Genomic DNA, 144,179 nt, shown 5'->3' with positions numbered 1-144,179 from the left:
TCAGTTAAGCATCTGACTTTGTTTCAGGTCTTGATCTTGGGGTCTGGGATTGAGCCCATGTCAGGCACTGTGCTAAACAGGGAGTCTGCTTCTCTCTCTTCCTCTGCCCCTCCCCCTGCTCAAGTTTGCTCTCAAATAAATAAAGTCTTAAAAAAATTACATAAGAATCCAGTCTTAATGTGTGTGTGTGTGTGTGTGCATATGCATATATAGAGCAAGGAGATCTCTTCCCACCATCCTAAAGTCCTCGTGTAACAAAACCAAACTGAAAAAGCAGGCATTATCATTTTCAAATGTATATATATGGAACCTATACTCTGAGAAATAAGAGATTTATCCAAGGGCATGGAACTATGATACCTCAAATAAACCACCACAGAAAAGATGTAAGAAACAGATGAAAACCTGCATCAGGATTGCTGAGTAATTTAAAGAATACTCACAGAAAAAAAAATAATTTGCATTAGTCTTAAGATAATTTTGGGACAGAGCTTGTTATATATGGGAAAGCCTAGTGCAAAGGTGGAGAGAAGTCAGGGGTCATAGTAATATGTGAACATAATTCTCTCCAAAAACACATTTAAAAAGTTTTTCTTTTCTTTCTTTCTTTTTTTTTTTTTTAAAGATTTTATTTATTTACTTGAGAGAGAGAGACAGTGAGAGAGAGCATGAATGAGGAGAAGGTCAGAGAGAGAAGCAGACTCCCCATGGAGCCGGGAGTCCGATGCGGGACTCGATCCCGGGACTCCAGGATCATGACCTGAGCCGAAGGCAGTCGTCCAACCAACTGAGCCACCCAGGGGTCCCCAAAAACACATTTAAATGAAATTAGAAAATGCAATTAAAGTGTATACATATTTTATTTTAATGATGTTAATTTACTTTCTACAAAGTTAACACATTAAACATTCTGTGATTTGGATCCTATTAAAAACTATATTACACTAAAATAAAATATTCTAAAAATTATTTTGGTGACAGAAGAATATTTAGACACAGTTAATTGAGAGAACAAATTATCCCATTTAGAACTGTGTTAAGTATAACAAAGTTGTAAATTAAATTGAGAACAAATCTGGGCTTTTCTGATCATCATGCTCCAAGGGAGGAAGTTAAAGTTGGATGAAGATTCAATGTTTAAGAGGATCTTTTGAAGGAAATGAGAAAATAACCACACTGCTATCAACACTCCATAGACTGGACTGGAATCCTATAAAGGCTCACTCATTCATGTTTCTAGCATTTGAGCTGGGAAGTCTCCAACCCCGAGAGCTGGAAAAACGAAAGCATTTCTATCTCCATGCAAAATGCATATACCCCGTCCCAACGTCCCCCAAAGTCATAATCTATCAGCATCAACTTTGTCTAAAACCTCTTATCAATATCACTTAAATCATGTATGGGCAGGGTACCTGGGTGGGCTGAGATAGTTGAGTGTCCTACTCTTGATTTCAGCTCAGGTCATGATCTCAGGGTCATGAGTTCAGGTCCTACATTGGGCTCCACCCTGGGAGTGAAGCCTACTTAAACAAACAAACAAACAAATAAGAACTCTCAAAAACATGCATGAGTGACTCAGTGTCATTCACCCTGGTTCTTCCTGGTTCACTACTGCTTTCCTTCTGTGGACCTATGAAACTGGATAACAAGTTATCTGCTTCCAAAATATAATGGTGGGACAGGCATAAGCTATTCTTCTACTTCAAAAGGGACAAATTAGAAGGAAGGAAGAGGTGATGGGTCCCAAGTAAGTCCCAATCCTAGCAGGGCCAATTCCATTTGACTTTAAGGTTTGATAAGAAACCTCTTTGGGTCTATAATCTGTCCTCCAGGATCACCAGAGTGGTGGCTCTGCTCCCTCGGCCCATGCCCTCTGGGCCCATGGTGGCAGTGGCACCCTTGCTGGCCTTTGAACTGCTTCCAGATTATTCTCCCTTTTCCTTGAAAGAGAATGCATATTTGCAACTAGTTACCTCTATTAGCCCATTCCCTGCCTATAGAATATCAGAAGTCTGACAGCCTTCCTTTAGGATAACTCATCTCTGTCCCCTTACATCCCAGATGACCAGGTTTCTGATATAAAATTTTCAGAAACATTGTAGGTCCCCAATGTGACTCATGGAGGTCCAGCCATTAAACAAGAAGATCTTCCACAGGTTTTGCCCTGATAACCTCATCTCCATTCCTGGCTTCAGCTGGAGATGCTTGATTAGATCAGTGGATCATTTGCCTAATCTCTTTAGAAAACCCTTGTCCAGCCACATTCTCGGCCCTGTTTCTAGAATATACTACCTGGATAGGCTGAAAATTTTCCAAACCTTCAAGTTCTGCTTCCCTTTTGGCTTACACATTTCTTCCTCTCTCCTCTCTCATTTTACTATATGCAGCAAGGACAAACTAGGACATGCTTTCAACATTTTGCTTAAAAATATCAGGTAAATATCCAAGATCATTGCTTAAAAATTTTACATTCTACAAAACACTAGAGCACAACTGAGCCAAGTTCCCTGACACAGCATAACAAGGATTGCCTTTAGTATGAATACTTTCAACATTACTCTCTATAACTCACTCCAGGCCTTTACTATCAAGCACTTCAAATTATTTTCCACCAATTACTCAAACCCGGAGTTATCCCTTATTTTTAGTTATTTCTTAAAGAAGCACCCTACTTCCTAGTACCAAAATCTGTACATGGCTCAATCCTCCTTCTATTAATTTGCTAGGGCTTGCATAACAAAGTACCACTACTTGGGGGGCCTGAATTTGTGTTATCTCACAGTTTTAGAGACTAGAATTCTGAGATCAAGGTGTTAGCAGCATTGGTTTCTTTGGAGAGCTGGGAGGGAAGGATCTACTCCAAACCTCTCTGCTTGGCTTATGGATGGCAATGTTCATGCTCACATGGGGATTCTGCCTTTGTATGCGTCTCTGTGCCCAGCTTCCCCTTTTTAAAAGGGCAATAGTCATACAGGATGAGGGTCTACCCTAAAAACCTCATTTAAACTTGATTTTTATCTATAAAGACTCTATCTTCAAATAAAATTATATTGTTAAGCACTGGGGGTTAAGATGTCAACATACAAATTTTGGGGGGCAGCACAATTCAGTGATAACATCCCACAATATGTAGGATAGAAAAAATGTGCAAGTCTAATTCAGCACCTAAACCTTGATGCATCTGGTCTCAATGGTTGTTTGATGCTTTGAAATCTAATATATATTACAAAAATAGAAATACTATCTGGAGATAAATAATAACCTCATTCACATGTAACTCAAATTGTGGACACACACTTATTTAAGATATTATGTATAATGAGATAATAATTTTTCAATTAGAAATATTGGTTGTGTCCACCATTTCTGTTAGACTATACACACATGCCTGCAGTTGAGCAGAAGCATTAAAATTCATCTTAGAATTCTTCATACTTCTTTTTAAAAAGTTTTTATTTGAGAGAGAGAAAGAGCGTGCACACAAGTGGGGGAGGGACAGAGGAAGAGGGGAAAGCAAATTCCCCACTGAGCAGGAAGGCTGATGTGACATGTTCCAACCCAGGATCCCTAGATCATGACCGAACTGAAGGCAGACCCTTAACCCATGGAGCTACCTAGGCACCCTTCTTATTCCATTATTAATGCTTTTGGGTAAATACATACATATTTTAGCCTGTGGAAATCCAACCTTTGCCCCATGTTCTTTAGAGCACACATCTTTGGAAATATGAAATGGGCAGTTAGCCTTATAAATTATTCCCCACCTCTGTCAATGATGAATGTTATTCATTCATAATTCAATGTTATTCAGCTTATGACCATTCATCCAACAGATGGATGCAACAGGAGCATGCCTATAGACTGGGCTCTTAGGCAAGTTCTCCACACTCATTTTTAGGAGAAACCTTTTCCTTTTCTTGATTTCCTTTTAAATTCTGTTTTAGGATTCAGGTTAGGTATGGGCCATACATAACTGCTGGGGTTTGCTCAATCAAAAACTGAAACACACGGACTCACTAATACAAGAACAAAAGGGAACAATATTTGAAATGAGAACTATACCAAGAAATTCTCAATATATGATTGCCCTGGCTATGCACCATCAAAGTGTAGATTGGAGACATCTTTAAATGCATTGAAGTAATACAGAATGCAGTGGTATTAACTAATTTTGTCATCATCAGAAGGCACTTGAGATGTGACTTTCTGCCACTCTTGTCAGTGACTAGATGAGATGTCGATCATAATATCTAAATCAGACCACTCAAGGCAATACTGAATAAAATGTTATCTCTGGAGGTGAATAAAATTTTCTTGAACTGAAAAGCTGCCACAGTTAAAATATTAGCATGAGGAATTCTGATTTGCATTCACTCTGATGCCTCTTTTTCCTTGACCCTTAAGAATTGATAATAAATGTGTTTTCATTAAATTTTCTCACCATTTTTATAAATCCAGCCTAAAGCCAGTATGTTCATAGTAGTCTACTAAGGCTGGGAATATGAAGATTAAAATAAGTGGTTGCACTAAAACCAGAAGGAATGATATACAAAAATTCTATGTCATTTTTTAAAAGTAAAATAAAGTTTCCTTTATGTGAGACTATTATAATTGAAAACTGGGGTTGTCAAGGGTTTCAGGATAGTAATCTCCCAAGTATTCAAATAAACATCCTAACTTTGGAAAGCTGATTAGAAATCATAATTGAATTTGAACTATAGTATTAGCTAATGACAAAGTTTATGATGCAGATATATTGTCATCCATTAAAAATATTTTCATTGTAAAAGATGAAAAACATAAAGGCTTACTTCATAAATGTTCGTTTAGAAGCATATGTTTTCAATATTGTGAACTTTTTGCAGAGAAGTATATGCTAATCATGTTGCTTTATAGAATTTAAAATAGTCCAACAGCATTTTGAAACAAATGTTTTACAAAAGAAATCTGTTGCTACCAAGTCTAAGTTATCTCTATTTTTAAGAAAGTTAAAATATCCTGAATAGTCTTTTTCTTCTGGTGAACTATGGCAGTTAAGGACATCTCTCTAAATACCCTTTGTGTATAAATTGGGTAATGGTGCATACTTCTTGGGATAGGTATGAGGATTAAAATTAATTAGTACCTGCGAATAAGTTACTACAACACAAAGAATACAGTAAGTGCTTAATGAAAGATAGCTGCTTGTTTTGTCACTGTTTTATTTACCAATAACTAAATTTTTATCTGCTAAAATTAATTTTATTCAAAGTTTTGGGCAATAAGATTTATTCAGTGAATCTTGTTTGAATCCCTACCTCATGGAACACTCTGTGTGTGTGTGTGTGTGTGTGTGCGCGCGCGCACATATGTGTGTTAAAATGCAGATGCCAGAAAATTTTTCATTAAGGTAAAAGGGCATTCACAATTCTAATAGGTTGGTGGCAGAATAGGGGCTTTTCAACTCAAACAACATTTACTAGGTTGGGTTAATAAGAATTTGAGAGAGTCAAAAGGCAGATTTTAAGCTAGCATCAAGAAACAATAAATGAAGAATAGACCAGCATTAGGGACTCCTAGAAATGGAAATGTAATTAACACTTTCAGGCAAGAGGGATAACATAAAGTAAAAATAAGTACAAGACCTATCTTTGCTTGGTTTCCCCAAGAAATGAGTGCTGAGTTGGAGTTTTCTAGCAGGACATTCATTCAGAAGTGTCAGTACATCTGGATGTTCATCTGTGGGGCACTGACTGGAGCAGGGTTGGAAAGAGGCTGCATTTAGCTGTAGGACAGTTATAACAAAGGTCTCCATCACCTACAGCTGACATGGCTCATCCAAGCTGGCTCACCTCAGGGCAAGCAGGAAGGGCCTTTATACCCTTGACCACTGACTAGTACTTGGATTCAATCTACCCATCAAAAGGCAATTTCCTTCAGTTGAGGGCAATTTTAAGGTAGGCACCAATAAAACAAGAATAAATGCCTCCACTGGTTCCATACAAATTTTAGGATTGTTTGTTCTAGCACTTTGAAAAATGCCAGTGGAATTTTGATTGGGATGGCGTTGAAAGTACAGATTGCTCTGGGCAGTGTAGACATTTTAACAATGTTTATTCTTCTGATCCATGAGCATGGAATGCTTTTCCATCTTTTTGTCTTCTTCAATTTCTTTCATGAGTGTTCTGTAGTTTCTCAAGTACAGATCCCTTACCTCTTTGGTTAGGTTTATTCCAAGGTATCTTATGGTTCTTGGTGCTATAGTAAATGGAATCAAGTTTCTAATTTCTCTTTTTATATTTTCATTGTTATTGTATAAGAAAGCATCTGATTTCTTTTTTTTTAAGATTTTATTCATTTTTTTTTTTGACAGACAGAGATCATTACAAGTAGACAGAGAAGCAGACAGAGATAGGGGGAAGCAGGCTCCCTGCCGAGCAGAGAGCCTGATATGGGGACTCGATCCCAGGATGCTGGGATCATGACCTAAGCTGAGACAGAGGCTTTAACCCACTGAGCCACCCAGGTGCCCCAAGCAACTGATTTCTGTGCATTATTTTGTATCCTGCCACATTACTGAATTGCTGTATGAGTTCTAGTAGTTTGGGGGTGGAGTCTTTTGGGTTTTCCATATAAAATATCATGTCATCTGCAAAGAGACAGAGTTTGACTTCTTCTTTGCCAATTTGAATACCTTTTATTTCCTTTTGTTGTCTGATGGCTGTTGCTAAGACTTCTAGTACTATGTTTAACAACTGTGGCAAGAGTGGGTATCCTTGTCATGTTCCTGATCTCAAAGGGAAGGCTGTCAGCTTTTCCCAATGAGAATGATATTCATTGTGGGGTTTTCCTATGTAGATTTTATGAAGCTGATCTCTATAAAGAACTCAACACTCAAAAAACAGATAATCACATCAAAAAATGGGCAGAAGACATGAACAGACACTTCTACAAAGAGACATACAAATGGCTAACAGACACATGAAATATAGCCATCATAGAGATCTAAATCAAAACCACATTGAGATACCACCTTATACCAATTAGAATGGCCAAAATTAATAAGACAAGAAACAACAAATTTTGGAGAGGATGTGGAGAAAGGGGAACCCTCTTATACTCTTGGTCAGAATGCAAGTTGGTGCAGCCACTTTGGAGAACAGTGTGGAGATTCCTTGAGAAATCAAAAATAGAGCTACCCTATAACCCTGCAATTGCACTACTGGATATTTACCCCAAAGATACTGATGTAGTGAAAAGAAAGGACATATGTACCCCAATGTTCATAGAAGCAACGTCCACAGCAGCCAAACTGTGGAAGGAGCCAAGATGCTCTTCAACAGGTGAATGGATAAAGAAGGTATGGTCCATATATGCCTTGGAATATTACTCAGTCATCAAAAAGGATGAATACCCAACTTTTTAATCAACATGGATGGGACTGGAGATTATGCTGAGTGAAACAAGTCAAGCAGAGAGAATCAATTATCATATGGTATCACTTACTTGTGGAGCATAAGAAATAACATGGAGGACATTGGAAAAAAGAAAGGAAAAGTGAATTGGGAGAAATCAGAGAGAGAGACAAAGCATGAGAAACTGTGGACTCTGAGAAAGAAGCTTAGGGTTTTGGAAAGGGGCCTGGGGGATAGGTGAGCCTGGTGGTGGGTATTAAGGAGGGCACATATTGCATGGAGTATTGGGTGTGGTGCATAAACAATGAATCTTGGAACACTGGAAAAAATTAAAAAAAAAAAAAAGAATGAATGCCTCCAACTTGAGGGGGAGAGCTGGTACATACAACAGTATCCACAATACAATTAAACCAAAGTTTGAAGCTGGACTGTATTGGCTGTAGCTCTGAGGAAAAAGATTGAAACAAACGTGGGTTGGGAAGATAGCTGAGAGCTCAGATGAAGTCATCCTCAACATATCTTTTTTCAAAGAAAGTAGAAGTTGAACAGATAATCTGGAAAAAAAGTCAGGGGTTCAGAAATTACCTTTTTGATTATAGAATCACACAATAATATCAGTATTATGAGTGGAATTTGTCAATGAAGATGTATTAATTAAACTGCTTTGAATGATATTTCTTGTGTGCACAGCTGTTTCCAATTACATGATTATAGCTTACAAAGCCAACAATTGAAATCGTGTTTTTTACCAGCCATGGGAGAAAGCAGCATACTGTATAACTATAAAAATAAGCTCTCGTTCTGCAAGAGCATGAAAAGCGGAATGAGGACTACAGACTCTAGCCATTGAGAGAATTCATGCAGAAATATGCCCTCTGGCATGATGCTTATTCTAAATGATATGACTTGTCTCAGAGCTCCTTTTGCCAAGCAGATCTTTAAATTAACAACTGGTCAGCTTCAGAAGCATTCATCTAGGGGAGAGTGAACCTAAAAATGTGTTTCTTAATTTTATTGGCCCACAGCTTTCTAGTCAGATATTCCCAAATCACTAATGGTGTTGCATAAAGCAATCAACAGGAATATATCATCTTCACTTGCAATAATTCTTCTTGCATCTTGTAGACTTAGAGCCAAAGACAATGACTATTGTGGCCCATGCAGCCAGAAGCATTCAAGAGTTTAGATCTCCAGCTCTGTGGTCAGATAGATTTGGGTTTGAATCCCAGTTTTTCTACTTAGTCACTCTGATTTTTTTTTTTTAAGATTTGTTTTTATTTATTTATTTGACAGACAGAGATTATAAGTAGGAGGAGAGAAGGCAGAGAGAGAGAGAGAGTCTCCCCGCCTAGCAGAGAGCTCGACTTGAGGCTCAATCCCAGCACCCTGTGATCATGACCTGAGGCAAAAGCAGAGGCTTTAACCTACTGAGCCACCCAGATGCCCTAGTCACTCTGATTTTTAACAATTCAGTCAAATGACAACAACAACAATGGAATATACACTCAAAGTCACTGTGACAATATAAGACATTTTAGACAAACTTCTTAGCAGAGATCCTGTTTCTTTCTCCTAATTACCATTTATTGAAGACCTCATATGTGCTGAAACAGTTTTAACTATTACATGTATTAACTAATTAAACCATCAAGTCAGCCCCATGCAGTGGGTATTACTTTTTTTTTTTTTAAGATTTTATTTCTTTATTTATTTGAGAGAGAGAAAGATAGCATGAACAGAGGGAGGAGGAGGGGCAGAGGGAGAAGCAGAGTCCCCCTGAGCAGGGAGCCCAGCATGGGGCTCCACCCCAGGACCCTGCGATCATGACCTGAGATGAAGTCAGATTAACTAAAAGCCACCCTGGCACACAAAGTGGGTACTAATATTATTCCCATTTTATAGATGATGAACTAAGGCTCTGAGAGATTGTATAAACTGCTTAGTAATAAATAGTGTAATGACAAACAATAAATGTTAGAGATTACGGTCACTAGTTCTATAGCACTAACACGACTTTGACCTCTGCTGTTACTAGCTGCACACAATGCTAGGGAACTAGGAGAGAGGACAACCTAGCTATGGAGTCATTTTACCATGTCCACTTCCGGTTGAAATGTTAGTTCCTTATAATGATATCTCACTGAAGGTAATGCTTAGTTTTACATTATTCTTACATTTGTTCTGTAATTTGCAGTGTTCAAAATCCCCAATATATACTTATGTCAAGTATTTACCTACTGTAGATGCAAAAAAGACAGAAGCATAAATACAGGAAAGGAAAGAGGATCTCAGATTTGGGGAACGGCAGGATTAGAGTTGGGACTCCAATCCCATATTCCTTGTCCTCCACCCCCCCACCTCCCAAATCACACGAGCAGATCTTCATTCCATTTGGGATCATATTTGGGATGAGATGGTGTAAAATATAGACTATACAAAGTGAGCATTTCACTTTGACCGACCTGTGTGCTACTTCAGTGTTAAATCGTCATCTACCAGAGCAGCTGTAGGGGGATCTGTAAGAATGACAGTATCATCAAAGAAAATACAGAGCAGTTTAAAATATATAACTCAGGGTGCCTGGGTGGCTCAGTGGGTTAAGCCACTGCCTTCGGCTTGGGTCATGATCTCAGGGTCCTGGGATCAAGTCCGGCATTGGGCTCTCTGCTCAGCAGGGGGCCTGCTTCCCTCTCTTTCTCTCTGCCTGCCTCTCTGCCTATTTGTGATCCCTCTCTGTCAAATAAATAAATAAATAAAATCGCTAAAAAAAATAATAAAATATATAACCCAGTCTGAGCTAGGATACCAGCCTCTTTGAAGGCATGTACTAACTTGCCATTGAGCTGATTCTCACATAAGTAACTCTGAATAATGAGTTCCAGGGTGAATGGCAGTAGGAAATGAATTTTCAGAAATGGCCAAAGATTCTCCCAATCAAATGTGGAAAAATAAATTATCAGTGGCCATTTCACCAAACAAACTCACTCTAGTTCACTTGAAAAGTTGTTGAGGCTACAAATCAACTTAATTTTGCTATGGATATATGAGTCTAATTTTAAGACCGAGGGAAGTAAAGGGAAAAGTGAAAGCACTTTCATAAGGTAAACTTAATGTCTTAAGAATAACACTGGACCTGGAAACAGGAGTTTCTATTTTGAATTCTGGCACTAGCGCTCAATCCCTTACATCATTTTGATGTAATAGGCTGATAGTTTGTGTCCTCTCAAAATGTATATGTTGAAATGTGATGGTATTAGGGAGGATTTAGGAGAAAATTAGGCCAGAGGGTGGAGCACTCATCAATGGGATTAGTGCCCTTATAGGAAGAGACAGAAAGCTTATTGTCACTGTCTTCTCTTTACCATGTGAGAATACAAGAAGACAGACTTCTGCAAACCAGGAAGGGTAACCTCACTAGACATCAAATGTGCCAACACATTGACTTGAACTTCCCAGCCTCCAGAAATGTGAGAAAGCTGCGCGTGCGCGCGCGCACACACACACACTCACACACACACACACACATACACACACAATTTCCCCCCGCCAGGGGAATTGATGATTAAAGATTCACCTACATACCACCTACTGTGTCCCAGTTCCTAGTAAAATGTTTACAACATGGAAGTAGGCCCAACTGTTGTTTGTTGACTGAATAAAATGAATGTATAAGTGAATAGTTTCTTCTGGGGCTGTAATAAGATGATACACCCAAAACCTGCATACATGGGGTTTTTTATAAGGAGAGGGAAACAGCTTGATTTATCTATATAACCTATATCCTCTATCTATCTATCTATCTATCTATCCATAATGAAAGAGTATTAATCAATTTTACCAATTTTTCTAAGGGAGTATTAAAACCAATATTTCATAATTATTCTTCATTTTACTGGCCAGTAATTATGGAAGGTCTATTAAATTCATCTGCCTGTTAGAGACCAATTTGGCACATTCACCAGCCCTAGTGAATTGGAGTGTGTGTGTGTGTATGTGTGTGTGTGTGCAGGGAGGTATCTAATCTACTTCTTCTCTATAAACAGCATATGATCATTTGATGTTCAAATGGGTCTCAAGGTAAATCACTTAAACTCTAAATTTCAGATTTCTTATCTATACATTTGGAAAATATTACATACCTTACTGCTGTTTTTTAAGAATTAAAGAAATGGATGTTTGGACAGTACCTGTAGAATAATGCATGAGTTAGGGTTTTCTGGATAAACAGAATCCATAGGTATACATGCATATGCATATATTTATATATAAAGACATTTATTTATATATAAAGACCTTTATAACACATAAATATATTTAAGAAGGTATTTACGATATCCCAGGACCTACGTTTGACAAGCTAGAGACTCAAGAGAGTTGATACTGTATAAAGGGCTAAGAAGCAGGAGAACCAATGGTGTATATTTTAGTCTGAAGGGCAGCAGACTCCAAACCCAGGAAAATCCAATGTTTGGGTTTAAGTACAAGTGTAGGAAAAAGAAACATTGTTCAATCTCAAAAGCAGGAGGATTTTCCTTCTACTCATTTGGGAGAATCAGCCCTTTTATTCTTTCAACTGATTTGATGAGACTCACCCATATGCAGGTCAAGCAATCTGCTTTACTCAGCCTATTGATTCAACTGTTAATTTCATCTAAAAACACACCACCAATCCTCCCAGAGTAATGTTTGATGAAATTATCGGAGCACCCAGGGGCCCAGTCCAGTGGACACAGAAAGTAAGTCATCACAATTAAGTCCCCAGTATAAGCTGGGGAATAAGCTCAAGGGCCTTATTCAAATAAGCAGAGTAGCACATCTGTTAGAGAAAACCATGTACTCACTTTAGCCAATGCTATTGGCATTAATTTTTCTTGGCTCTACCCTCTACAAAGTCCATGAGTTAAGATTTATTCTTCAAACAGATAGAGGTCATTATATAAAAATGACCTCTTAGTGCAAAAATAGCAACATAGTTAAAAGTTCATAGTTTGGACAGTCAGCATTAACACAGACTGGAGAAGTAATTTGGCAATTTCTCCCCCTTCCCTAGGTAGCTTGATGAATGACTGTTTCCTTTATTCTGTGTTCAGAAGTTTTATGGGCCATGGAGAGTGCAAGATCAGAGTTATTTGTGCCTAAAATCAAAAGAAGTATTATCCAGCCACATTTAAATAAACGTAATAAAAGACCTGAACGAAGCATTTCCAAATACCCAAAATTCTACTTTTCAGAAAAATTTTGATAGTGTTTGCAAATAAATAAGAAAGAAGCTATATTTGTAGTTTCAAAGTTAAGGTCAAAGCTCCTAGCATTGCAAATTATTTTAGGAACTGGTTTTCACTCAGAACTCCATTGAATTAAATTAAGAGTGTGCAAGATTGATTATCTAGAGCTCTAATTTGGGGAAATTTCTAGATATTTTCAAGGTCTATTGGAAACATTGAGACCATTGCCAATCTGATTAAGAAATGACAACTTTGGTTAAAACTTTCATATAAGTTTTATATATTCTAGGAAAAAAAGTTTGGTATATACCAGACTTCTGGCAGAAACATGGAATAATAAATGAGAACAGGGAAGAATATCAAGCTTTATGTCTAAGTCTCAAAATTTCTATTCATGATAGTCTAGATATTCTGGGACAATTATTATTATTTTATAAAGGTCTCCTCCATCATTAGACCACATATGCTGAAAATGGATTCATTCTGTTATACTCTAATTTTAACAATTGTTCTTACTCATAGCTTCCCAGTGAAAGGTGATCCCTTGGTTCTTTTCTCCCTAAATCTGTCTTGGAAACACATGCATCTATTTTATGTCATCTGTAGTTCTTCTTTCGTTTCAAAATCTGTAGTCAATACATTTTTTAAAAAGATTTTATTTATTTATTTGACAGAGAGAGAGCATAAGCAGGGGAGCATCAAAGGTAGAGGGAGAAGAGGGTCCCTGCTGAGCAGAGAGTCCAATGCAGGACTTGATCTCAGAACCCTGGGATCATGACCTGGGCTAAAGGCAAACAGTGAACTGACTGAGTACTTCTCAACACATTTTGAATATAAGTGACTGTCCACTGAATTTCTCTTGAATCCACACACTTCTCTTTACTACCACCTCCTTCTAGGGGTGGGGCATTCTAAATAACTGAATCACCATCATCACCATCATCATCATCATCATCACCATCTCCCAAACATTTCCTGCCTAGCTCTCCCTTCTTCCCAGAGTACCAAAGATCTAGCTAATGTATGAAGTAATCTGACTCTATTATTTCTCTAATTACAACCTTCTCAGTCTATTCTATAGCTGTCAGTATAAACCGCAAGCTTACTGAGCTGTTCTAGAAGGCCCTCCTGTGACATCCATTGCCTTGTTTTCCAATCATTCACAATTCCTCATGTTCCATTTGACTTTTTTTTTTTTTTTTGAGAGAGTGAGTGTGTGAGTGAGACTTAGAGAGCAGGAGCAGTAGGAAAAAGGAGAGGGAGAAGCAGACTCCCTACTAAGCATCCCACATTCCTGATGTGGGCCTCAATCCCAGGACTTTGAGATCATGACCTGCGATGAAAGCAGACATTTAACCAACTGAGCTGCCCAGGTGCGCCTTCACTTAACTCATGAATCATATGAACTTCTTCCTTCCTGTGAAAGAAGCTAGTGTTCTCTGGTCTGTTGAACTCTGCAACATTAGTCATCCCAAATCCAATCCATTCCTTGCCACCTGCTCATTTATTTGGCATAAAGCCACCAGTTCTCTAATGCCATATGGATTGCCACCTTCTTCCTAGAAAGCCCAGTAATTACTCACACGCTTTCCTTCATCATACATACCACACTGTAACTCATACATTCCTCCTAATGTACTGAACAGTCTAACTCCTTAGCTGTCTTCCCAATTACTCCATAAGAACAAATGCAACAAATTCATCATCATAAGTTAAGGCTTTATCACAGATTCTGAACATAGAAGTATCTCAATAAGTATTTGTGGAATGAAGAACAAGTAAGTTTTGCTATATGGAATAATTATAGAGAACAAGATTTAGAGTAAACTCTCTTTCCTCTTTTTCTTCTCTTCCCCCTACCCTGGCCCGCTAATATTTGGACTCTTCCTGAACTCTCTGTGCATTATTCATTTCTCCTTTTCCATAATAGCAACTTGCATGATGGATTATTTCCAGTGAGTTTTGGAGATGGAGGTGGAGGAGAAAAAGAGGAGGTAAAGAAAGTGGGAAAGAAAAATCTAGAATAACAGCAGGAGAAGAATTAACATTTGTGAGACACTTATGTACCAGGCATGCTACCACGGACTTCACCAGCATGACATTTCATCCTCATATCAGCAGTATGTGAGAGTCACAGTCATCATTCTCATTTTTTCTTAAAGATTGATTTATTTATTTTAGAGAGAGACAGAAAGCACAAGTGGTTGGGTGGAGGTCAGAGGGAGAGGGAGAGAAAATCTCAAGCAGACTCCATACTCAGGGTGGAGCCCAACATGGGGCTCAATCCTACAACCCTGAGATCATGACCTGAGCCAAAATCAAGAGACAGACATTTAACCAATGGTACCACCCAGGCACCACCCCCCCCTACACCGCCGTCAATTATTTTTTAGAGAAGAAAATAGAGACAATAAGGGACAAACCCAGGAATCAAATCTGGGCTTGTCCCTCTGTCTCCTAAGTATATACTTTTAATGAAACCATACAGCCTCCCCAACTATACATTAAACCACTGCTCAGATCATTAGATGTACACTGAGTTCTTGAGTGAAATCCTCTGATCCCTTTAGACCATGAAGCCAGAACTCAAGTTTTGAGGATGTTTTCTTAGATGTGTCTCTGGAAATGCTAGAATGAATGAAAGCATATGTCTTTCTTTGTCTTATCCATATATTGCCTTCACCTTCTCCTAGTACTTTCCCCAGTGACTATCCTTATTACCAGCAATGCATTAACAATGGAATGGAAGAAACTTTTGTCCCAAGAGCACATCCCAATACTTCCTCAGGCCAGAAACACTTAAGAGTACAAATCTGGGTCCACAAAGCCCCTTCCATGTCATGGGTTTCTCCCTTTGCTACAAATCTCCTGACTCGGCTTCATTCAACATTTTGTTTTCCAAGGATCCCCAGATGTTTCTTCCTGACATGGTCCATTTTACATCTAGCTGTTGAGAAATGAAAGCTGCTGTTAATGCATCTGGTGCCCTCTCCAAGAGCTGCATTGATTTTAGGTGCCACATTGCAATTCCTTTGTCTGATATGTGGGAACAAGTCCTACCCATTCATTTATCACAGGTGCTATTTCTAGTGTGAATTTTGCCTCCTGCTTTTCTGAGACCTACACAGACTAGTGCTGTACACAATCACATGTATGTGGTAAATATCAAATGTTTACAGAATGAGTGTAAGAAACTATATAGGATTCTTTGGAAGGCAACAATTAGTTATCCCTTTTCAGGTTGCTCAAACGCACCTACCTCTCTCTCACTTGAAATCACTTCTTTGTTACACAGTTAAGCAATCCTTCTCCTTTTCAGTTAACATGGCCTGACCTAATTTTTGAGATTCAGCTCAAGATAACCCCTATTCTTTATGAAGCAAGACTATGTCCACACATCTCTCTGTACCAGTTCTGTTCTCTGTGGACTGTGAAAGCTATTTTACTCACATGTGTGCTGTGCCTTCAATTAGCCTTCTGCTTTTCACAGTCCGGTGATACTTATAGTATTTTAAAGTATTTTAAAGTTCCTCCCTCTTTATTACATTGTACTTGGAACCACAACTTGTCACAATATAATTTGTTGAGTAAACAAATAACTATTTAAAAGTTTTGCTAAGTTCAAGATAAGCATATCAAGGCGTGCCTGGGTGGCTCTGTGGGTTAAAGCCTCTGCCTTCAGCCCAGGTCATGATCTCAGGGTCCTGGAATCGAGCCCCTCATCGGGCTCTCTGCTCAGCAGGGAGCCTGTTTCCTCCTCTCTCTCTACTTGTGATCTCTCTCTGTCAAATAAATAAATAAAATATTTAAAATAAAAAAAGATAAGTGTATCAATTCAGTCACCTGCAAACCAATAGTTTGAACAAGACATTCTGGACATTTAGTTGTAAATCATACATTCAGCTTTCAGTTGTGCAAAGAACCTAAGTTTGTTCATCTTTTGAATTTTAGCACATTCACTAATGTCTCTTAGACAATTAGTGCTTTTTTCCACATTGGAGGAAAAAAAAGAGATTAAAGTATTCTTCTCTTTCTTCTTCCTGCTCCCCCTCCCTCTCCTCTTCTTCATCTTCTTGAACTTCTCTTTCAACTTCTCTTTCTCCTTCTGCAAAGGAGGTACTATGTTGAAGGGGTGGAGAGTGTAGGGATTTCACATTTGAATTTCTGAGAGCTGTACTTAGAGACTGTCATATAAATGCTGAGAGCTTTTATTTTCGCATCTCGAAAATGAAACTAACAATGCCTTCTTTTTACATCTTAAAAGGTTCTTGCAAAGATCAAAATATATTATTATTTATATTTATGCTTTCTGGAAATATGCAAAAGAAATATAACCTCTGCTAATACTATGTGGAAGACCTCCAATATCTCTATTTATCTATTTACCTATCAACCTATATTATAGTTCCCAAATAACTCCAAGTTATATCCAGATATTAGTGTCCTAAATATGAGCTATTGAATTTCTTATATCATTTACCCTGTGTATATGTTTTTATTTCGCCAAACCTTATGAGCCTCCTGGTAAAATGCCAAGAGTTACTTCAACTTGAAACAAATTTAATTGGCTTGCTCATCTAAATACAAATAGAGGGCATGCTCATAGTACTGAATTATAGTATTTTAAAGTTATGGCTTTCAAATAACAGCTGGTTCTCAGAATTATCAGTGGAGTTAATAAACAATAAAAAAACAGATTTCTCATCCTTACCATAGAGATCCATTGGGAATCTGTACAAAACATCTCCTCTGATGATTCTGATGTTGAGTGCCTGGGTTCATTAGAAAGCCTTATGCACCCGCAACTGTGTTTTGTAATAAAGAATTCTTCACCTAGGCAGTCACAAGGACCAAGGAAGTTTCTTCACTCAATGACGCCAACTTACAGGCCTCTCAATGTTTTACCTTTTGAGTATATTGCTTTAAAGATAACAACAATTCTGATTATAGAAATTCTGATATAGAAATCCCAAAATTCTGATGCATAGATAGTGCCTAGATTTGGGGTACTTTCCATCATACCTCTTTCACGGGGTTGTGGAGAGGAGTGAATTAGCTGGTGTATATAGAGGACTTAGAATAGTTCCTGACACCTATAACTGTTCAATAGGAATTAATTTATAGGCTGTTATTGTTATTGGATCACACCAAACTCTTGGTTGTATGCTTTCTTCCACTTCCTGTAACATCAGTTTACAATTCACTGGACCTATCTGTCCTCACCCACTCATTCTATAAGAGTGCCCTGAATAGCCCCTGTGTGTCAGTGCATGCCGAGCCTCTGTGCCTAAAACGCCCTTTCCTGTGACCTGGGATTGCCTAGTTTCCCCCCATCCTCTGTAACAATTTTCAGATGTCAGCTCTGCCTCTGCCCCTTTACTGATTTCTTGGCCCCTATGGAGAGCTCTTCATCTGAGCTTCCCCCTTTCCCTCTGAGACACACTTTACTAACTGTTGTCATCACAGAATATCAGCGTCACTTGTTGTCACAAACATACAGGGCTGCCACATACAGCTGTAGAGGTTGTGCCCTCTATGGGAGGGATCCTATGACAAGTAAGTGGATGTTCAAACGCAGCCCTAGCTGATGCTCCTTGGCATGGGACTGGATCTAATTAGTTCAATAAGAAGAGAAGCATGTTTTACAATTTTCCTCCCTGGAGAAGTTACATTTTCTAACTTATCTAACCAAAAATGTACACTTTTTTCTAATTGGCCCAACTGGCCCTGGTGGCGATAATTGTGTCCTCATTAGCATGGAAGTTCCTGGAGATCTGGAATCACTGCCATCTTTAAATTCATTCATTTATGCACTCATTCAATCATTCTACAAATATTTACTAATAACCTACTTCGTGCTTGTCACTCTTCTAGACTCTGGATCCATAATCTTCGTCCCTCACATGGTAGATAATATACAAATGCTACAGTTTCTACATATAGTTGTCTGTAATTTGTTTCCATGAATAACTGTCTAGAAGAATATGAATTACGAGCATGCTAGATAAAGTTGTCTTTTACTTTAATATTTGTTTTCTAATCATTAACTAAAACTTTGATTTCTGCATCTTATACAGATAATATTCAATAATAATAAAGAAAATAGCTCACAGAAGCTAGAGCTACCAACAAGTATATTCATAACGTAGGTTCACCCAGCCATATCCAAACTTTAAGGTGCAATGACCATGTGCCTGGCTGGAGGTTACTCCTGAGGAATACAGAGATAATTAAGTTAGGCCCAAGCTTTGGAAGGCTCAAACTTTAGTGTTTTAAAGTAAGGAAATAATATACTTCTTTAAGAAATGAACTTGAATACTAGTAAGCAATGGTAATAGTAAGTTAAGGAAAAGAAACAATTCACACTACTCTAAATTGATGATCTCTGAGCTGGGGCTAGTGAACAGATACAGTGTATTCCATCATTAACCTGGACAAGCCATGTTGGAATAATACTTTAAGAGCAGCTTTCAATCTGTTGTTTGCTATAAATTTTTTTTTTTAAGATTTTTATTTATTTGATGGACAGAGATCACAAGTAGGCAGAGAGGCAGGCAGAGAGAGGGGGAAGCAGGCTCCCCGCGGAGCAGAGAGCCCGATGCGCAGCTCGATCCCAGGACCCTGGGATTATGACCTGAGCCAAAGGCAGCAGCTTAACCCACTGAGCCACCCAGGTGCCCCTGAAATTTCTTTTCTTAAAGACTGACAGAAATATACACATATATACTTCTGTCTAAGTATATCTTGACCTTCAGACTTCCAATGTATAGCTTCTAAGACAAGGGTTTGTTGTTAATTTTTATCCTGAAGCATTGCATTTAAAAAATATTTCTGGGGGCGTGTGGGTGGTACAGTTGCTTGAGTGTCCGACTTTTGGTTTTAACTCAGGTAGTGATCTCGGAGTCCTGGGAACAAGCCCCCTGTTCGGCTTCACACTTGGCAAGGAGTCCTCTTGTGGTTCTCTCTTCCCCTCACTTTGCCCCTCCCATTGTGCTCTCTCTAAAATAAATAAATAAATTCTTAAAACATAATTCCAGCACAGCTGGAAGTGTTGTTCAGAGTATGAAACCTTGGAAACTTGCACCCAAACCCTGTGAAGTTCTGGTTAAAATGCACATTCTGGGCCTCAGTCCAGATATTTGGACTCAAAACAGCTAGAGGCTTTACGGAAAAGACTGAGTACGACTATGTAGGGAGAAGCCCAAAAGGACAACGACCGTAGAGTATGCTATTTCCTCATCAGAGGACAATATGATTTTATGCTGTATTTATCAGCCATACAAAATAATTTTTCCCTCTGCCTGCCGTATAAAGTGAAGGATGTCCTTCCTTTTGGGAATAATGATCGCCTTTGAAATATCAAAGATGATGACAGTTGACCTGCTGCTTAGTGTCAACACCACCTAGTTGTAAATTGGAGATTTACTTAGTGATTTAATAACTTCTTGGTAACCACTGTACACAGAGACCTCCTTATTAGTGTGCATTGTTGATCTGGAAGATAATGGTTTTATTGTTCAGCTCAGGCCAGTGCAAGTTTTTAAGGTGCTTACTTCGACGATCTCCACATTAGCACACACACACATACACACACACACACATTACTCTCATTAAAATTAATGACTTTCATGCTTACCCACAAAAAGGAGACTCCATCATTCACTCTGCAGCAGCTAGGGATATCATTAGATAATTTTGAGTGAATGTATTAAGACATAAGCACTTACTTTCCCATTTACAAAATTAATAAAATTATCAAATCCTAATTTAAAATCCTTTTACTGTCACTCATGGAACTTTCCTTTTTTGACCTATTTCATCCTTTCACTCTGTCTACCTATTAATAAAAATTTACCACATAGAACATAATGATAAATTCCAAAGTATGTGAAATATTTTTACAGGATTCTAGAACCCCAGAATCTTGATATTAGGCCATCGTGGGCTGAAGATTCTATTTTTGTCAGGTGACATATAAAGATGCTCATCCTTATTATTGAATTAGAACTGACCTTAGTAGTGAAAGAGATTGTCTTACCGGAGAATATGCTAACTGCTAAGTCATACACTGGAAGAATAAAGGCATAGAATCTGGCACATTCTTGTCCAAACCTTATACTTTTGATATCAGCTGAATTACAGGCAAATCAAAATGTTACAAAAATTATCAAACACCCCCAAAATATTTACAAAATCAAAAAACACTGTAACAGGTATAGTAGAACAAACTGTGTTCTCTAATGCCAAGAAAATGTTTTGACCCCAGTGGTACCAACTTATTGCTAAAAAATGTCTAGAAAAATGCATAAACTTATCTTAAGATGAGATACCATTATTGTTTAATTTAGGGATAGTGCTAGGCTGTGGACCATCTCTTATCGATCAAAATCCTATGAAAGGGCTCTCACAGCTGAATATATGAAGGGAACATGAAGGAGAAAGCATGCAGTTAGGAAAGAGCTTGAGACTGTAATTATATTTTGACGATGATTGGCCTACATCTCCTTTCATGTGGTGAGCCCACTCCTAATGCCAAGAACTGAGATCATGAATGCCTGTAGATTCCATGTAAGGAATCTTACATGCAGATTCTATATAAGGAATCAAGGTAAAGGGTAATACTGAGGACAGCAAAGCCAAGTGCATTTATTAATTCAACATTAATTGAAAGTTCAGCAAACACCTCTTTAATTCTCTTGAAAAAATAATGCAGAAAATATGAGGAATATTTCACCTTGTCATGGGACTTAACTATAAGCTGGTGATTTAAATAAAATCATGAACACAAGTCTTTTTTTATATGGGAATTTTTGGAACTATGTTAAATAATTAAAAATGCACATAATGAGTAAAGTATTTTAATACATGTTTTCTTTATAAAAAATTTATCTTTGTCTCAGATACATGGTTCAGGCTGGTTTGTATTTTGACAATGTGATCCATAAAAATTAAAAGAACATGAAACAAAAGAAAAGAAAAACCTGGTTTGTTTATTCATTCAATACTCATTCATTACCACCTTCTGTGTATGAGGTTTGTGTTAAGAACTAGGATTACAGATGTGATTACATATGGCTCAGGTTTTCAAGAACATATGGCCTATTGAAAATGGTCAGCCAGGCAATTCATACTCTTAGGGGTTTGGGTTACTTCTACTAAGAACTGGGTAAAATTTTCTTATGTTCTCTTTTCAAACAGGAAGTTCAACAAATACTCAGAGGGCTGCATAGAATCTCTAGCTTACAATCAAAATGTATAGATGCTCTAGGAGTATGATGACCAAGTCTGCTGCTAAAATCCATTTTATAGCCCTTTTACCAACGACCAGATCTTACCTTTCCAGTTCTTCAGAGTAGGGCTGTAACTTGTACTCAATTCATTTGATAGTCATTACTATTTTCACTCCTATTTAGAGAATACTGTTTATGTACAGGGTAGTTAGTGTACTCGGGATGTTAAATGCATTATCTTGAAGTGGATCCTCAGTGTAACTAACCCCAGCACTATTATTATCCATATATTGCAAATGAGAAAATGGAGCTCAGATAAGTTGAGGTATACCCCTAAGGTCATGCAGGCTGTTGACTTGACTAGGCCACAATTCAGACTCAGAGTGCTGATCCCTAAGGTAGGCACTCTTATCCCTTCATTAGCATTGTAGCATGGCCCTGCTAAAAAGCTGCTCAATCTCATTTCATCATTCTAGGAGCCACGCTCCGACTCCATGAGAGGAATGAGCCTCCTTACCTTCCAACACAGCGCAGTCACAACTACTCTTAAAGCATCTCCTGACCTGGGGTGAAGGTGGGGCTCCTTCTGTGAGCTCCCTGTTATCACTGCACAACCATATCTCATAGTTTTATATTTCCTTGTCATCCCCACTCGATTCTGATTCTCTAAAAGAATGGTTCAGGCCTTTCTCATCTTTTTTATCCCCGATCCCTAGCACAGGATCTAACTATGGCGCCACATTACATGTTAAATAAACAAGTGGTTGTGCGAACAAATGAAGGCACTACTGTTCATACTCCCTCACTAACTATAATTAAACCATGTAATTTTCCTGAGAAATTACATCTAGGAGTGGGTGAGCTAACTAGGAACATGTTATACTCAAGTTTTATTGCCCTAATGGCATTTCAATTAATGACAAAGAAAAAAAAAGACAGAAAAAAAGAGTCTATGAGCAAGTTAACATTGGTTATTACTGTTCATATATTGTAAACAAAATGTTTTGTGGGGAATGGTCTAGAACAGTATTTCTCAAACTGGGGTTCTGTATCACTTATGAGGCTTTGGGCCTTGACAAGCCAAAATTTGAGAAACATTGGTTTAATCATTCCCAGTTCCTTGGTACTAGTTAGAGAAACCAATCATAGAAATCTTGAGTTGGACTTTTTGTCACTTGTTTTATTTTATACTGCATATTGGGGGTAAGAGGGGGCGTTGCTGGCTCTAGATCAGTTCTCTTTGAAGCATAGTCTCAGAGAACTTGCTTGGACCCGTGTTTGTGGACAACTACTAGAGTGACAATGTTCATAAAGTGTTCCTGGGCATTCCCACCCGTGCACACAGTAGGCACTCAATAAATATCACTGACTGATCTAACAGACAAACTGGACTGACAATACAGTCCACTCAAGGGGTTTATTTTCTGCCAAAGGGTTAACATGATACCTTGTCATAAGAGGAAATGAAACATTCCAGCCCTCAGATTCTAATAACGGACTCTGTCAGAGTGCATCTTCTCTTACCTCATGCAACTGCATAATCTCTCTCCAGTTGCTTTCAGAAAAATTCATTTACAATTATCTATTGATCATTTTTAGGTGAGGAAAAAAAACATGTACTTCTTGTTTTTATTACTGTTCTTTTTTTCAAATAAATAAACAAGAAAACAGCCCAAAAGCACAGAAGGCAGCGTCTAGATGATGTTCCTTATGGACGGAACGCATCGCTCTCATGCTTGTAGCAAGCTATATTGTACGTTGCTGGAATGACTTCAGGGAGCACATGCTCTTTTATCTGCACAAGTGAGTGCTTTTATTTTCCTGTCTTCCTCAATGAGAAGCTCGAACAAGTATGGTTCAGCAATGTGAACTGAGGAAGAAGGGGAAGAGGGTAAGGAGAATAATATGAACAAAACCTTGATCTGACAAGAGCTCTCTTCTCCTTTGCCTCTTTGTTGGCCTTAACAAAATTAACACACCTGGCCACTGATGCAATCTACTCTGCCCTCTGTGTAGACCATGTGTAGACAGGAGGTGAGTTGGTGCCTGCAAGAGCTTTGCCTGAAACAAAGCCAATTTTCAGGGAATTTCTAACTGCAGCTCATGGCTAAAGGCAGCATTAACTCTTCGCTGGTAAGCCACTCTGGTGGTGGGTAATGCTTAATTTCATTTTGGAGCATAAATGTTGCAAATAAGTCCTGTAGGTGTAAAACTGGTTCATGTGTATTTCATTTATTTGAAAGACACTGCAAACTATTGTGGTTTTTTTTTCTCCTTTAAAAAGAGGCATACCAGTGTGTCCTTGGGCAATTAATGTAACTTACATATACTTCTCTCTGCTCATCTGTATCAGGTATAGTACCAATATGTCAAACCACAAGTGAAGAATCAGGGTAGGAAGGGGCAAGAAGGAAGGAGAAGGAAAAGTTTTGGAGAAGAGGCAAAGGTGAGATGCTCGGTGTTGAACAGGTAAAGCATCCAATGAGCACATACTTAAAAGGTATCTAAAGGTTGTAAGAGATATTTGTGTCAGGTCGCAGATCAGCACAGAGAAGTGATAAATAAGTCAACTTGATGGTCTCAGAGAAAGAGTCACAAAGGGAACAAAAACTGAATTATTGCCTGGGAAAGCAAAGAAGACTCTTCTTCAAGAGAAGAAAGGGTGACTGCCTTGTATGAAGAGGAGAGCATTTTCAAACAGATGGAAACCAATGAAGGTTATTGGTAGACCTCGTGCTGCATAAAAGAAAGTGACAGAAAACAAGCCTGGAAAGTAAATAGCATGTAACTACAATCTTAGCACTTTTTGTTTCAATGTGAACAGAATGATTAGAAAGAAATGCTCCAGAATATTAACTCTTACCATGTTATACTTTTTATCATACAGAGGAATTACCCCTGCGTGGTAAAAGTATAAATTGATTTTATTTTATACTTCACACTATTTAATAATTTCCATATTTTCTGTAGTGAGCGTGTATTGTGTTATAATTAGACTAAATGTCCTAATATATTACCTCTCTCCTACAGGGTCATGGTGCAGATTAAATGTGTCTATGGATTCATTCATCTGACAAACATTTGCATGCCTACTATATGCAACATACTCTGGTAATTTCAAAGCCAAACGAGATAAAAGGGGGCACTTCCTATTCTCTTGAAGCTCACTGTTTTTATAGTGGAGATGAAACACAACCACCCTGCTGAGGGAAATCAGCTCCCCTGGAAGCACAGAACACTGTCTTATTTCAGAACAGAGTTTACTGGGACAGTTTCCTGGAGGTGAGGGCACCTGATCCCGACCAGCATTTGAAGGACAGATAAGAAAGGGCAGGTGGACAGAGAAGGTAGAATGTGCAGAGGCAGAACCGTGGCATGGGATCTGGGAAATCACATGTAATTCTGTATAGTAACATAGGACAGTATAGAATAAGTAGATCCCACTGGAAGGAATCACATATAAACTCCAGGATCCAGCTCAAGGAAGAGCTGGATTTCATTTAAAGCTGGAATCACTGGAGAAGTATTTTTTGAAAGAGTTAAGAAGAATTAGTTTACCATGGTATGCGCCAGGACTGAGCTCAGTGTACCTGAATCTAGGATAGTGTTCTTAATGTTGAACATTTATCAGAGCCATCAGGAAGTCTTGTTGAATCACAGACTAATTCACCATGCTGTATGCCTTAAACATAGACAGTGATTTATGTCAATGATTTCTCAATAAAACTGGAAAAAGCCTGTAAGACTTCATATTAAAACACACACACACACACACACACACACACACTGCTGGACCCCACCCCTCAAGTTCCTGATTCAACAGATTTAGGGTGGGGCCTGAGACTCTGCATTTCTAAAGAGTTCTCATGTTAGGCTGCTGCTGCTGGTCCAGGGACCACCCTTTGAGAATATCTGATCTAGGACATGCAAGCTATTACATGATGCCCTACCTGTTGAACAAATGTGAAATGTGTGCCATTCTCTGTGTCCTATTAAGATTGTGAACAGATGTCATTTGTGAGTGACCAACATACACCTGTCTCATATCTAGGTTCTTGTGCAGCTAATTTTTTCTGTGAGTGAATGTTCCAGGCTGCCATATAAAATCCCATTACTGCAGAGCTAGTGGTACATCTTGCTCTGGTTTAAAGGTGTGCAAACTCAGTAAACTCTTATTAGAGATGTGCTGTGCTGTTTCTCCGTTTCCCCTAAACAAGCAAGTGGCCAATAAAAATCATGTGAATAAAAGCTACCTATGATCAATCTTAACTTGCTTATACAGAGGAATTCAATTCAAATTTGGTCTAGTTTGCAGAAAAATTAATTTTTTAAGTCTCTCTAGAAAGCGAGCAGATGTACTTTGTTACGTTTGGCTCTTATTCCACATACTGCTGTGAGAATCCAAGTTTTTCTCCTTTAACATACAACTGTTGCTCCAGACTGCTCTCTGTTATATATGAATACATCATACACATAAAATACATGCATAAATGGAGTATCCAAATACCTAATTTTTCACTAGCACATGCTCATCTTACTTAGACATAACCACTGTTAGGCAGTGGTTTCCTAAGGCCCTGATTGCTAGAGGGATTAAATTCCTATTTAACATTTAAAGATAAAGTCATTAAAAACACATCATTCCCAGCCTACAAAAGAGATGGGCATTTGTTTGTGTTGTTTTTGTGAAATTACATTAGAACTCATGGATCTTGAAAATCAATTACAAAGTCAGGAGTTTCTTAAAAAAAAAAAATAGATACCTGCATTTTTGATCAGTTGTAAAAGATCACTTTTTATGGATTAATTTTCTGTACTTTCAAATACAACAAACACAAAGGTTGCCATCAAACACTGATATGCAAATAGAGGGTAAGGATGTATACCATTTGATTTTTACTCGATAAATATATATTCTTTCAGAGAAAAAGAAGGAATGAGAGAAATTAAAGGTTTTTAATTTATGTTTGCTTTATTTACCTTTGTAAACCCAGGTCCTAGCAAACACTGGGAAAATAGTGCAAGATTGAGAAATACTTGTTAGGATAAAACAAACAAACAAACAAACAAAAAACCAAATGAATGATTATAGAATTTAATATGAATCATTCTCACAACTTTTATAAGGTAGTATATACTTTTGAATGTATTTTTTCATTATATTTTTGGTTGCAATAACTATTGCTTTTCTACTGAGTGCTGAATGTTGTTTTTACTACTGAGGATGTAACTGAATAGCACAAGGGGCCTGACCTCCCAAGGGCATCCAGCTTAGTGAGGGAGACACACATGAATGCAGGATTCACCACATTTATTTATTGCACTGAAATGAAGGTTCATATGGAGCACTGCGGGTAGAGATTGTCAGGAAAGTCTGAGAAGGTTTTCCTGAAGCAGAGTTTCTACACAACCATTTGAAAGAAGAGCGGGAGTTAACCAGGCAAAGTGGAGGGAAATGCAACCGAGGCAGATGAAATGGTACCTGCCAAGATCTAGTGGCCGAGCAAGCACGATCCTTCAAGGACCGACTGGCCCTCAGATTTGATATAAAGTCAACTGTATTACGATAGCCACTATAAACTTAGAATGGGACTTGGGAGTCCTATGCTTAATAACTGCATAGCTCATAGAACATAAGGATGTTTTTCCATTGCAGCACAGGGCACCACTGTCCTCATAAAGATAGAAGTCATGCCTGGAATCAGATGAGAAGGTGACTCATGGTTGCACCAGTCTTTCATGGTCCGGAGTTGCTGGCTAAGCTAGTGGAGTGTATAAATACAGAGAGTACTTGGGAGTTAAATCTTTAATCTTACACTTCCACATAAGAAATACTCTCATGCCATCTGATGTAAAACCCCTTCCTTAGGCAGCCTGATTTATCCTTCCAGCTAAGGAGCTAATGTGGAAGCAATTGTTAGTGACAGCACATTGGTGAGTCCACATGGTGCTTATAACGGTCAGCGTGCAGACCTCCAGACCACTGTTATTGACCTGTTCAAAGCCATGGGTACCACTGGGAGGCTGTGCTCGCACTTCTACTCCATAAATTTAGCAGACCAAGAACTTTATTACTACCCTGAGACAAGCTGATGATGGAATGGCTGGTTGAGTTAGTGCCTCGGCTCTTTCGATCTATTTCCAATCACTGTTGGAGGAACCTAGACTGTGTAATGTGTCCATTTTTATTCAGTTCATGTTACTAAGGCTACATAATAATGCTCCTAGAGGATAGTGTGCTGGGCTTTTAGCAAAATCTCAAAGGACTGGTAAGATTGTTCTGGGGAAGCAAGAAGATGGGGCAGGGGGTTAACTCAAGATTCTTTTGGAAAGACGCAAACCAAGCAAGAGGCTTTGAGAACCTGACCTCTGGGTAGGTCATGGCTGAATTTTAGTTTCTGCCATCACAAGAATTTTTTTTTTTTTTTTAGATTTTATTTATTGATTTGGGACAGAGATAGAGGGAGCAAGCAGGGAAGGAGAAGTAGCAGAGGGAGAGGGAGAAGCAGGCTCCCTGCTGAGCCAGGAGCCCAACAAGGAGCTTGATCCCAGGACCCAGAGATCATGACTTGAGCTGAAGGCAGGCACTTAACTACATGAGCCACCCAGGCACCACAATGCAGTCATTTTTTAAGTGGAATTTCATTATAACACAATGTTGTCAAGGATTTAGTGGTATCTACCTTAATTCAAGCCAAATGATACTGACCAGAAGTATACAACAGTGGTTAAGATTGCCCATTCTGGCAATAACTTGTCTACGTCTGAATTCAAACTGTTTTACTTACTGACTGGAAAGTTTAAAAATGCCCAAACCTTAGTTTTTCAACATATAAAATAAAGATTAAAACACCACATACTTCAAAGCATGATTATGAAAAACAAATAGACTATTGCATGGAAAGTGCTAAGCATGATTGCTAGCACAGTTCTGTGTCATTCACCCTCATTACAATGAAATATGATTTGTTTAGTGGATCCTGTGGACTGGAACAGCAATTGTCCACCACCATGCCACAATCCACTAGCATTTGACATGAAGAAGGGGAAAAGGTCAGAGTCACCAGTGTACTGCAAATGCTTGGTTCATCTACACCACACACAGAATGTAAACCATCTGAGCATCCCTTTAGGCAGACCTAGCAGCATAAACATACCTACTAAATGCCACTTGTTTTTTTTAAGGGAGTTATTGATGAGCATTAGCTAGGAGAGTAGGATCCAGTTTTGTACTGAAGAAAGGTTGGTCTGATAGCATTTGGAATATTGGTTAACATAATAGACAGAGGAGCCAAGGTTCTATTGCAGAAATCACTAGGTAAAGGATTAGTCTGGGGGCACTTGGGTGGCTCAGTGGGTTAAGCCTCTGCCTTCAGCTCGGGTCATGATCCCAGGGTCCTGGGACTGAGCGCCGCATTGGCCTCCTTGCTTGGCGGGGATCCTGCTTCTCCCTCTTCCTCTGCCTGCCTCTCTGCCTACTTGTGATCTCTATCTCTCTTAAATAAATATTTTTTAAAAGAAAATCTTAAAAAAAAAAGAATTAGTCTGATCCAAGGTAATGACAGTGGGGATGGAAACAAGGAAGCATTTAAAAATACATATATTTTATGATAGAATCCTTTAGGTTTTGTGGCCAACTGAATTTGGGAGCTTTGGAAAAATAATTAATCTGAGCCCTGGTTTCAAATTTTTATTGTTTTTTACCCCTACCCCCATAATTCCTTTTTAGTCTTCCATTCTTTCTAGGTATCTCAGTTGTTTCCAATACCCATGATACTTCTTTACCCAAGACGGAAAAATATAGAGAAGGGATTAAACTGCACAGGTAGAGACTCTAAGCTCAGGGAATCTGTATAATAGGATGGTCCTCTTGTGCTCAGTGTATGCCAACCAGAGAGAAGAACATCTGGTACAGAATGGTGGGCATCCTTGCCAATCCTAGGATTCTAAAATAACTGGAGCCCACTACCTTGGGTGGTTACACCAACAGTGTCCTAGGAACCAGGGCTGAGAATGGAGAAGCTAGGCTGTAGGTCACCCAGTTTAGCTAAACAATCACAGTGGACATGATTCAAGAAATACATTTCTATTTCAGTTTAACTGTAGGAAACATAATGCCAATACATTTGAAAGGGAGTTAGCATTTGTTACAAGGTCTTGATATAAAATATTTAACATGGTGTGCAGGGATTATAAGATTGTCCCCTGCCTACCTCTTCAGTGTCATCTCTCACCAGCATACCCATTCATCAAAGCTCCCCTGCCCCACTGCCCATTCAGTTCTTCTCCCCGCCCTCACAGCCCTCTGGGCCCCACTGATCTAACTGACTCACTTCCCTTACTGCTCCTTCATTTGGAAAGCTTCTCCTCATGATTCACATCTCATCTTGGCTTAAGGCAAGGGGTGCGCTACGGCATGTCATCCAGGTCAGCCTCCTTGGAGACTGTTCAAAGGGAATGCTAATGTTCCTACAGAATTCAGTTCTTTTCTCCAGAAGATGTCTTGGGTTGTCACTGTACAGTACTTGAATGAATTTCCAACTAGACCATAAACTATATAGGAGCAGGTTCTTGGCTCTCAAAAAAGCCTGGAAAATTCTAAATGAAGGAATGAATGGATAAATTATTGTAACATTTAATTTTTAAGTATTCTTACCAAAGAAGATATTACTTCCATTTTTATAGATGAAGGAAGAGGAGCCTGGAAAGATGGTGTTAATCTTGTCAAGTCAGATGCTGGATTTGACTCTTACCAAGGGCGTCTTCGCCGCCGCCGTCGTCTTCTTCTTCTTCTTCTTCTCCTTCTTTTTTTCAAAGATTTTATTTATGAGAGAGAGAGGGAGAGAGAGCACACAAGTAGGAGGAGTGACAGAGGGAGAAGCAGTTTCCCCCGCTGAGTAGGGAGGCCAATGCCTACTCAATCCCAGGACCCTGGGATCATGACCCTAGTGGAAGGCAGATGCTTAACTGATTAATCCAACTGGGTGCCCCCTACCAAGGGCATCTTACAAACCAATTTCTTTTCTAAGCCTTTCTTTTGCCTTTCAAATACACAAAGTGGACTCCACACCGAGTACACACAAAAGTTACATGGACAGTGCTCATCTGGGGAATATTTCCATTCTCAAACCTTTGACAATTGATTTTTTTGAAAGCCAGGTGGCCCGGGAAAGGTTCAAACAGATCAAATGCCACAAAGAAGCAAACACACATGGAACTGAACTGTGAATTTCTATATATGCTCCTGTTACTATTCCCTGAGAAAAATAAAACAAAAATAACCTATCCCCAATCCCTATCTTTCATTTCTTAAACGCTTTTAAGTGGCTCAGAAATGCTGGAGTCAGTGAGACCTATCACAACCTCCGTAAAGTAGTGCTCCATAAGCTGATAACCACAAGCAATAAATAATCGTCAGGGTATAAGATGATAAGGGTTTTATACAGAAAAGTATAAGGCTGTAACATATGAAGGAAACCATGTGAGTGAAAACTCCAGATTTCTACTTAATTTATTTGCTTTTATTTTGAAAACTCAAAATATGTAACTCACATAGAGTTATGTGTTTATTCAATTCAACCTTTTGAGGGCTTCCCAAATACCAGCCTTCTGCTTGGACCCAGGGAAGTCAAGGTCATGACTAAGTCAAAGTCTCAAGGCACAGATTCTCACTGAATTGATGGGAATAAAGCTTAATCAAGGGATTTCTAATACAAAGTGATCACAACCATGATATGGGTACATTTTCAATATTTTGGAACTGAAGAGAAAGGAATGATAAGGCTTGCCCTTTGTAGTTTCTTTTTAGATTTTTTTTTTCCTCACAAAAAATGTTAGTATCAAAATTAATAATTTTTGATAATTAATGTAACCTTTACTACACTGTGTTGCTTAAGTGAAATCAGATTCAGTTGCCATGTTTTGAAACATCAGGTACCTTTTCAGAGCATAAACTAATTTAAATGAGAGTATCCCAGAGGTAAAAAGGCAGCACTTGGTCACTTCTTTGGACTGTGATGTTGAAAACCTCAAAACTGCCTGCTTAGGATAGCCCCCAGTTTCTGCAAGGATGGCCGTTATTTTACAAAGCACGCGAAGGAAACACGTATCAGAGATGGGATTTTCGAACATACGGGGCTTCCATAATAGAACCAGCTTATACGGACGGAGGCGCTGCAGGTGAAAACTGCTGTAACATTCCGGGTTAAATGCAGTGTCCCTACCAACAGAGAAATGAAGATCCATTCTTGAGGGCATTGGGGAGCAGGCCTGGTCATTCACAGAATGAGAAAATGAACGTTCCATTGGGTTGGTGCATCAGTTTTCCGGCACGTAGGTCAGTGGAGATGGAAAAGAATAAAACAAGGCAGAGGCACTGGCAAATTTCTCCTGCTCTTTCATGAGTGACCTCATTTGACTCTCCTCCCTGCTGCGGACGCGTCCTTTCCTTTAAAATTACACGTAGTGCTAAACAAATGGGCCTCTTCAGAGTCACTTAGCTGAACTAATCAGCACACCAGCCTGGTTTCAAAATGAAGGGTCCATTCCATGGTGGAGGCGGGTGATTGCTTTCTTATCCTCCGTCCGAGATAGGGGTCACATGCGACTCGTAAGGAATCAGGGCTCTGTTCTTTCATTCAAGGCAAGAAATTGTACCCTTGTCACATGGAAATCTCAGTCTTCTGTCTGAAAACTCATTTCCTTTCAGCATTTTCCTTCCCCACGCTCTTTTCCCATGTTTGCTAGAAACTGTGTTCAGCCCCGATGTACATAAGAAGTTAACAATGATCTCTCGTGCTTCCAGGGGCAGTGTTTCTGTCAAGGGCAAATTGCTGGGTGGCAAGAAGCAGCTAGGCAGAAACACAGACTTTAATAAACCGTCATTTGATAATTGGATCTCATTCTAATCAATGGTGGAATGGAGCCACTCTGTTCCCCACCCACAGTAATTAGGGCTCATAAGCTAGTGATGATGGTTCGGGTGGGAGATTGAAAAGGAAAGGCAGTGAAGCAAACAATTTCCACTTTGGTTTGCAAACACTGAATTTTGCCCTATTAAAAGTTGATCTCTAAACCAAACCATCACTGTTTAATATCTATGCAAGAGAGTCTCCATTATGGACAATGGGTAGGGTATGTGCTTTGCTGAGTGCTGTGAAGTGTGTAAACCTGGTGATTCACAGACCTGTACCCCTGGGGATAAAAATATATGTTTATAAAAAATAAAAAAATTATAAAAAAAAACTACTCTAACTTCCTGTAACTATAGTGTATCAGGAAGCAGATAAACTAAAAGCAAACTCAATTAGATCTCATCACAAAGATCTAGTGGATCCCAGTGCACAAGGTGGTTTTAAACTCTGATCTCATTTACAATCACAACCATCCTCAGTTTTGGAGGTAGTGATATCCCCTTTTTATAGATAATGAAACTAAGGCATAAAAGGTTAAAACTTTGTGGTCAAGAAGTCAAAATGCAGTAACTCAAAAACAGGGACTGGAACCAGATTTTCTGGCTTCTGGTGCTTTGGGCTGAAAAAGAGTAACCTGTAATTGTGGAGTCAATGCCCTGGCCCTTTTGTATCATAGGGATATTGTGTTTTCCTCTATCCCAGAAATACTGAGGAAGCAAGTCTCTGGAGGGGACTCTGGTGTGCACATGAGCAGTAGGAAGACTGCATGAAAATAGCCTTGGGCCACATCCTTCATATCTTTATTCATAAAGAGATGAAAATGTCTTTATTCATAAAGAGATGCTAGCATTAGTGATTTCCTACTTGTAACAAGCACCTAAGTACATTTTTTTTTTTCTCCAAGTGACTGACAACAATGAAGTTTCAACTACATTTTGGACCTGAATGCAGATTAATGTCTTAATACTCTTCATCTGTGAGAATCACCTGCCAGTCTCTGATTAGATTTTTATGAGACTCTTTCCAAATCAGACACTCTCCATGCTCCTGACTGAGTACCTAGTTGTGCAAGAATAAGTATGATTTCACACAGACATAGAGCACTAAGCTAATTGCTCAAACTCCTTAAAATAGTGACAGAAGAAAAGTAAGTTAAACCCTATAAATGACAGGGCAACCATAAGACCATCAAAAGCTGTAACTAATTACAAAAGAGATACCGTTAAAAAACCAAGCTCAGTATCTTTAGTGCAACATATACAAAGAAGAGACATGTCCACTAAAGATTATCTGCCTCATATTATCAAGAATTTGGAAACTTAATGCAAAAATAAAGAAAAACAACTAAGCTCAGAATTATGTTGCTAAAATCTGGCAGCAAACTTATGTCTACTGAAATTTAGTTCGTGTAGGCACTGTCAAAATCCTTTAACAGACAAACACGTTCTCTACAAATATTTGCCTATGTTGCCTGAAAGGTACATTGAAAGAAGTGAGGATTCTTTGCATGGAAGAACCATGGAAACAGATCAATGACATCAAGCGCATCCATTCCCTAGAATTCTGTAGGCATCTGTCAAGTGAAGGGAATATATTCAGGCTCCGATTTTGCCTAATGCATGGGCTGCCCAGGAATTTATTGGATAAATGACTTCTTACAAATGCTACTACACCTTGAGAATGAATAACGGGGTATGTAAGAATATGCTCAATGGAGTCTTATTTTTTCATTCCATGATATGATTGACAGTAATACGGGGTTATTTGTCTGGAAGTAAAAATGTAGATTAATTAGAGCTGGACTATAATGCTCTGAGGATTCTCCCAAGACACATCTTGATTCAAAGGAGGAAAGTTCTTTATTATTTTTGTTTCTATTTTGTATTTTTTCTTTTTTAACAGTTTCAATGAAGCTATCAGAAAGGACCTCAAATGAGATAAGGTTTATAGAGAAAAAAATAGAATTTCACCAGGGATTTTGTTTCATCCTGTCTATATGATAAGCTATTTTATGATTTCATAAGTTGGTATTTACTACTTAACTGAAAGGGGAGAGATTTTGGTTTTTGTTTGTGTTTTTATAAAATAAAATATGTGTATGTTCATGGTAGAAATTTGAGAAATACAGAAAAGGATAAGGATGAAACAGATTACAAATAATTTCATAAATCCTTGAAAACTGCTGGGATTATTTTGAGGATTCCTTTCAAAAACTTGTTATATAAATACTTTGCATACTTATGTGCATTATTATGCACACCGTTTTAACACTTTTTTTTAATCTTTACGTCTTCTCTCTCAGTAAATACAATGGTAAATGAAATAACAATATTCATTAGAATAGATTAACTATAATTTATTTGTGTTGAGTATACTAGTGATTTCTGATGTTTTGTTAATAGAGTAACTATTATAAATATCCATTTATACAGAGATTTTCCTGCATTTCTTTTGGATAAATTCCAAGAAGACTAATAACTCAGTCAAGTGGCCATCATATTTAAAGCTATAAATATACATACCAGATGAATTTTTAAATCAAATGCAACTTTCACTGGCAGGATCTTTCCCTTCTTCCCTACCTCTCTTTTTTCTTTTCTTTCTTTCTTCCTTCCCTCCTTCTTTCCTTTCTTTCATCAGAATGATGGTCATGGTTCCCCCATTAAATGACAATGCTGTCCCTTTCAGAGAGGCATATAACTATTCTGGAATACAGTGCTATCACTAACTGCTAAGTGCATAATTCAAACATTGCTATGGTACCATGAAGTATATTTTTCAGAGTTTTTCAATCTGGAATTGACTTGAAATTCCATAGCAAGTCAATTTCTGGCTTCAGCATAAATTTCATTTAGAATTCTCCTGGTGTTATGATACTATTTCTTCTCATAGCTCTTCAATTATTTCAGAGGCACAACTTATCGAAGTATAATAGTTAAGCTTGTTGCATGTTCCATATCTGGTATTGTGTTTAGGACTTAACCTGCATTAGTTCATTTACTGTCTACAGTAGTGTTTCGAGAAAGATACTAATACTTTGTTCTCATTTTACAGATAAGAAAATAAATAATCAGAACTTTCAAATAATTGTCCTGGGTCATGACACTATTTATTATGCTAATCATTTTGTGGGTTAGGAATTATAGCAGGGTAGAGAGTAGAGAAAAAATTTATCCCTTTTCCATAATGACTGAGGCCTCAGCTGGGATATCTTCAACTGCTGTGATGTCTGGGATAGTTCTACCAGGGCCATATATTTAGGACCTCTGTTCTGGCTGTCAGCTAAATTCTTCATTTCTTCCCTATTTCATCTGTATAGGGTCTGACATGTCCACTGCTACTTCTTTACATGTCTGACATCTGTGCTAGGGTGATTATCACAGGTAGGATGTCCAGGCATATCTCTAGCTTCATGTGGCCTTTCCACGTGGTTAGCTCAGACTTCCTCAAAGCTTAGCAACTGCAGGATACTCAGACTTCTTGTATGGTGGCTGGCTTCTCTTACAGTGAAAATCCTAAGAGATTTATGGTGGAGCCTCAGAAGTCACACAACCTCATTAGTGCTATATTTCATTGGTCAAAAAGGAGTCAGAGACCTAGTCTAGGAAAAAAAAAAAAGAAAGAAGAAGGAGAAGGAGAAGAAGAAGAAGAAGAAGAAGAAGAAGGAGAAGGAGGAGGAGGAGGAGGGTTGTAGACCCTGACCTCGTAGTGAGAGACACACCAAATAAATCGTGGCCATTTTAATCCACTGCACAAGGTTTGCTGGACTCAGGAACCCATACTTTTCAACCGCATTCTTGAGTAAAGACATGGTTGACTATTTCTCATTAAAGAGAATTTTCCAACACTACCAACATATGGTACCTACGTTCAAAGTGGAGCTCAGAGCTCAGATCCTTATTGCCGCAACTCAATTGTCCATTTTACATTTCCCAAGAGGGAGAAATACTGGAATAACCCTTTCAGGTTCTCTACCCTCAATTCTCATCCTCTCTCTCTTTCTTTCGTCCTCATCGTGCTCCTCCTTTTTCCTTCTTCTTCTCCTTCGTTCTCTTTCTTCTTTCTTCTTCCTCTTCCTCTTCTTCTCCTCCTCCATCTCCTCCACCTTCCCCTTTTCCTCCTCCTTTTTTTACCTTCCTCTCCCTTCTCCCTCTCCTTTGTCTTTTCCACTTCCTTTTTCTTCCCACTAGATAATGAAAATTTATTTGATGAAAGCCTGTAAGTAGCTTCAGTATTTTGGCTCCCTCAGGACCTGCCTGTTTGTCAGCCAAAGGTAGATTTCTCTCCTGGTCCATGCTCTGAGTCTACAAGGATGGTGAGAGCAGCAGGTAAAAGCCGGTACCTGTCCTTCCACTTTGAACTGTGAGTGGCCAGCAACGTTTAATTCAAGGAGAAACTTCCAAATGTCTTCAGTATAAGACATTACCTACAGTTTGATATATATCTGAATTTTTTAGTATCCATTTTAACTGACTGGAAATCTGAACACAAAGTGGTTTGAGCAATAGGTCCCTGCAGATTCCAGTACATAATGAACTGGCCTAGTGTTGACCTCAATCTTTTGTGAAGATAAGAATACCAAAATTGAATGTAATCGGTTTATATTGATTTGTTTTCTGTTCTAGAAATGCGCAAAATAAAATATATAATCTTTACAAGTTCTGATAGTATGCCTTTTTAAAATTACTCTTTGTTTTACTTGCTGTTTTCCATATTATTTAGAATTTACAGAAGAGTGTTAAAATGATATTGGTACAAACTTATTTAAAATTCAAATGTCACTACTGTTTTACTATAAAGTAGAAGTTAGGATATTTATGATTTTACTTAAATAAAGAATCTTTATGAGAAATGCATTTCTCACCTGAGATGGCCATGGGCTTGTTTTGTTTTGTTTACCATCTTATGACACTTATAATTAGATGGATTTTTAGGAACATATTTAGAAGTTCTGGAGTATTCTTTGGGAGAAAACTCCACTTCATGAGGGTGGAATTACAGAGATGTATTCATACTTACAAATGAGAAGTGTTTCTTAAATTGTTTTCTTTGTATTAATATATTTATTTTCGTGAATGAAATTGTGTTATAGTTTCTCTGTATGCTTCCTACCTTTGTCAGATTTTAGAGTCAGCCTTTTTGCTAGCTTCCTCAAATGAATTTGATAGCCTTCCACTGAAAATAACTGTTTTGATTAGATTCTTTAAATATATTAAATTGACACGTTAATTTTGGTGACTATTTAACTGATCACAAATTACCTTAGTCAGAAGGTCAATTAGTAGAAAAATAGATCCTGTAAAATATTTAAAGACACAGCTAATGGGCTGGGGGATATGTGTTTAGAAACAGACACAGGCAGTATCTCTTGCATATAAACATTTCACCAAGGAAGGCAAGGTTATATATTTGTTGTTGCTTTTTTAAGGGGGAAAAAAAAGAAATCAATGCTGTTCAGTTTTGAAGGGACTTTGGCCACACAGCCTCATTTGAAGAGATAGCAAGTTAGACTAAACACCAGCTGAATACAAATACCCTATTTACCATGTATATCAGAAATTAACAGCATTTAGAGTTTTCATGATAATAGTATAACAGGCTGGTGCTTAATGAACTTAAGAAGAGAAGAAGAATTAAATCCAAGACCAAATTTACCCATTCAGCAAACATTTAGAGAATGATGGTTATGAGGTCAGGCAGGAAGCTAGGCACTGGGTCACAGGCATGAGAAACGAGAAGATAATTATTATGTCTTTAATATAGTGATACAAATGGTTATTGAGCTCCCACAAATGCAACCATTCATAGTGCTTACTCACCAGCATAATTAGAATGATGATTTCCCTTGTAATATGTATACAAAGGCTAAGAGAGCACTGTGATCAGAAGTGTCTTTAACTTCTTTCTTTTCTTCCCCTCTTATCTGTTAAGAGACAGGGAGAGAGAGAACAAGGAAAAGTCAAATTAAGGTATTACGCTGTAGTCTTCTTGAATACCTACCTGCAGAATTATCTGTTCTTCCATATTATAATGTATCATTTTAATAAATGAAGGTGGTAATGAAAAGCTTAGTATCAAGTATGCCTATGTTGTAAACTTTCTAACACCATTGTCTATACTCTGAAGCCCTATGTATACTTCATATCCAGTTCACATGTCTACCTCCTTTACAGGAAATCTTCTGAGGCCAACAAATAAAACAAAGATAGTCTAGGCTAACATTTATTGGTCACCTACTATAGGCCAAGTGCTCTGGTAGTTTCTCAACAAATGCCATTTCGGTTAGTCCTCATAATTCTTGACACCAAACATCATTTCTCACTACATAGTTCAGGAAACAAAGGCAAAGAAAGGCAGTTTTATTACCCCAAATCCTCAACTAGTCAACAGCACAGGCTGGATTTAAACCTATATTTTCTTAAAAAAAAATCCCTATTTATTCCATGATACAAGGCAGTATGTCCTTCAAATTCCTATATAATTGTTTTGACCTGCCTGAAAGTTCTTAACATGTTACCTTGTCCTATATGTCAGCATGGGACCCAGCATGCTGAAAGCACTCTTAAATTTGGTTTAGATTTATTTGTGTACGTTAGCTAGAAACCAGGTAGATGTCACATTCAGTGAATGCCCAATGTATACATAATTGGGCACATTCACAAATGGTAAGAGACAAGGACACCTTTGAATTTATGCCTGTTAGAATCAGGAATAAGATTAGAGGAATAAATAAAATGTGCTCACTTCAAAAATATTTTATACCTAACAGAACACAATTTTTTCTTGCAATGTTTTCTGATTGCTTGACTATCTCTGGAGAACTTATTTTCCTTTAAGGGTTTAATTTAAAAAATTCCCTCTAAGAGTAGGTTACTATAGGAAAGACAGATGGGGTACTTGTCTATGAACATGCCACTCACCTTACAGTTACTGATGGCTGTTCTATTAATCACTGGCACAGATATTTACTAGAGCATGTGGTTCATATTGGGCAATAGGACCAAATTAGATCTCTCTTACAGGAAAAAATTCCCCATTAGGCACTGACAGTAACCCCAGGAGATGACAATTACAAGCTAATAGGGTCATTTATTTTTGTGTTTGTATTTTCAGCTGAAAGAAACACATTAACTACTAAAGGAGACCTCAAGAGAGTGTGAAGGAGCTAAAAGGAGAACTTACTCTCTAACTGCAAGCCAAGCCATGAGCCAAACCACTAAGGTTTGACCCAGGCTTCACTACATGAAGTTAAATGCAGATAAGGAGAGTTGATGAGTACAAAGCTATTTAGAAGGAATGACCGTGAGCCTGAGATTCATTGGAAAACCATAAAATAGCTTCCAAGGCTAGGTGTTTCTGTATTAGTTGAGAAAATAACAAATGTTCATGAAGAGCAAGTGTAAGACACTCTGCTGGGCACCATGGGTGAAAAAGACAGGAAGCTAAGTCAATCTTCAACTCCAGAGCTGGAAACTAAGGAGATACTATGATTCAGTAAGCGGCAACTTTACACCACAGTAGGCACAGGTTTTATTTATATGCACACAAATAAATAAACACACCCTAGAATATTAACAGGAAATCCATGTATGAATTATGTAGAATCAACAGGAAGATGAAGAGAAGAGAAAGTGTCTAAATGTAAACGTGACTGCTTTAAAAAAGAGAAGTCCTGGGATGCCTGGGTGGTTCAGTTGGTTAGGCGACTGTGTTAGGCTCAGGTCATGATCCTGGAGTCCCGGGATCCAGTCCCACCTAGGGCTCCCTGCTCAGCAGGGAGACTGCTTCTCCCTCTGACATCTCTCTTCTCATGCTCTCAAAATCTCTCTCTCTCTCTCTCAAATAAAAAAATAAAATAATTTTTTTTTAAAAGACAAGTACTGTAAGAATGTAAAATGTTCTATGAGAGAGAGAGAAATTGTAGGGGAGTGGGCAGCAGAAGTCATGAGACGGTGATAGAATGAGCCACACATTTCCTTTTTAGGCATCTGAAACCTCCTTCCATCTTACATAAACATTTGCATTTTGTTTGTCTGCATTCATGAAATCATTGAGAAAGGGTCTCTGATTGGCAAGAGTGTGATTGGAAAATAGGGTCCTGTGTGTAAGCTAAGGGTGTCAACAGCTTATCAATGCTGCTTGTCTCAGGGTGCCGTGACTTGCAGGCTCCTTCAGAGGCAGTCCTTTATGAAAATTCTCTCAATTATTCCAGTTGAATGTGTCATCAGTTTCTTGTGCAGAAACCACAAACACCATCTTCTGATTTGGGAAGCAGTGAAAGAAAACTTTATTATCGATTTGGTTGGTTGGTTGTTTTTTGTTTGCTTGTGTGTTCCTTGTCCTTAAGATGATGTATACTGTTAAGTGCATATGATGTACCCATTGCATTCAATATAGGGGGCATCTGCATGAGTGCAGGGAGGTGACTTATGTAACATGAGTAACCTGTCCCTGGAATTACTTTCATTTCTATATTTGCAACTTAATAGCTGGAACTGCACTTCACTGGTGGTGACTGATCAGGACTGTCTCTCTAGGGACCTGAAAGTATTCAGAACTATTCAAGGACTCCAAGAAAAGGATTTTTCTTGTGTAGATCTCCCACTAAAATTCAATCGAGTTAGTGAAAATACTAACATCTTCTCGTTGCCCGAAATACTTTAGTTATCTAAGGTACCAAAACCTAATCCTGAGATCAGTTCTTATTATTTGGAAAGATATCATGACTGGAGACATTCACTGCAACATTATATGAGCTAGAATACTCAAGGACCTGAGCTAGGGGAGTGGTTGTTAGAAATGTGAGGGTGGGGGACCACATGGAGGACTTCTTTGAGGAATTCTTATAGACTGACAAAGACCCAGAGCTGACTATAATGTTCTAGTGTTCTTGTGAATGGAATCATTACACTGCCTATACCAAGTTCAAGTTGTAAGTCTCCATTCAGCTTCCACCTGCAAATCTTGCACACTGTGGACAACCATAGCACAGAAAAAGATTTATGAAAACCTAAGGGATTGGTGGATGAAGATCCAACACCTATGCTTGGGGGCTGAACTGAATATGGAGAAGCATATATGTATGAAGAGGCATCTCCCGGCTCAAAGAGTAGAACCTAGATATACTAGATATAAAGGTGATGAATCACACTTAGCAAAATAAGTCAATTGAAGAAGGACAACTATCATATGATCTCCCTGATATGAGGAACTGGAGATGCAACATGGGGGGTTAAAGGGGTAGGAGAAGAATAAATGAAACAAGATGGGATTGGGAGGGAGACAAACCATAAGTGACTCTTAATCTCACAAAACAAACTGAGGGTTGCTGGGGAGAGGGGGTTTGGGAGAGAAGGTGGGGTTATGGACATTGGGGAGGGTATGTGCTATGGTGAGTGCTGTGAAGTGTGTAAACCTGGCGATTCACAGACCTGTACCCCTATTTTTTTATATGTTTAAAAAAAATAAAGGTGATGAATCAAATACTTATAGGTGATAGGTGCTTGCATCACACTGACCTGGTTTACAGCACACATATAGCATACACATACAGAAACTATATACGTGTGCTTAGAATTGTGTTAAGAAATTATCAACGATCAGGAGCCGTTATGATTTCAGCAACACTTCTGGTAGAGCAAAACATATGCATTTAGTCATCTGGCAACACTACCCTTTCACCTTGCAATGTTACATAAGCCTATACTTCTGTTCCACAAATCTTAAATTTTATTTTTCTCAAAAAGTACTGCCAGGAGGGTGAATTTTTAAAGTGTGTCTCTTAAGAGACATCTATTGTTTTTCGTTACCTACACTATATTCCTTTGATTTTCTAAGAAGTCCGGTTAATAGGAAAGCACCAGTAAGTTCAGCACTTACACAGATTTAGAGATCTGTTTATCTAAGGAAACATTGTGTCATTGTCTTGTTTTGTTCTTGCCTGGTTCCTGAAGAGAAAAGGACCAGACACTGAAAATTAAAAATATAGCTTACAGTCCATTTGAAACACATTGGTATAGATCAAAAACAATGGTGCTAGACAATGATGTTGTCACTCAGAATATCTGAAGAAGAAGTAGAAATTTCAATCCCTGTTTTGAGATACTTAGCATAGTTCATGTACTTCATTGAGGGCTCAGGATACTCCACTAGGCCAAGGAAAGGTAATATGATAAATGGAGAAATACTTAAAATAATCTACAAAATGTTATCAGCAACTCCATAGGAGAGGCTAACAGAGGGACAATATAGAATTTTACAACAGTTAAGTGAAGACAAGTACATTCGATAAATACATAGTACTTATACTTTCATCATTGAAACATGTTTAAATTTAATAGAAAACACATGAAATGATTTCTGGATTGACATGTACTCTACTAAAAGTTACCTTTAGAACCTATAATCATCTTGACTTTTTCTTCTGAAAGACTATAATAAATGTATCAAAGATTATATCTTAATAACACAGATTTGGTTAAACTGGAACTTCCCTTTGTATTCTCCATGTTATAATGATTATACTGGTGTCAATCACACCTAGGAATCAAGGTGGTCTTCCAAGAAGAAAATTACAGGAACTTTCCAGTTAGCATGGCAGAGTAAGAGACCCTATTTGGCTTCCACCCTCACTTCATTTTAAAGTTCTTCTTGACAAATCATTTGAAATATATACAATGTTTTAGTCCACTGGAGTCTTTCCATCCCCTTAAAACCAAAAGAGGGCCTCATCTAGGAGTCCACAAATGTGGGAAGTGTTGGTTGGCAATGTTCACATTCACAAATGCTAAAGCCACAGATGAGGTCTGTCCCTACTGATAAAGTAAAATGAGTCCTGGTTATAACAATCCCTTTATTTCCCAAGATATAAAAAGGAGGGGGGGTTATTTGAATAAAGTTTTTCTATAGGAAATAAAATAGCTCTTTTTATAATAAAGCAGTTATTTCCCTAATTTTATGTCTCAGAGATAAATATAAATGATCAAGTACAATATTAACTGTTAATAATGGAGAAGACATCTTGTTTCAATATCTCAAGTTTACCTATTTTTTTTTTAGATTTACCTATATTGTTGAAGATTGTGTTAAATGTCAGAATTTATGTCACATACTCTTTTTTTAAAGATTTTATTTATTTGCTTATTTATTTATTTATTTATTTATCTATCTATCTATTTGGGAGAGAGAGAATGGGTGTGTGCACTTGTTGGGGGAGAGGTGCAGGAAAGGAGAGAGAATCTGAAGCAGACTCGACAGTAAGCACAGAGTCGACCCAGGCTAGCTCTCAGTACGAGACCATGAGATCATGACCTGAGCCGAAAAACAGAGTTGGATGCTTAACCAACTGAGCCATCCGGGTGCCCCTCAAATATTCTTTACAATTACCCCAAGGGATAGGAATTATCACCTTTATTATATAATTAGATATTCAGGATTTAAGTAACTTCCCAAAATTTTTCAGTTTCCCCTAAAGTCTTTCCTACAGTACAAAGTGTGCCTCAATAAACAAATCAGAGACCAGATTCATTTTCCATTTGCGACCCTTTCCCAGAATGAGGGATAGGGAGGAAATAGAAAATCATCCTTCTGGTTTCATGTGAGATCAGTTTAATTTTGAATTGCAGGGGACCATAGTGAAATATATAATAGAGGTTCAATACATGTTAGTAGTACTGTTATAGAGGGTCCTCTACAGATAAAACAAGGATTTTATTCACTTTTTTGGTCACAAAATAGACTGGCTCTGTATCCTTGAAAAAATAGACATCCCTAAATAAATAAAGAATATTATAGAAGGGGGAACAAAAGAATATTTACACTTGCTAAAGCAAAAGTATGATGCTGTAGATACCCACTCCAATTTCTTGTTTTTATCCATAATAGGTACTTCATAGATGGTTTGGTTATCATTCCATTAAAACTACATGAGGCACACAAAAATGAGAAATACAGTGTTTTATCTATAAATGCATTGCTGTCCAAACAAAACAAATCTTGTTTTTCATTATAATAGGTGTTTCATAGATGGTTTGGTTATTATGCAATTAAAACTATACGAAGCACACAAGAATGAGAAATAGAGTGTTTGATCTGTAAACATACTGCTACCCAAACAAAACAAACCCAGCCTCCTTCAAGACTAAAGAACAAGCCTTTCCCCACTTTCTACCTGTGGCAGACACTATAATCCATATTGATAACTGGTCCTTGTACATAATAATACTTACTAGTATTTAAGGTTTGAAAACTGCTTCTCTATCTATTAACAACTAGAATTTACTACAGGAGATCAAGTCAGACAAAATAGTCCCAAGAAAACAACTGCTTGGAGAGTAGAAAATGTTGGTAATAGTCCCTTGCGTCCCCGAAGGAAGCATCCCCTACAAGCAACCCCTGACACATTAGAGGTTCAAGACAAAGAAGTCTGATAGAAATGCTGGCTTTACCACACTCCTTTTGTTCAGAAAACAAGTAGCAAGGGATACAGATATAACAATGTCATATAGGAAGATGGAAATTGCTCAGAGGCTACAAACTGACCTGCTCTCCTTATAAGGGAGAGCATATTCCCTTTCCTGGACAAAAGCCACTATCTAGATATGTCCCACCCCTTAACAGAAGGCAAAAATCAGAAAATAAAACAAATTTAAAAAGTGAACTAACAAAAGCACAGCGACCTTATGAACCCATGAACACAAAACCCATGAAAACTTTATGATCCTAAAGATTAAGTGGCTAAGAGGTTGCTTCTGATGTTTTTTGTTTGTTTGTTTTCTAACTGCAGGAGCAAGAAGGAAAAGTTTTGTTGTGTTTTAAATGCTTGGGGTTTTTAATAGATAATTCTGTAATTTTTAAAATTTGCGTTACTTGCCTTATCTTCACCTTTTTAGAGACCTGGGTTAACCTTGGATTGATCTTAATTGTTTTAGAATACGGTGCCATACACAGCATTTCAAAATGCCACGTCTAGCCTAGTGTTGTGCACGTGTGTGTGCAAGCATGTCCATGTATTCTATTAATGTATACTTTATGTACAAAAACAATTCACACACATGAAGCATAAAGATGGGTGGCTTTTGACAAACGTATGCGCTAAAGTAATTATCACCTCAATCAAGATAATGAACAGTTCTATCACTCTAGAAAATTACTCATTTCTTTCCACCCCTATTCCTCAACCCAGAATTTCTTTACTATAGTTTGCCTGTCCTGAAATTTCACATAAATGGAATCCTACAGGACAAATTCTTTTGTGGGAAATTTCTTTCTTTCTTTTTTTGTTCTGCATTGGAACTATGAGATTAAACCAATGAGTAGTTGTCCCTTATTATTGTTGAATAGAATCCATTCATTGGATGTATCACAACTTGTTTATCCATTCACCTCAGACAGATATTTAGGATTTTAATTGTTTTGGACCATTATAAATACATCTGTTATGAACATTTGTGTACAAATCTTTTTATGCTTTCATTTCTCTTGGGAAAATTTCTAGGAGGGAAACTACCATGATAAGTGTATGGTTCTTTATAAGAATGTGCCAAAAGTGTTTTTGAAAGTGGTTGCACCATTTTACCGTCTCTTGACAGTATATGAGATTCCAATTGAGATTACTGTTGTCTGGCATTGGTATTCCATGTCCCCTTCTATTTTGACCGCTTTATTAGATGTGAAATTGCATCCCATTGTGATTTTAATTTTCATTACCTGGATGACTAATGGTATTAACATCTTTTGATGTACTTTTCTGCCATTGGCATACTTTCCCAAGTGAAGTGTCTAAGAGTTATGCTCATTTTAAAATTAGTTTTTGTTTCTTTCTGTTATTCAGTTATGTGATTTATATTTTAGGGGTTTAAGTCCTTTTTCAGATGATGTATGTGCTAAGAATGTTGTCATCTTATACTCACATATTAATTTTTTAATGACTTTTTTAAAAAGTAGTTTTTACTTTTTTTTTTTAAAGATTTTATTTATTTATTTGACGTAGATTACAAGTAGGCAGAGAGGCAAGCAGAGAGAAAGAGAGGAGGAAGCAAGCTCCCTGCTGGGCAGAGAGCCCAATGTGGGACTCCATCTCAGGCCCTGAGATCATGACCTGAGCCGAAGGCAGAAGCTTAACCCACTGAGCCACCCAGGCGCCCTGTTAAAAAGTAGTTTTTACTTTTAATCAAGTTGAACTTTATTTTTTTATGTTAAATGATTTCTAAGTTCCATGTTAGAAATCTTTGTCTAATTCAAGGTTGAAAGATATTTCTCCTATGTTTTCCTTTAGAGATTTTATACTGTTATTTCCAGTATTTTGATCTATGAGTTAATTTTTATTCTGAAATCTTAATGTTTTTTTTATGAAGTCAATTTTTTTTTTTACATATGGAAATTCAGTGTTTTTTTCCAGCACCATTTGTTGAAAATACTATTATTTAATTTCCATTAAATTACTTTGGCCATTAATTGAAAAAAAATCAATTAATGACGTATGTTGATGCCTACTTCTGGCCTATTTGGTTTCAGTGATCTCTGTATCAGTCCTTATATCAATATCATTCTATGTTGACCATTAAAGCTTGAGAATAAGTCTTCAAGTCAGATACTGTCCATCCTTACTTTATTTTTTTAAAATATAATTATAGTTATTTTGACTATTTGATGTCCTTGGTATTTCCACATAAATTTTGGAGTCTCCTTGTCAATTGCTACAAAAAATCCTGTTAAGAGTACAATGTGAACTGAGTTGAATCTATAGACTAATATGGAGAAAATTAACATCTCAATGGTATTAGGTCTATTTTTAACACATGAACTTGATATTTTACATTTATTTATATTTTCCTTATTTATCTAAAAAATGATTTACACTTTTCCATTGTTTTCACCTTGCACATATTTTATCAAATGTATCCCTCAGTATTCCATATTTTGATAATTTGTGAAAGATATTTTACATTTTTATTTTCCAACTGTTCATTGCTAGTACACAAAAGTAAATTTTATTTTTGTATTTTAACTTTATATCCTGTGACCACGCTAAATCCTTTATGGACTTTGCAAAATAAATCCTTCAGGATTTACAATGTAGAGAATATGTCAGTGTCATCTAAAATGTAAACAGAGTTTTACTTCTTTCTTTCCAGTCTTTAAGCCTTTTCTAGGAATAACAATCTTTATTTTTCTTAGATGAGGATGATGATGATGATGATATTGCCTGGTTGTACAGATACCATTTCCAGAGTAGTATTGAGTAGAAGGGTAAAAGGGATTATCTTTATATTATTTATGGTCACAAGGGAAAATAATTTCATCTTTTTAAATTTTTACATTAAGAATGTTGCTGTTAGATGTCTGATTCATTTTTAATAACTTTTTTCAGATTAAGAAAGTTTCTTTATATTTCTAATTTTTTTCATCATTTTAATGGTGTATATGTACTGAATTTTATCAAGAGCTTTTTAAATATTTTAGAGGGGGGTGGGGCAGTGGGAGAGTGCAGGAGAGAGAGAATCCCTAAACAGGCTCTGTGCCCCCAACAAGGAGTTCCACAAACTGCTCAATCCCATAACCCTGAGATTATGACCTGAGCTGTGACTGAGCCTCCCAGGTGTCCCAACTTTTTAACAATTTCTATTGATCATATTTTTCTCTTTTATTCTGAGAATACATTATATTTTATTGATTGATTTTCAGATGTTGGGTCAATCTCACATTTTTGGTGTAAACCCCACTTACAGTTTATACAGATATAGATGTAGATCTATAATGATATATATACATATATATATAAACATATATACATACACATGCATATGTACATATATACATAGTATATGTGTGTGTGTCTGTGTGTATAGTGTTTCCAAAATATATTGCTAACATCTTATACAGGGATTTTGTATGTAGATTCTTGCTGTTACTTTGTAATTTTCTTTTCTTGATTTGTCACTGTCAGACTGTGTGTAAGGGTAACACTGGCTTCATAAAATGAATTGTGAAGTGTCCATTCCTATTCTGCTTTCTGAAAAAGTTTTACATTGATATTACTTCTTCCTTCTTTGATAACATTCAGATTCATGCAGATTTGTAGGCAATTTTGTTAATAGAAATCTAATTTTTTAAATAAATTTAGGACATCCTATGTTTTCTGCCATTAGTTTTGGTAACTTGTTTATAAGAAATTTCTTCTTCCATCTACCTTGCAGAATTTTTTTTAGCATAAAGTGGTTCATAGCTTTGATTTACTATCATTGCATGTCTTTAGATCAGTACTGATTATCTTTATTTTCATTCCTGATATGGGTATAATTTGTTCTTTCTGTTTTTCTTGCTAGGTGCTACTTAATTTTATTGATCTGTTCAAAGATCTACCTTGGGGATTCCTAATTTTCATTATTAGTTTGGCTTTCTAGTTCATTGGTTTTTGAACTTCTTTCATTTTACTATTTAGGGGGTTATATTATTTAATTTTTTTTTAATATGAAAGAATTGGTCATTGTTCTTAAACATTTTTGTTTTCTAATATAGTCACTTAAAGCTGTAATTTTCCCTCCCAGCACTTCTGTGGCTGGGATTAAGTCACAGATTTTTATATGCTTGTCTTTTGATTTACATTTTGTTCAAAATATTTAAAAACGTAAAAAAAAAAAATTTAAAAACATTCATTGTATTTTCTTGTTTAACTTATAAGTCATTTAGAAACTTGTACTTAGGGGCACCTGGGTGGCTCAGTGGGTTAAGCCTCTGCCTTCAGCTCAGGTCATATCTCAGGGTACTGAAATGGAGCCCCACATGGGGCTCTCTGCTCAGCGGGGAGCCTGCTTCCTCCTCTCTCTCTGCCTGACTCTCTGCCTACTTGTGATCTCTGTCAAATAAATAAATAAAATCTTAAAAAAAAAAAAGAAACTTGTACTTAATATGCAAATATCTACATTTGGAAGTATCTTAATGTTACTGATTTCTGTCTTACATTTTGAAAGCAAGTTCTCCATAAGATTTCAAACTTTTGAAATGTATTGAGGTTTATTTTGGGGGGGAAGTATATAGTCTGTCTTGAAGATAATTAAATTGGTCCTTGAAAAGCATATGCATTCTCCAAAGTTTGATTCAAATGCTCTATACATGTTGTATTCTATAGATAATGGTGTTCAGGGGCACCTGGGTGGTTCAGTTGGTTGGGCGTCTGAGTCTTGATTTCAGTTCAGATCATGATCTCAGAATCCTGGGATAGAGCCTAGTGTCACACTCCATAGGGAGTCTGTTTAAGGATTCTCTACTTCTTCCTCTGTTCCTCCCTCCACTCGCTCTCTTTCTCTCAAATAAATAAATAAATCTTTAAAAAAAAAAAAAAACATAATGTTGCCTAGCTCCTTCATATACTTAACTGGTTTTTTTTTTTTTTTTCTTCTTCTTCTTTTCTTCTTGGCAACTAGTTCCATTATTACTGAAATCAGCGTTTAAAATATCCACCTATCTTTGAAAATGTATCTGTTTTCCCCTTTAGCTTATTGAATCTTGATGACCTCTTATCAGGTAAAAAGTTATGTAGAACTGTCATGTGTTTCTGGTGAATTGACTCTTTTATCATTATGTAATTTTCCTTTCTGACACTCAGTACTCTTTGTTATGAAGTCGACTTTGTCTTCTATTAGTAGAGCCGAATCATTTTTTTTAGGCTTTCTGTTTGCAGGTCTCTTTTTTCTTCCTTTTACTTGTAATTTATCTGGATCTTTATATGAAAAATGCATCTCTCATAGATTGGAAACAGTTGAGTTCTTGTTTTTGTTTATTTGATTTTGTCTTTTCCCAAATCTGACCATCTCTGTCTTCTTTTAAAGCATTTAGTCCACTTGATTTTAAAGAAATCCTTGATACATCAGAATACAGGTTAACCAAATGTTTTCAATTTAATTCTTCTGACTGGTTGTTCCTTTAATGGCTTGTTTGGGTTGATTAAAACAAAACAAAACAAAACAAAACTGTTTCATTGTTGTTTTATTTCCTCTATGGACTTCTTAGGTAATTCTAAACAATAATGCATCTTCAACCCATTAGAGACCATTTTATCTTCTCATGCTTTACACTTCACCTGTCATTTCTCTCTTCCTGCTTCACACCTCACAAATGTAATCCTTTAACAAAGGTACAATTGCATTTACCCATTCAACATTCCCTTTTCCTCTATGCAATAGTTGCATATTATTATAAACCCTAATGTACATTGTCGTGTTTTTTGCTTTATGTGATCAATCTTCTTTTAAGTAAATTATGGGAAGAAAACAATATAATATTTTATATTTTCTCACTTTCTTACAATGCCTAGATTTAATAACAAAGATACACAAAGTAAAAAACAAACAACGTTATATATCTTTGGAGAATGTTGAATATTTAACTGACACAGCATATAATAGGATACAACTATAAGTGCCTGATATGTAGGAGCAGAGGAAAAATAAGCTCAATTTAAGAGAAATTTAGTTATACTCCTGTCCTCAAATAACTATTGCAAGGTTTTTGTTTGTGTGGCCATAGGAAAAAAGAGGCTCCCCAAAAGTGTGCAAGAAAGAACACATTAAAAAAGAAATTTTCAAGGTTACATATAAAACAAAATCATGAAACTGGTTTTAAAACCCTCATAATATTTCTAAAAGGTAAACCAGATTTAAAGGGATGAGAAAAAGCAGGAAAAAAGGGGGCAATGTTAAGTATGTTGATGATTTCAAAATTTTAATAATACCGAATTATTATTAAGAGCTTTAGATATGCTATTTTGTGTATTAAATAATTAACATGTATCACACCATTTCATTCATTCTTTTTTTCTTTAAAAGATTTTATTTATTTATTTGACAGACAGAGGTCACAAGTAGGCAGAGAGGCAGGCAGAGAGAGAGAGAGGAGGAAGCAGGCTCTCTGCTGAGCAGAGAACCCAATGCAGGGCTCTTTCCCAGGACCCTGAGATCATGACCTGAGCTGAAGGGAGAGGCTTTAACTCATTGAGCCACCCACTGTCTCCCATTTCATTCTTTCAACAACCATGTGAGATGTGTGGGTTTCTCAATATCACTCATGTAAGAAGAGGTGGGAAAGAATAAATAATTCATCCAAGTTTTAGTTAGAAAGTTTGAATCAAAACAAGCCTCTGATTCCAAAGCCTGCTTGATTAGGACTAAGCTGTAGTATCCCCTACTTTTAATTAAATTACCCAATTTGAGTGAAGGAAGTCAAATGTATAATCAAAAATTAATTTAAAAATTAAATGAACTAATGTCATTATTTCACAAAAATACTAAAGATAATCACCATTAATAATAAAATCAAAATCTGTAAACTTTCTTCAAACTTATGAAGAGGTAAACAGCAACCAAAGAAGGCATATAACAAAATGTAGAAAAATAACAAAATCTAAAAAAAATAGTCAAAGATAAAACATAAGCAATGTATGGGGCGCCTGGGTGGCTCAGTGGGTTAAGCCGCTGCCTTTGGCTCAGGTCGTGATCCCAGGGTCCTGGGATCGAGCCCTACATCGGGCTCTCTGCTCAGCAGGGAGCCTGCTTCCTCCTCTCTCTCTGCCTGGCTCTCTGCCTGCTTGTGATCTCTGTCAAATAAATAAATAAAATCTTTAAAAAAAAAAAAACATAAGCAATGTAAACTAAAATGATAGCAGTCTATCAATTACATTTGTTTAAATAAATGTAAATCACTTAAAATCTCCTAAACTCCAAGAGTCTTAGATTTGTGAAAATTATTTAGTTCAAATTTTCCTAGAAGAGATATAAGAAAACTGTAGAGGACATTAAAAAGTTACAGTAAGTTTTTTAGACAACTACAATAAGAGAAAAATTCTGCAAAAGTATTTTTGCAGAAAGTCATCAAAGTATAAATGAATAAACAAAGAACATTATTTTGTAAAATTTACAGAAACCCAACAACCATATAACATTTAGAAAACTTCATGTACCTAACAACAGGATCCAAGTAGATTTTAAAATGAGAACTATTAAATAAAGAGGTAAACTATAGAAACAAATTTCTTAGAGATTTTAATAAGTTTCCACATAGTTTTGACAGATTAGTAAATTATAAAAATTATAAAATTATAAACATCTAAATATAAGAATAAAATAAATTATCCATTATTGCTGAGAAGTAATATTATTTTCTAAATAGGCTTTTGGTAATTATTTAATGATAAATATTTGAGATCTCTATTCATAATATTTATATTAAGAAATTAGAAAGCCAGATAGTATAAGTAAAAAGGAAAAGAAAATCAATATTTACTGTTTTTAAGGAAATAGCTGTTTCCATACTGAATACGCTTTGACTAAAACCCATACTGTTGATGTTTATGGTATGAAAAAAACACAGTTCATTCTGAATAGAATATTCTCAAAGACATAATATTTTTCATTATTGATATAGGATTCATGTCCTATCTCCAGAATAATGAGACTTAAGCTTAAATTTTTAAACATAATCTAATATAGGATAATTGAGGATAAAATTATAATGAGGCAATCTAAAAGTAGCTGAGGTTATAAATATCATCAGTTCTGTGATATAAATGTATTGCCTTTTCATGTTTTGTCCTTGACAGAAAAAAAGCAAAGTAAGTTTATTGTTTCCATTACTTAAGGAAAATGTTAGAATGCAGTTATTTTTGTTCTCTACAAGTTAATAGAAATCATGATCCCTCTTACACACTAAAGGTATTATAAGAATTTTGGATAAGCAAATTTATACTTACAAATTAAATCACCAATTAAAGATCTATAAAAGGGGCACCTGGGTGACTCAGTGGGTTAAAGCCTCTGCCTTCGGCTCAGGTCATGATTGAAGGGTCCTGGGATTGAGCCCCACATTGGGCTCTCTGCTCAGCAGGGAGCCTGCTTCCCCCCCTCACTCTGCCTGCCTCTCGGCCTACTTGTGATCTCTATATGTCAAATAAATAAATAAAATCTTTAAAAAAATCTATAAAAATATAGGCTGAGAATCATTTATAAATCTTCAGACTTATCATTTTAGGAGAATCTAAAAAACCCAAATGTCTAAATTTGCATTCAACATCAATCCCAATTACTAACTGATTTAACATTATTACTATAGATTTTAACAAGTTGTATAAAGGTTACATAACAGTTCAAATGCTAATGAATAATAACAAATTCAGGGAAATTGTGTGATAACATCTATTCCTTTTCCCTCCATTGGCAGAGGCCTTTTGCAGATTATGCTATCCATATTTAATTTCTCTGTCACAGAGAAGTTAACACAGAGACGTTAAGAGATGGAAACCTACCATCTTAGCATTTTCTGACACATTTAAGAGGAATCTACTATCATCTCTTCTTGTCTTAGAAATACTCATTAAGACAGATTTCCTGTCTTTGTAGCTTATGTGATCAATGCAGTTCATAGGTTGATGAGAGATTATCTGTATTCCACAGGTATTTTTCCAGGGCTTGCCAATAACTATAAATAACCCATTTATATATTCAATTAGTTTTTTGGGGAGCTAAAAGTCCTGGGGAGAAACCCCCCTGTAATCAGCCTACTACAAAACACTGTGGTTCATGATTTGATGGAAGTGTTACTGAGTATTTCGAGGGGCACAGGAGGTGTGTTAGATATGGAGGCAGTGATGGGCAGTGATTTAGCACGTTATGTTGAGATCAAGTTGGCTGGTAACAGGTGGACTGAAAGGCTCTCTCTCAAATTTTGAATCTTCCCATCAACTTATATCCTTTGCACTTTTGTTGAATCCAGACTTTGTCTTTCTAACACGAGCTAGATATTTTACAAAGTGGGCACCATCCGACAAAGCAAGGTCAATTGCATGTATTTCCACACATTTATTATGAGAAATAGTAAACATGGCCTTCTGATTAGGGTGGGTTAAAATCTTTCTATATGAACAAATCTCTAGTTACTGAGTTACTTAGCTTCCCCTTCATCTATCCCCTGCCCTGGCTTCTGTAAACATTCATTTGGCTTTGATTTTGCAGTACAATTTTGAATTAAAGTTCATACTAATGAAAATTCTATAATATGCATTTCATTTTTTGATGAACTTTCTGCAATGTTATGAAGGGAACCTTTCACCTAAGTTGTAACCTCTTGAATATATAGCCCATGTTCTGTTGGGTTGAATATTAATAAATAAGTAAATAAATGTATATAGAACCATGTAGGTACAGGAGAGAAAGGTGCTATATAAAGTGGTAGGGATTATGGGGTGCCTGGGTGCCTCAGTCAGTTAGGTGTTTGTCTTCAGCTCAGGTCATGATACCAGGGTCCTGGGATCAAGCCCCACATCCAATTTCCTGCTCAGCAGCAAGCCTGCTTCTCCTTCTCTCTCTGCCATTCCCCCTGCTTGTGCTCCTTCCCTACCCCCCCATCTCTCCCTTTCTCAAATAAACAAAATATTAAAAAATAATAATAATAATAATAATAATAAAGTGGTAAGAAGTTCAATGATGGTGGTGGTTATAGCAGCTAACATAATTTAAGGGCTTATTTTGTGCCAGACACTATAATAAGCACTTAGAAAATATTATTTATTTACTTTCACTATCATCTTTTAAGGTAACTGACATTTTCAATCATCCCTTACAAATAATGAAACTAACACAGAGAGTGCCTGAGCACATTTCCCAAGGAGCTAAATTAATTTAGGGTCTATGTGATTCCAAGGCCTGATGATCTGATGCCACTATAATACCACTTTTATCAAGTATTTCCCTATTAAATAAAATGGATGGGAAAAGAGAAGTGTAAACAAAATATCCATTTCTGACAGTACACCTAGGCTACCTGCTCATGTCATCTTGGCTACCTGTAAAACCCAAACTGAAGCTATTTCCTCACTACATCCTCAAACTCAGGAAAGAAAAGCTGGCCTTTTCCCAGTCTGTTCCAGTTACTGGCTATCTTTCCTTTCCTTGTTCATCATTCCCTCTCCGATGCCGTATCTTCTTGTTATTCACTTTTGTACCCCATTGTCCCATGACTGAACAGACAGTCTTGGCACTCTGGTCCTTAGTCTCACACTCTCCAATGACCAGGAATGTTCTTCCCAGTGCCCTGGAGACAACGTTAATAATATACAGGACTGACGGCTGGATTCAGAGAACATAAAAATAGCACCGTTCCCTAGCTTTCTTTTATTTTTTAAAAATATATCTGAAATCCATATTCTGAAGCATTTAAAAAATACCTACACCCACAGAACAAATTCAACTTGGCTTGATATGTGAATAAATGAAAGGGTGTGCCACATCTTACAATAACAAGAAAACCTGTCACTGCTGTAATCGCTCTTCGAATCTATGGAGCAAATGACCTCTTTAAGTAAAGCTGCAGATTCCCCAAAGCGAAGCGTTCCCGTGGGAGAGCAGTCATCAAATTCCCTGAAGTGACATCTCCATAGCTCTGCCAATGTGTGAGGGCGACAAGCGATTTAATTACTGAATCGGCTCTCCTTCCCTGAGGTCCCTTTGTGAAATTATATGAAACAATTCTCTTCAAATTTATTCCTGAAATGTGTCATCGCTGCACATCTTTTCATTATGTTCACATAAGCAGAGAGATGGATTCTTTTCCAAATGTATTTATTTGGGTGAGATTCTGGCAGCTTTTCTCTATTTTCTTTCTTTCTTTTCTTTTTTTGATCAACTCTGATGTCCATTTCTTAAAAAAAAAAAATGCACCAAGTGATTTTTAGAACTAACCTTACCTGCTTGTGAGTGGAAAGTATGGTTATTCTTGAAAACTGAATATCTCTTTTCCTTTAGCACTTCCTGGTGCTCTAAAGTAGAATTTTTTTTAATCCTTCCTGTATTTCCCATAAATACCGTCTTATCTGCTTTCCTTGTGATGGCATTTGTGTCCCAGCTGTGTCTTCTGGATACTTTGGGTATTCTGCTCAGGACACAGTTTTTAAAAACCCTTCATGATTCTTGTTAAAATGAAGTGTCCTTGGCTTCTCATACCCTTGAAGACGCTGCTCTTTGAATGAGGAGGGTTTCTTTACTCCAGGCTTGAGTTGGACTAGTGAACTGATGCTGGTAAAGTGGGGGATTGCATGTCCTCATCCAAGCACACGGTGCATGCTGCTGTCCTCAAACCAGGGTTGGGGAGGAGGGAGAGCGCTGGATTGGGAGCACTCCTCCCTTCGACTTTGCTGGCACAGATCCACAAATCTTACTGCCAGCAGATTCATTTCTCTCATTCTTTTCCAGTCCACCCTATTATTTCAACTTTTTATTTATTTATTTTTTTCCTCAACAGCTGCCGCTAGTCTTCTATGTTTCTTTCATTAAAAGCCCATACTTAACAAAACCTGGGTTTCTTTGTAATTAGCATGTTGCATACAATTTGGAGAAAAGCTGTGGTTAAGGCATGCGTCCTTTATAAAGAAAAGGTTTCATATATATATGTGTGTGTGTGTGTGTGTGTGCGCGCACTTCTTTTGCTAATTCCTTTTAGGAATTAAAAATAATTTTTGCAGCACAGGGGGTTAAAAGATGAGTCCTTCTTAAGGAAATTAGTGAATGTTGAAAGGAAGAGAGTACACATTATTGTGCTAATGCCTTTCTTCATTAAGTCTGAAAGGACTTTAGGATTGGTTTGGACCTTATTTGTCTTGTTTCCTCATGAACCTTTGGTTGTCTTTATTTGGCTTGAAGAAGCTGGGAATTTCTTTTCTTTTAAACTCTTAAAGCACTTTTGACAAAGATCAGCGGCCTCTCTTCAGGGTGTTTTAGATATCTCTTTCTTTGATACTTAAGGTTTTGTAAGGGTAGTACAACACTGGAACATCCAGAAGTATCCCACCAATACATCCGGAGACACCCTTAAGGTATTACCAAGAGGCTTCACTACTACTAATTACTCATTAGCTTAACAAGCATTCCTAAAAGCAAGTCAGTATAACAGTTAAGAGCTTGGGGGTGCCTGGATGTCTCATTAGGTTAAGCCTCTGACTTTAGCTCAGGTCATGATCTCAGGGTCCTGGGATCGAGCCCCGCAATGGGCTCTCTCTGTTCAGTAGAAAGCTTCCTTCCCCCTCTCTCTCTGCCTGCCTCTGCCTACTTGTGATCTCTCTAATAAATAAATAAAGTCTTTTAAAAAAACAAAACCAAACAAAAAAAGAGCTTGGACTCTGAGTCTGGGGTGCCTGGGTTCAAAAACTAGTTCTGCTTATCATGAGGCCTTAGGCAAGATATTTAACCTTATTCAGTCTAGGCTTCTCATCTGTAAAATGGGAGTCATCAAAATGAAAACGTACCTCAGAAAGCCGCTATGAGGATCAAATGAGCGAAATACAGGAAAAGACTCAGCAGAAAGCTGGACGCATTATTAGTGCCAAGTAAGGGCTCTTCCTACAGAGTCATGCAAACACATAGTGAGTGCTCTCATGTCAGGTTCTGCCTATATGGGGTACTCAAGCTTGAAAAAGAGCTAACAAAAAGGTAGACAAAGATGCTGCATAGTGTCAGTTAGTTGATACCTGATAAAAACCTCGTGCCTTCTTCATGATTTTGTCACTGTCACTGAGGAATTCTCTGGCACTTTCTGAGCTTCAGTTATGAGGTGAGAAAATGACACATGTTGGTCAAGGATACTACACAGGCACTTGAACCTTTCCCTCATCCTGCAGGTCTCAGACATTATTAATGGAGCAGACACCTTCTCTTGCAGGATCAGGCACTCTCTCTGCAGAGGCAGAACAGAGTCCCAGGTTCCTTTTCAACTTCCCGTCCCGGATAGCCATGTTGGCAAAACTTCTCTGTGGAAACTGGCCTAGATTATTTTTAAGGTTCCTTCCAGCTTCAAAAGTCTATGAGTCTAAAATTATATTTAGAATTTGAAAATGCCGTTCCAGTTGATCTCATTGGAAAATTACAACACAAGAATCCACTATGATTGCCAAGGAGACTTGACTAGCACTCTTCAGATCCAAACCCATCAGGCCCACATTCAAGGACATCTTGGATTGAAAGTTTGTTTCTCCCTTGTTGCCATATGTAATTTTGCCCCCCTCAAGATTATTTATAAACAATGAATTCTTAATTTCTAGAATAACTCTGTGGATGAAGGCTTTCTGCTTCCTAGGTAGCACATTAAACCTATGGATCAGTATTTCTATTAAAGTATTTTTTCTTTTATTAGACCAAATTAATTTTTACTGCAGCTTAATCTGCCTGCCAGATTAATATCAACTATGACTGAATTTACTAAAGTTATACAAAGGTGTAGCCAGATCTTTTTCCTGCTCTAGGTTTCCATCACCAAATTAACAGGCCTTTAAATATTCTTCCAATGGTACAAATGTTTTGATCCTTTACCATTTACGTTGCCCTACTATAGGTAATTTCTAATGTTAATGTAATTTCTAATGTCTAGTTGATTGGTGTCTTCTAAACTTTCCATCTCATAGTCTCTTACCTGTACTTGGTAAGTATCTCCTCTCCTCTTTTTGCCTCATTCTTCCATAGGTTTATATGAAAAAAAATAATAATCCTGTTTCTTAAAAGACCATCTCAACTAGCAAAAGTGTCTATTCTGGGGGCATATTAGCATTGAACAACATGCAGAAGCCTAATCATTCTCTCAACTCTAAGGTCTTTCTGTCTTCAATGCCCACTTGAAATGAAACACTGTGCTGGTTTGCAAGGGGGTTCCAGAACCATTTATATTCAGTTCTTTCTTTCTGCTGGAAACTATTAGTACAGCCAGGGTTATTCATAAATGAAAACAATAGTAAAAACAACACTGGTGTGTACAAGTGTATTAACACTGACATTACTACCACTATTCTATTACTACCTCTTCTACTGGTACCTCTTAACATTAAGAAATCCTTGCTCAACACCAAGGTCTATGATAAAGGCTTTATAATGATGTTATTATTTAATTTCTATATAATTTTGTGAAGCAACTGTCATTATTCACCTCTATCTTAAAACAAAACAAAAAACTAGGACACAGATGTAAAATGAGTTTGGAATTTCATCTACAGTTATTTTGCGGGTAGGGAGGAATATTTTGTGGGGTTTTTTTGTGTGTGTGTGTGTGTTTGTTTGTTGGCTTTTTTTGCTAAGAAGGAGACTTTGTTAAAAGTCAACATCAAAAAAAGTATCGGCAAGTACCTGAAGGATATAATAAAGTTTCGTCTGACTTCAGAGGGTGAGCTCTGTGGAGCTTCAAGCTGCTACACTACACTCCTTCTATACTGCTAGACTACTCAGACCTGCAAAGAGAAGAGATAAAGATAACTTTCAGGTTAACATGCTGAGATTACCCAGAAGCTGAAGGTGCTTAACGAGGAAGACAGCAGGCTCAGGTAGATTTAGACATTGCTAAACTTTTCAGAGCACATGTAACAAACGTCCTTCAGTCCTTAGAGGAAGCTGAACTTTTTCATTTACTCTTTGTTCTTTTGATGATTAGCTTGTCCCCGTCTTTTCATTTCATTGTAAGAAATAACTCCCTGCTTCATGTTGCCACATAAAAATCTGTGCACGTGTTGTTTAGAAATCTCAAACTTAATGGATAATCACAGCCATGTACATTCATTTGCGCCTTCTGTGTAATTATACTGACTTTGTGAGAATTCAGGCTTATTCCAGGAATAGAAGAAAATCCTATGTGCAAAGATACATTTTCCATGCATTCATATTACGATTTTAATGAGCTGGGAAAAAAGTTTTACTGCTTAAAAGATTTTTAACATGGTTAAACCTAGGACATTTCAATTGGTGTGAGTAAAGAAACATGCATCTTTCTCTCTGTATATGTGTTTATGATTAAAGTATCAGCTTTGTGGCATATACAGTACTTTCTAAAATAATGTCTTATCTTTCAAAATAAATCACAAGCAGGGACATTCAATGTGTTGATCATTTTGACAATAAAGATCTCTGGCCCTAAAATAGGACAGTCAGTTTTCCAATGACAGGAACCTGTGAGAGAAAATTTCCAAGAAACACTCTAAGGTGACTTAAAGTTCATTGAATCTCTGGACGAGAAGGTCATTTCCGGTGACCTTCAATAGAGTGACCCTAACCATGAGGAAGGATTCAGCATTATTACCTTATGTTGACAATGATGTCAGGACGACTAGGTGCTTGTCATGGAATAAATGAGAAATAAGGCCCCACAGGGACCCTACATCATACCAGTAAACAAACCTCCTCTGTATGACTGCCAAGTTTCCATTTGAGTTTCTCATTCAAGAGAAGAGCCAATACATTGATTTTGTTCACTCCAGTTTCTCATTAACTTCACCAATAAAACAAAGCCAAGCTTTAATGGTGATTTCATTGACTCAGTCCTATTTTGTCACCATTAACTGACATTTATTGAGGCTCGATGAGAAAAACCGAGTTAGACATTCTATATGACTGACAACTTAAATAGAAAAGAAATTATGATATCTGACATCCAGAAAAAGCAAGTATGGAAACACTGAGGTTTGTGATCCCTAAAACTCATGTTCAATGCCCAGCTCTGCCAGTACTCACTGGTCCACAAAAGCCTTTCTGGGCCTCAGTTTATTCACTTGTCACATGAGGAAAATTAAATGCATCCTAGAGTGTAGCTGTGAACATTCAATAACATCCTCACTGTCACACATCACATGGAACAATTCATGCCTGGCACGTTATAGAATCTCAGTAAGAGTTTACCCACACCTCCTTTTCTTTAAAGGGTTAACTTCCTACTAATTTAAGAGATAGAATAGGTACAGAGAAGTACAAAATGATAGAAAATGTTGAAAAATCTTAATTTTAATTATTGAACCTATAGAATAAGTCATATATGGAAAGAAAGAAAAATAAAATAAAAATTTGAGGATTACTCCAATGTATCAGAACCATGATCTTTGGAAAGACTGAAGTCATTTCTAGGATTCAAATTTTAATTTACATTTTTAAACTCAGTGACTCAAATTATTGACTTAAAGTGTAAGCTTTAAATACTCCATATGAGAACTGAATAATGTGTGTGTATGTGTGTGTGCACATATAAACCTTAATACCAAGAATCAGTTATGGCATCGGCAGGTCTGAGACCCAAGAGGGCAGTTAACTTCTGAACCAACTGTTAGGATTTGTATAAAAGGACTTAGCGTCTTATACGACCTTGGACCAAATAGATTTCATGATGGTAACAGTAATAGTGACTTACTACTAGTGACTTAGACTTTATTTTTTCCTTTCTCCTTTTGGTTTATTGATGTTAAACACTTTCCTCTTTTGGTATAGATTGTTCTCATCTTGACAAACCAGAAGATGAGGAATATTAACCTGATATCTTGCCCAAATGTTATTATTTTAAGAATAATAATTAATAGACATAATTCTCAATTTAATGTCTAATAGCTGTTAGCAATTCATATTTTCTAACGATGTGTGTATATGTATATATGTAGTTCATATATTATTTTTAGTGGTCTCATTTGACCTGTAAGCAATCTAAAAATCGGAACATGAGTATATTGGCAAAGATCTCACAGTTAAATCATCTCATGATATTTTCTTTAACTGTCCTGCTTTTGCTCTCTTTCAAAGATGATAATCGCTGTGGGCCATTCATTTTTAACTCAATTTATTCCATGACTGTTACCTGTAACAATCGCGGTTTCATCAATCATAGATTTATTCACAAGGAATTGTTATAGCTTAAAATATAATGCCATGGTTTCAATTTGATTAGCACAAATCAGATTACAGCCTGTGAATAAAGTAAATACGTTTGGATTTCTTTAGGTATCAACTGTCAACACAAACTCTGAAGACAAATAAACAAACACCCTCAAACCTTCAACCCAAAGGCACTTCTCTGCTCATTTCCTAACCTAATGGACACCAAAGGTCTTGCAATATCATTTTCATGCAAACTTCAAAGAAAAGACAATGTATACCCTTTGTTGAATTCCTATTGTGTAAGCCTTCTTTTAGAATCTTCAATTACCTTTAATTTACAGGGCAAAATGATCAGAGAGGAATTACAATCTCTCTGTGAATTCTAGATGATGATATTTAAAGGCTCACAGATAAGAACCTTGTGAAAAGGATGAAGACCCAGAGGAGGAACAGGTTTTAAACTTAGATCTCCAGAGGCACCTGGGTGGCTCAGTCAGTTAAGCATGGGTAGATGGCTCAGGTCATGATCTCCTGGTGCTGGGATCAAGCCTTGCCTTGGGCTCCCAGCTCAGGGAGAGTTTGATTCTCCCTCTCACTCTCCCTTTGTGCTCGCTCTCTCAAATAAATAAATAAAATCTTAAAACAACAACAACAAAAACTCAGATCTCTAGCCTTGAAGACGTACGTATTGTCTTTCCTTTACTACCTCCTTCTACATAGTAAATCAAATATGCGTCCTACTGGATGTCATCAGGCTACATTTGTAAATCTGGATCCATTATTTTGGCTCATCATCATCTGGGTGGCCAAGGCATTTTGTGTCCTATTTACTGCTCTTTAGCAGCAGACACAATTAATAATCCACACTAATTCTGTGACGCTCGAGGGCATTACTACGTGTAAATAACATACTTAAACTCCTCTAAAAAATTGAGGATTAATAAATAAAAATAAACACATCTTAATGTAGGTCAGATGAGTGTCTGTGTTTCCTAAAAAGCAGCATGACTATATTCCTTTTTTTTTGTTGTTCCTAAAGGAAATCTTAAATCTTACAAATATTCACATTTTAAGATGTGTGTGTGTGTGTGTTTTTATGTCTGATGAAATCTTATAGTTGAACATAAGGTTCATTTTGGTTTTATTTAATTATCATTCAGGGGATCAGACCATTCCAAAGAGAATAATATCCTAAGAAAAAGCTACAGGCAGTTTTTAATACTGATTCCAAGCATAATCTTAGTAAAGGATAATTTTGCTTTTTGATAGTAGAACTGCAGTTTAGTTGAATCTCTATCTAAATAGAAATTTAATAGTGCTTATTTCATGCTTATATGGTCAGGGTTTTGGTCCAATTTGTTTGTAATGAGTTAGAGTAACTGATATGCTAATCACTGGTAGTTAATTAAAAGTGGAGTTTCCATTTAGCTATAAAACCCATTAGAGTGCCAACCATATCGCATGTTAGATGCCCTGATTCACATATTTGAACCCTTAAAATGAGAAGGAGGTGGCAGAAAATCTACTTGATATGTTGCCAGAAGTGTCACTAAATTCTGTCTAGAGATAGATTCACCCTGAAGATCAAAAAGCCTGGGTTTTATTGATTACTCTATTGCTGTTTGCTCTGACATTTGAGTTTTGGCTCTCGAATCCTCAAAGACTCAATTTTCCAAGAGCAAAGGATGGACTAGGATTAAATAATGTGTAGGCCCACTTTCTTGTGATTCTGTGGCCAAGATTCAAAAGTAATTCAAAGGTTTGACTCTCTCAGCCACTTTCTAGCTCTGTGATCTTGGGGAAGTATATAATTACTCTGATCTTCATTAAGGAGTTAGGATGACATGAGGAAAAATATGGCCCTTACGTGGCACTGGTGCTCAACCACAGACCAGGACAGTGATGAAGAATAAAAGATGATGATGATGATGGTCAAGAGACAAAAGAAGGAGGGTGGGGGGGGGGCAACAGGATAAGGAGTTGAAGAGAAAGAAAGAAGAGTATTCAGAAGGGAGAAAGAAAGAAATGCTAGAGTTTATGTATTTTGCTTATAAAATTATAAAACTTCAAAAATACAAGTAAATTTTTAAAAAGAAAAATAAATCCATATAGGAACTGAAATGTAATCTAATGGAGCTTTTCCCCCACAAGATTCTGCTAGCAAGTGCTAATCAAACCCATATTTCATGGTAGACTAAGTTTTGGGAAAAGATTACTTATAGAAAATGATCTACAGTAAGTAGGCTTCCCAGAACTCTCAGAATAATAGGATATAGCCTGATTCCTCAAGACCATTTCCCTGAAATGTCTGTTCTTTCCTTCCTTTCCTTCCGTTTTTCCTCCCTCCCCCTCCCTCCCCCTCCCTCCCCCTCCCCCTCCGTTCGTTTCCCCCCCCCTCCTTTCCTCCCTCACTGCTTTCCTTCCTCACCTTTTCTGAGAGGGAGATGGTGGGGATGGAGGTGTGGAGGTCGTACAGGCCCAGGACTCTATGGAACAAACGTCAGCAAACACGAGAATGATGAAAACAAGTGAAGGTTTGGATCCTAGGAACCTGACTGGATGCTCACTCCTATCACTTTGTCACTTAACAAAGTGAATCCTGTGACTGTGGGTGAGGAAGACGATCCCTTTTTTGAAACACTGTGTGAAGAACTAGAATCAACATAGGCAATGATATCAGCAGGCAATACAGAGACTCAATAAATTAATGGTAATAATATGATAGACTCCAGGGGCACTTCCTCTTGCTGAAGGCACAAAATAGAGGAAATTGTGTCTATTCTCCCATTCCCCATTTGAAATCCACTTGCTATAAAACATCAAAGACTGATTCCCATATGTGGAACATTGTGGAAACACTTTGTTGTTGTTGATTGTTTCCTTCTTGAAATAGAATGAGAGGAAAATGGAATGGAAAACTAAGAAGCGTTTGATGCCCTAAAAGAGTAAGATTGCTGGGGTGGGCAGAATACACATGCTGAGGTTAATGCTATTGGAAGTTAACTAATTCTTTCTAGAGTATGGATATCATTTGCAGTAAAGCAGCTGCCAACTGTTGTAAAATATCAGGATAGCTGTATCTGTCACTGAAACAAGCCAATGGGAACAGACCTTATCCTGCAGGGGGCATGATTAAAACCAGAGCCATTTTCACAGATAATCCATTTATAAATCATGGTAATAAAATGGCCATCATGACAGCAGCTCAGTGACATTTTTCCACAAGCTCAGCTGTATCCAGGCAACCAAAACATCTTAACTCAGACGAAAAGAAAGGCAGGCTGGGGTTCCAGGAGTCAGGGAGCAAGATCCCACTGTCTGGTTTCTCTTTTCCCATGAGAGAAGGTGATGTGTTGATGGCTAAAGGAGCTTTATATGACCCTCATTACTACAGTTCACTTTATGTGCATGCCAGAATCAGTGGATATCAGGAATTTAGGTGTTTCCCAACTCTTTCCTCATTCTAGCAACTGATAAGTGGGGAACTCCAAGGGCCATTATATCCACGTCCAATTTTGATCCATTCCTTGCTGTGAGAGAGTCAACAGATCAGCAGGAACTGGAGAGACAGGAACATATGGCAGAAGTCCAGGTATTCTCTACTCGGCTGTTTACATGTGTAATTGGAAATCAACAGCGGCTGAGGTATTATGGAGAAGAAGTTCTAATAAGCATCATTACAGTAACTACCATGCACTATAATGCTACCAAAGTGCATGCCTTTCCCTCAGAGGGAAGACAAGCACTTGCTTTTCACTCCTTTGGGATTTTTCTACGCAACCCATCTTTGAAAACTTCTGATGACTGAGCTGTCATGACTCAGCAGGGATTTAAATATTTAAAATAAAAATACATGGGCGCCTGGGTGGCTCAATGGGTTAAAGCCTCTGCCTTTGGCTCAGGTCATGATCCCAGGGTCCTGGGATTGAGCCCCCGCATCAGGCTCTCTGCTTGGCAGGAAGCCTGCTTTCCCCTCTCTCTCTCTGCCTGTCTCTCTGCCTACTTGTGATCTCTGTCAAATAAATAAATAAAATAAAATAAAAATACATTTTATCAAAGCCTTTTTTGTTTGTTTTCTTTTTTAAAGGGCTATAATGTAAATAAATTTGTATAAATCCCATTAAATGACTTGCTTTAATGGAAAGACCAAATATCATGCATTATTAAACATAAATTTATATTTATTTCTATGTGTGTGCATATATACACATATGCTAGATGAGACTTTCTTCATCATGTCAATGGCAATCAGCTGCATAAGAAGAAGTTGAAAGTTTAAGAGACAAAGTGCTATGGTGAGGGTAACTATTTAATATTAGTGTTACTGCTATGAAGGACACTGCTACAGTTCCATTCGATTCATTTACTCTCCCCCCCTTTAAAACTTTATTGAAGAATAATTGAAAAATATAATTGTGTATATTTAAAGTATACAAGGTAATGATTTGATATACCTATACACTGTGGAATGATTACCAAGACCAAGATAATTAACATAACCATCACCTCACATAGTTGTGCTGTGTGTGTGTGTGTGTGTGTGTGTGTGTGTTGAGAATGCTTAAGATTTACTTTTGTATATCAATTCCATATGTGCTTTCACCAATAACAGCTAACATTCCTACTTCTTGGTAGGATAGGAAGCTTACCCTCAGGGTGTCAGTAGTCATCTTCATATAAGGAGAACTTCAAGTACCTGGGGAAGCCTTCATGCAATAAATGATGAATATAGCCAGTTATCTTTCGATCTATTTGGGGTAATTCCATTTTTTTCCAGGGAGGCAGTTTACGTGTATACCTGTGTATAATCCATGCTATTTCTAGAGCCTACCTGTAGGACTGAGCCAACAGTTTCCTTCCTGGGATTTTGTTTGGTGCTACATACTTGTGTGATCTGTTACCATTCCCTGCTTTCCTACTGTTTTTCCTGAAAATTCCTTTATTTTAAATCTACATAGTCATGGATCCTTTTCTTGATAGCTCCTTCTGAGAAAGGCAGCTTGGATATTTGGAAAGGCAGTGGAAATTGTTAAGACCTGAGTGGAGGTGGGCCTTAAGGTGGGCCTTTCATATATACTCTTAAGTATATATGAAATACTTTATTTCATGTATGAGACCTAGGAATTGTCCAGTAGCCAGAAATATAGCCCAGGTGAAAGCATCTCACAGGAGATGGCTAGATGGTTAGAGACCTTGAGCTGGCCAGAAATTACTACATTGATTAAAATATTAATAATTCACAGTGATAATAACATCCAGAAATGATTGAGGTTTTGGGTTAGGTGCTGTCCTAAGAGCTTTAGTGCATTTTCCCTCTCATTCAGTGCAGACAAAATTGAGATAGGAGCCATTACTCTTTGTGTTTTACAAATGTAGAAAGAGAGGCCTCCCAGTGCTTTGTAACTTACTTAAGTTTTCATAGTTGTGGACCTGAATTTGTGCCTATATGTGTCTGACTCCAGAGATCATATGCTTAATCACTATGTTATCAAATTTGCTTACCAGCTAATGTTGTTCCTGAAAAAGAAAAAATCAAGACCAAGTCTGATACGATCAAGTTGATATGATAACTTGTTGTAGCAAATGGTGTATTTTAAATGCACATCTCTGTGTCCCTTTCATGTGTCTTCCAGGGCCAGAAGATGTGTCCACGACAGTAGAGGACTTGCTTTTGTCCTCAGTAAATCCACCCCTAACACATCTCCCACCACCCTCCACATACCCCTACTGCCCTATCTTCCAAACTTCAGCTATCTTAAGTGGCGTACTCAAGGCCACATAGCTAATAAAGGTAGGTTTGGCATCTATTCTGTATCTTCTGACTCCTAGTCCAGACAGATTTTTTTTTCCCTAGGAATATCATGCTAATTTAGTGGCTCACACCCAAATCCTAGGCGAAGTCAGAACTGGCTGAGTATTAGACGGTTATCCAAATATAAGTTTCCAGTGTAGGTGCCAAAGCCAACCTCTATAGACCTCAACTTTGTAAAGGGATGCTGAGATTTAGCTTTCCTTGTTATGTGCCTGCCAACCCTCTACCCTTTGGACTCAGCCTTGTTTTGAAATGCTAATTTAGAGTGCTTCAAGTAGGTATTAACCAAAAATTATTAATAAGTGCTTCTCAAGCTCAAGTGTAATAGGCCCTATAGAAGACACAAAATTGTTTATTCAACATATTTAAATGTGTCTTAAATGAACTAATTGCTTTTCCTGGGTGCTCTGCCAGATTTGTGGCTTTATCCACCCTCTAGAGATTGGGAATCTGAAAGGAAAGAGGCGGCAGACCAACAGACACTTATCTCTCGGTGCCTCCACAGACAGTGAGACGTTAACATCAATCATTTCATAGAACTAAGGTCATAAACATAGCTCCTGTCCTCTTGAATTGAGCTCTGACCACATCAAGAGGATGAAAAATAATGTGTACACAAGACGGAAATCCAAATCCACTGTATTACTCCATTTGTGAGGAATCATAGAGATAACCCTCATTTCCAATCTGCCACCCCATTTCCCTGATAGGCAGGGTCCTCTAAACATAGTCGTCACGAGAATTTGCCTAAATGTTGCCCCTTGATTACAACCAATTAACTTCCACAGTGGGATGTCCACTCACCTATTTTCTCTCAGGTCTACTCATTTTTTTTTTTAAAGATTTTATTTATTTATTTGACAGAGAGAGAGAGATCGCAAGTAGGCAGAGAGTCAGGGGGAAGCAGGCTCCCTCCTGAGCAGAGAGCCCGACGTGGGGCTCGATCCCAAGACTCTGAGACCATGATCTGAGCCAAAGGCAGCGGCCCAATCCACTGAGCCACCCAGGCGCCCCTCAGGTCTACTCATTTTTGTTTAACTGATTTGCTATGAGACCTGAACATTACATTCACCAAGCAAACATCTGGGTCTGGGTAGGCAATGGATGCCCTGAGAGGAAAGTTGGAGGATCAGATAAGGGAAATGATAACCTACTTCTCTCCGCTCTATGCTTTGGGAGGCATTGCTGATGGTGGGAATATATTTTCCACTATTGTATGTCCTCCCAGACAGGGAGCTCTTAGCACTGAGGTTTCAAGCTCTCATTAGATGGAACCATATTGTGGGCTCCAGAACATGGCATTTGTTCCTTCATTCCTGGAGTGGTAGCAACTTCTAGTTGTTGTTATATCCTGATTTCCTCACTACCCACCCCCTACTCTGCCCTTTTGGCCTTTTAGTTTTTCTAACGTCTTCGTATCTAGTGCCGCAATCACATTCTTCTATTGAACCACCTGCTGTGGGGTCATATTCCCTCACTGCAAATGGTTTCAGCTTCTTGCCTTCTTATCATATAGGTATGTGAACTTGTTCTTGACCTTGATGTCTCTCCCAAATGAGCACAGCAGAATGTCCATCCCCCCAAATACATCCAACATTTATTTTCAGGATATTTGTGGTTCCCTTATATACACATTTATATGAGCTTTCTATCTCTCATGCACATACATGTGACTCAAGGAAAAACTTCCAAAACTTATTAATAAGACTTCATTTACTAGATAAGAATTCTTGAGGATGTAGATTTCAGCCCTGAGAAACAAAGAGAAATAGCCAATAGGAACAGCTGTACAAGTCCCAGCAAGCCCTGTGAGGGCTCCTCAGGCATGAAGCCAGACTCTGCTCTTCCTTTACACACAGTTCCTGTAAAGGCAGGTACATGATTTCATAGAAGACAAACAAATGGGAATTCCAACAGCCACTGAAATGCAGTAATAAGACTGACACTTGATGAAGAGAATATGATAACTGGAAGCAAAACTTTAAAATTTATTTTAATATCCCTAAGTTGAAACAAATCAGAATCTTTTGATGTAGGAGAAAACACAACTGCCCATATTATGTGAATCATAATCCAATACCAGAATAGGGGCAAAGGAAGCTAGTATATATGTAATGCCATGAATCATTTTATGGGTTAAATACGTGTTATTTCTATTTTGGGGCACTGAAAAAAAAATAACTATTAGGTATGTACTAATCTCACAAGTTTATATTTGAGGAAAAAGCTCTTAAAGGCAAATACTTTTAAAGGTATCACCTGTCCACAAGTCTGCATGTTCATTACAAGGGAAAGTATGAAGATATAAAAGATATAAAACCTTGTTGGCCTCATCCAAAATCCCATGGCATTACTGCTCAAGGTTGGAAAATGGTTGTTTAGAATCAAGGCCCTCATATTCTTTCATCTTAAGAAATATAGCATTTTAGGAAAGTGGTTAAGCACCTAATATATTATAGAAAAACTTCCACTTACCATAAAGGAAAAATAAACTGTTTTGAGACTTGGCTGTTGGCAGCATTATAATACACAGGGGGAGAAGAGAGGACATCATGGAACAGCTCAGATGCAGGCAGTGCTACTGAACCCGACAGCGCTCCGTGCTGCAACCCAATTTCTATTTGTCTTGGTGACCATTTATAAACCAGTGGTTAAGCCCTGGCTTTCCTATCTGTCTCTCTCCAGAAATATCCACATTGTCTAGGATGGCCAGACTCAAAGCAGCCTCAGACACAAATACCAATCACTTCCTCTGCTGGTGAATGGAATTTAATCAGACTAGCAAACTAAACCAAAGTTACACAAAGGGTAATATTTGATGCACTTAACAAGAAACCTTTATGCAACTGTTCCCATCAGTCAGACTTAGAATAATACACTGCTATTTTTACTTCATCTTGGGTTCCACAGAAAACTTTAAAAGGCTTAGGATCACTGTTGATTGTCAAGAGATGGTCTCCTAAACTGTGGAGGGACTCACTGCTGTGTATATGAGATCTAGGGGTGAGGGGAGGGGTCACTGCCATAGCTGTTCTAAACAAGTTTACATTCCTTTTCTCTGTGATTGAAATAACAACCAGCAACACCACAGCTTAATACCCTGCTTTCCTCCTTTTCTTTATCCCCTAATTCCAAGTGCCTCCACTGTCACTGGAATGCATGGCGTTCATTTATTATTCAACATTTATTGCACATTTAGTCCATGCCAATTGACATGCTGGGCACCCCGAGGATAAGAGGAACAAGTAATAGACGTACCTTTCAGAAGCTTACAAAAAAGGAAGGAAGCACAAGTTTAAGCCAAAATTGTGAAAATTATCTGATTTCCCTTGATTTTTCACTGATCAATCACTAAGCTTTTCCACTTCCACATTAATATAGTTTTAACCTCCTTATTTATTATAATTCCTTCTGGTATGGGTTCTAACAGGTCTTTACCTGGATTATTGCCATCGTGTGAACTACCTTCTTTATTTGTATTAAAAGCTTTTATTTTTCATTTATTTTTTTTTAAAGATTTTATTTGTTAGAGAGAGAGTGCACAAGCAGGGGGAGCTCCAGACAGAGGGAGAAGCAGGCATCCCACTAAGTAAGGAGACCTATGTTGAACTTGATTCCAGGATCCCAGGATCATGACCTGAGCCTAAAGCACACATTTAACAGACTGAGCCACCCAGGCATCCCTGTATTATTAAGCTTTTAAACTGAATTATCAAAACAAACAAAACAGGGCACCTGGGTGGCTCAGTGGGTTAAGCCTCTGCTTTCAGGTCAGGTCATGATCTCAGGGTCCTGGGATCAAGCCCCATATCTGCCTCTCTTCTTAGCAGGGAGCCTGCTTCCCCCTCTCTTTCTGCCTGCTTGTGACCTCTCTGTCAAATAAATAAATAAAATCTTTAAAAAACAAACAAATAAACAAACAAAAAAAGCACAAGTAGCAATTATAAAATTCAGTGAATTATTACAACATGAACTTACATATATAACACTTTCTCCTAGATCAAGAAATGGAATATGACCAGTACCTAGAAGCCACCCAAACCAAACTTTATATTCTCTACCCCAAAGACAAGTCTAAAGTCAAACATGCAGATGTGGATTCAAATTTTTTTATAAATGGAATAATACAGTATGTATTTATTCATGTTTCAGTTCTTTTATTCAATGCTTTGTTAGATTCCTTAGATGTTGCCTGTAGTGGTGATTTGTTGATTTTCATTGCTGCAAAATATTCCATTATATGATTATACCATAATTAATTATCTAAACTACTCTTGATGTGCGTTGGGTTTGTTTTCAGGTTGGAGGTAATATAAATAATGCTGCTATAAATCTCTTGCACATCCCTTTTGGTGCATGTACGCATGCATTTTTGGTTAGGTAATAAACCTAGGTATAAAATTAATGAGCCACCTGCTTATATGCACATTCAGCTTAAGTAGTAAGGACAATCAGTGTGTAGTAGGCACACTACCATTAGTAGTACAGAAGAGAGTTTAACATCCCTTCCTGCTCTACAAGAAATCCTCTTCATTTAATTTCTGAGAGGTAAATCTGACCATGTGATAGTCCTATTTAATGGTTTTTAATAGTTGTTTATTGTCCTTAAGATAATGTTCAAAATTCACTAGTACCTGAAATATCTGCAGCTTCTCCTCTAATATCTCCAGATGAATTTTTTTTAATAACTTCTATAGAGCTCAGTGTGGGGCCTGAATCTAGGACCCTAAGATCAAGACCTGAGCTGAGATTGAGTTGGATGCTTAACCTACTAAGCCACCCAGCACCTCATCTCCAGATAAATCTTGCACTTCTCTGCCTCTTATGTTCTCTCCTCTGACCATACTGTTCCTCTTCCAGGTTCACATGCCTGAGGCATGCTCACAGACCTCTGAGCTCACACTTGTCTCCCCTGAGATGTTTTTGCAGACCTACTTGCCTCACATTGCTTCCTCCTTCCTCTTCCTCTGGAAATTACCTATCAAATGGCTCTAATGAAACCTTCCCTCATATACAAGACAGTGACCGAAATGGCATGATGTCCTTATTCGTTTACTCATTCGCTCTCTGTGTTCCCCACTAGAATTTAAGTTTCAGTGGAGCTAGATTTTCATAGATTGGTCTTGTTTTAGTTTCTAGTGTCTAACAGTGCTCAGGATCAAGTGGGCAATCAATGTTTGTATATGAATAAAGGAAACTTAGTATAACTGTACATTTTCTTCCTCCCCTCAAGTTCGTTCTCTCCTTTCCATTTAACTGGTAACATGTACTCTTTCCTGTGCTCTTGGCTTAAATAGCATTTGTACTGGGACAATATCTTTGACTTGCTGAGCTAAAGCTACTACACCCTTGCGTATACTATGAGAATTGCTCCTGAGCTTTGACTTCACACCACTTGGCGTACTCTTAAAAGATCTATGAATGATCCATATACTTTTTGTTTCTTTGCTTATGAGCCACATTCACTCCTAAACTTGTAAACTCTAAAAGGGCTTGGATATCTGCTTTGCTCACCACCATATGCCTCATGTCCAGTGCTACACATAGACTTCCTGATTCACAAAGGCAGGTGCTCAAATTCTGAACATTAGGTCAAGTGAAAATTACACACACACACACACACACACATGCACACATACACGCACACACACAGTTATAGATAGTTACTGATGGTAGTATCATTACAACCACTATGCTTTACCAAGAACTTAGCACATGTTGGCTCCAAATTAATTTATTAGGATGGGGTATGGGAGTGGGGAGGCAAGTGTGGAGAAGAGGCAAGACATGATTCTATCAGATGATCTGGGTGGTGGTGATGATGGTGACGTTGTGGAGCTTTGGGACAGAACTGCAGAAGTAGAGGAGAAGATTTCTCTATCAGAGCAAGTGATTATGGCAGAGGGAGAAGAAAGCTCTTTTTCAAGAAATTACTCAAACAGCGGCATTCTATCTCAAGCAAGCTGGGCCACTCAGATTGTCTTTCTGGGGAATTTGGGGCTATGAGTGAGAGGCTCACAGTGAGCTTGGTTTTAACTGCTGAGTAGAGGCAATTTGATGTAGTAAAGATGTGCTACATGTGTGCAGCAACAGGGAAAATGCAATTTGTGCAAATAAGAGTGAGGTACAGATTTAGAAGTAAGCAGAAAAGAGAAGAACAAAGATTAGGATTAGCTGGACTTTCTATGGCTTTCCAATTCTGTTTCTGAAGAAACCTTGCATACTGTTGGTTTTTCCAAAGAAATTCCAATAGTGTTGGGTGACTAACATCATAAAATAAAAATTTTAAAAAATTCCAGTAATAATCCAAAAAAGGAAACTCCGTGTGGCTTCTCCACAAATTGTATCATTTATCAGCAAACTGTGACTCAATGATGCCTCTGAAACTTCTCTACGATTTCCATGGATAATGGTAGAAGAGCAGTCAGAAATGTTTGTTATGAAAGAAAATGTTAGGAGAAAAAAAGAAAGAAAGAAAGAAAGAAAGAAAGAAATAAAAGGAAAGGAAAGGAAAGAAAAGAAAAGAAGAAAAAGGGGGAGGAAGGGAAGGAGGGAGGGAGGGAGGAAGATAGATATGGACATAACATCCCAAATAAATAAACTCTTCTTTTTGGAGAATGACAACTTTTTTGTTGTCTGTCGGAAAGTAGCACTCAAGACTGGGTGTTCAAATTGGCCTTTGTAAGTTTCGTGTTCTCCTTGGAGCTCACCTTTATTTCCGAATGTTTAGTCTAGCATATGTAACAAGCTGTGTCTTGCAAGGGGAAATCTAGATTTCCTTCTGCTCTGAAAATGGGAAAGAGGAACTGTTGATATTATAAACTCTTTTCAAGATGGGCCTGAAACATATAATCCTTTTTCTCATGTCTGGCACACCCCACAAGAGACCATATTATGGAATCCACAAGAAGCCTGTTTCAGAACCCAATGGTATTTTATAGAATGAATGTCCAACATATGAAAACAATTCAGTTCTATAATATAAAAAGCCAGATACTATTCATATGCAATGTAGCTAAGCTACTCTTTCCTTCTTGTCTTTCTCTTCTATAGTTTATATATACACATATACATACATATACATAAAATATACGTGATATATATTGATATATAAAAGAGCAGGCCTACTGCTAACCAAATTGACAGGAACCTGAGTATCTGTGTTTGTGTGTTTCACAAAGAATTGGTGCTCAGTGTCAGTGTCCCTTATTTTATCCATAGTCTGAGAGGGATGAAAAACTAGTAAATGTGTCTAACCAAAACGATGATTCTAATGGGATGAATTCAATTTTGAGCTACTCAGAAGATGACTAAAAGCACTGACTCAGAAGCCTGAAGGTATGTAAAAGCAGCAGTATTTTGGCTCTGCCACTTTCTAGGTATGAAATGTTGGGTGACATACTTAACCTCACTGTATCCCAGTTTCCTGATAGGATTCATATATTAATATATGCGACTACTTAGAACATTTTCTGATGTTGTTTTATCTTATAAATATTATCAATATGTTCTATATTATAAATGTTAATTATTATTTGTGGCTAAAAATAAGCTACATTCATCCCTTTCAGTCTTTTCAGTTTTTTAGTAACTTGAATCACACCTTTCAGAAATTAAAAAAAAAAAAAAAGGTCTAGTTGTATGTAATAAATTTTACTGTAGACACACACCATGAGATAAGACCACTGAACTAGATGTTGAAGTTATAATGGTAAATAAGAAAAAGGGGGGGAAAAAATCCCTGTTCTTGTGGAAAAGAGAAGTCATGTGACCCCCCAGTGTGGTAGACATTTTGAAGGAGCACAAACAGAGAGAATTGAAGTGCTTTGCCATGATCCAAGCTAAGATGACAAGCCCTGACCCAGCACTTCCTGAAATGAGGCATCCATACTACTAGAAGGCAATGGGATAAGCTAGAGGGTGCAGCAGAGGTTAAAAATAACACTGTTTATATAATGAGTTTCCTTCTGATTGCCTAAAGTAGGTCTCACTTTGAAGGTGGCTGGTCACACCTCTCTAAAACTTGCTAATCCCCATCTCAGCAGTCAGAACTGACCTCTATGCACTGGTTTGCAGCTGCAATTACACAACTCCTTAAAAAAAAAAAATTGTAATTACTTTAAGGTTATCTTCTCTTTTCTGTCCTAAGCTGGTTTTCCATTCATAATTGGAACATAAGATTTCTTTTTAAATAACGGACTTAAGTTTCTGAATTTAGATAAAAGTATTAGGTAAATAATAGTTTACCTCTTCTGTGGGCTAGGAAAATATGAAAGAGATGGTAGTCAGTGGCCAAAACTAGGTGTGCACTTGACAGCAGGGATTAAGAAACAGATTCATGTTTAGAATAAGGAGATGTTAGTAGTTTGTTTAGAAGGGAAAGAGCTGCAAATGGTCAAGTGGCCAAATGGTTCTGAGCCTCAGCCAAACCTCCAGTTGGTTAAAGGTATCTGAAGAGTGATCCACCCGATGAATGCCTTCAATGGTTACCGGTGGGAAGCCCATTTGAGAAATGTGTAATAAAGCTCAACTACATTCTCTCTGTATTCAATCTTTTAACAAAGCCCATCTCTGCACACTTCTGTGATTTTCTTGGCCATGTCAAGGGAACCTCCATAGAATCAGCATCTCTCTCAAGGGTCTGAATAGGCAACACTAATTGTCCTCCGTATTCAAAATGATGGGATTTATTCAACCAGGGTATCCCTGGAATATGGAAGGACCCCAGTGAGGTTTAAAAATACACACAAGTTACCTGGTTTTTAATCCCCTTAAAATGCAAAATTCTGTCCAATAGGACATCGTTATTTTATTTTGTTTTTCTGATAGCTCTCCTCTTTTCTTTGATGATCAAGTAGACCAGTATAATTGGGGCCATCAATGTCATTTACTAGCAGAAGAGACTTAGGGAAAAGAAATAGAAATACACAAAAGATAACCACTGTGAGTTTTAAGTTCCACAGGAAAGTAGTATCTGTTCTGTATACTTCACCGGATTGTTTGGGATTACCTCACAAAATCACACAGAAAAAATATTCCCAAGTAATTTTGGTAAAAATAAACAAAAAAAGGATGTTCTGTTACTCAGTGTTTGATATACAATATTTCAGGATCACAAGCACCCATGAGAATTTATGATAAAATAAATCCACAATCATCAACTGAAATGCTTTTTCCCTAGGAAAGAATTTTCTTCCCCCAAGACAGCAAATCAAACCTTTGATTGCACTCCTGTGTGTTTGTATACACACAGAGGTTCTTACCCCCCACACACTGACATTTGGGGCCAGATAATTCTTTATTGTAGGGTCTGATCTGTGCATCAGAGGATGTAATGTACCCATTACATGTGAGTAGGATGCTTTGTGACAACCAGTTATTCCTCCAGACATTTAGTTGGTAGGTCCAAATTGTCCCTGGTTGAGAACCATTGCTACAGAGTTATGTGTTATTTCTCTCACTGTATGAAAGTTGTTTGTTTTTGTGACTATATCAGTAGATTAGAAATAATCTATATGGCATTGAGCACTGAGGTCTTTGGATAGTGGTTGCTCATTTCTTTTGGATTTTCTAGACAACACTTATTATATAAACAGGCAAAAATTCCTATTCATCTTGTTTGCATTTCAAGGAGATACCTAGTAGGGAGATGATGCACAAGTCTCAGACACATTTCCTCAGTGACCACTTAATGATTGAACTCTTCAAAGGCAGCAGCATCTAAATAATTTACAACTCAGCATTTCCAGTATCAAATACAGTGTAGGGCATGTAGGGATTCTCAATGAGTGTTTTAGGGATGAATCAGTGAATGAATGGATAGAAGGATGAATCAAGAAAGACAATCTCACATTCACAGGCCAGACATTCTCATGTGTGTACATCTCTAATCTTCCCCTGGAGTTACTATGACTACAAACATCTGAGCTGCCAACTTTCTGCCTGAAACTCTAAACAAGATTCCAGGTGAGGAAGCGTCTTTGGCAGGAACCCAGCAGACCCAGCAGAAGCTCACAGGAGGAAATCTGCACAGACTTAAGTGAAAATCAGATTCATCCTAGCTGAACTAATCTGTGACTAGGAAAAAAAAAAAAAATCATTGCAAGTCACCACGGTTGGGTAGGGACATGAAAGACTGAGATCTGACAGTTTAATGCCAGACAGTTTCACAGAGGCAGTGTCCAGAACAGATATTAATGGTGCCGTTGCTTCTATAAAGCTATAGAACAAGCTCCCTTGTTGAATCAGGGGCAGAACATTTTAGATCTAAAGGGTATCTTGGGAAAGAGGAAACCATGTGAGTCACCATAAAGTTTCCTCTTTTTATTCCTCTTACAAGGAAATCTGACTCTTCTGAATTGACTTGGATTCTGCTAGGAGCTTTATCAACCTCAGAAGACTTGATTGGCCTTCTTGGGGTGGGGGGAGGTCATAATCTTCTGGAGAGAAATCTTCTACCATCATCTATTCAGCATCCAGTCCTTATCTTCAGGGGCAATCTGATTTGGAATTCTGAGTTTCTGTAGTCTCTTTGTTCAAGAAAGTCTTAATTTTGAGTCTTCCCTGTTCTCTACTACACTAAATCATTGTCAAAATTTAGGATGTTTCTTAAGCAAAATACTCTGAGAATCATTTCTCAGTCATACCATCTCTTATGTCTATCAAAATTATTTCCTATCAGGACACCTGGTTGGCTCAGTTGGTTCAATGACTGAATCTTGATTTTTGGCTCAGGGCATGATCTCAGGGTTCTGGGATTGTCCCTGCAATGGGCTCTGCACTCAGCAGGGACTCTGCTTGAGATTCTCTCTCTCCCTCTCCCTCTGCTCACGCACATGCATGCACTCTCTCAAATAAATAAATCTTTTAAGATATATTTCCTATAATGATTTTATTTGTTTGTTGTTATCTCTATTCTATTTAAATTTCTTGAGGGCAAGAATAGTTCCTGAATAATAATAATAGTAATACTAATAATAATTAAGAAGAAAGAAGAGAAATTAAAAATTTTGCTAAAGAACACTATTTGCCAAAGAATTCTAGTCAATAACTATAGCATTTTGCCAAAAAAATTACATTTAATTTTCAACACAAATGCTTTAAAATTACATTAAATTTTCAACATAAATGCTTTAATTTATTTATTTGAGAGAGAGAGAAAGGGAGAGAGAGCAAGAGCACAAGCAAGAGCAGTAGGGAAGGTCAGAGGGAGAGAGGGAGAGGCAGACTCCCTGCTGAGCAGGGTGAATGACAAGGGGCTTGATCCCAGGATGCTGGTATAATGACCTGAGCCAAACACAGATTCTTAACTGACTGAGCCACCCAGGCACCCCCTAATTTTCAACACTAATTTATGAATCAGATCCAACTGTATATTTTTGTCTTGAGTACTTCATACAGGTTCTGATATAGTGATATCACTAAGTACTGCTGCCATGAATTTATATAAAAAGAAGTTGAAAAAGTAAGGTAAGGAACAGGCCAAGAAGTACCATAGATTGAGGTTCAGTGTTTGCTAATGGACACTAGGATTAAAGTATGAAGACTTGAATTTGAACTTCAGTTTTGTATCTTGTTTGAGAGTTTACTTAATTATCCAAGTCCCTGCTCTCTATATTTATGACTGTGGATCATGATATCTACTAAACAGAATGGTTGAGAACATGTGGAATTCAGTGCCCAGTCTCTCCTTCTATTAATATTTTCAATTGTAAATACCATAATAAAAAAAAATAAGGTTAAAGAGGCATTCAGATAAAAACTGGTTATTTACCTCCCCCCTCATCCCAGATTCTACAGATTCTATTGGGTTCAGGCAAATTTATTACCACTGCTCAAAAAAAAAAAAAAAATTCTAGTTATTCGGTCTAGTTATACAACATACTTAAATTCCAAGCCCATTTCCTCAAATTAATGTCATACATTTCATATTCAACATATCTGGAGGGTTAGTACACTGCACATAGTTAGCTAACATTCAGGGAATTTATCAGAAACTCTTGGTATCTTAATCCACCTCCAAGGTACCAATTTATGTTTGTTTGCATTGTCAAGATGGAGGGTCATATGATTCTTTTGAGTGAACAGTCATGAGGAATGTGTAATCCAAATCCCACATGATACCTCCTTCACTAAACTGATAATTTAGAAAACTGCAACTCTATTTAATACTTTAATGTTAATGGGGCACTTTTGATTAGTTTTGACAACTCCAAGTTCTAGAAACATATAAAAGTTGGTAAGAACTACTGGAGCATTTATTTACCATCAATAAACTATTGTAATCTATTTTATTTTATTTTTAAGGTTTTATTTATTTATTTGAGAGAGACAGAGATAGCGCGAGAGAGCACAAACAGGGAAGAGAGGAAGAAGCAGGGGTTCTGCTGAGCAGGGAGCCCGACTCAGGGCTTCCTTCCAGGACCCCAGGATCATGACCTGAGCAGAAAGCAGACACTTAACTGACAGAACCACTCAGGTGCCCCCATTGTAATATATATGAATTTGTTTTCCAACAGTATTTCTCAATGAGGTTCTATGATCAATGATTACTTCCTCTGTGAAATATTTTTCACAACAATTTGAGAACATTTTCACGATCCTTTATACTAACAGAGGAAAACAACTCTGGTTAAAAGGCCTTAAATAAACCCCATTAACAAAAGATCTGTTTAGGACTAAAAGATACTCTTCTTCCAGATATTGATCAATTTCCTTCAAGGAAGTAGCCTCTTGACATGTCCAAGCAATATGTTTGGATTCTCTATGAATATTCCAATTAACCAATACAACTCAAGCATATTCTTTTCATCATAAAATGATGTAAAATGTGGTAAAAAAAAATTAGTGACCCTTTCATGTCTTTAATGATATAAATTTTTAAAAATGAAAGTCACACAAAAAGTTATTAAATAAAATTATACAGGATAAAACTACAATATCTTACAACTCTAATATTCTCTATTTGCATAGTGGCATCTCATAATATCATATATGGGTGGGATGTAATAGTACACTTAAATTGCTCATAATTGATATTAATAATTAACATATACTGTTATATTAGTTTCATGTATACAATATAGTGATTTAACAATAACATATATTAATCAGTGCTCACTATGATAAGTACTCTTACCTCTTTATCTATTTTACCCAACCCCTCAGCCATCTCCCTTCCAGTTACCATCAGTTTTTTCTCTATAGTGGAGAGTCTGTTTTTTAGTATGCCTCTTTTCTTCTTTGCTCATTTGTTTTGTTTCTTAAATTCTACATATGAGTGAACTCATATGGTATTTGTCTTTGATTGACTTATTTCATTTAGCATTTTACACTCTCCATCCATATTGTTGCAAATGGCAAGATTAAATGATTTATTTTGACTGAGTAATATTCCACATTCCACATATATTCATATATGTATATATACATATATAGACATATGATGGGCTATATATATTCCCATCTTCCTTACCCATTCATGTATCAATGGACAAATGGACACTTGGATTGCTTCTACAATTTGGCTATTATAAATAATGCTGCTAGAAACATAGGTGCTCATATCTTTTCAAATCAATGTTTTCATATTCTTTGGGGTAAATACCCAATAGTGTGATTACTGGATTATTGGGTAGTTCTATTCCTAACCTTTTGAGGAAACTCCATATCTATGTAGGCATTTCATTTAGGTATCTGAATTAATAAATCTAGTAAAATTTAGCAAAGATGTTAGGAATAAAGATGGGAATTTAGAGTCACCAGTAGCTATATGAAGGAATGGGGGCTGATAGCACTGAGATGTTAATGATAATAAAGATGATTTGTGATAATAATAGCAATATCATGACCTATCCTGAAAGACAAATTTTTATCACCTCCCAGAGTCTTCATGCACAAAACCATTTTGTGAGATAGATCCTAGGTTATTACTAGCTGAGTGTCACTAGCTAGCAATTCACTCTTGTCCACTATTCAGTCAAATCCCCAATTTCTAAAGGCCTTAAAATAACTTTGTATAGCTGAGGTTGCTTTTGAATGCTTGATATTGCTAAATGCTTTATACTCCAATGGATTTTCTCTGTATTCAAAGATTTTCTAACACTCATTCAAAGCCTATTTTGAAAAAAAAATCACAGATCCTCAGAATACCAAAATTGTTCATCAAAATAAACTTAAAAACATCACATGCTCTTAAATTTACTATGTGTGATGCATTATCAAAATGAATTATTACCGTTCATTCAAAACTGACATAATACACACGCAGACTACGAAGAAAGACAACTGACTTAGGAAAGACCCGGAGGGGACTTCCCCTTACACAGCAGCCCTTTCTATAGAATTTAGAAGGGTCTGCTTCATCTGGTTGGCAGGGGTAGAGGGGTGGGGGAGTGGTACTAATTAATAGAATATCCTCGAACCTATCTCTGGAGATTCTTACTTAGTATTTCTGAGGGGTACCATTTTAAATAAAGGTTAATGTTTTCCCCTTGGTGGTGGTGCTCCCAGCATCACACTTTGTGGTCATTATCTTAGTCTCCCAAGAAGGTCACCAGACTGAACATTTCTTAAGATGCAATTCCAAATAATAAAGTATTAAAGCCCATTTGTCCCTATAGACAGAATCTTGAATCTTACCAAATACAATGGACCACACAGGACACCATCCAGATTTCCCTTTGAGACAGAGAACTTATTACTTAGCGACAGGCACTGCCATCAGTGGACAACCCTAGCTGGAAAGCACCGTGGGAGGGAGTTGCCTCAGACAAAGACAGTTGTGTCAAGATTACATCCTTGCCTCCAATAGGGCTGGGGAGAGCAGCCTGCTCTCAATGTCAAGTGACATTGCCATGCAGAAGCATAAAAATCGTTACCCACCCTGCACGTTTATTTAGGACAATGTTGAAGGGAACACTCATTTATAAAAGTCCTGCATGTAGATCTCTACCTCAGCATCTATTTCTGGGAACTCAAATTAATACATAGGTTAACTAACAAAGTCACTGTTCTTTTTAGTTGAAAACAGCTCATTATCTCAAATATCATAGAGCATAGAAAGTCAGAATGAGTTCTAACCATGTCCTACAGAAAGTTGAGCATTTCAGACACAGGAACTGAATTCTATCACTAATGCTCCATGGCAAGACCAGTTATGTGAGAAAAGGATCTCAGATCTCAAGAACTGCACATGGGCCAGAATTAGACGAGAGCATGAATTGGTGCAGAGGGCTTTGACTTGGCACTTTTAATGTGAAGTTGGTACTGATCTCCTTCCTGCCACTTCATGCATAGATGGGTCTTCTAGATTTAAGGGTGTGGGATTAGGCAGACAAAAGTGGCTGCTGTAAAATTACCCAGTGCCCTTGATCTGTAAGATTGCAGAATAGAAGTGGGTAGGGTTTATTAGCTCTGAGAAGAGGTTAATATCAGGGATATGGTTGTGTTATTTGAAAGAGCTCCTGTCCACCTCTACCCTTCTATGCTGAGGGTTGAAATTCCACTCTTTGAACTTTAAGACAGGAAGAAGGGATAAAAGTCTAAAGCCATTAGAAGTTAACTGTAACATGAAGTGAACCTGTTCTTAGACACAGTAGGGGATACCAGAATAGAAGCTATGTTTCCTGATCAATGTAGAGAGAGCTCCAAATCCCAGAGTGCATCCAAATGTTTGCGCTTTGAAAAGGTTTCATCCACATCTGGCCCACCTTCTCCACATCTTCTTGATTTATAAAAGGGAATGGGCAATACCCCCCTCTTTCAACTTTCCACTTTGTTGTCTAATGAAAACGGTAGCAAAGGGAGCTAACTAACATGGTGGTAGGAAGTAAGACAATGCAAAGGAACAACAGAGAATGATCAGTGAGAACTGATTTTTTAACCCAGTATAAATCAATAAAAACGTCATGGAGGAATTACTTTTGACCCAGGTTTTAATGGATATGTTATCATTGCACATTCAAAGATACACCAAGATTTTCATTTGGTTTCTAAAGGAGATACAATAAACCATAATTTTGCTATAGTTTTTAATATCCCCAATATGCTAGGTATATTGTTTGCTGTTATGAATGCATTAGAGAACTAGCTTAATAAAATTCCTGTTCTCAAGGTGAGCTGCTTATATCACAGAGGAATGTAATACCAAATTAGTAACTAGAAAATACTCAAAAATAATTAAAAGCAGAATATGAATATCAGCTATTTATTTGGTTTCCAAAGCTTGATGGTATTAAAATGGATTATGTTAGTTCTATTTGACATTCTAGGTTTGAAATAAACTTACTTGAATTCCTAGAGAAAAATGAGACAGATTTGCATTCAGTTTCAGGGGCAACACAATGTTCCCCCTTCTCTGTTCACCTTGTGGAACAGAAAGATAGAAAGCAGGATTGGACACAAGACATAAGTGGACTTCAATGCCATCTCAGTAAAGAATTAAGTCAACATTATGAGGAGGTCTAGACCTTGGATGTCCCTTCAGACATTTGCATCCAATATTGCACATTAGGGGCCCTAATTTGACCAGTCTTTGGGTAGGGACTGCTACCAAGCAGGGGATATAACTTTGAGGAAGGCAATTACATTATGTTTGAGAAATTCTGAAGAAAGACTCAACTTAGATGCCACCTGGTAACACTCAGAAGCTGGAGGAATGAGTGTCTTAATCCCGACGGTGGGCATCACAGTAACATCACAGTAACACACCTGTTTCTACTGCAATTGCTTTTCCTGTTAACAAAAACCATATTTCTTACTGTGCTCAAGACCTTTCCATAAAGTATGAGTTTGGAAAAAGCATTTCGTGTTTCCCCTAAATTTATATGTTAAAGTCTCAACCCCTGATGTAACTCTATTTGGAGACTGAATGAGGGCATCGGGGTGGGGGTGGGGGTGGCTAATCAGATAGAGCTGGAGTCCTCAGAAGAGAAAGAGACACTAGGGTTCTACAGGTACAGAGTAAAGGTCATGCAAGGACACAATGAGAAACCAAACCTGCTACCACCTTGATCATGGACTTCTAGCGTCCAGAATCGTGAGAAAACATAGATCTGTTGTTTAAGCCATCCAGTCTGTAGTATTTTGTTATGGAAATCCTAGCAGATTAAGACAAGGAGCAAGAAGGTGAACTAAGTATCCTCAGGTATCAGAAAGGTGAAGACTCACTCATCAACACAAGGCCTATAGTTTTAGAATCAGATTTCTGATCTAGTGTCTGGACAATTTAGAAATACAACACTTTTTACAGCTATATTATAGTTTATTTAAAAATCTCCTTGAAATGAATATTATTAAAAGGTCCGATTCCAAATGAAATGTCATTTTGTAGTTTACATAGTTACTATATCTGAATGAATTTTTTTGTCTATATAACCAAAATACATATTTTTTCATTATTAAATATCAAATGGGTGTATGTGAGTGTGAGTGTGTTTGTGTTTATAGTATACAAATATGAACACATAGATATGGTTTGTACCTTTACATTGGATGAAAATTAATGTTCATGTTCATTTATTATACATTTTAAGACATTCTGTGTCTACTAGCAAATTTGAATGAAGTTTGTAAAATGTTTGTCCAGAGATCTATGATCAGGCTGAAAGCAGAAGAACCATAATATTTTCCATGGTTGGGATGTTGGAAGCTGCCACTTTGGTTTCTAACTTGAACATCTAAAAACTATGCTTTTCTCTGAAGACAGACGCTTCTTCACAGATGCAAATTTATTCATTTTACTTTCTTACTCAAATCTATACCCACTGCCTTCAGCAGAATGCCCAGGGATGGTACACAAGGCCTTTCCTGAGCTACCCCCCAACCATGACACAAGCCCACTTTGCATAGCTTAAGCCCTATATGCTCCAGCCAGGCTGAAATACTTTTCCTACAGAGACTAGTGTCGCTTTCTTATGTCTGTGTCCAGGTAGACCTGCCCCCTCATGTTCCCCATAGGGTGAACTCTCACTCTGACCCACTCTCTGCAGGACCCTCCATGCAGCCATTGCACAACAGTCCTCTTCTTAGAGGTCCTGTCCTGAAACTCTGTTGCCACACTGATGCCTCTTATGCCCTCTGCCCTGTCCGGTTTGCCTGTCCCTTTCCTCATGAGTCTGTGAGCACCACAGAAACAGTGAGGAGACCCTCATCTCACAACCCTCAGGGACTTCACTGTTCTTTTCACCTAGTAGGTTCACACACACACACACAAAAAAATCAGTGAGCCTGCACTGATTTGAACTAAAGGATGACTAGAAAAGTGCATATATATTTTAGTAGGAAGAAATCAATATTTTGTCATATTATTTTCAAAATATAACTACTGAAATCAAAATGAATAGCTGTTTTTTATGATAAAGTATGCCCTCTTTTTCTCTGAATGTTCACATTTAACACTGCACTGCATTTCAGTAAAGATTTAAGCAGTTACATAGTCACTAGGGGTCACTCTTACAATTTTAAATCTCATGAACCTGTATAGGTTATTTTCCTTAGAACAATTTAATTTTAACTCTTCTCTCAGTGATTTTATATATATGTAAAGGTTCTAATGGCAATACCTGAATTTAGCTAAATAAATCACCTAAATGCTATGTTTACTTTCTTGGTTATTAAATATCATCAGGATGGTTTTGTTGTATATGTTTAAGAGAAGTTGCAAGGTAAGTGAAAACCTCAGAGTCGAAGCACACATTAACGAAAAACAAAATAGCATTTCATCAATTATATTCTCACCAGAAAATTTCACCTTATTGTAGTTATGGCAATTGTTACAGATTCTTTAAAAGGTTATGGGAAACTTTCTTCCTATAAAATGCAGATGATATTCCTGTGACTCCACAGCAAAATTACCTGCGGAAATACAGGCACAACACTTGGCTCTTCAAAGCACCAAGTGTCATCTCAGCAGGATTCTTAATCACAAACAGACTGAAAGGAAACCAACAGACATTTGCACATGACAGGGGAGCAACAAAAAAAAGAAACAAATCTCATTTTCACTGTTGTGTGATCATCTCTATTCTCGCACTCACTCCCAAATCTTCTAAGTAATAAGTGCATAGCAATCAATCATGGCTCTTCAGGTAGGCACCAGCTCAGGTATCTGATGTTTGATTTCACATGTCCCAGGAGCACAGATTTAAGAAATTAGAAAGGACTAGGAAGGGTAGGGAGGTGGGCAAAATAGAGGGCTGTGGACAAAGTGCTATCCCTTCACCAGGTATCTCTACTCAGAGCACCAGAAGCCTGGGGCATGTTCTCAGTAGGAATATGCCAGTGCCATGGAAGAAAATTTGCTTTAAAGAAAAAAAAAAAAGTTGGAGTTAGTAGAAAGATGGAGAACAATGACCATATACTTTAAAGTTAGACTACAAGGTTGAAATCTTAGGTACTCAAAAGCAATTGGTCTTAAGGAAGTTGTGAGCTTCAATTTTCCCATTTGTGTGGTGGGAGCATAAGAAGAAGTGCATTTATCTGCATAGACATAGTGATATATGCATACAAACATGCATATATGCATACACATATATATGAAGACATGCACATACCACACACACGTACAAATACCCCCCCACCCTTCTCTAATTCTATACGCCTTTCCAAAAGTTGATATTCATAAAGCCTACCTTCTCTATTATGCTAGCTGCAGAAAATATATCTCCCTAATCAAAAATCAGGAAATACTGACCTAATACACAACTGGGGGACAAGATAAAATATTGGAAATTGGATCTGTCCCTGAGAACCCAGTGTTGTTAGTTGCCATAATAATATAGATAAACCTGATTTCCACTCATTCAATCTCTCTGAAAGGCATAGTAAACCATTTATTGATTTTTCTAAGAGGAGACATAAGAAAAAAAAAAAAAGTACCAGTTAAATATAAAGCCAGGCCATCCAATTTCAATTACAAACTTGGGCATTGGGCCTGCCAGACTCTCAATGGGCTTGGCTGTACTTAACATTTAAAAAAAAAAAAAAGAAAGAAAGAAAGAAAGAAAATACCCAAAAAATCCAAATAATTTTCATTCAAGGGCGAGGGAAAACTCAAGACCTTTATTAAGAAAGCCACAGAAGAGATGGCTATTACAAGCTTCTAAAGCTGGACTTTGCTGACTCCCTCATGAAAGGGTTAATCTCACATTCAGCCATCTGGTTCCCACAGTCTCAGCCTACAGACCCTAGAAAGGGAACTACAAGGAAAACCAGGAGGCATAGGTAGGGCTATTTAAAGAATTTAGTGGCCAGCACTGAGAATGAAACCTGAGGAGCACTTTTGGAGAGATATGTAGGGAAATGTGCTGATTTTACCTCGCAGGTATTTCCTTAAGAAGTGAGAAAAATCACCGTTGCTGTTTAATATTTAAGATTCAAAGAGATAATGTTGTATCTGTATTTCCTTCTGGAAGCTAGGTTATCTATAGAAATGCTATGTTCTTGTAGCTCGCTAAGATAGTTGTGAACTGCGGGAGACTCTTGTCTTATAGGACTGTGATCTCTATTAAGTTTAGCTATTTGTTTTTTCTTTCCTTAGCTTTAGGGCAGCCAGGAGTGCATGAGGAATGTCACATATATCCCACGGAGGGGTGGGGGTTGTGGGGTGTCAGCTTCTGCCTTGTTCTCACCTTACCTTCTGTTCCCTCATCAGTAACTATTGTAAATTATTAGCATCACCATCATCCATCAACATTACAGAATTAAAAATACAACAAAGCAAAATATTTTTCTCCACTGTTTTAGAGTATCTTGTGAGGAGTTACAGAGATTCATCTTCCTATTCTGTTTGCAATTCTAGTAGCTGCCATTACCAGCAAAAATGGGTGGTACTGTGTCTGCCTTGCTTTATTTATTTATTTATTTAGCACTAGTTGAAAGTACTTGCCATGGGTGCCTGGGTGGCTCAGTTGGTTGAGCATCTAACTCTCAATTTTAGTTCAGGTCATGATCTGAGGGTCCTAGGACCAAGCCCTGCATTGGGCTCCCCACTCAGGGGGAGTCTGCTTGGGAACTCTCTCTCTCTCCCTGCCCCTCCTTCTGCTTGTGCACTCCCCCTTTCTCTCTAAGATAAATAAGTAAATAAATAAACAAATAAATAAGTGTTTTTTTAAAGAGCTGTAAACCAAAATTTCTCAGTTTACAGGATGCTATGAGCATGTGACTGCCCTGCATCAGGAAAGTTCTTGTCTCTAGAGGTAGGGGATGGGTAAGACAACCTCAAAAATTCCTTAGAAATAAATTATCTAACTTCCCAGCCATATGGATTTTCTCAAGGGATGCTCACTTATACTCTGCAGAAGGGTTTCTGGTTGAATGGACAGAGTATGCCTATAGTTGATGCCGAAAAAAGAAGTGTTTTCCCATAAAACAGTAGGGAAAGTACAGATGGGGTAATTTCTTTACCACTAATATTTACTCTTGAATTGGTGCAGTGTAACTTAATGAAAAAATGGTGTCGATTATTCATTATTTAGAAAGCATATGGATTGACCTGTGTGTGCTGCCAATGTGTATCCCCTCTGCTAATTCCTACTCTGCTCTTTTTAAAAGATTTTGTTTATTTATTTGACAGACAAAGATTACAAGTAGGCCGAGAGAGAGGAAGGGAAGCAGGCTCCCTGCTAAGCAGAGAGCCCGATGTGGGGCTTGATCCCAGGACCTGGGGATCATGACCTGAGCCGAAGGCAAAGGCTTCAACCCACTGAGCCATCCAGGTGCCCCCCTAATCTGCTCTTACACAGTGACATAGCTGCATATATCCTACAGACCTGGGTTAAAATGCAAACTCCTCAAACATAAGTATTAAATCTTTTTGTTCAAAACATCTTTTTTTTTTAAGATTTTTATTTATTTATCTGACAGACAGAGATCACAAGTAGGCAGAGAGGCAGGCAGAGAGAGAGGAAGGGAAGCAGGCTCCCTGCTTAGCAGAGAGCTCGATGCAGGACTTGATCCCAGGACCCTGAGATCATTCATGATCTGAGCCAAAGGCAGTGGCTTAACCCACTGAGCCACCCCGGCACCCTGTTCAAAACATCTTGATAAAGAGTCTCATTAAAGCATCTATTGGTAAAACTCCACTCCAATAAGAGAGTATTCCAGAACGAGGCAGAAAGAATTCGAAAGGAAAATGTGAGCCCCCAGGACTGACTCTTCCCAGTTTGCTATTGATTTGAATACTCATCTAGGTTTTTAGTCATTGACTGTTCTGAAAGATCAATCATTTATCATGATACAAGTTACTTAGAGATGTTGGAGATATAATGTGATAAGATTTGGTCCCTAAATTCCAAGAATCCCCAGTTCAGAGGAGGAGATACAGTCAAGTGGTTACTTTCATAACTTTATGATGATGCTTTAAGAGATGCCTGTGCTAAGTATAGCAGAGGCAACAAACATTTGAGTGATAATTTCCTCATTGTGATTGGGAAAGTGCAGAATAGATGGTACATTGAATCTCTGAGTTGAATTTTGAAGAATAAAAGGTTTTTCACCAGAAGGATAATTCTGCACTGGGTTGAGGCTGGTTCAAGTTTATTAAAGTCATTATCAGAACAATAAAATGCACCTGCATTGATTTTCACATTGTGGTTTTGGTCTTTTTACTATTCTGATATTTGGAAATAAATAAGGATAATACAATCCTATAAATGGAAGGTACAATATTGTTAAAGCTGAAATATAACCATTAACATTATACAGTGATAACTATGTGCTGCATTGCACCAAATAGTCTATGCATATCTCATTTAATCTAGACCAAGACAATGTGAAGAAGCACTCCTATTTTCAGGTGAGAAAAGGAAGACTCAGATAGGATACACAGATTTACCTAAGGCCTATCAGATTAAAACTCAAAATCATGGCTTTCTGACTCCAGAATCTATGATCCTAATAATTATAAAAAACTGTCACTTTTCCATATTATCCAGTCCATTACTATTTAGAGTATAGACCTCTGACCAGCTGTATCAACATTACCTAAGAATGTTAGAAATGAAGACTCTCAAGTCCCACTTTAGAGCTCCTGAGTAAATACCTGCATTTAACCAAGACCCCAGGTAATTTATACACATAATGATGTTGTGAAACATTGGTTTTGTCAAATCTTCTCCACTAGAAATCCCATACATATGATTACTCATCTCCTGCAGAGAGGTTCAGGGAACTATTTCATTTGCCAGTTTCAGATGCTCATTTGCTAATGAAATGTGCTTCCCTGATATGCTGTACTGAATGTTCCTCCCTTCTGGAACACTGGGGCATGCATCCCTATCCTCTTTCATGCGTCAGCATGTCATATGTGGGCCCAAATTTGAATCCATGGACACTCTTTTATTCTTCACTTTCATCTAATTATTCCAGTTTGCTTAACTATTACATTAATATGCTATGTCTACCCTCATCTTTCTGGTCTCTCATTTATGGACCAATTGTAGCTCAATAATGTCCCTTTTAAAATGGAAACCAACGAAATAAAACAAGAAATGTAGATAGGTTCTTCCTGAGAGAGAATACAGTTACACAATCATTCTCTGTGATCTGAATACGCTGAGGCTGTTATTAATTGAATAACTCCAAACATCTACAACATCTCATTAAGCCAGTGCTAAGCTTATATGTCAGAAGGTGTTCTCAGATAACAAAATAGGTCATCCCCATGCTCTCTCTATCCATGCTCAGATTTGGGGAAGTGGTCCCCACATACACACCAGAGTGTAAAAAATTATATATCTGAAATTCCTTTTCTCCTGAAAAATCTTCAGTAATTTTCTTCTCTGAGACATTTTGAATACTCACTGAGTAATCAGGAACCTTAACTGTGAATTGTTTAGGCAGTATTAGCAGTAGAAATTTACCCTTCATTTATCCTTCAAAAAATTCAGTGATTATCAAGGCCCTGGGGAAGCAAATATGAATAAGTAAGAGTCCTCGCTTTATAGTAGGTCACAGACTAGAGAGAGAGAAACAGATAAGTAAAAGTATGATTACAATAAAAAGCATGAGCACAGCTCTACGGGATACAAGGAGGAATAAATGATTGATTGCCTCAGGGATGAGAGGAGAACTTCATAGAGCAATGGTCTTTGAGCTGTCTTATAGGGATGCTTTTGCTAGTCAAAAGAGTCAAAGATTTTGTTAGTCACAGAAGTCAAAAGTCATTTCTGGTAGAGGACCGCGTTGTGAAAAGGCAAAGAGAACCTTGTGATAGAGTGTTCAGAAAATGGTGAAGAGTTTAGTAACTTGCATTCTTTTCTGGAGGGAAGACACAGAGATAATCTGTCACCAACTTATATCCTAAGGAGGCCATGTACATTGAACCAGAGAAGGAGACGACAACCTTAACCCTTGGAGCACTGGAGAGTCATGTAAGGTTCTTCTTACAAAGTACATGTTGTAATCTGATGCTTGAATAGAAATTGGACTCTGGAAGTAAGCTAGACAACAGATGTGAATGGGGAGAGAAGATGATGATCAAAAGACCTCCTAGGAGGCTCGAACAAGACTGGACTTGTTGAAAGTTCTGTCTGACAAATGTCTGTAAAATGTATCGTCTGGATAAAAAGGGCCAGGGCACATTAACAGTACTAAAAACCAGCACAGCTGTTTGACTCCTAAACAAAACAAATGCTTAAAGCTCTTAGAAATTGTGAGAGAATTAATTTCAGTTCCCCAGTGGTAAGGGAACATCCTCAAGCACATTTTCTATTGAGCCTTTTACTGGATGAACAAAACAGAAAGCCTGAATACATACTGTTAATGAAATGTATAAATATCCTACCCATTCAGAAGAAATCTGTCTGGTAAATCTGAGGAAGGAGGAAAATGGCTTTGAGAATAAACACTAAATGAAAGAAAAGTCAGATCACATCCAAAAAGAAATAAAAACATGTAAACTCCTGTGTATTCTAACCAAGAAATCGCTTAGTCAGTAGGGAGCAAAAGTTTAAAAACCCAACAACCTCGATGGGGTTTTTGAGGATGTTAATACAATCCAAATGCCTTTACCGTTTTGAAGCGTGTTCCCACCTGGTGTCTCATTTAATCCACACCACACCTCTAATAAGTTGTTGCTATTGTCTATATTTAACAGATAAGGAAAATTTAGGTTCTAAGAGTTGCATTAACTGATTTAATCCTCAAATCTCTTTGTGTCCCGGCAAAGATCAATGGAAACATCTCTTGGGGACCCCTGGATGGCACAGTCTGTTAAGTGTCTGATTCTTACTTTCAGCTCAGGTAGTGATCTAAGAGATCATGAGCTTGAGCCCCTGTGTTAGGCTCTGCACTCAGCATGGACACAGCTTGAGATTCTCCCTCTCTCTCTGCCCCTCCTGTTCATGGTTTCCTTCTCTCAGGTAAATAAATAAATCTTAAAACAAAACAAAAGTAAACAAAACTTATCTTACCTCAAACCATAGAAATTGCCATTTTCTAGGTTAAAATGTTTAAATATTGGCAAGTTTGTATGATTCAACCTAATAGATCCCAAGTACAGTGCTCGAAAATTTTTAAGTCAACAACATGCAACTTGATACTGTTATCACGGTTATAAAAGTAAATTGAACAATGTCAAGTGGCAGAACCAAGTTGGGGTCACTATCTGATCAGGGGACTTGGCAGGGATATGCCTGATTCAGATCCTCAAATGAGGAGTTTTGCTGGCCCTAGAGCCTGTTTTGCCCATGCCCAGGCATGGAACTGAATCACAACCACTGTAGAAAGTGTCTTCCCACCCCATCGGACGACAGGACTGGTAACAAGTCCTGGAAGCTGTGCAGCCCAGTGAGGCTAGAGCTTAGAGAAGGGCATGTAAAGTGCTTTGTTTTGCCCCAAGTTTCCTGTTCAGTCAGGAAACTTGGGGCATGGGTCAGCTTGAGTTAAGACAAAGAACAGAGATTAACTGGCTGTAAAGCTGCTTCTTCCACTATACCTGGGCAGGGAATCCAATTCATGAATCATGGCTGAATACAGCCTTCAGCTTTTGTGATCAGGGAATCTAACTGGAATATACAGAAAGTTGCATAGCTCATTCAAAAGCCCTATGTATAGTGGCACTGGGATAGGGAGCAGAGCCCATGGCTTCCCTCCAACTCACCCCCATCTGCAGAGCAAAACCAGTAGCCTCAAGAGACCAGGGGATTCAGTGCATGCTCTGGCCTGATTTTGGTCTCCAAACGCTGTGCTGTATAGGCTCTGGTTTCCATCTTACTACCCTGCTAATTCATAAGCCCAACTACTACTGAATATAGTACCCGGTCATGACTATGTAGCAAACCTGACCAGACTTCAGACAATCATGGAGTCCATTATGCAGCCTCACTTGGGTAGAGAACCAAGGTAGCAATCCTGTTTAAATGTTCTCAGCCAGTAGCCATCCCCAACCCACCTAATCCCTGTCCTCAGAGCTCAGGCAGTTCCCTTGCCCCCAAATAAACCTTAATAGCAGATCCCACCCTCTCAAAAACATCAGCAGACACATCCAGGAACCCAAAGTGAGCTGACTGGTGAAAGGTATCTGCCAAAGCAAACTTATAAATCTTGGAAGAGGAGCCCAATTACTCAAATGCACCGATACCAACCTAAACAATCAAGGATTAAAAAATTCAAGTAAATATTATACCACCAAAGGAAACTGACAAAGCTCTAGTATCTGACTTAAGGAAATAAAAGGTATGAACTGTCGAAGAATTCAGAATTGTCTTCTTAAGGAAGTTTAGTGAACTACAAGAAAACACAGACAACTGAACACAATTAGTAAAACAATGCATGAACACAAAAGGAAGTTTGACAAGGACATAGCAACCATCAAAACAAACAAACCAAACCCAGAAATCCCAGAGCTGAAAAATGCAGTAGTCGAACTGGAGAATTAAATAGAGAGTTTCAGACATAGACTCAACCATGCAGAAGAAAGAATCAGTGACCTGGAGGAAAGGACATTGGAAATTACCCCATCAGAGTAGAAGAAAACATAAGAAGAAAGCTTGTTGACATATGTCTTGGTAATGATTTTATGGATGTGACAACTAAAGTACTAGCAAGAAAACAAAACAAATAAATAAACAAATCAAAAGGTGCGACTACATCAAGCTAAAAATCTGCACAGCAAATAAACCATCAACAAAGTGAAAAGAAAATCTACAGAATGGGAAAAAATGTTCTTTGCAAACCACACTTCTAAGGGGTTAACATTCTAAATATATAATAAACTCATACAACTCAAAAGCAAAATATCGTATAACCCAATTAGAAATGATCAACAGAACTGAATAGACATTTTCTAACAATATACATAAAGCCAATAGGTACCAATGGGTACATAAAAAGAGCTTTAACACCAGTATTCATTAGGGAAATGCAAATTAAAACAATAATGAGAAATCACATCATGCCTGTTGGAATAACCATCATCAAAGAGATAAGCTATAAGAAATACTGGCAAGGATGTAGAGGGAAGAGAACATTTATGCACTAAGATTATAAATTGGTACAGCCATTATGGCAAATGGTGGAGGATCTTCAAAAAATTAAATATAGAACTACCATATGATCCAGAAATTCCAGTTCTGGGAATATCTACAAAGGAAATAAAAACACTAGCTCAAAAAGATGCCTGTACTACCATGTTCATAGCAGCATTATTTATAATAGCTAAGACATATAAACAACCTAAGTATTCATCAATATATAAATGGATAAAAAATTATATATATAAATGGATAAAATTATATATAAATGGATAAAAATTATATATATAATATATATATTATATATGTATAATATATATATAATCTTTTCTTCCTGCCAGAAAAATTGAGGTAATACAACCATTTGCGACAACACAGATGGACACTGAAGGCATTATGCTAAGTGAAATAAGTCAGACAGAAAAGACAAACACTATATGATCTCACTTATATGTGGAGTCTTCATATCTAGATAGAAAGAGAGACAGATATAACATGGATGTTAGCTAAGCCTACTGTGGTGATCATTTTATAATATATGTAAATCAAACCACCATGCTGTACATATTAAACTTATACAGTAATATATGTCAATTGTTTCCCAATAAACCTGGAAAAAAAAAGATTTATAGGAAACTTAGTCTAGTGAAATGTCAAGTAAAATGATTCTGTATCTCACTTCACCTGGGCACCAAACTGGCCCATGTTTGTTATTGAAATGGGTATTAAACTAAAGGAAGAGTGATTTGAATACTATTTCTTCCCTCATTTTTCTCAGTTACCATAAATATTGTTTTTATTCATATTCATAGATTATTTATTCACATTCTTTCCTATCTTCCCTAGAATATTATAGATCATAAGATGATATATTGAAGACATATATTATACATATCAAATATTATTATACATACAAATACATACACAACTATTATTTTTTTGTTCCAGCTTGAAATATCCTATCTATTAAAATGTAGCATTTCAGGAGTCATATTTTACCACCAGTTTTCTGGAAAGAAAAATAAAAGAAAGATGTTCAGTAAATGCAATTGTAAAGATGAATTTGTGCCCTGTGAATCATGATAGTTGGTGGGAAAAAATATGTAAGTTCCCTTGCCAGGAGGATCCAATCAAGAACTCTTTGAATCATGTCTTTTCGGTTACAAGGTGAAGGCCACAGATTTTTAAGGGCCTTTGCTTCATTATTTGCTTCTAATTGAAAGGCTGTGTCCATGATGAATACAAAGAATTCTCATTATTTGAACTTCCATCTCAGCCCTTGAGAGAGGTTGTTCCGCTAGTGACCCTTCTCTGGTTTGTTTCATCAGCACATTTCATGGAGGCTGCATATGGAGACCAAAGTTCTCCATCAAGGCATAGAGTTTTGCAAATGACATAAATACACCTAGCCTAGATTATACCAACTGGATATTTGCATTTAAATCTCCAACCAGTGATTAATCAGAAGCGACTCTCAAACCTTCTTATCTTGTGACAACTCCAAACACCCAGATTTGTTATTTATGTCGAACCAAAACATGTCTCCAAAAACTAATAGGTCTTTCAGTGCCTAGAAATTACAAATAAAAAATTTTCTCCCTCTTCTAGATGGTCTGGATGTCTTACATCGATCTTACCTCCTCCAGCCTAAAATCTGTCTCAGTTCTTTCATCTGTTCCTTAGTTGATAAGATGTGGAATTCCCTCAACAATCTGCTCATTTTTTTCTGACATCACCAGATAACTGCTAAGTGCTGTACTCAAAAGCACCTTCTCCACCTGAGATTCAAACCAAATCATGTCACTCTCCTGCTTGAAAATTTGAAATGTTTTATACAACCTTCAGAATAAAAGCCAATCTCCTGACTATCCCAGGATGTGTTCTCAGCCCATCTTGCTGACTCACTCATGCCACCCCATGCTATTTCAGTCCTACACACAAACCTCATTTTCTTTCCTCTCTAGACCTCTGCACAAGCTGTGCTCTTCTGTTTTCAATATAGTAAACAGGTTTTGAGTGAGGGTGAGTTAGGTGTTGTTTCAGTGTGTTCCAGAAAAGCTTTTTCTTTCCATTTTGGGCATGCTTCCTGCAGTCATGCATTTGGAAGTTTCTTTCTTTGTCACCATTTCAAACATGCATGGATGGACCACGACCTCTTTCAGAATAGCCACTATCCCTTCATCTCATGCTCTTCTCTTCCTGTATTATTCCTGACAGAGTAGCAGCCTAAATTAAATGAACAACTTAACACAACTGACTGGAAACTGACCAGGGCTACATATATAGAGCAGACTTTAATGAACCAAAGACTATATAAAGACCTAGATCTTAAAATGGTTCCCCTATTAACTGACAATCACAGTTTACTAGCCCACTTCACATACCAGCTGACCCTGGGTACTTACTTGCAAGGAAATGTTCAAATCACCCAAAAAAAAAAAAAAAAAAAAAAAAGATTACTCTGATTAGTAGTTTCTGCTCAGAGAAAGGACATGACACATTTCAATGATGGGAGAGTTAAGTCAATCTCCATCTTTGAGTTCACACATATTCCTTGTCCTTATTCCTATGAAAACAAATGGAAAATCATGTTTCAAACTGTAGAAATAAAGCCATATGGAGAATCACCAAATTAAATTTTGATTTCTTCTCCTTTAATTTTTACCTGGTAATGTCAGGATGATCTTAAAAACCAAGATCTTTAATAACATTTCTGAATGCCCTTCTTGAATACATAGCCAACCAGACAAAAAAAGAGAGTTTTAGCAGGGGGAGATGAACCATGAGAGACTGTGGACTCTGAGAAACAAACTGAGGGTTTTGGAGGGGAGAGGGGTAGGAGGCTGGGTGAGCCTGGTGGTGGGTATTATGGAGGGCACATACTACATTGAGCACTGGGTGTGGTGTATAAACAATGAATTCTGGAACACTGATAAGAAATAAAATAAATAAAAATTTAAAAAGAAGTTTTAGGGTCAATATGAAAATGATTATCTTTTAAATAGGGTTAAGGTGGCTGTCAGTGAGAGATAACAATTGGAATTAGCAAGTCAGGGGAAGAGTGTTTATATCAACTTAAAGCAATGGAGGAAGCTAGAATTTCATTTACTGTGACCCAAGAAGACAGCAAAGGCAGCAGATAAAGTGAAAAGATAGACTCTCTGGCTAAAACATTTTCCAGTCCCATTCCCCTCCTTAAATACTAACTATTCTTAGAATTCAAATCCCTACATAAACTGGTCCGTTCCCTACTCCAAATCAACTGGTGTTAGTTGGAGTGCTTTAAAAATGTAAGGATACTTGGCCATGGATATTTTTTAAAGCTTCTAAGCGATTCTGTTATTTCAACATTGAGAAGTTAATATGGCTTCAGTCTCAACACAAACCTGTCTTTTGTTAAAACCATAAATAGCAGTATTTTTACTGTAGCATTTATAGGCATGTGATCTTTGTTTTTATTAAGCTGTTCACTTAGATATAATTGAGACTTATATCTGTCAAGGAAGGGGTACCGGCTTTCCTTCTCATTTTGCTTCAAGTCGTCAGGTAGAACCAGAAAATAATAATGATAACCAATATTTTTTGAAGTACTTTTCTAAGTACTTTCTGAATAAAAATCCATTTAATCCTTGGAAAAAAAAGGATTCTCTTATGACTTAACAGCTAATGTCCCCCACTGACATTTTACAGATGAGGAAACAGTTCAGAAAAGTAGTTAAGTTGCTCAAGATTATAGACTTAATAAAAGAGAAGACTGAGTTCTTTGGAAACCAGTGATTCACACTGAAACCTGTTCAGAATGATCTCGTAAGCATTCAAGACACTGGGAGATGTAAGAAGGGGTTTAAGAATATGGACTCTGGGGTTCCACACTTGATTTGAAGCTGACTCTACTGCTCATCAGCTGTGTGACCTTATACAAAATCCCTTAACTCTTTGACCTTCAGTTTCCCTCTTTGTTTGAACAGGGATTGCAATAGTTTCAACTTCATGATAAGCGTACCAAGGCCTAGAAACAGTTAAATAACTTAGCAGTAGGGACCAAGAGAGTTAAGTGGCACAAGAATTAAAACCTAAATATCTTGATTTATAGATTCATTTCCATTTTAGCAAGATAGCTCTATTCCAGGAGCTAGATTTGAAAGACCTTGGATGCTGAGGTACGGAACTAACATTCTCTAACCATGTGAGCTACGATCCAAAACAGAGAACATAACAGCTCTCTGTAGGGGCTCAACCCAGGTGTTTAAGATAGTTAATGAGTTAACTGAAAACTCGGTGGGGATGATCATTTGTTAGTGTAGTTTCCTGAAAGTACATGGAGTCTGACAGTGACCTATCAATCTTTAGATCCCAACATGAGAATCTGCAGGTGATAAGGGCAAGAACCACTTCCCCTAGGGTCAGACAGATGTTTTTTTACTGCTCCGTACTGCATGCAACTATATGAGGAAAAGAAGCATCACCAAAACCACAAGAAGACTCCACAGTTTTGCCTCTGTGCTTTCTGATTGACCTGTTTTCTATATTGCAAGGCACTGGGCTTCATTATGTTCTGCAAAGTAATGGGCCACAAACAGGACAGGAGGCTTAAGAAAGGCAGGGAGACAGCTTATCTGTAATCCTATATAGAGCTCCATTCACTGCCAGGCAGCATCAGTTGTGAAACTCAGTTTGTAGGCAAACTCAAATTTAACATACAAACAACAAACCAATTATTTTATTAAGCACAACACATTTCATACTGGTCTGATTGAGATAATTTGGTATCTGATAATTCAATATGCTGGTAATTTGGTATCTGATAATTCAATATGCTGGTCTTTCTGAAGATAAACTGATATTCAATTTTGTTATACTGTACAAAATGTTCTGACCTTCATTGAGACAATCTGCCATTGATTTTCTATAGATCTGAAAATTAAAACAATATTTACCTTACAAAGAATTCACATATCTATTGATAGCTAATACAATTGGCTCTTAAATATACCGCAAGTACTGTTGCATAGTTACCTCTATTGTCACAACAATTCCATCACCATCTCCAGTAAGAGAAGCAGAATAAGTTTCCTAAGGTCACACAGCTAAATGTTTGTTAACCATTAGATTTACATTGGCTTTAATACGATCACCTTGCTGTTGATATGACATGTGAACTGTTTGACTTTTTTTTTTTTTTGGATAGACATTATCAGTAGAATTGATACCGTTTTCTGTTGGCTATCTGAGATGTTTAAGCATTCTGGAAATGCTTAGAAGTGACTTGCATAAGCATTTAACAGGGCAGGTCCAACTTTCTTGGCATTGATCATCGAGAAAGAGATGAGGCCAGAATTCTAGGGCCCCAGATAAGGATACCTCTGTTTAGGTCTTACTGAAAGCATGTCATTGCCATGAGAGTCTAGCATAAACTGTTTTCCTTCCGTGTTAAATAACGATAGTAATTCCTGTCTCCCATATCCCTATACATGTAATGAAGACTAGTTTAAATATTTACTACCTCTTCAAGATATTTATTGTCTGTGGGGTTCTGGAATTTTGGGAAGGAGTTGAGAGTGATCAGTGCCTTCAATTGTCCTCAACTGGCCTGTTCCAATCAGCCTTCTTCTCTCCTATTTATTTTACATTTTACAAGTTTCAAGACTTGAAAAAAAAAAAGAGGAAATTTCTAAAAAGAAATGTTTTAAAGCAATTTAGATGATGCATGCAAAAACACTTTATGGTATATAGTTAGTAAGGGATTTTTATTACTTGCCAAGTATTATCATAAAAAACCAACCATGTTTTCATTCACAGGAAAGCAGGATAGTGATAGAAGAAAGAAGTATTTGCTTTGAGATTAGAAAGGCCAGTGCTTGGGTTCTAAATTAGTCAGGATTTGCCAGAGAAACAGAACCAATAAAATGGAAATATCTACATCTATATCTGTATGTATGTCTCTCTCTGTTTATTTATTATAACGAAATGGCTCATATAATCAGGGATGCTGAGGAGTCCTGAGGGCTATAGTCAGCTAACTGGAAACCCAGAAGAGCCAATGATGTAGTTTAAGTCAGAAGGCAGAGCCAAAGCCCCAGTTCAAAGCAACCAGGCAGAAAGAATTTCTTCTTACTTGCCCAGAAGATCGGCCTTTTTTGTTCTATTCAAGCCCTCCATTGCCTGGAAAGAACCACTCACTTGAGAGAACACAATCTACTTAACTCAGTCAACTCAATGTTATATACATCCAGAAACACCCTCACAGACATACCAAGAATAATGTTTGACCAGTTGGCTGGGCACCCTGGGTCCCAGTCAAGTTGATACATAAAACTAGCTATCAGAGCTTCCCATTCTGCCACGTACAAACAGTGACTGGAGAAATCACTTCAACTACAAAATAGAAATGAGAACATCCCACATAAGGTTGTTTTGAGGATTAATTGTGCAGTTCTACAAATATCTGCTACATGGTTCTCTGCGGAGGCAATTTACAATATGGTAGCTTACTTCAACAGCATCAGGAGAGTGAAGAGATTAATGCAGGTCTGCGTAAAATATTTAGTCTTTAATGTAGTACAATCATTGAGTGACGCCCCATCACCTTTTCCATATAAGGTAACATAACCAAGGTACTGATATTTCATCACCTTTGCCATATTCTATGGGTCAAGAATGAGTCACACATAGTGCCTGCACTCAAAGGGAAGGGGATATACAAGCCATTCTGGTGTGAATACCAAAAGACAAGCATAACTGGGGGTCATTTTAGAATCTCTCCATGACAGAAATGAAGTAGAAATATGAGCAGCTATTTGAAAATCATGGGATAATTTTTTTTTAACTCATCATTTATTAAGAGAGATAATTTCCTGAAAGTAAGTTAGTAACATGTTCGAGGTACGTATTTATCCATGTTGACAGAAGAGGCTCTATTTTCCATGGTGATATATATATAATCTTAATTACTGCTTACAAATATGAATATATATGTATATGTGTATATATACACATATATATACACACACATATATATCACAAAATCTGTGAGATATATATCTATCTCACAGATTTTGTGATTCTGTGTACTATATAGAGTCTAACCACTTTTTACTTATGTCAAGGAAAACTCAACTTCCATATAGAAAAAGAAAACATTCATTCTTTCTTTTTTGAAAGAACCTAAGCACTACCTAAAAATTTCACTGTTTTTACATGTAGTTGAAAAATCTCCTATCCTAAAATACTGTTGTTTTGAGTGGATGATGGTCAGCTAGTGATAATAAATAATAACTTAGCTTTGGGGTAGAAGTGCTATGCACATATAAATATTACTTCCTTGTACTTTTCTGGATAGTTTCACTTTCTATGTTTTTTAATTTAAAATTATAAGAAAACAATTTTTAAAAGATTTTATTTATTTATTTGAGAGAGAGAGAGTGCATGAAGTGGGGGAAGAGGCAGAGGAATGGGAGAAGCAGAACTCTGGGGAGTCTACCAGACTCAGCAGGGAGCCCAATGCAGGGCTCCATCCCAGACCCTGGGATCATGACTTGAGCTGAAGGCTGAAGTTTAATTGACAAAGCCACCCAGGGGCCCCAAGAAAGTATTTAAAAAAATGACCAGTACTGCTCATTAGTTTTCAAGCTGACCCAAAGGAAGGCAATATTTATACAGATTGACAAACATGCTCATTGGCCCAGCACAATATTTGAGGTTCCCTTGTTAGAAGGTCAGTTATGTTCATAGATCACCACCTCTGAGTCATAAACCTTATGTAACATAATATAAATTGAAAGAACTGGAAGGCATACTCAAGTACAAATCACAGGAAATATAAATAAAAATAATGAAACAACTGGAAACTTTGGACGCTATTTCTCAATCTCTTTCCCAGAAATTCTGGACCTCCCTGTTCACAGTCTAATATCTGGAACACCTAACCAAGAATGTGATCACATAGTAACAGTCTCTCAGCACTATTTCTAGGACCCTATTTGTATTCTCGTTTCTTAAATTATTTTAAGTTGTTACTATTGTGGGAAATATAAGTGGGACACATTCAGAAATAAACAAGAAACTTTGTATACTGAATATTGTAAACCATCTAGTCACTAATTGGGAAGGATTGTTTAGAGGAAAGCTGAACTGGACAGAGGCTCAAGAAATGTAATCAACAGCAATCACCAGGTACTAGATGTCACCTCCATATAAATGTGGTAAAATCTCACTTGGAGGATCCAGACATCCTGCATTGATACTGGACCTGGATTATGAATGCCGTAAGGACAAGTGTTTGTGTCCTCAGGGTGCATCTCTGTACCTATAAAGGCTGCATATCACTCACACACATACACACATACCTGCACGTGATCATATACATGCACACATGCAGAATTTGAGGCATCTCCACTGAACACATGCATATTATATAAAGATGACATTCCTATATTCCTATTTGATTCATTTTTTTAAAAAGATTTTATCTATTTGATTGTCAGAGAGAGTGAGCACAGGCAGACAGAGTGGCAGGCAGAGGCAGAGGGAGAAGCAGGCTCCCTGCCGAGCAAAGAGCCCAATGCGAGACTCGATGGGATCATGACCTGAGCGGAAAGCAGCTGCTTAACCACTGAGCCACCCAGGCGTCCCTGATCCATTTTTATCACCCATAAAGACGAATTAACAAAGATATCTTCCTCATTTGGAAAACTGGATAATTATGTGCTAAATATGTGTACAAACATATTTATTATGTAATAACTATGTGTGCTAATGTATTTATCATGTAATAAAAATATGTGCTAATATATTAATATACTAGTACTAATTATATTAATACTAATCACATTAGTACTAATATATATTATATATTTGTGTGTGTGTGTGTGTGTGTGTGTGTGTGGTGAAACACCCAATTTTAAGATCTAAATTTCTTGGAAATCAATCATTTTAGCTGCAAATTGCTTTGAACTATCTATGTTCTCCATGCCTTAGTTTACACATAACTGTAAATGTTAAGATGAAACTACTTTGAATGCTGCAAACTTTTTCAAATATAATTTGCTGTGGACTGGCCAGTTGCTTGGTCTGCAAAGAAATAACCCCTAATTATAGTACTGATTTGCAGAATTTATCTTTTGTTATATGCTGTTAATTGGACAACTTCCTTTTCTTTCTCATTAATGTCATAAGGTCTTTTGTCTAGCTTCTAACTTAATACCTTTAATATTCCTTTGGTAATAGTAACTTTGGATATAGAATAAGAGAAAATAAAGTAAAGTAAGATCTGAAAAGTATATGTAATGTATAAATTTAGTAAACTTTAATCCATCTATGTTTTAGTATTTGTATTAAATATCCAATGGGTTTTTTCCCCACTTTTAAAATTTTCAGACAAGTGAATACTGATTATAATAAAAGATATAAATATCTTTTCAAAGTATATGATCGCTTTTTGAGACTTAAAGCACATACTATGCAATTACATTTAAAATGTGTAATTCATTGGATTTTAGTATAATCATGGAATTATGTAATTATCACAATCCATCATCATGATTAATTTTATGACATTTTATCATGCCAAAAAGAAACCTCATCTCCATTACCAGTCATTTCTCATTTACTCACAAGTCCCCAACTCTGGGAAATCACTAATCTACTTTCTATGTCTATATATTTGCCAAATCTAGACATTTGATATGAACAGATTAGTAATATGTTGGGTTTCTTGTGTGCATGTGTGTGTGTGTGTGTGCATGTGTATCTTGTTTCACAGAGCATGTTTCCAAAGTCGGTCCTTGTTGTGGCAAGGATCAGTACTTTATTCATTTTTATTACTGAATACTATTCTATTGTATGATTATACTACATTTTGTTTATTCATTCATTGGTTACAGAGCCCCCTACACCATTTTGCATGACTTATTAGACCAGGAGAGGGACCCTTGCTATGAGTTCCTTCAGAAATAGGGTCTGAGAAATAGCGGATCGCTAGATCCGTTCATAAAATCTGGAGATGGTGACAGTCATGTTCTTTTATGTGGACTAGATAAACAGAAAATGTGGTTTTGGTGTGAAAGAAAAAAAATGAAGCAGGTTTTTGGGAGAAGCAGAAAATATACGAGGAAAGACAGTAGCTAGCTGCCCTTCTGGTTTACAATTCCAAAACCTTTGGAATTCCCGAGAAATACATGAATCCTCAGAACAGATTTTTACTTTATTTGGTTAACCAAGTGTGCAAGGCAGCAAAATGACACCCAAAGTTTTCTTATTGCCCCAATCCCTGAAATCAGTAAATACTTTACACTTTACACTGCAAAAGAGATTTGTGTGCATGATTAAGGGTATAGATTTTGGGATTACCCTGGATTGCCTGGGTTGGTCGAATCCAGTTACACAAGTCATTAAAACAAAGAATCTTTTAGAACGTTTAAGGAATATCTGGTTAAAGAGAGCTACAATTATGAATGAAAGAGCAGGGAGATGAAATTTTAAGTTTCCACCTCTTGTTGTACATTTTGGAGATAGAGGAAAGGGGCCATGAGCCAAGAAATGTGGGCAATCTGTACAATCTGTAAAAAGTAAACAACGGTTTTCCGTAAAGCCTGTGGGAAGAAACACATCCCTGATGACAACTTGATTTTGGCCCGATGAGACCTGTGTTAGATTTCTTATATCCAGAGCTGTAAGATAATAAATGTGAGCTATTTAAACCACTAAGTAAGTGTAAATTGTTAAAACAGCAATAGAAAACTAGTATAGTTGGCTCCTGCAATTTCTGATATGTGAGGAAAAAAAGAATCAACAGAAAGTTATTTTATTTAGGTTCCAGGAGCCAAAACATCCTTTCTGCAACTTAATTGAAAGATAATATTCTTGTCTGGGATACAGTTCTTGCAGTAAAGAGAATATGTCCTTTAGAAGGCAATCCGACGGTCAAGGTCAATGGTATCACAGGGAAATTTGCTAAAATGGCTCATTGGAGATATTTTGCTTTAAATCCCAAACTTGGGAATAGGATGAGCTATCACTTCCATGCTTCTGTTATATTATGCAGCACAATGGACTTCCATTAGGGAGAGGATATGTGTGGGCCTGATAATCCTTAAAAGCAGAGTTTTATCTGATGGTAGTAACAGGAGAAACAGGAAGAATTAAAAGTTTGAGATGGACATGCCGCACCATTCTTTATTTGAAGGAAGAAGAAGCCACATGAAAAGGGATATAGGCAGTCTCTGGTTGTAATGAGAGGCCTGCCTCCAGATTCAGCAGGGAAATGATACATAATTACAACTCACTAGATTCTTTTCTCAAACCTAGGAGCCCAACCTGTAGGACCTCTTGACTTCAGTCTTGTGAGACATTAGAGAGCCCAGCTGCAACCTCTTGGACTTTTTATCTAAGAAATGTGAGATAATAAGTTTTTGTTTTATTTTATATTTTTTATTTTATTTTATAAATATATATTATATTTTATAAATATATTTATATTTTATTATATATTTTATATTATTTTATAAAATATATTTGATAATAAATGAGATAATAAATAGTAAATTGCTTTAATCCACTAAATTTGTGGTAATATGTGATGTAGCCATAGAAAGTTAATATGGAAAGTATTAGAAAAGGTAATTTAAAAGTTCTTTAAGAGCTCATATCTTACTGTAATGGTGTTGTGTGGTGACAGATTGTTGCTACACTTGTGATTATAGCATAATGTATAGAATGACTATGTTGTGCATCACATAATGTTGTTGAATCACTGTTCATCTGAACCTAATGTAATATTTTTTGTAACAATATGTCAATTAAAAAAAAAACAAAAACAAAAACTAGTATCTACCCAGACTTCCTATTTTTGACTTTATCTCTCCTACTTACTAATTAAAAGTCATTAAGACTGTAAATATACAATTTCTTCTTCTGAGTAGATGGTGTGATGGAATTTCCTTACACACTTGGAAATTCGGTGTGATTTCGGGTTTATCTCGGACACTTCAATGTGAGTAGAAGGGATTTGTATCTAGAGTGAATAGTGCTTGATTTGCCATATCCCCTCCCCCTAATTGCGGTGATCACTGGTTAGATCATGTTGAGATCATGTCTCCCTTATTCTGGGTCCTTGACTGATAGGTAGATTTTCCCTATATCCCTCTGTTAACTCATAATTGACAGAGAGCATGAACAAGAAACATATTTTTTGAATATTCTTCTACTGAGATTTTGAGGATCGTGTTGCTCAGCATAAGCTTGTTTTTCCCTGTGAAACACCACATAGATGACCTTGAGCCATCCCTTAATTATTATCTTCTACTCCTTTGCTGTTGCTGCTGCTTCTCCTCCTCCTCTTTTTCCTCTTCCTCTCCCCTTCTTTTTCTCCTCCTTTTCTTCCACTCCCTTCTCCTCCTCCTCTTCTTCTCTTCCTTATTCTTTTTCTCCCTGTTCTCCCTCCCCCTTCATCTTCACCTGCTCCTCTTCCTCTTCCCCTTTTTCTTCTCCTACTCATTTCACCCTTATCCTTCCCTTCCTCCTTATCCTCCTCTTCTTCGTCACCACCATCATTAATTTTAAAGAAAAAAATAATAGAATTACCCTTTTTTGAGGAATTAGTATATACTCAGTAAAGGAACCTCAGTAAAATAGGCTGTATCAAGAATAGCAGAAACATCATGGGTTCTGAAGTCAGTTTGCCTTAGTAAAGAACTTTGATCTCCTGAGAAAAAGCTCTTTTTTCTGTGTCTCAGTTTTCTGTTGGTCCAATGAAGCATCTGCTTTACAGTGTTGTGTGAGGACAATTATAAAGTAACACATGTGAAATGGTTAGAATACTGCCCGACACATAGTAATCCTCTGATAAAATGTTACTATTAATAAGGACTAATATAGTATTCAAAACAACTGTGTAAGTATTGTAATCTGCATTTTGCAGGCACAAAAAAAAAAAAAGCAGCTCAAAACTTGTAAATTTCGCCCAAAGTTATAATAGTCATTCTATCTGATTTCAAAGTCCACGCTAATAATCATTTTCCCATTGGTTCTACATGACTTTGCTCTCAAGAATTAGTCAATTCCTTCATCTTCTAGGCAACCCTCATGCTTCCACTAAGTTGTGTCTTCATGTCAAAATGAAATATCCTAAGTTCCTTCACTAATCTCTTATCAGACATAGTCTCAACACAACTGCCTTCCCAGTCTGTCAACTCTTAAGACAACCTGGGTTCTACACAAGCATAATTATTAAGTTAGCTTATATGGTTCTGGATTATGTGTTTTAATAACATTGTAGGGGAGTTTATTACTTTATTATTTTCTTCTCCCAAAATGGGGGAATATATACACTGTCATGTTAGAATAATTAAAAGGTGTGATGAAGATACCAGGAGCTCTGAGTTCCAACCTAAACTCCCGCTCACTGGCTGTATGACCATGGGCAAGCCAATCTACTTCTTTGGGCCTCAGTTTCCTCAATCATCATAAGAGGAGATTCAATTAGTAAAATATGTCTCCAGGCCTCTGAGATGATCAAGAATATGCTCTGTGAAAGCCTCACTTTAGCTTACGTGTGGAGGTGACTCATGAGAACCTAATTGGGGAAGATTTTGTGCTGCCCTAGAATCAACTGTACCAGAAGGAAGAGGGTATGTAAACAAGGGCCTACTGTGCTTATTTTCCTAACAAAATATCCCAAAGTGTGAGAATTCAGAGACTTGAGCTCTGTGGGCAATCAATAAAACATGAATGCGTCTTTCAGAATGCATTTTCCTCATCCCCTTCAGGTTCCCTGTAATGAGGAGATAATGAGCTATAGACATAGCCAGGGGTGCCTGGGAGCTTCTTCTAACATCCACTGTTAGAAGAACTTTTGCAGCTGAAAGGCAAAACATTTTCAAGGGTTATTCTGCCAACTGTGTCACACCCTGAGCTTAATGTCATGATATTTTCTCAAGAATGTGAGGGTACCTACAGGGATCTCTCTAATGGGCACTATTTGGTTATTGCTGGGGAAAATGTTTTGTTGTTGCCTCATTGATTGTTTATTTATTTATTTTAAAATTGGATCATGAGAAAATATTTACTAGAGAAGCACAGGATTCAACTTTATAAAGTATAGCCCCCTGAGGTCACTATTTTATCTCAGGCATATCGCTAGCATCATTTATTCTTCCTGCCCTTTCCACTGGCTTTTGTGACACTGTCTTACTTCCCTTTTCTCTAGTATTTCCGGCAACCACTGTATCCTGGGCATCTCATACACCCAGACTATAGTTGAGGAACGTCCCCAGCCCCCTGCCTATCCTAAAACAAACCTCTAAGTCTGGGGCGGTCTGAAGGGGAGCGGGGAATAATGATGAGAAGAAACCCCAAACAGCCACATATCCATGAGGGAAATGGGACCATTCTTACTGGGGATGGTTTCTTTTGTTCAGAAGGAAGAGGTATTGTGTTCAATATTTGCTATTGCTGCTATTGAAAGAATTTTCCTGAATATAATAGGGAGAAGAGATCAGTGGCTGGTATAGGATATCAAAATAACATATATAGAGAAGAGAGAAAAGTTGAAGACATGTTAAGTAATACTGTTGCTATGGTCTCCTGCAGAAGGAGATGGACCCCTACACAGAAATTTAGTTTGGAGGTCAAGATTGATGCCAACACAAACACACACACACACATACACACACCCCACACCATACACTCCAGAGGGTATGAGAAAGTTTATGGCTTGCATAAGTGACATTCCTGAGGACAATAGGGCAGGATCCTCAAACAAGTCCCAAAGCATCTGAGATAACAAGGAAAGGGGACACTTTTAGTTTTTACTATGTGTAAGGGCTAAGGTTGGAGTAAATGTTTCCCAAGGGCAGGAGCCTGCATGAGGCTGAAAGAGGAAGCACCCAGGCTTTTTTTTTTTTTTTTTTTAAATCAGTTTGTCCAGGTCAGAGCATATGGGTGAGAGGGATGGGTGAGTCTAAAAGCTGTCAGCAGTCAAACATTTAAAAAAAAAAAAAAAAAAAAAAAAGGAATTAGGCTCCTTATAGAGATAAACAAAAACCAGCTCTCAAAGGTAATTTTGCATGCGTTCAAATCTTAGCTCAACCCCTTTTAAGCTGTGACCTAATTAAAGATGCCTAATTGCTTCAAAGATGATTTTCTTCCTTTGTAAAATGGTGCAATGTTAAGATCCATGCACAAGAAAGCAGATTGTTAGTGGAGATACTGCATACAAGATTTTAGTACTGGAATTTTTTAAGTGCTTAACATCATCATTGCAATACCACTGTACTTTCTACTACTGGTTTGCTACAACCCCCACTCACCACTCCTATTTTTACCTGACTTTCTTTTTCCATACAATAAGTTTCTACCTCTTCTTCTGTTTATTTGTTTTTAAACTTGTAGTAGGGTGGTTCAAATGGTTTTTAAAAAGATCGGGCTCCAATGTTTTGTCCTTAGTGGCTATGCTGACCTCAGTGCTGCTCTCCACTCTGGGGGACACTGACTTGTTGATGCCCACCTTCTTATGGCCTATTTTCATGGAAAGCAGGGCAGCCTGGTGTACATATTCCTAAAGGAAAGTCCATGGTTTCTCATAGATTTTACTTAGCTTTGAATTTAAAAGACATTCCTTTGTCTTACAAGGCATACAATTCGAATTTCATGATATCTTAGTCTATGGAGGAACTTAGTTTCCAAATCTTAGAAAAAAAATTGCCTGATTATAAATACTTTCTTATCTAAAATTAATACTCAGATCATGGTTCAGATTTATTTTTAATTCTTTAACCTCACTCATTTTATTGTTTAATCTTAAATTGTTTTAATTTTAAATATTTAAATTTTTAAATAATTTAAATAATTAAATATTAAAATGTTAAATAATTTTAAATTATTATTTTCCCAAAACATGTTCTCCAAAGTCACAAAATAAGTACTTCATTTAGCAAGTTTCCTCCCACTTTGGACTTCCTAACTCATTTTATTTACATCTCTTTCAAGACAAGAACCCATCCTATCCTATCCTGTATTATATGTTTTTGTCTGCATAGTTGATCACTCAGAACTTTTCAGATGGCTAGTATCATATGACTATCTGTTAAACAGGTAACTTGTAGCCCTTCCCTTGGAGATTCTGATTCAGTGGATTTTCGACTGGGGCTTGGAAACCAATATTTTAACAAGCATTCAAATATACTCATGAAATGCTGGTATATTCTCCCTGTGGAATTTAAGTTGCATGGAATTTGTTTCCTCATCATTAAGACAGCCCAGGTATTTTGTGTATAGTACAGACTTCAGTATTGAGTTAATGCATTTTTAAGTTCACTGGGATTTTCTTTAGTAAGTAAGTAAGTAATAATAATAATAATAGGAACCACAAAAATAGCTATGTTCGTTATATATTTACTATGTGTTGCATTCTTTAGATACATCACTTAATCTTATAATAATACACTAAATCAGAATGTAGACTCTCTGAGTTAGATATACAGAAACTGAGGCTCAAGGCAGCAGTCGTAAATGACTCAGTATGCACAGTTAAAGAGAAACCAAATCCATCTTTATATCCAGGTCTGTCTGACAGCCAAGCCCCTGTGACTTGTGAAGTGGATTGGACGTATTTCTCTAGCCACCGCCGCCTGCCCTAGTTAACATTCTCCTTGAACGACCTACAAGGTCCTTAACTTCTCACTGGCGTAAATGTCTCTGATGCTCCCAGTTTAAAAATTGCAATACACACATAAATAATTCAAGCAAACAACTTGATATAGTGAAGTGCATTAGGGCTAAAATAACCCTCCCCTTTTCGACTAGTTTAGAAAACCATCATCATTTTCTAGAAATACTCTCTGGGCTGCATGTGGTGCATGGTACATTGAATCTGTTAGCATTTTGCCAGCTCTGCCATTCAACAGAAAAAAAAATCACCCTGGAATTGCTGCAAAATCAGCGTAAATGCAGATTTAATTGGCTTTGCCTCACAAATAACCTTCTTCATGCCAGCTTTATTGCAATGGTTGGAAAAGAGCCTATCTTTTTCATCAATATACTGGTTATTTCTGTTAACAACATTCGTAGTCAAAATCTGAGAGGTATTTACTGATAAGCTAAGACCTATGTGGGTTGCCTTTAAATGGAATTCTTCATCTTGCCAAAGGTTCATCTCAACAGACAAATAGATGGGGGGGGGGTAGATTGACAGATCAATCTGCTCTGTCTCCAATATCATCTCATAACTCTTCCTCCTCTTCCCATGATCATTCCCTTCAGTTACACTAGTCATCTCCAAGGACTTCAAATATCCCAAGGTCTTTCCACCCCTAGCCTTTGTTCCCATTGTGGTCCCTTCCAGGATGCCTGCTTCTCCTCATCTTCACACAGGTGACTTCTTATTTTCATACCTGTGTTAAATGTCACAACAGTGCTTAAAAAGGTTATTCTTGGAATTCCATCTAAAATGGGCTACTATCAATTCTTTTAATTCTCTGTTCTTCATTTGTTTCATGTATAGAAGGAGTTGAAAATTTCTTCTGTAAAAAGCCAGCTTGTATATGTTTTAGGGTTTACAGGCCATAGGTCTCTATCACACCTGCTCAAAGCAGCAATAGATATTATATGAACAAAGAGTATGGCTGTGTAACAATATCACTTTATTTACAAAAGTTTCTATTTTTGTGAGTGCTGGCAGGTCTTGGCAGGCAGGTATAGTTTGCTCACCCTCTCCTTCATATGACTGATCATGGATTATGGTTGAAACATTTATTTTATAGTTGCTGATTCCCAAAATGGCCATTTAAATTAAACCCTCATGAAGACAAGAGTCATACTTTACTTATTCTTCATTGAGTTAACATTAAACATCACAGAAAATTGACAAAAATTTGTTGGAAGAATGGATTAATCATTTCAAGGTTTAGTTTGGTTTACATATTAGCCTTAATTTGCTAATTTTGCTGTATCCTGCAAGATAAATCCTGAATCTTTATGACAGATACTCCTGTGAACTCCTGACCTAATGCCATCTTTAGTTTTACACTCAAATACCACCTTCACTGTTACAGTGCAAGCACTTCTGTTCAGATAATCCATTTATAAAAGCTCTCAGATGGTATTTCATGTACAATAAATAACAAAGTAGACTCTGTGCTTGGCATCATGCTAATAAAGGCACATAAATTAGACACAGCTGCTCCCTCATGAAGTTTAAAACCTGGTGTTGTCTCAAAGTACATGGACTTTCACTTCTCTGTTTAGCATGATTTTCTTTGCTTATAGGACCCTGCTATCAGCTTCACTGAGTAATCTCTTGCTGTGTATCTTGATTTAAGTACTCACTCTGATGCTCTCCCAGCTCATCCTGTCATTGTCTGTGTCATTCTCCATGGCACTTCTGTTCATATCTTCACCACAGGATGTATTTCACCAGGGCAAAGTTACTTTTCTAAGGGCCTGTCTTCTTCATTTGACAGTGTTTTTTGGGGAGTCAAAGGGGCCAATCTGACATTCTTTTCTGCATTGACAGGGCCAAGTACAATGCCTGGGTTGCAGGAAATACTGAATAAGTGTTTGATCAATGAGTTGATCAAATTCATTCTTTCTGACATCTTTCATAGAGACTTGTTTAGCACTCAGTATTTGTAGGCTGAATTCAGAAGAATTTCATTAGGATACCGAAAAATTATAGATTTTGTATTATTATCAAATATGTTTTTCTAAGAGTCCAATATCTGTGAGTTAAAATCCCAATATGTTCATTAATTTGGGGCATATTGTTATATTTCAGTTTTACACATCATTAAAATGAAATGGTATTTGAAATACAGTGTTTTGATTGAAGTAAAAAGTGAAGATCTGATCAAGATGGAAAATTTAATAAGGGTAAAATTATATCATGATGCCTTCCAATGGATTGGTGAATTTGACCTGGTGCCTTATTCTCTGATACAAAAATGGGTCATGCTGTTTTTATTTCAAATACATTATATTATAGGACTTTCTCCAGAGGATAAAAATTTTTCACTATTCTTTTGATGTAACTGGTTTGAAAATTTAAGTTCTAAACATGCAAAACTGTATAACTTCTACAAGTTAAAATGATCCTTTAGAAAACATAAAGCAATGTTTATATATAATGGCTTCAAAATATTTGTGTTGAAAAGCTGTCACTTCTGTACAAAATAACCCTAGACCCATGTAAATCATCTCAGCTTTAGAATATGAAACACTTTTGCAAAAGAAATGATAGAGCTTCAGAGAAAGCACAGGTTGTTTTTTAAAGTAAGTGATAGAGAGGTTGCAAATACTCAGAGATCCTTCTGAAATGGAATTTTCATGTATACTCACTGAATTTGTAGAAAAGCATTCCAAAAAGACAACAAGTACTTCAAAGCCAAGAGGCAGGTTTGAAATTTTGCTAACTTTCCTTTATCTATTTTCACTTTTCCCAGAACATATGTTTCACAATAGTTTTATTAGCAAGTGGAGAAGACGCCACTGTCCAAAATCTGTGGTGTGATTAGCATTATTGAATGGCAGGTTTTGTGTTACTCATGTTTATTTTATGCCTTCCCAAACCATCTGCTTCCTTGTGGTATGTCTTATTCAGATAATGAGAAACAGTGACAGAAGAGGTGTGTAATACCACTGTAATTCTAATGGTTCTTGACATTTTGGGTTTGGGTTTCTGTTTTTCTGGGTGTCCTAGGCAAAACTGAATAACAAGGTCACTGCTTAAGGAACAAAACCTAGAAATAATTCACTCATTCATTTGACTCAAATTTAGTGAGTATTTACTCAGAGCCAGGTACTAAACAATAACCTGTAGTTACTTATATCTATGTATAAGGCACTATTTACATGGATAACAATCTAGTCAGGGAGAGAGGCAGGCAAAGTACAGTGTCATAAGGGCTAAGGTAGAGTTGGATAAACATATGATGGCATTGGAAAGAAGAAGTGAAAGTGTTCACTTTTAAGACTTGAGTCTTAAAGCATTTAATTAGGAGTATAAGAAGTAAAAAAGCCGCCAGAGAGTATTTCGGATCAAAGCACCTACATTGACCATGGTATCCATAGAAAGGTGAGAGAGTTTGCTGTTGAGAAATTTTAATTACTTTGGTTTGACTGGAATACTGTGTATCATGGGAAAATAGAAAAGAATGAGACTTTGCAACTTGCTAACAATTGCTAGTACATTCTGAGCCTTCAGTACATGCTGTGTGCTGTGCACTTTCTCTCATTTTAAACCCTCTACCAAATTAGAAGAGTGAAACAATTGTACTATTTTCCTTATTCTACAGATTAGAAAGCTGAGTTTCAGAGAGTTTCAGTGGCATATTGATTTAGGCAATGTCTCCATTAAACACTCCAACTGGGTAATTCTGGAACAATTAATAATGGGGTTATTTATAAAGCAATTGACATGGTTTAAACCAGTGGTTCTCAAGGTGTTGTCCCCAGACCAACATTTACAGCATCACTTGAGAGTTTGCTACAAATGCAAATTCTCAGGGCTAATTCCGGGACTATTAAATCCAAAACTCTGGGGACAGGGCCAGCAATCTCTGCTCTGACGAGGACCCAGGTAAGTCTGATGCAGTCTATAGTTTGAGAGCCACAAGTCTAGGGAAATGACAGTGGATGGTGAAGTGCTGTGAGGTAGGATACACGGGGAGAGACTATCGTTCTGAGGACTGAAGGAAGAGAAGGCAGTTATTAGAAACGGGTAGTGTTAAATCTTCCTGAAATGGCCCCTTGCTTGAAACTCTTACTGTGGTTTTCATGACATATTTTCTTTTTCTCTTGTTGATTTCGGAAAAGAAATTGCAGGTTTCATGGATTCAGTAAACACAGACCTGGGGTTGGATGCCTATTTGACATGTGACCAGCCATACAATCTTAGAAAACCACCTTATAGTCCCGAAGTTTATATTTGTTTCATTTGTTAAATTAGTTTAATATCAGTGTACACCTCATAGCATTTTTATAAAATTGAAATGATTTAATATTGAGATAAAATTTAGAATAGGCCATTTAAATATGTGTTTTATGTTACCTGCTACTCATGATATTTTATTACTACTGTTATCATTATTCTTCCTTCTCTGTTTTTTCCAAGGTTAACCTTCCTTTTCTCACATTTTACTTGAATTTATTTCTCCGTTTTGTTGATTCTTGACTCTTCATTGTACACATATACCCTAGGCTATCTTTAGTATCAATATTATAATAACTCAATTTATATCTTTGGTCCCATTTATCCTTTAATTTCTAAAACGGTATACCAAACAGTCTGTTACTAGATAGCTCGTACTGCTCATAATACATGCAGCATCAAAATAAATATAAACTCAAACAAGCAACCAACAACAGATAAATAATAACAACAACAACAACAACAACAACAACAACAAGAATCACTGTTCATTTATCCTACCACCGGTGGCAGAAATCTGGAAATCTGCTTAGATTCCGTCCTCTGCCTACAAAGACTCACCTATAGATTTCAACAAGTAAATCCTGCCAATTTTCATAAATTATAAACTCTTTGGACATCTTCATTCCTGGAGCCTGGATTGCTATCTCAGCTACCTTAGCACAAGAGCTTTAAACACATTTTCTTGAAATGCATCACACATTCTGACCCTTCTCCATCTTTCACCCCACTTAGCAGAGTAATCTTCCTCAAACCGAAACAAAAAGCAAACAATAAACACAAAAACAAGTCAGACCATATGAATTCCCAACCTAAATCTCTTTTAGGACCCAAATTACTTATAGGATACACTCACAGCTGCTTAACTTGATGTAAACCATTGTTCCCTGACTCTTACCTACGCTTACATGAGGGTTGCATGGTGCAGTGGTTGGGAGTGGGACTCATATAGAGTCATATTGCCTGGGTTTAAAATCTGCCTTCACCTCTTCTTGCCTGTCACCTTGGGCATGCAGGACAGGCACCTTCTGTTTATCCCTCCTTATCTGTACCATTCCCTTTACCTGCTTTGTGCTAAGGAAGGTGATATGTCTGACCTCATCAGTTAGTTATTCTACCTTCTGATACCACTTTGATTTGGCCACTGAAAGCCATCATCAGGAACTCTGCAGTATAGCAAGAAAGGGTTCCAGTCCTCTTGAGTTGCCAAGGTTTGATAGTGCCTGTCTACTGAGGGTTACATCTGCTATAATAAAGACCTTTCAAGTTTGCTTTTTCTGGGTTTTGATAATTTCCTTGTCTTGTATGATAATGTCTTCCCCTATATGGCCAGTCCCTCCTCAGTCTGGGGTCTGGGGTTCTGTTTTTTTCTTGAATTCTGGCTGGTAACTGAGTCTCTGCCTTAGAGCATTGCTTATAATCACTTACCCCAACTGAATGATCCATTTTGTTTTTGCTATGCATTTAAGGCACTACATTCCTTACTCTGAACCCCAGTTCCTTAAAGTTCATCATGTGCCTTGACCTTTCTCACGAGGCTCCCTAACAGTTCAATCCAGCTACTCAATAGCTGTGATTCTGACCCCTTGCCTTCTTGGTCATACAGTTGACACCCCCTCTGGGATATTAGAGCAATGGTTTGCCCTCAAGTTTCCCACTCTTTTTTTTTTTTAATTTTTTAGTAAACATACAATGTATTACTAGCCCCAGGGGTATAGGTCTGTGAATCGCCAGGTTTACACACGTCGCAGCACTCACCATAGCACATACCCTCAAGTTTCCCACTCTTAATTATCTGAAGTATTCCAATGTCACCCAGTCAAGTTCCTACAATGAGAAATCTTCACCCCTGGATTTTTTTTTCTATTAATCAGTCATTAGAATTTTTTTTTAAATAGTTCTAACTATATATAGGTATATTCCCCTTGAGCTCTCCTGGAGGAGACTAGGATGTTTTTGTCAGTGCTTTCTCTTTTATCTGCTTTCCAGTTAATACCTTCATCATCATCCCAAGAGAATTTTGGAATTATGAGATTCACCCTGTTGCACCTTGATCAAAAATCTATTCTATTTTCTGCAGATTTATGTTCAGGCCCTTTCCATATACTTTGTATCATTTAATCTCAAAAAATGCCTGTGAAATTGCTATCACCAGTTTCCCTATTTTTGCAAATAATCAAAGAGACACTCAATTGCTTCTCAGCCTTTTGACTAAGATCAAGTGTAATAAAAGAGACACTCAGAAAACTTAGAATGTTTTACCATCGTTACAGAATAGGCCAATGACAGGGATAGAATTTTAAGTTTTCTCTATATTCTCTATTAAAGGCAAAATAGGTATACATATTTTAATAAAACACCTCTGTTTAAAGTATGATTGTTTAATATGAATGCAGGCTAAAATACTTCAAACTAGTAAATAGCTTTATATTTCAAAAATAAAATCCAAAATCACCCAGCTCATACAGTAAAGGATGCAACTCCCTTATGTTTAAAATACTGTATTTCCTGTTCATTTATGTTGTTTGGAATTCACAGAGAATGATCCAATGTGATATTTTTTATAAGTTAGATTTGAATGCCTCACGTTGTATGTTGTCCTAACTCCAATTTCTTCTGGTCAGCTCTCTGCCCTGCACTGGTCTAAGCAACCGTGAGGAAAATGTCTTTGGAACTCTTTCTCCAAGAGTAAATAGCTAAATGATAAATATTTTTAAAGAGTGGAGCTTCATTTCTGGTAGATCTGGCTCATTCTATAAGACTAAGATTGTTTTTAAGTCTCCACACCTAAGGTGCCACTTCTTCTTAAAGTAGAGATCTATCCTGAACCCTCTCTAGCTCATTTTTTGTGGCTCCAAGTATTTTGCCTAACTGTGAAAAAATTTCATTACAGGAAATGGATGCTTCTTGCAATGATTCAGGTCCTGTTCTGAAGAGACTGCTACTTAGGACCATGGGTTTCCACCATGTAACTGTGGATGATTCCATGGTGGATGATGCAGTAGTCAGGAAGACCCTGAGGGCTGTCTGAGTCTGGAGTTGGGAAAGAGGGAATCGTTTCTTATCCTCAACAACATTATATCTTTCCCAGAAAAAAAACAGAGATAGCCCATATCCAAAGTAAATCTATCCAACCAAACATTAACTTTCCATGTTCTTTATCATTGTTGCTTCAGTTGTCCTATTTTTCTGTTATATATATTTATACATATTCTCTTCATTTGTTCTTTCTTGGAACGTATAATTATTTGTTTTTTTTTCCATTTTAATAATAACAAGAACAGGTTTTGTTTGTTTGTTTCTCTGAGCCCTGGTAGCTTCTCCCTCTTTCTTTAGCTCTGTTGACTGCCAACTTCTTGACAGCATAGTAGAAAACTTGGTCTTTCTGCTCTGTATAGCTCGTGTCTCTCAACACCTCCCCAGAGTCCCTCTGAATCTATTCTCAGTGCAGACACTCCTCACCTGAAGCTCCTTGAAGGTCCAGCCAACCACAGGATCAACCCTGTATGTGAAGAACACACTGCCCTAAGTGGGGCAGTGAGAGTCATACTCATCTGGACTGAGTGGGATCCAGAGGGATCTGGACTTTGTGATGACAAATAGTTTCAGTCTTCCCTTTTGTGTTGTAATCCATTTCTGACAACAAAAGATCCTGTTGGGAGAACTGCGAAGATGTGAGCTCTGAGATCTGAGCTACATGGATTCTGCCATTCTCATTCATTTCCTGTATCTTGTGTTTGTCATATCATGTATTTTTCCTGGAGCACAAAGTATTCTTAACATTAGCTGCAACAGTGTCTTAACTATAATAAAGAGAACCCCAAATAAAACAAAAATAAACTATAATCAACATCAGGATGAAAATACCCAGGAGAAAATAATAGAATCTTCTTCCTTTTTTATAACACAAAATAACACAATTTATTTATCTTTCAAGAAAACGGAGACCAAATAAGAAGTGAGAAAGTGCCCATAATGTAACTCCATATGACCATAACACTTAGTTTCATTTGTTACCAGAATTTTGAATTTCTATTTTCAATATTTTTCTCTAGCCCTATTTTTTTATTCTTGCGTTTTTAAAAATTTTATCATATCCCTTTATGTTGTAGTTCACCTTGAATCTTTGAGGGGGTAAGACAGCATACAAATAAAAGCATAATAAATAAGACACATTGACAGTTGCTTTATCCTCCTAGAAACTAAAGGGATAATGACTTACAAAAGCATCCTCCAGGGTAAGAGGGTGAGGTGGTCATTTGAGAAGTATTTGTATGAGAAAATATCCTGGGGTTGATGTGGTGCTCACATTAAAAGAACACAGAATAAAAATAGTTGTGAGGTTGAGGTATTTGTGGCTATAGTTTTAACACAATAGCTCCAATATTGAAACTAAGCATAATGTGAAAAAAATCAATGCCTTCTCTTGCAATAATTTGTTTTCATTTATTTTCCCTCTAGGCTGCAAGAAGGTACCTATTTTTAGTTTTTAAAGTGCTGATGAAGGGACCGAATTCCCAAAGGGAGCCAGTATTGTTGAAACACCTTGGCATTGCTCCTCTGCAAACTCCAGTGGTCTATCCTCACGGTAGAAAAACCACCAATTTAATTTTAAAGACCCATGAGAACATAACTTTTACTGGGCTTCCTTGTACTCTCTATCTCATGCTTTTCTTTGAAAAGGCTTGGAAATAGCTGCAAAGGTCCGTATCCAACTGAAATCCTGAGGTAGGATTACATACAGTTGCCTGGCACAGTAACTAATATGAAATCATTACTTATCCTTACCTGATGCCCCAAGTATGCATTCAGTTAGCTCGGAACTAGATGGAGGAGTCCTATTAGCACTGTTAAATATTCCTCACAAATTCCACTGGTGGAATCTGAGCATTTCATTTTAATAGGCTAACAGACAACTGGAATGTTTCTACAAGAGACGGTCCCATGGCTTAGATAGTAAGTCTTACAAAAAGTAAAGTAAGTTTGTGGCTTTATTTTGTCTTTGTTTTTTAACAGAAAAGAGAAGACTGAAATTCTTATCAACATTGGAAGATCAACGGAGATAGAAGGAAGTTGTCTAAGAACTTCCTTCTATCTATGGCCAAGCTAGAGCAAAAAACTATAGAATCATAAAAAGGTAGATTTCAGATCAATGAAAGACAACAAACACCATGCAGTGTGGTAGGGTGATTGCGAAGTCCTGATCCCTGATGGATACCTCCAATTTGGCAATGCCAGAGAATGACTCCCAAGTCCATATCTTAATCATGGATGTCAGTGAAATTGGACTAGATCAGCCCTGTCCATGGTGTCTGTAACATTCTCCCTTGATTTTCCTGGAGACTAGATATATTCAATAACACAAAAGATAAAAAATCACTTCTATCAAAAGCACTTCTTCATTCACTCAGAAATAGAGGTGAGTCAAAAGAAAATGGTTTTCCTTGTTTGGGCAATATTCTTTATAGCTGGGTTTGAATTCTCTCCCAATAATATTAGCTGAAACTAACTTACAATATAATTCCAGTTGTTGGTATTAGAGAATTCTGAGATACCACAGTTTGACAGAATGAAGTCAATGAAGGAACTGATACAGGATAGAAGGCATGATTTTGGAAAAAGTCACATCTTCTGTGCATTTTGGCCCCGCTAGGAAAAACCTTCACCCATCTTAGAGCTAACTATATTTTTACAGCACATCTTAGACACTGTGATATGCTGGGTAGTATTCTGTGCATTTAAAATGGAGACAATAGGGGCACCTGGTTGGCTCAGTGGGTTAAGCCTCTGCCTTCAGCTCAGGTCATGATCTCAGGGTCCTGGGATCGAGCCCCGCAACGGGCTTTCTGTTCAGCAGGGAGCTTGCTTCCCTCTCTCTCTCTGCCTGCCTCTCTACTTACTTGTAATCTCTTTCTGTCAAATAAATAAATAAAATCCTTAAAAATAAATAAATAAATAAATAGAATGGAGACAATAATGTCCATCGCTTCCTTTAGGGACTTAGTACACCTGAAGGAGGGCTCTATTTGCAAACACAAAATTTCTAAAGAACACTGTAAGTGCTGAAGTAGGCAGTGCCTCGCCCTCACTGTATCTCTGCTTCCCATCTGTGAACTGAGACCACTGATTCTTTAAAAAGCCTTTCCAGTTCTGAAGTAAGTATGACTAGTACTTAATCATCAGTTACCTGGAGCTACCACCTACCCTCTCACAGAAAGGAGGGCTTTCCAAGACATTCTGAGAATCCCACTAAAGCCTCCAGGCATGTGCTCCAACAACGAATCTCTGTGGTGTCATAAACTTTCTGTGTGTTCACAATGGTAAACATCTCACCCTAACAGTTGACTTATGTCTGCTTTTTAAACAATTGCAACAGATGGTTGACACTTGAACAGAATATATAATTAGCTTTGCAATCTAACACTTCATTCTTATTTGTTCTTTCTCAAAGGAGAGAAGCTGTGCCTTATGCCATTGGGTCTAATCTGTTAGTTTAATCAGAAGTCGTGCTATGAAAGTTCTCAGGAGAGATGGGCTGTGGGAGGATTCCTAATCCCAGCCTTTCGGGGACATTAAAAAAAGCCGGGAGGGGGTGGAGAGAGAAATCTCAGTACTTTTTAAAAACTCATGCCTTGTTCTTATTTGTGTTCCAGATGAGGGAAGCTTTTATGTTTTTCCTCATTTCTTCCATTTCACCTCCCTTAGCCTCGATTTCTTCATCTGGGTTAGTAATTCCTAACTCAGAGGCTACTCTGAATAATAAATGGTATAACTCCTGGAAATACCTAGCATAGAGATTGACACGTAGCAGACACTCCACAAATATCCATTTTTGCTATGGAAGTACTTTGGCAAAACTAAAGGGACATACATTCCTACTTGTTTGGACAGTATTCAGGTGGTTTAAGGCATGAACTCGCAACCACTTGCTCAGTCAGTAACCTTTTCTGAACCCATGTTTCAGGAAGAAGCCTCCATCAGTCTTTCTCTCTCTCTCTCCCTTATGGCACCTCCTCAGCACACTACTTCTTCACACTCTTTACCAGGGTAGCTCCTATGTTGGCAGAAGTCCCTGGAGGCCCAGAAATCCTTCTTTAACCAACATTTTTATGCCCCATGTGAATCTATTCCAAATTCCACCCCTATCTCTGAGTTAAGAAAGCTTAAATCTAACATGCCATTCCCCCAAAGTTTAAATTTATAGAATAGAGCTATTGTCACCTTACTTGTTATCTGCATGTTATATTCATGAAGGTTTTGATATTCAACCAACTTGAGTTTGTCAGAGAAATATGCTATTTCAGAGAAAAGAACAAAAGTTCTAAGAGTAGAAGGCACAGAATTGTTAAAAAATAGAATTCAGTATATCAGAAGAAAATAATTCTACTTTACTCAAAGTATCCTAAAGCTATCCAATGACCCTTGATCAGAGATAACACTGCACTTGTTGCAGAAAAGATTATATGCCATCGAAGGTCACACTAAGATTTGGTAACTCAGTGAACTTTATACAACTCAAAAAGGGTGTGGTCCACTCCTTTGAAGAATGTAAAGTCTCCAGGGAAATGGTTGGGGCGGGGGGGGGGGGAACGATCTAGAATAATTTACAAATTCTAAAGAAATTAACGTAAAATATAAAGAAAGTTAATTGGAATGTCTTAAGAATTCAATCACCATAGTGAAGAGATGTATATTTATTGAGCTCTAAGTAATTTACATACTTCATATACAAGAAATGTGGTAACATATGCAATATTCCCAGCATAGAGGGTGGAATGTAGTGAATGCTTAGGAGAGGCTGACTACTATTATCTCATTCAATTTCAGAAACATTTCTGTTTTACAGATGAAGAAAATCAGGCTCTGAATATTTGGGCAGGCAGGCAAACTTCATAAAAAAAGAATGTGGCAAAATCAGGATTCCAAGTGAATCTTCCACATTAAATTTCTCCTTTTTTTTTTTTCTGCTATTGCTACATGACTTTTCATTGAAGGTAAAAGGATTTTTCTTTTAGAGAATGCCCCATTACTCATTCACATCTTATCTTGGCAGATGCAAACACAATTCTATCACAGGTAGAGGGTACTTAAGATCTGCTTCCAAGTGATACATAAATCTATTGTGAAAATTTTAGCATTCATATATTCATTCATTCATTCAACAAATAACAAACAAACTCATTCAACAAATATTTAATAAGCATCCTAGGTGTCTGAAACTATTCTAGGGACTGGGGATACTAAAATAAAAAATTCACTTTAAAACAAATTTATGGAGTAAGCTGGAATATCTCTCTCTACTCAAAATTTTTGGCTCAGAATAACATTTCTATTACTGGTTATATTGACTATACTCATTTTAAAAAAGATTTGTATTTATTTATTTGAGAAAGAGAGAGCACACAGGTGCTGGGGGTAGGGGCAGAAGGGGACGAAGAGAGAGAATCAGACTCCCCGCTGAGCAAGGAGCCCAACACAGGGGTGGATCCCAGGACCCTGGGACAGACACTTAACTGGCTGAGTCACCCAGATGTCCTGACTATACTCATTTTTTAGTACAATTCTGTATCAGACTCTATAGGTATTGAGATATAATGATAAAATGAGGCCCTTGGTTTTATTTATGAAAATATATATAATCATAACAGAAAATTGTAAAATATGTAAAATATAGAGACAAAATTTCTCACAGTTCCAACCTCCCAGGAAAAACACCTTTAATATGTTTGTGTAATTAATTACCATTGCACACAGATATTTATAAGTCATTATATATACTGTTTTATGGTTTATTTCAAAGGTTTTTTTTTCAAAGTAAATTTTAAAATTCATAGAGCAAAGTGAACAAAATTGACATATGTGTGCACCTGTGTGTCCTCTAACTAAATCAAAGATTATCTGTAGAACCTCAAAAAGTTCCTTCTGCTCATCTAAGTCAACATTGTCTCCAGAGGTAACCACCATTCTGATATCTATCACTATATATTAATTTTGCCTGTTCTTGAGCTTCATACAAATTGAATTATGCAGGATGTACTCTTTCTTAAATGGTTTGTTCCACACAACATTTTGTTATGTCTTGCTTTTAATTTAGCATAACATCATAAGTAGTTTCCTTCAGGAGCTTTCATTCAAAGGTTTATGGGGTGTTAATGAGGTTATAGGCACTGACCTAGTGTCTGTCTGTGCAGAAGTATTCACTATATCTGTTACTATTTGATGATAAGTTGATGTCTCCTCAAATAAAATAAGGGGAAATTTTTACAAAAAGTATAAACATTTGGAAAGAAGAGATTAAAATTATTTTTGTTTTGATGGTAAGTTGACTCTTAACATTTTAAAATAATATATGGAATTAATGCAATATTTGGTAAGGTTGATGAAGAAAAGATATTAAACAACAGGTTTTTTTTTTCTATTTTAAAAATATACATGTGGGAATCAAAAGAGAGCCTTTTGTTTTTTAAAGAAATTATTGGGTGTTAACCAGGCATTTTTCTTCTTATTGGCACATGGGAATAAAATAAGTTAACAAAAGAAACAAAATTCTTCACCTTACTGCACACATATTCTAGAGAGGATAAATTAAAAATAACAATAAAGACAATCAATAAAAAAACATTGTATGGTATGCTATAACCTGAAACGTATGTCAGAGGTGAAAAAAATTAAGCAAGATAAGGATAAATTTGAAATTAAAAGGGGATGTACTTCTAAATAGAAAAGTTATAGTCCCAAGTTACTGTAATCACATCAGTATAACCATTATAGGAAAATTTTCTTTAAAAAGTCATTGAAAAGGAAAAGAGAATCTAGATTTGAACCTAAATATGTATCATATTCTAATACATAATGGAGATGTTATTTTAATTCAGTGGAAAGAGAGGTGTGTTATTTATTGATTGGATCTGGAACAGCCACTATCCATCTGGAAGTAAAGAAAAGTGAACCACTCTCTCATATTGTGCAGAAAAGGAAATCCTACTTAGAATAGAGATCTCACCTAAAAATAGAAATATAAAAATGATGATAACAAAAAGGATATCAAAACTATCTCATGAAAAACTAGAAAGTGCATGTATCTTTTATTCATTAAATACAGATTTATTGAACTTTATGCTAGGTGCATGAGGCATATAAATAAAACCTTGAACTCCATGTTTAATGACTAGAAGACAATAAATAGCAAGAAAAATAAATAATTATGATCTATTCTGTCAGAAAGTAACAAAAGCTATGGAGGAAAGGAATACAAAAAAGCAAAACAGTGAAAGAAAGATTATGAATGCTTTGCCCAGAGTGAATGAGTGGAAAGCAGTTTGTTAACCTCTAGTAACTCAAATTATAATACTAAGTAATTCCGTAAAGTGAACTCATTGGACATGTGGCATTTGAGAAAAGACTTGAAGAAGGTGAACTGGTTACTTGGAGATTCCTTAGGCAACAGAACTCTTCTTAAGAAGAGTCAAATCTGATACGAAGAATCTAATGTAAGAGCATGCCTAAGGTATTTAAGAAAAAGCAAGGTAGGCATGTGTCTACAAGAAATTGCAGGGGAATTAACAGAATATTGAATCAGGTCATATATAGCTTTGTAGGCCCTTTTAAGAATGTGGTGTACAACCACTGTATCTGGAAAACCAAAAGTTAAGTCCTATTAGCCAACAGAAAAATTAGAAATCTTATTGAGATACATACAACAACAACAAAAAGGAAATAGATAAACAATATATTCAGGGGGAAAAGTATTTGTAATAGCTAAGATATACTATATCTAGTATATAGATAAACTAGATATAGTATATGCATTCAGTGTGTTGAAAACAATTCAGAGAAGCAAAAAGGTAGGACAGTTCAACAGACATAGAAATTTTTTAAAATTTATTTTTCATTGTTTTAAAAGATTTTATTTATTTTTTGAGAGAGAGAAAGAGAGAGAACATGAGTGGAGGGGTGAAGGGAGGGACAGAGGGAGAGGGAGAAGTAGACTCTCCACTGAACAAGGAGCCTGACATGTGGGGATGGATCCTGGGACCCTGAGATCATGACCTGAGCCAAAGGCAGACACTTAACTTACAGAGCTACCCAGGTGCTCCAGACATGGAAATTTTATTTACCTTTCTAGAAAAGTCCATGAAAATTAAAATAACAGAAACATATGAACATACGTCTATAAGATGGGAATAAATTAGTAAGAAAAAATATAAATCAGCATTTTTGAAGCAGTTTGTTAACCTCTAGTAACTTAATGACATTTACTTAAAGTATAATTTTAAGTTATTGTTCTTACACCTTTTAAAGTCTTTTTATCAGAATCAATTCAAACACTGATTAGAAAGTTTTGACCAGGGGCGCCTGGGTGGCTCAGTGGGTTAAGCCTCTGCCTTCGGCTCAGGTCATGATCCCAGGGTCCTGGGATCGAGCCCCATATCGGACTCTCCACTCAGCAGGGGGCCTGCTTCCCCCTCTCTCTCTGCCTGCTACTCTGCCTTCTTGTGATCTCTGTCTGTCAAATAAATAAAAAAAATCTTAAAAAAAAAAAAAGAAAATTTTGACCATACAGACTGATAGGGTGTGTGTGTGTGTGTGTGTGTGTGTGTGCACAGAGTATACTCTTATACATATATTCACATAGGTGATCCTGGATGGGCTCAAGATTGAGAACAAGATGCCCAGTGGTGGGTGGGTGGCACTATTCTTTAATCATAAACTTGTCTTTTTTTTTTTTTCTCTACATAGTAATATGTATAAGCATGTATAGGTGTATATATTTTTCCAAATTAATATTTATTGTGCATAAATTTTCAAGTTTACAAGAACAGCCTTAATACCCTTTCTTTTATTCCAATATCCTTATTGCATAGTTGTGGAAACTGAGGCTCCCCCAAACACCCAACTTTACATAGTTTGTGAATAACAATGCCAAACACAGCTTTTTTTCACTTTCTCTCTCTCTCTTTCTCTCTCTTTCTAACCATGCCAATGTTCTGTTTGGAGTAAGAGCCTGAGAATGTTGAATTAAATGTGCCCACATAATATAAAGCTTACTTGTCTTCTCTGAGTTCTCTCCACATTTTTTCCACTTTGTTTCAGCATCTTCCAACCTTTTAAAAGTTTTTGTGTGAAATAAAGTACCATGCAAAAGTTCTTTGTACTGGGGACAAATTTGTTCTTTGATTATTGTGTTTTATTTCCCATTACAGGGACATCAGAGAGAAACATCTGGCAAACAAATTGCCATAGAGTGGAGATGGAGAGTTACTGGGACGTGCATACAGCTCTATGGACAAGCGACAAAGGATTCTGAAGGCATTGATGCCAACACATTCACATTAAAAGAGAGAAAAGAAAGAGCATTTTGTCCCAAGATTTAAAAAAAAAAAAAAAGACATATACAAATGTCAACAAAGGTCCATAGCTGCTTTAAATTTTATCCCAAGTGAAAAAAAAAATGAATTCTTTCAACTTTTTTGAGCACTTTCTTTTGGCAATAAAGATTTTACTTATTTACAACTATATCTTTAATCACCCTGATCTAGATAGTCTACATTTATATAGATAAAACAGCTAAGACCAAAAAAAGAAAAAATAATCTGCCCAAGCTCACAGAGTAAGTTATCAGCTTTGCTAGAACCAGACTTATATTTTCTGACACCATCATACTCCCACTCCTGTCCTCACAGAACAACCTGGATGAGGTAGTGAATGATTACAGAAAGCAGAATCCATAGTTAAAGGAACACAAAAGTGGAAAAAAAAAAGTATTATCAAAACCATATACCAACTCTAACTGCATGGAATACATCTTCTGCAACACTGATATCAACTATATATTCATTGGACACAGGAGAATTAGTTTCTTGAAGGTGGGAGACAGTTCATTCCTCTCCTATCATCGCCATCTTTGTATCTCTTTATGTCAGTACATTTTTCTTCACTTTTCAGTACCTTGAATTCATGGGGTATATCTTTGATTTTTGGTCCTTGGGCCACCTCAATAATTATCACAAAGCAGGTGTGGATAAAAGTTGTTGAGTATGCATGGGTAACACTTCTACTTGTGGACATGGGACCATAGGAAGTTGTTCATGTCTCCTAAACCCTTCACCACAGTAATCTCTAGTTATTCTCTCTCTCTCATCTCTCTCTCCCTGAACCCCACCCCTCTGTGCATATGCAGACTGACACTTTCCCAGTACTGTCACTCAGAATCTTTCAACATATATGACACTTTATGTTTTAGTGTGGTATCAGAGCTCATTTGTCTACCTCTGTCAACTGATCATCTTTTACTAGAAATACAATTTTGGGGGAGTTTCCTGTAAGCTACTGAATGTTCTAGGTGTTAGGGATAAAATGTGCAGAAACCACTTTGTACTCATGCAGAAGATTCACAGATGCACGAGGAGCTTGGGAGCACTAAGAATCCTGTTTAGAAGTTTCACCTGGGGGCGCCTGGGTGGTTCAGTGGGTTAAGCCGCTCAGGTCATGATCTCAGGGTCTTGGGATCGAGTCCCGCATCGGGCTCTCTGCTCAGCAGGGAGCCTGCTTCCCTCTCTCTCTGTCTCTGCCTGCCTCTCCATCTACTTGTGATTTCTCTCTGTCAAATAAATAAATAAAATCTTTAAAAAAAAAAAAAAAAAAGAAGTGACACCTGGGCAGGTAAGTATAGGGAAAGGCAGTGGAGTTTTAGGGGAGGCTTTTTCAGATTGATGGATCTGCATGTATGAAGAGCAAATGGTACATGAAAATGTCTGAGAGAAAATACATGTTTATGATTGTGGACTGTGTATATTTATTTGGAATAATCGGAAGGAAGATAAACTCTGAGAGATGGGAAAGAAAAGTGATAAAATCTGGGAGTAAGCAGTACTAAGTCATACATGGCTTTGTAAACTGAGCTTAAGAGCTTATATTTTATCAAACCCTTTTATCAAACCCTTAAGACCCTGGTTTTAAGTAAGGGGAATGTTATATTCAGATTGCTTTTAGGAAGGACTACTCAGCTGTGTGAAAAATGGTGAGATGAGCAGTACTGAAAGGGGAGAATGTGTTCCTTCATCTGAAATGTTAACATGATTGGAACATGGGAGGGCCTGCATGTATTGGGTCTCTGTCACGTGGTACAATGGGGGACAGGTAGGATTTGAGATGAAAGTCAACAAAGAGCCTGGCACAAAGTATACATACAAACTCTATTCTGTATGTCTTTTATATGTGTGTGGGAAGGCAGGGTAAGAGCTGGTCTAACTACAGTCAGATCTTCAAGAAGCACCGAGTCTTTCAAGAATTATATTCCAGCTCTTCCAGTATCCTTAAAAAAAATTTTTTTTAGTTCCATTTTGTATAGGACTATCTCTAGGTGTTCCTTATCATGAGACAGAAAAAAAAAAAAAAAGGAGGGGGAGAATGTGATGGCTGGCTCCTCATCCATTCTTTGAGTGTGACACTGTCTGCTCAAATACACCCTCTACATGTGTGCATGGAGGAGATCAAGGGAGACATTATTATACTCACCTTTATATGTTTTTGGTGTCTGTGTCTCCTTGAGAGCCTATGGTGGAGTAGTAAGGTGATAAGAGGGCCGTATGGACCATATACTTACTATTCACCATTCATTAACTCCTACTCTATTTGATGGGAAGGAGGCATATAATGCCTTTTTTAAAGCAGAGGTTAATTTTATGTGTCAACTTAACTGGGCCATGGAATTCCCAGATACCTACCTAAACATTTTTTTCTTGTGTGTGTTTGTGAGCTACTTCTTGAAAAGATCTGAGTTGGTAGACTGAGGAAAGAGCTGAATGGAACAAAAAGGTAGAGGAAGGTTGAACCCACCCTATACCTGAATGTTTGAGCTGAACACAGGTTTTCTCCAGCCCTCCAACTGGGACTTTAACCATCTGTACTCCTGGCTCTCAAGTTTTTAGGCTTGGACTAGAATCTACACCACTGGGGCTCTAGCTCTCAGGCTTTCCTGGGTCACCAGTTTGCAGACCACATAATCACATGAGCCAATACCTTCAAATCAGTCTCCTAGATAGATAGATAGGTAGATCAATAGGAATATAGATAGAGATGTGTTCTGCTTCCCTGGAGAACTGTGATGTATACAGATGGTAAACAATGAAAATTATGTTAAAAGGTCATTATGGAAGAAGAGAATGTGTTGCAATGAAACATCTTTCATTTCTATAGTTCCAACTGCTTTGGAGTCAGGGGAAATTTCTACAGGGATGGCAGCATGACAGCAAATGGCTGAGTTTCTAAAAGACTGCATGATCACTTTTCTAAATAAATTGTGAGGTGTCTCTTCATTGAGATAAAATGCAAGGATCCCGTTTAAAGGAATGCTATAACCCCAATCCGCCTGACAAACAAGTCAGTCTTAAATGTCAAACAAAAACATCACATTTCTGTGAAACTTCCCCAATCCCTCAGGCAGAGAATGTTCATGACTTCCTCTGTGCTCTCAAAAAACCATGTACACTGTATATTATATAATACAACTTTGTATTTTACTGTACAGTTTAATTTTGCATTTGTGTGTAAATTGGCATCACAAATATATTAAGATTAGGTTGTTTTTATCATGCCTTACATCTATGTATTCAGAACATTCACACACAAAAAAAAGGTGGTCAGCAAAAAAATTGCCTTTTAAATGAATGAATCAATCAACATAGATTTTCAGAAACATCGCATATTTTCCTGAGGTTGTTGCCACCCTTTTAGTATTTTACTTGCCCCTTCATATACTCTTATCTGGACAAAATGACAAGACGGAAAAATTCAACACAAAAAAAAAGAACAAGAGGCAGTACTGAAGGCTAGGGACCTAATCAATACAGACATTGGTAATATGTCCTGTCCTAAAAATATTTTTTAAAAGGTTTATTCTTCCATTTTGGGGGGTGGCATGAGGGACAAAGTGAGAGGTAGCAGGGAAGCAGGTTCCACTGAGGGTGGAGCCTGAGATGCGGGGCTCCATCTCAGGACCCTGAGATCATAACCCTAGCCAAAATCAAAAGTTGGACACTTACCTGACTGAGCCACCCAGGCACTCCCTAAAAATATTTGTTAATATTTTGGGAGGAAATAATTATAGACTGATAAGAAACAGCAAAAATAGTACTAAGAAATATTCCTTGTACTCATCCCCACTCAGCTTCCCCTAGTGATAACATCTTATGTAATATCTTGCATATTATACATTATCAAAAGAAGGAAACAGGTATCGCTACAATGCAGTTACCTAGATCTTACTTGGATTTCATTTACTTTTGCATGCCCTGATTTTTTCTTTTTCTATTTCTTTTTTGTAAGTTTGTGCATATAGTTCTATGAGGTTTTATTACCTGAACAGATTTATATAACAGAGATAAAGAACTGCATGCCTTTCTGTATTTTCATTGTGGGTGGATAAGCAAGCCACTGATTCCTGTACATTGACTTTGTATCCTGCCACATTACTGAATTGCTGTATGAGTTCTAGTAGTTTGGGTGTGGAGTTTTTTGGGTTTTCCATATGAAGTATCATGTCATTTGCGAAGAGAGAGAGTTTGACTTCTTCACTGCCAATTTGGATACCTTTTATCTCTCTTTGTCATCTGATTGCTGTTGCTAGGACTTTTAATACTATGTTGAACAAGAGTGGTGAGAGTGGGCAACCTTGTCGTGTTCCTGATCTCAATGGGAAGGCTGTGAGCTTTTTCTCATTGAGGATGATATTTGCTGTGGGTTTTTCATAGACAGATTTTATGAATTTCAGGAATGTTCCCTCTATCTCTATACTTTGAAGCGTTTTAATCAGGAACGGATGATGTATTTTGTCAAATGCTTTTTCTGCATCAATTGAGACGACCATGTGGTTCTTCTCTCTTCTCTTACTAATTTATTCTATCACATTGATTGATTTGCAAATGTTAAACCTTCCTTGTAACCCAGAGATGAATCCCACCTGGTCATGGTGGATAATCTTTTTAATGTGCTGTTGGATCCTGTTTGCTAGGATCTTGTTGAGAATCTTAGCATCCATATTCATCAGTGATATTGGTCTGAAATTCTCCTTTTTAGTGTGGTCTTTGCCTGGTTTGGGGATCAGGGTAATGTTGGCTTCATAAAAAGAGTCTGGAAGTTTACCTTCTGCTTCCATTTTTTGAAAGAGCTTCAGAAGAATAGGTATTATTTCTTCATTGAAAGTTTGGTAGAATTCCCCAGGGAATCCATCAGATCCTGGGCTCTTGTTTTTTGGGAGGTTTTTGATCACTGCTTCAATCTCGTTACTAGCATCAGGGAGATTCAAAGTAAAACCACATTGAGATACCGTCTTACACCAGTTAGAATGGCCAAAATTAGCAAGACAGGAGATAACATGTGTTGGAGAGGATGTGGAGAAAGGGGAACCCTCTTACACTGTTGGTGGGAATGCAAGTTAGTGCAGCCACTTTGGAGAACAGTGTGGAGATTCCTTAAGAAATTAAAAATAGAGCTTCCCTATGACCCTGCAACTGTACTACTGGGTATTTACTCCAAAGATACAGATGTAGTAAAAAGAAGGGCCATCTGTACCCCAATGTTTATAGCAGCAATGGCCATGGTTATCAAACTGTGAAAAGAACCAAGAAGCCCTTCAACGGATGAATGGATAAGGAAGATGTGGTCTATATACACTATGGAGTATTATGCCTCCATCAGAAAGGATGAATACCCAACTTTTGTAGCAATATGGACAGGACTGGAAGAGATTATGCTGAGTGAAATAAGTCAAGCAGAGAGAGTCAATTATCATATGGTTTCACTGAATTGTGGAGCATAACAAATAACATGGAGGACATGGGGAGATGGACAGGAGAAGGGAGTTGAGGGAAATTGGAGGGGGAGATGAACCATGAGAGACTATGGACTCTGAGAAACAACCTGAGGGTTTTGAAGGGGCGAGGGGTGGGAGGTGGGGGGAGCCAGGTGGTGGGTATTATGGAGGGCACACACTGCATGGAGCACTGGGTGTGGTGCAAAAACAATGAATTCTGTTATGCTGAAAAGAAATTAAAAATAATAATAATAAAAAAAGAACTGTGTGCCACCACAAAGGAACTCCCTTTTATTCATCTGTTCTGGACACTCTCTCCCTGTATTCCCTAAAGCCTGATAACCACTGATGTGGTCTCCATCTCTATAATTTTGTTACTTTGAGAATGGTATGTAAATGGAATCATATGCCATGTAACCTTTTAAGACTGTGATTTCTTCACTCAGTATTATGACCTTGAAATCCATATAATTTACCACATTTATCTGTAGTGTCTTCTTTCCTATTGCTGAGTAGTATTCCATGGTATGGAAGTACCAGAGTATGTTTAGCCAGACTCCTAAGAGTTTTATTTGATTTTTCCATTTTTTTTTTCCCTGAGTACCATCTAATGTTTATACTTCTCACAGAAAATATAGTTAAAAACCTCTTCCTTAAAAACAAAACAAAACAAAACACCTTTTTCCTCAGGACCCTTTGTGTGCTTCCAAGTAAGTTCTTTAAAAAAAAAAAAATTCAGTTCAATTAACTGCCATATAGAACATCATTAGTTTCAGATGTAGAGTTCCATAATTCATCAGTTGCATATAACACCCAGTGCTCTTCACACCACCTGATCTCTTTAATGCCCATCACCTAGATACCCTGTCCCCATCTACCTCCCCTCCAGCAACCCTCAATTTCTCTCTGATAGTTAAGTCTTTCATGGTTTGTCTTCCTCTCTGATTTTTCCAATTTGATTTTTCCCTCCCTTCTCCTATGATCCTCTTCACTAAACAAGTTCTTTATAAGCCATGCCTCTTAATCCAAAGTCCCTGCTGTGCCAGAGAGGAATGACTAGATATCTACCTTGGCTTTCCAGAATTCTCTAACTCAGTACTAGCGATAGCTAATTCCCTGTAGTAAAGACATAATGTTTATAGAATCCTGACAAGAGTTTGGAACTGTACCGATTCACAGTAAGTAATTTTGGGAAGTGTTCCTAATTCACTCTACTCCTCTTGTCCCATTAATCTTTTACTCCAAGGTTTTTTTGTTGTTTTTTTTTTTTTTTTGGCAACACACTTTTATATGTTATCATAAAGAATTTCTTTTTTCTAAACTGTGAATAATTCAGTGAGTCTGAGAGTTTGTTCTTTGGGTGGAAAAGTTTTTAAAGGATTATCAGTGATATTTGATGTAGCTGCTGCAAGAACTAAACTTAACAAATCAATATACACTTACAGTCTCCCCAGTGACTTGGGTGGGGAGGAGACGGTGGTGGTAGAAGTGGGAAAGCCTTCCACAGCATTTTCTACTCTAAATGGTGGGTTTGGCATTTTTTCAGTACAATAATGATCCAAACACACAAAAGGAATCCCCACAATGCTAAATAAGGAGCAGTTTGTGTTTTCCTTCACACTTTCTTTTTTTTCCCCCTCTCATCCTGAGATTAGGGCAAAGAATGGGGAAGGAAAAAAAAAAAGTAATGAAAGTCTAACTCAGTGAAAGCCAAGTGCTTTCTCTATTAGGAGTACAAAGAGGGAGACATCCCAAGGACTATCGTGTATATTCTGGAAGGAATGCCTGCCCCCAGAAATAGCAAGCTTAACCTTCTTCAAGTCTCATTTTTCTGAATTATCAAGGCTCAATCTTGCTCTTTTGTTACTGGATACGTCTCCCACAGAACTCAAATACCTCTTTCCACTGACCCTGGAACTGAGGGTGGACGTAGCAGGGAGGTAGGTAAGGACGGAACCAGTGTATTTTAAGTTTCTTATAATCAGTTTCTTTCAGGTGCTTTCCGGGGACTGCCTGATCCCTTCACAATGCTTCTGCTCCTGATCAAGCGAAAGAAATGTGATCTCCCAGTCTCCTTGTAGCTCTCCTTCACAAAAATGATTCTCTTGTACTGAAACCAAAACGAGTTCTAGGGCATGGCTGAAAAGTAAGCATTCTTGGCCTGTTTTCAATTTCTCCGATCCCCAGCCATGACGGGAAATTGTTAAGCAGTCTTTCTCATGGCTTCTTTCTGTTTTTACTATTTTGGTTTCCTTTATATGAATCATTTTTCACTGTAGTGAAAAACAGCAAAGGAGGAAAAGGCAACACAGTGCCGCAGAATATAATGTTTGGTCTCTGCCGAGTTCCTTTAACTCAAACCATTAGTTGGGGCATTTCTAGGCTGGTTTTCTGACTGGAAAGGGATTTAAAAATTAGAGAAACTAAAAATAGCCCTCATGCTGAAGGTCAGAATTCAACTAGAAGTATTCACTGCCTCTAAGAATGTTAGGGGGATTTCCAGAAGGATCTTGCCTCAAAACCTCTCACTTGGGATCTCTAATTTTTACATGTGAGTTCAAGATTAAAACAGATATTTCCTATTCTCTTAATATTTCTGGAATGATTTCTATTCCCAAATTGGATAGAATAGGAACAAAATCATGGCATTTCCCAACTCTTGGTGCATGCTGTGAGTAGAAATCTGACTTTGTAGAGAGAATTAAATTTTGAAGACAGACAGGCCTGGTTGTATTTTCTCATTTTGTTATGCATGAGAAACTGATTTTTGGAGATGCCCATCACCACTGTGATATGGAACAGTGTAATTCTACCTTTCTTATAATGCTAGTTGTGGCATTGTAATGTGCACAGAATATCCAACCTACGGCTTTGCACATGGGGTTCAATAAAATGTAATTTCTGAGAAAAAACAAACAAACAAACTTAGATCAATTAGGCTTTAAACATAGTTGACTCAGGCTCCCTGCATTTACAAACAGGAAATCAAACCTAGAGACGTGAATTTACTAACACAGAAAGCTAGTATTAGAGATCTTCTGAGTCCCTGGCTGATATATGTAGAGTAGTTTTGACTTACATTTATAACTTCTGTGTACATTTTTAAATATTTATAGTACATAGATGCTCAGTACTTACAATAAATAGTCCCAGAGTAAATCTGACATATATCCAGTAATATAAAACCATAAACACAGGTGAAGGATGATGATTACTCAAATAAAAATAGAAATAAAACAGATTCTGCCAGATCCAAACCAAAGACTGAATTCAATATGAAGATAAAACATGAGTTCACTTATTTTTATCATTTTCAGCCTACATCTGACTCTGTTACCCAATAAATGTTATGCTGGGACTGTTATGTAACATCCCCAATTCAGCTGTTGTTCCAGTAGATGACATTAAAACTCCTTCAGCTGCCCTTAAGATAACGTAACAAATGGGTTTTACTTCCTCAGAATTTCTGGCAATGACTGAAAACTTATTCAACATATGTCTAGAAAGACAAGCTGTGGAAAAGAACAGAAACATAATTATTCAAGTTATTAAGTGTATTCCTAAACTTATCTCAGAATAATAGGGCTGACAGCAACTACTGGATGAGGGAGACTTATAGCCCATTGCCTGGGACCTCAATGGTGAGAGCGAGCAAGGACAAAGATGGGTATAAAAATGCACAGAGGTTGAAGTATGTACGTTCATGTCTAGTATTAAAGATATGATTTAACTTTTGAAAATACATCAACGACATGATATATAAACAGCCTCCTGTATCTCCTCTACATTGCATTACTGAAACAAAATAGGACTTTCAGTTTATAAAGTTTGATAACACTTAAGTAAACTGCTATTCAGATGATTCTTTTTTACCTTCTTAACAAATTTTTAAATGAACAGTACAATATTGTTAACTATACACACATTGTTGTAAGGCAAGTCTCTAGAACATTTTGTCTTGCATGGTAAGAAGCTATACTGATCAGACAGCAATTCCCCTTTGCCCCTCCCCATTCTACTTTGTGCTTCTAAGAATTTGACTACTTTATATACTTCATGTAAGTAGAATCATGCAGTGTCCGACATAATTGAGATCAGGATCTTAGAGAGATGCTTGTACTCCTGTGTTCATGGAAGCATTATTACACAGAAGAGACTTAAAAAAAAAAATCTGTGTGTCCATCAATAAAAAAAACATGGTATATATACACAATGGAATTTTATTTAGCCTTAAAAAAGAAAGAAATTCTGTCATATATTACAACAAGGATGAATCCTGAAGGAATCATGCTATGTAAAAAACCCAGTCTTGGAGGGCAAAACCTGTAAGAGATCCTTTAAGGCTATAATTTTTAGAGGCATAATCTGCTTTTCTTTTTGAAATTAAGGTTTTTACATTTAAAAAATGTATTTTATTTATTTGGGAGAGAGAAAGTGTGCATATTGTGGGGAGGGGCAGAAGGGAGGGAGAAGCAGAAGCAGGCTCCCTGCTGAGCCCCAGGCATTGAGCCCCAGGTGGGGCTTGATCCCAGGACTCCGGGATCATGACCTGTGCCAAAGGCAGATTCTTAACCCACTGAGCCACCCAGGTGCCCCAGAAAGTAAGGTTTATTTTAAAGATAAACTATACTGTTACACTCATTTGTACAGTCAAAACTAAAGGCTTCATGCTATTGCTTAAATAGGGTTTTATTCAGAGTAATTATCAAAACATTTCTCATAAAGTGTTTGAGACTAACTCCTTATAGATAATATAAAAATGACCAGGAAGAAACAGTTTAATATTATATTAGTATTATATAATCTAAAAAAGAGGACTTTAACTCCTTGCGTATCAGTTTTCTTAGTGGGGCAGGGGGTGAGGGTAGGGAAGGTGAAGCTTTTGCAACTATAAAGGGATCCTGATAGTTCTAAAAGTTTACGGAAGTCAACATGGTATGGAGTTAAACTATTTTCCAAAGGATCTGGAGTCAGAGAGCCCAGGTTTGAATTTGATTATATCACTAAATAACTTTGTGGTCTGGTTTTATAGTCTTGATTTCTTCATCTATAAAATGATGCTGATGCCAGCTGCTTTCCAGTTTGTGTGTGTAAACCACATGCCACTGTTGTATATATGAATATATTTTTCACCTCCTAAACACATGAGTATTCTCTAATGATTCTATAATTAGTATTAGTCAATAGGATATATTTCATCCTAAGGGCCTACTTGATGTCTTTTACTATACTCTCTATCAGGATCATGAGGACACAGGATTCTTCCCATCATGGATTTAAGTGAATCTAAAGTTGTTTGGGAGGATCCCAGAATTGAGGGGCAGGACCTGGAATCTGAGATCTAAAAATGATGGGCCACCCAGGAAGGCTAAACCAAAGACAAGTCATGATCCAAGACTCAACTCTCATCTCATGATGAGATTAAGAAACACTGTAAATTTCTGGGACAGAAAAGATTTCTTAATATCTATTTATTTTAAAAATATTTTCCTAGGGATGCCTGGGTGGCTCAGTCAGTTAAATGTCTGCCTTTGACTCAGGTCATGATCCTAGGGTCCTGGGATCAAGTCCTGCATCAGGATCCCTGATCAGTGAGGAGCCTGCTTTTTCCTCTGCCTGCAGCTCCTATGCATGCTCTCTCTCTCATTTTGCCTCTAACAATAAAATCTTTAAAAAAAAAAAAAGTTTCCTAGACAGATACTCAAGGACAATATCGATTTGTTTTTCCCAATAGACCTTCTGTATCTCATGAAACTATTCTAAGTATTGTGGATGCCTTGCTGGCACTGTTGTGGATGGAAAAGCTGGGCTGAAAGATGTGAAAACCCATCTCTTAGGAGACTTGTTGGACCAGATGGTGCTTGATAGAAAATAGAGAGCTTGCACTTGGCTGGCAATAGAAAGGCCTCAACCATGCCTCAAATACTTGGGGTAGGTAAAGTCTAGTGTACTCTATGGGATAAGCAAGAATTCCTCTCCATATATTTATTTGTGTTGACTGAGAAGTGGGCTTGGGCCCTATCATAGATCTTTTCAGTGAAAAAGGAAAAGAAAGAGGGTGGGAGGAGTGCTTTGGATGGACTGGAAAAAAAAAAAAGTCATCCAAACAAAACATTATGATGCTTCTGACATCCATTTACCTAACAGAACTTTATTATATTTCCTTTTTAGAGTCAATTATATATTGACCATCTTTTACCTCTTAGCTGGGACCACCTTCCATTTATTTAAAACCTTTTCATAAATATTACAGAAGGGAGACAATGCCACCTGAACACTTGAGTTTATTTTGTGTAATAAATGTTGAAGCCCAACAAGTCCAACATGCCTTTTTCTGGCTTTTTCCTTTTTCATTTCATTTTACTAAAAAAAAAAAAATAAAAAGAGGAGATTGAAATTCTGCCTGATTCTATGTTACTTAGTACTTATTAACTTGTCAGCAGTTCTTATTCTTTAAAAATACTGCATTTTAATTCATTCCTGGAGGCTATGCTACCCAAGAGAAAATATTTGCAGGAGCAGTATAATATCTGACCCAAAATTTTTATTCTCAATTGCTCCTATTCATATAGTTTTCAGTCAGGACTGATGTCCTCTGGTAGAAACAATCATTATTCATATATTCATTAATCTGGATTGTGTTAACTATTGATGGCCTTAGAAATTTATCTTATGTGAACTCCCTTGCGTTCATTGGAACATTTAATGATAACTGTTGAGTGATGATGCATTTTAGCACTTCAGAGTAGGTATAAAATGGCATTTATTTAAATAAAACTATCATCAAAATAGCATATTAATTAGAAATATTTTATTACTATGGTATAATGAGGATACTAAGATCAGGGAAGTTGAATGACAGCTTACTGAACATTTAGCAGCAATATAACACCCATGGGTGCAATGCACAGAAGTGAGTGCACCTGGGCCTCAGAGAGCTCTCTCAGTGTTTTGTCATGCCATAGTGCTTGCTTTTAACAACTATCCTGGGTTCTCAGCTTTCTCTGGGTCTTCATAGCAGTCATTCAAGATTTCAGCCTTTGAATTGCCAGGTACTATGAGAGGTTTCTTCCCATGGCACAGCTAGTCCTTAGTACCACAAAGAATGTTCTAATAAATGTCAAATCACATTATTGTTAGTTCCTAGAGCTCATTAAGTGATTTTGTCTAAATTCATAATGTTTTTATTTGATCCAAAAGCTTTGAGTTATTTCTAAATATATACATGACACTGGCTAAGATTGAAATACCTGTTAGTTAATGATTTTAACAATGGGTTGGAAAGCACTGCTTATTTTTTTTATGGAATTAAAAAGATGGCAAAAAATTTTTGTGCTTACAATTCCGTCGATGATGTTAATCATTTCCTTAAAGTAATGACATAAATCACTGCTGTCTGTCATCCAATAATATGCCTGGCTACTTCTGCTCAATTGAAAATAAGTTTCTATCACATATACTTTTTATAAAAGAAACACACATTCTTCCTCAAGCATTTAAACAAACACTGGTAATTTGGCATCCATGTCTTTTATTTCATTTACACTGTACCATGCACATTAAAATTAGTCTGGGCAATAATGTGTTAAAATCAACAAATAATGTGCATATTAAACTCAGCTACAGGGTGCATGTAAAACTCAAAACTTTGGGATGAAAACAATATTCTGGAAGTCAATGACAAGGACTGTATCTTAATCATGTTTGTGCCACCAAAGCACTGAAAATATATATCCTCGTAGATGGAATAATTTGGCAACATATGCTGTTATTTTGCCTCTTTTTTTGGAGCTAACAAATTTATATCAAGTTTTTGCTTGCAAACAACAAAAGACAACTGGATAACTCAAGAGGAAAGTAAGTTTAATAGAAGGTCCATAAGGAAGTAAGAGAACCAAAGGGGGCCCGTCTGTGGTCACTGCAGATTCCATCACTGCTTCTGGCCCTGCTTCTCATCTCAAGTAATGGATGTGGGTATCTCCACTTCAAAATGAATTCTGAACTGTCTCTACACTTTGAATTCCCAACTCGAGATTCCAAGTACTGGGCAAAAGCACCAACTTGCCATTAAGAGGTAAGGTGTTACAACTAACGAAAAATTGGAGGGGACGGTATTGGACACTTTGGCTTTTCAGATGTGAGCACAGGAATTACAAAGAGATGGCAACTGTTTCCCAGGAAATGACTGAAAAAGGCTGGTTTGATTTCACTGAATAAGCACAATATTTTCATTACTGAAAAGAGTTAATCTGGGTGGCAGTTAGGGGAAGGGAAACAAAAATGTAAGGCTAGAACACTTGTGTTCAAACATATTCTTAGCTACTGATTAAATGTGGGATCAAAATATAACTCTTCAGTAAAAATGAGAATGGTCAAACAGCAGAGCACTTTTCAAGTTGGAGAGGTGTCTGTTGCATTTTAGCAAGTGTGGTAAATGAATGGGGCAGATTTATCAAAATAGCTTTTAAGCCATTTTTCATTTGATTCCTGGGCCCTACCAGACAGATAGAAAGAAAAATCACATTTTTATGTTAATTGCGGGCCTCCATTCTACAAGTCTTCTTAACAAATATAACAGGGTAAACTGAAATCATAAACCAAATTCCACAACATAGCTGTTGCAGCCAGTTCACCCCAGCCATACTCTCCAAAAAGCCTAATGAATCTATTAAGATCTTATAGATGTTACCAAAGAAACAATAATACATGATTTAAAAGATACAGAAAATCCTTACACAAATTGTCAGATGCATACAATCATAAAGTCTCTGATAAACATACCAGAGATTTCTATGAATGAAGTTAAACACATATATTGGACTTGTTTATTTGAATATCACTTTGGTTGTGTAAGGGGCTTTCTTAGCCACAAAAATAGTTTCTTCTCTCTTAATAAAAAGACAAAGATGACAACAACCAACTGTAACTTGCCTTTGCTGAATCAAACCTATAATCAAAGATTTATTTTATCCACATAATGACATGATGAATAATAAATGCTTTCCCTCTAAAATCTGTTCTATTTTAATTTTAAACTAATTTAAAATATATATGTTCCTGGTAGCCTGTTAGCAAAAATAATCGGCAAGCCTTGGATCTTGCCATTCTCGGAAAATGCAACAACTGCTGGCTCTGGGACTGCCCTTGTTTCCACTCTGTGATCTGAACCACTAGCTCCTGGTTTCATTCATAGTTCCCACTTCTGCCCTTTGGATGTTGTCCGCATCTTGATTTCCATGGATCAGTCCTGAAAGACTCTAAGACCAAGATTCAAATGATTTTCTTTTCCTTTTCCTGCTCTGATAAATAAATATCAGAAATATACAAATTCTAATCCTAACTAAACAACCCTGACATCATTCCCGGTGTCCAGATGGGTGGATATTATTATCCTTACTGGAGATACACATTAACAGAAATTCAGTGGGTTAAAGTCACTTGCCACAGTATAGCTTTTCTGATATTTTTATATAAAAATATGCCTTAAAAATCCCCTAAGTGAGCATAAATGTAGGAAAAAAAAACTCTTCATTTTTTATAATCCATACCTCTAAAATTTTATTAGGTACTGAAAAAAAGAAATGAAATATTTTAAAATTACTTGAAAAGTTCATTTAAGTAACATGAAGTTCTTTTGAACTTAACTGATCACCCTAATCATTCTGGATCATCTCATAATCTATTAATCAAGCTAACTGTTGCATCTCCCCACCCAATACATTATTTCCACTTCTGAAAATAAGAACACAAAC

The sequence above is a fragment of the Mustela putorius genome, unplaced genomic scaffold, assembly GCF_011764305.1.
Source record: "Mustela putorius furo isolate JIRA1106 unplaced genomic scaffold, ASM1176430v1.1 tig00000174_pilon_pilon_pilon, whole genome shotgun sequence".
Lineage (NCBI taxonomy): Eukaryota > Metazoa > Chordata > Mammalia > Carnivora > Mustelidae > Mustela > Mustela putorius.
This window is presented reverse-complemented; position numbering follows the sequence as displayed.